Source organism: Chroicocephalus ridibundus, chromosome 2, assembly GCF_963924245.1.
Source record: "Chroicocephalus ridibundus chromosome 2, bChrRid1.1, whole genome shotgun sequence".
NCBI classification, from domain to species: Eukaryota; Metazoa; Chordata; class Aves; order Charadriiformes; family Laridae; genus Chroicocephalus; species Chroicocephalus ridibundus.
This window is the reverse complement of record NC_086285.1, coordinates 32,843,876-32,955,707: the sequence shown is the minus strand read 5'-3', so window position 1 is coordinate 32,955,707 and position 111,832 is coordinate 32,843,876. Positions and strand designations below refer to the sequence as shown.

General features: G+C 40.0%; 3 protein-coding genes across 9 annotated transcripts; 1 reads left to right on the top strand and 2 right to left on the bottom strand.

Annotated features, from left to right (window-relative positions):
* Positions 1-1,926: 1,926 nt before the first annotated feature.
* On the bottom strand, positions 1,927-62,548 carry BZW2 (basic leucine zipper and W2 domains 2). Of its 2 annotated transcripts, none has more exons than XM_063324951.1 (12): positions 62,394-62,548; positions 40,762-40,826; positions 34,044-34,220; positions 32,180-32,283; positions 29,438-29,503; positions 22,042-22,177; positions 18,434-18,543; positions 16,421-16,591; positions 15,797-15,943; positions 11,429-11,567; positions 4,515-4,637; positions 1,927-2,384 (listed from the first exon to the last, which is right to left on the bottom strand). In XM_063324951.1, exons 2-12 carry the CDS (start codon positions 40,817-40,819, stop codon positions 2,356-2,358), a joined length of 1,260 nt encoding a protein of 419 aa, XP_063181021.1. In that variant the 5' UTR covers positions 40,820-40,826; positions 62,394-62,548; the 3' UTR covers positions 1,927-2,355. The 2 variants fall into 2 exon arrangements, with proteins under 2 accessions (XP_063181021.1, XP_063181020.1); XM_063324950.1 differs by lacking the exon at positions 1,927-2,384 and adding an exon at positions 2,392-2,851 and having other exon boundaries at positions 62,394-62,524.
* A 257-nt stretch (positions 62,549-62,805) lies between these two features.
* ANKMY2 (ankyrin repeat and MYND domain containing 2) lies at positions 62,806-87,815 on the top strand. Of its 2 annotated transcripts, XM_063324946.1 has the most exons (10): positions 62,806-63,029; positions 65,876-65,940; positions 74,366-74,504; positions 76,392-76,490; positions 78,631-78,791; positions 79,933-80,147; positions 81,245-81,380; positions 83,211-83,339; positions 83,908-84,049; positions 86,275-87,815. In XM_063324946.1, the coding sequence occupies exons 1-10, from the start codon at positions 62,963-62,965 to the stop codon at positions 86,496-86,498; spliced, it is 1,377 nt and encodes a 458-aa protein (XP_063181016.1). In that variant the 5' UTR covers positions 62,806-62,962; the 3' UTR covers positions 86,499-87,815. The 2 variants fall into 2 exon arrangements, with proteins under 2 accessions (XP_063181016.1, XP_063181018.1); XM_063324948.1 differs by lacking the exon at positions 65,876-65,940 and having other exon boundaries at positions 62,878-63,029.
* On the bottom strand, positions 76,497-111,596 carry LRRC72 (leucine rich repeat containing 72). Of its 5 annotated transcripts, none has more exons than XR_010069834.1 (10): positions 111,495-111,596; positions 109,852-109,925; positions 106,396-106,465; positions 103,894-103,975; positions 102,294-102,407; positions 98,126-98,215; positions 95,971-96,135; positions 94,756-94,783; positions 91,866-92,087; positions 76,497-77,005 (listed from the first exon to the last, which is right to left on the bottom strand). XR_010069834.1 is itself a non-coding variant. In XM_063324949.1 (9 exons), the coding sequence occupies exons 1-9, from the start codon at positions 111,516-111,518 to the stop codon at positions 91,922-91,924; spliced, it is 813 nt and encodes a 270-aa protein (XP_063181019.1). In that variant the 5' UTR covers positions 111,519-111,596; the 3' UTR covers positions 91,706-91,921. The 5 variants fall into 5 exon arrangements, 1 of the variants encoding a protein (XP_063181019.1); XR_010069836.1 differs by having other exon boundaries at positions 95,971-96,132; XR_010069835.1 differs by lacking the exon at positions 76,497-77,005 and adding an exon at positions 89,085-89,379.
* Between the last annotated feature and the right edge of the window lie 236 nt (positions 111,597-111,832).

The window sequence follows — 111,832 nt, the reverse complement described above, 5'->3', positions numbered from 1 at the left end:
ACTTCACTGAAGTGGCCCCCACCGAGCGCGGAGCGAGCTTTGCTTCTATCGGCTGCACGCTGAGGCGGCAGGCATCCAAGGTTTGCTGCCTTTTGCCACAAAGTGCCTCCTGGCGATGCTGATTTTTTTTCTCTCCAGCAGATGGCCCAGCCAGCCTTGTCTCGCCGTCCCCGGCACTCGCACCCCAGGTATGTTTCACAGTGGCCTCTGCACGTTGTTCTAGATCAGCACATTTGAAATCAGTCCGAGTTTTAGATGATACAGAAAAGTAATTTTACGTACACCCAACTGAATATTCATTAGTACCTTAGAAAACTGCAGTTTTGAGTTTGAAATGTTTTTAGCAATAGTGGCTCCATATCAATAATGACTCAATACCACCACTTCACAGCTGCTGAGTCTTCTGTGAAGAGATGGTCCCAGGTCAGTGGTGCCTGGCGAATTTACTTTCTGTAATAACAAAGACTGAAACGGAAAACATGCAGCTAATGCATCAATTCTGCTTTTTAATATGACTATCTTACTGTCTCCTCTAAGCTACTGGAAATACCTACATGACATCTTTCCCTTTCCAAAGATCAATACCTACAGAAATAAACACTGTTCTAGATGGAAAGCTGACATTCAACAGCACTTGATTTTCACTTGCTATTTGCTGTTTCCAGTAAAGCCAGATACATATCGAGACAAGACATGTACAACCATACGATCTGCGCTTTATATGAAGTGTTGACTTTTCCATAGAAAAATCTGTGCTATCTGTTAGCTCACTGGTCTCTAATGACAAAGTACACCACTTCATTAGTTAATTATGCTCCTTTGTGCTTTTCCCCCATAAGAATACAAGCCTGTCTTTTCTAAACCTTACTAATCCAATCGCTCATATTTCACGTGGATTTATCTCTATGTGTAAAGGGAAGGATGCGGAGTGTTTTAAGTAACATATTCTTTAAGAGAAGATGAACTGGAGTGGTGTGATGTATCGGCAAGCTGCCTCGCTGCACTAGTCATCCTGGGTCAGAGGCATGGAGAGCAAAGGGGACAGTGAGGCAGGAGAGGACTAATTCCGAAGTAACTGGAACTGTGAGAAACAAAATGGCAGCAACCGTGACCTGATCAACTGCTGTGTGATAAAAAGCGCAGGTCGGGAGACGGTGCTGCACTGGACCTTTACTCTCGAGTTCACATCCACAAGGCACAACGCAGGATTCCACGAACTCTGATCCCAAGTGCTGGATGAGTGTTCTCACAGCATCAGACCTCTGGCTCTGGGCTTGGGGTTTGAGATTTGCATGTGTGCGCAAACCTGCACGGTGGCTCCATTCATGCAACATCCTGACCACGTGCCAGGCACCGGAGTTGTAAACGGCATCACATCAAGGCACAAGGGGAATATTAAAGAGAGTAGGCTGGGTCTTGAGAAGTTTAAATATTCATTTATGTATTTCAGACAAATATTTAATTGTAACATCACACTGATGTAAACAAATTTCAGATTTCACACGTAACGACTTCTAGTCGTGTGTGTTTTGAAGCTAATGCTTCTAAAACGAGATGCTTTTTCTTGCAAAATTCAGCCATTACCAATAACTGAGTGTAGTCTGAACTGAGAACAGCATATTATTCTACTTCTCATTTGCATCATTTCTGTATATGCAAAATTGGGACTCTGCAGATTTGTTCCTGTACGTTTTCTTTGAATTAATAAATTGAATGATTCAACATTTACTACAGGTTAATCTCTCCAAAGTTACAAGGAAATATGGAAGTAAAGATTAGACAGTGATCCAAATTAACTACAGATGCTGATTTTATGATTAAGAAGTATGAAAACAGTCTCTTGATATTCTTAGGTAATTTTCACTTGAAGAATCATAAAAACTTTGTCAGACCAAATTTAGAAAACACACACTAACACCATGAAACTAAGATATAAAAGCCATTTATTCAAAAAAATGTGGTGGTGTCAAATCACATACACAAGCCAATATTGAGCTACAAACACAGACCAAACAGTTCTATAAACAGAAATTGGAGTGTTCATATACCATAGTACCTGAAAAAGACCGTTAATAAAAAGGAGTCCATAAGTATTTCATTTCACTTTTTCTATATGGCTCCTTGCTGAATGTCTTTGCCTAAGTTAGTGTACAATGAGCCAGAGGTAGAGTCCCAAGTAAAGCATCTAATGCCTCAGGGCTCCATTAAAAACCTTTATTCTTCTAAACAAAAGGAAAGCCTAGCCTATAGTTTTCTGTATGACACTGAAGTAAAGCCTCTTTGCTTGAACCGTACGGCATTCCCAAGCGCATTTGGCATTAACCTAGATTGAGACTGTGCTTTGTTGAAACCGTCTCAGTTCTCCTCCCCTTCGGACTCCGACTCTAGAAGAGAAGTAAAACACTTCATGTAGGTTACGCAAGGACAGCGATGTGAGCAATTCCGTAAAAATAACGGGATAATCCTTCCAAAATTCAAGCGAAAACTTTCATCGCACCTAGCACTTCCTAGGAAAGGTTGGCAGATTAAACAGAGCTAAGCCAGAAAGAAACTCACAGCTTCAGAAGACGAAGATCTACTCTGCTGCCCTCCACTGCCGAGCTCTTCGTTTACAGAGCTGTCACTAGAATTTTAACCAGACCACTATGAATTATTCTGGTCCTCGTCTGCAGAGCCATGCGATGCCTATCTGAGCTGAGTTTAATAAAGCACCGGCGTTATTTGCTCCCTCTTCTAATCTCCGTGAGGAGGCCCTACTCCTAGCATCCAGGAAGCACCCAGCAAACTATTTGCTCTGCAAATATCAGTCATCAAAGCCGCTCGTGGTGTTACCCCGTGGCAGGTATGAAACCTGTACAAACAACATTTTTAATGATTTATATAGCATAAGATAAAAGCAATTTAGAAGTAGCAGGAGAGGAAGTAGAAGTAAGAAAAGTAGAAGTAATTTAGAAGTAGGAACACACAGGGTGTTTTTGTCACCTAAAGCTACTTTGCATCACGCTGTATTTCTGTCTGTTCACCTGACAGGAAAAGGCTTGCTGCCAACAAATATTACACATCAGATCAGATTTCTCAGAGCAAACATGGTCTGCATGTTCTTACAGTAACATTTTGTCTCCATTTGTACTGGACTTTGTAATTAAGGACATCTGGCAGAGGGGACGTGCAGGAAAGGATAAAAATAAAGAGCAACAGAAAGGCATACAAGCAGAAGATTAAGAGGGGGGAAAAATACTTAATTAGACCAAGACTGCTAGTTCAAAGTCTCAAGTGTCGAGCTACCATTTTTATACTGCTGCCTGCACACGTGAATTGCTGCAGTCTTACCTGCTCCTTGGCATTACTACATATTCTAAAACCAATTATCTTAGAATCAGAGAATGGTTAGAGTTGGAGTTACATTAATTACATTTACATTTAATAAATACATTTAATTACATTAAATGGATGCAAATGAACGCTAATAATTATATCCCTATCTATTACACATGGATTTATCTTCCCAACTGAGGTGGAACTGCTTTTCTATGCAAAAAAAAGATATCTTATTCATTCAAAGTATTTTCCTATACAGAACATGAGAAAAAGAAAGTTAAGGACTAAAGAAACCAGTTCCCCATCCCAATAACTGTTTTAAAGCAGTAAATACAGACCACGTATCTTAGCCTGATCATTCAGCTAAAAGCAATTTCAGCTGCAGTGGCACGGGCAGGTTGATGCTGCGCTCACGTCGCCAGAACAGATGATAATAGCAGGGAAAGCACTGAGAGAGAAAAGCGTTGGGTTGCACATGCTAACAGCAAGGTACTTCACGCTGTCATCAGTGCAGCGTTCCTCCCCGCAGAAGCTTCAAGAATTTATCTACAGACAAGTGGTACCCCATGACTTAAGGACTTCACAAGGACACCACAAACATTAAAAAGCAGCAAGTGGTGTTAGGCTCGGGCATGACTGGAAACAATTTGGAGCAGTCATGCCTGCTGTTTTCTATTCTAAATCTGTACACTTCATAGAATCACAGAATGGTTCGGGTTGGAAGGGACCTTAAAGATCATCTAGTTCCAGCCCCCCTGCCATGGGCAGGGACACCTCCCACTAGACCAGGCTGCAAAAAGCCCCATCCAGCCTGGCCTTGAACACTTCCAGGGATGGGGCAGCCACAGCTTCCCTGGGCAACCTGTTCCAGTGCCTCACCATCCTCATGGGAAAGAATTTCTTCCTAATATCCAATCTAAATCTACCCACTTTCAGTTTGAGGCCGTTACCCCGTGTCCTATCATTACACTCCCTGATGAAGAGTCCCTCCCCATCCTTCCTGTAGCCCCCCTTTACATACTGGAAGGCCACTATAAGGTCTCTGCGGAGTCTTCTCTTCTCCAGGCAGAACAACCCCAACTCTCTCAACCTGTCAAATGTCTCTCAGCCTGTCATATGCACGGTACAATTAAAATCTGGAAAAATCAATTTTATTTGCCAAGACAGTACCATATTTTTTTTTAATGAATCCGTACCTTCTTCAGCATTTTGCAGCCACTCCACAAATTTCTTCATCTGGTCAAGAAAAACACTTTTGCCTTTAGCAACATGCGCTTCTTTATACCACTTGAGGATAGCTTCTTCACTCAGAACATCAGCTGAAATACAGATCAGTGTTTATAAAAAAATGAATGTATTTTTGTAGAGGTTAGATGATTTTGAACATGAGGGAAGAAAGGGTTTTTTTTTTTTAAAGGCAGCATAAAAAAAAGTTAAATATGATCACAGTGGAACAAGCTTTGCATGAACTATATTAGGCTACAGCTACAGAATATCTGATGCATAAAAGGGATTCCAGATGCAATAAAATGTGCAATGTATTAGACTTAAAATAAAGTACCAAATGTTGTGCTTCTGTAAAGGACAGTTCTCTATTCATCTGCTTTAAATACACCATGTAAGATGGTTGGATAAAAAAAATAAAAACCAAGTCAGTCTGCACATCTTAGAAGTTAGCACAATAAGAAATACCATGCTTTTTCTTGCTGTTTGATCACAAAACTGTGCATGGTTCTAGAAATGTGAAGTGACAGACACCTCCTGATTGAACAGTTAAATGACAGCCAGGAGGGATTTTTTTTTTCTTTTGCAATCATTTTCCCCTAAAGGTTTTATATTGTTTTTAGCTAATAAGTTCTAAAGCCACTATTCAGACCACCCAATTTTAAGGGACTGGCTCAGACGGACAGCACAGCTGACATTTTTCTGTCAGGCACCAAGAATAAAATAGCTGTCAGTGAGGGAATGTGAGGCTGAGAATAAAGGAACCCTAACAAACAGCAAGGACACTTATTGTTTCCAACAGATACAAATTTAGGTCTAGCAACAGACCTCTAGCCCTAGGAACAAAGCTCCTGCGATCCAGCCAAGCCAAATATCTCAGTAATTGATGGCTGTGGAGGCAAAATCTGGGATCCACAATGGCATTTTGGCAGTTACGTAACGCCAGAACAAAAAAAAAAAATCCAACTGTATTTGTTCTATAAAAAGACTAAAGACAGCTTTCTACATCTCATTAAAATTTCCATTCTTTTGGTCTTTGAACAAACTACCCTCCCTTGCTCTGCAAAATCAACACATTTACATTGAGTTCTTCCTGGCTTCCTTGAGCTCCTCGGTGCCATCCCACCCATTTGGCACCGACCCTGACCATCACCTTCTGCTTCAGCCTAAAGGTTACAGCAGATGTGGCGGGGAAGGGAAGGCGGCAAACTGAAATAAATGACACCAAACCCCCAAAGCTTCTGATCAAACGAGACAGAGCAGACACATTTCACAGATGCTGTAAACAGATGGAAGCAACCAGGGATACGTCTGAACTTCATCAAAACTATCCCAAGACATCCAACAGTAACCAAATATGAAGTATCCCTGAAAATGTGGAATTTAGTGAGTGTGTGTGACTGGAAGTTACCTTGTCCCTCAGACACTTCTCCAAAATAAAACCTCTTCTGCAGTTTGCTGCAACTGACAGTAAGCTGAAAACGCAGGGAAAACAGGACTGCGCTGGCTCTGGGCTTTTTTCAGTACTTGTAAAGCTGCACTGAGGGAACCCTACAAGTGGCACATTAACCTGTATCTTCCGGAAATCACAACCCACCACAATAAACTTTTTTCCCAATGTAACACAAACACTGGAGCTAAGAGAGAGGTTTCAAACATGTTGCATTAAATACTTGCCATTAGTCTTTAGCAGCAGCTCAAAGGCATTAGAGCATTTAACAAATCCGGATTTTCACTTAGCAAACTTGGAAATATTTCACACAGACTCTCATGAAAATGCACTTTTATCCCTGCATGTAAAAAGCTTCAGTTCACACAACTACATCCGCAGAATTACTCAAGGTGTGACATGTTTTATGATCCTTAGGGACAGGCAAAGAAAATCAGGAGAGACTTCAGGAAAAAAAAAAAAAAAGAAAAAAAAAGGAAAAAAAGAAAAAAAAAGGAAAAAAAAGAAAAAAAAGGAAAAAAGAAAAAAAGAAAAAAGAAAAAAGAAAAAAGAAAAAAGAAAAAAGAAAAAAGAAAAAAGAAAAAAGAAAAAAAGAAGAAAAAGAAGAAAAAGAAGAAAAAGAAGAAAAAGAAGAAAAAGAAAAAAAAGAAAAAGAAGAAAAAGAAGAAAGAAAAAAGAAAAAAGAAAAAAAGGAAAAAGAAAAAAAGAAAAAAAAAAGAGTAGAGCAATCTCCTTTCTGGGGCTCAAGCAAGCTCTTGGGCATTGTGGATATTTAGAAACACGGAGATGCTGTATCGAAGCAGCTGCAGAAGCCCGCTGCTGCATTACAGCTCATATTACAATACCGTACAAGGAAGCGCCTCCAGGTAGGCACATATCTCAGTCCAAGAGTAATAGGATTTAGGTTTATTTTTCTGATCTGCAGACTGTAAGCTCAATGGGTTTGTTACCAAAGTGGAAGGAGGAACTTCTCCCTCCCTCCCTGCCTTCCCAAAACCCCAAACCTGATAACAGCAGCGTGTGATCTCGCTGCCTGCCTCAAAGACTAAAACATTCTCAAGTCAGGTGGATGAAAAATTTGCCTGTATGTAACTCCATAGCAATAAGCCTCCTGCACTAACACAGAAGAACAAAATGCATTCAACTACAAAAAGGACAACTGCAACTCTCCTTTCATTTCTGAGCAATATTATTTGTAATACATTCATGCCTCCAGTGCTCCTAAGAGATGATATTCTCCTGTCAGCACAGAGATGCTCAATTAAACAATCATGCAGGACAGGGTGTAGTTAATCATACCTCTAGGTTGCTTTGAAGCAATGGGAACACTGAGGAGGAAGGGAATGATTCATTTTGTGTATATATATAGAGTTATTCCTCATTAAAGCTGATTATAGATGTATTTTAACAGCTGAACCTGAACACTGTGGTTTGTGGGTGTGTGCACATCGTTTTCACTGCAGTCCCAGGTGATGTCAGCCCGAAAGAGCTGGTTTTCCTGCAGGTGCAGCCAAATGCCACTCAAACCACCCACAGCCAGAGCCTCCAGGGACGCCCCTCATGAAAGGGAGAAGCTGAAGAGCAGAGACGCTGAAGAGCCCAGCGCCTTTACTGCAGGGTTAACTGGGAAGTTACTTGGAGTTCAGGTCTCAGCTTTGTACGAAATCACCCGGTTCAAATGAGTTTCGGCTTTCAACTCAAACTGCATAGCCATCGGCAGTAAAGGGAAAAGCACACCCTTGTCAGCTGCCAACACAGTCAATCAATCTGCAAAATCCAACTCTATTGCAGCTAACTCAGTTGGGAGGACAGAGCCTTAAGGCAAAGGCTCTTTCAACGCAAGGAATGTCACCCACAGTACAGTTAAGGTCTTTATGATTGGGTTTTTTTTTGCTGGGAATATTTTGCATCCTGTACCAGAAGAAAGTAGTTGAATAATGAAGATATTTAAAGATAATTGTGTTCCATAAAAAACCCCAAAACCTGCGTATCGAGAGGAACTTGAAGATTTAGTTCTTTTAAGTGCAGGATTCCTGCAGCCTTTGAGAAGACAGTCTGCATCATTTGGTTACGACATCTCTGTACTGCAAAAGAGTATCTCTGAGGCCTAATTATGCTGCCACGCTACTTCTCCTGTACTTGTGATTTATTTTTTTTTTTTTTCGGTATTTCGTAAAGGTTGTCTTGAATTCTAATGCAAAAGTACACAGAGGCTTTGTGCCTGCTAACGACATTTGCTGTTCAAAGGGTGGAACTGTGATCCTTGTGAAAGGAATGGTAATTCATTCCAATAGCATCAAGATTTCACATTTGAAATTTCCAGGTTGGACACAAACTAAAAGAAAGGAGATTCTGCAAGTGAATATGATATATAGCACGTAATCCAATAACAACAATGTTTATTTTAGACAGAGTTGAGGGACACAGTGCAACATGGAATGGACTAAAGACCAATATACGCCTTACAGTGCAAGAATAACTAGCTAAGAGGCTGGCAAACTCAGCAGGTGTCACTCAGGAGATATCAGTAATTCTTATTCTGCAACTGGCTTTTAGATTATTGGTGAAAATGCAGTTGGTAGATTTACAATTGCACTGGCTTTTAAGTGATAACCAGAGAAGCAACATCACTGCCAGGGATCAGTACAGAACTGGACAGGTTTTTTTCCCTCTATACTGTACCAGGAACACAAAATAATAAGAATAATAATGATGATGATGATGTCAAGAAGCCTTAACTGACTACAGAACTGCTTTTGCAGGTTACATCTACAAGCTGGTACAAAGCTGCTACCACGTAAGGGAAAATGGGGCCTGGGCTTTCACTGGGGGAAAAGTGGATATTCCTCCTTGTTTAGAGACAGAATTAAAAAAACAGCCAACACCACAGGCTTCCAAGACCTTCTAGGTGCTAATGAGTCCCGCCGTTCCTGTTAATATGTTTAGGTATTTCCGGGTAATTCCCAGGAAAGTGATTCAAGGGCTATTTCATGATGGAAATATGGGAAGGATTTAAATGTAAGATATTGGACATGCTGAGGAGAGCAAAGCAACTAAATTTGTCAAAGCATGAGTGGCATTTGCTGCCTATCGTCACTGCTGATTATCTTCATGCCGAGGAAGCACTCCCTTATAATGAGTAATAAGCAATAAGTCCATATTCGTGCTGGTAGATAGCTGCATTTCTGTCTGCCCATCCACAGATAGAGTCATAGAATCACAGAATGGTTCAGGTTGGAAGGGACCTTAAAGATCATCTAGTTCCAGCCCCCCTGCCATGGGCAGGGACACCTCCCACTAGACCAGGCTGCTCAAAGCCTCATCCAGCCTGGCCTCGAACAATACTTCAGATGCCTTTATTTGTCACTAGAAAAAGTTCATTAGGTACCCTGAAACCTCTCCAGATCCTGTGCAGGTTACACCTGAAGCACAACAGAAAGGGAAATATGGGTGTCTGTGGTTCCCTCACCACCAACACAGCCAGTAATAGCTTTTGGGGGCTGTTTTCCTTGACTATTAGGAAACAGAAGACATGCTGTCAGCAGCAACTTATCTACAGTGAAGTGCATGTCTCTAAAAAGACTTGACGGCTTGCTTCTAGTGGATAGGTATGAACTGGGGAGAAGGAGAGGGTGAGATCTACCAGCATGAAAATGAAGCAGAGGCAGGCAAGCCAAAGCCACGAGCTGTTAAAGCTCAATAACATCATGTGGGAGAAAAGACGAATTGGAGGACTAGCGCTCCCAGAATCTTCCCTGGTTAACGCGTTAGCGTGTCCTCACCTAATGGACACTGTTTAACTCCAAAGTTGGCTTAAATAGATGGAACTAATGACTTCCTTACTGTGTCCAACACTCAGCTAGTGGCTGTAAAGTCAGGCAGGCAGTGGCTAGTAGGCAGCAGTAAGTCTGCCAAACAGGGGAGATCCAGCTCCAGCCTAAATGGGGTCAGGAAGGGCTGGCAGTTGCACCACCGCATGACTGCATCAGATGGCAGAGAGGCAGGTGCTCCGGCATGCCTGTCCGAGATATTCCAGGCAGGAATACGGGCACGGCGAGTACTGCACATACTGGACACTCTCAACTCATGGCTTCCATCGACAGGCCACACTGTAGCTCCAAACACTCTTCTGGACATTGCGTGAATATCCTAAATGATATTGTGGCACCTGTAGTGCTGAGTCTTCTCACCCTCCCTAACAAGCCTGCCCGAGTACATCTCCAGAGTCAGAACAAGAGCGCGTGGGGTGAGCAAAGTAGGTGGGAACTGGGTTCTTGGGGCATGTTAAACCTAATGTACAATTTAGTTATTTATTTTCTTTTTTTAAAATACTTTGAATGTCAGGGTTGCTCTTGCAGGCTAATGCAGTAATTAATTTACAAAAATTCTGAAGGGAATCCTACACAAGACTATTTCTGGTTTAACTATCACTTACAATCTGACCGCACAGCAGCTACGGCGCTCATTCACCGTGCCCAAAGTGAATTTTCTTTTCCAGAGAAAACTGAATAAAGCGCTTGCTGTAGGTTGCAGTTTCAAGTTTGTCCTCAGTCATTAATAGCGTTTACAAATCATAGAATTTTAGAGCAGAGGGATAAGGTGTATTGCTTTTTCTTGTGATCATTGAGGCCATGCTATATTGACACAAGGATGGAAATAAATCCACACGATTCACTTCTACCTTCTGAAGCCATGAAACTATTTTAACAGCCTGAACTTGTTTGCCTTGAACATGTACCTGGACACAACAGGGTGAACAAAGATCAATATTGGGTTTCTACTCCTGCTGATTTTTCTCCTTCAACTATTTATAGCAAGAATGTCGGAACAAACTACTTGGCACCCACCCACCACATGCAGTGCAAGACCATTAGTCTCTATGACAACCTGATCAGAATAAACTTGCGAAGAAGTCAACTTTGCAATAAAAATTAAATCCCTCAAACTACGGCACCTGCAAGAAATTGGCAGGGAAAGGAAAAGAAGAATAAAGCAAGCTCCTTCTGGCGGGAAGGGAGTAACAAACAAATACCACAAAACAACCCTGAAAAATCTTCCTGCCAAGAGGGTTTGCACTTTCAAGGTTTCCTAAAACCAAGCTCTAATCTACTTCTTAAATCTGTCAGGAATTTATAGAAATGTATTCCTAGAATCGGTTTTATACAAGGACTAAACTGCATTTGATCAGACTGTGGATGGTGCTTGGATCCTGTTCATGCTTCTTGACTACGGGATAAGCGCAAGAGAGAGAGAAGGGCTTGTTTTGGCTTTTCCTGCTGCCACGCGCTCCTTTAAGCTATCAAAACATAAGGTATTTCAGAGTTCAACGCAACCTTCTCCTATACAATACCCAGAGAACGTCCGTTTCCTATTACGTTTTAGGTGAGTGGTTGGCATAGAGAATCCACGCATAGAACAGTGCAGAGAGACTTGTACCTTTATAAAAGAGTACCACGATCTTCTGAAAGGCTTTCATGAAGTGGATGTTGTCGTAACAGTACTCCTGCACCTTCTGGAGAAGAATCAACTCTGACTGGCCTTGAGTGCTGAACACAGCAAGCAGGGGGGCATATTGCTGCAAAGAGGGTAAAAAAACCAAAAGGCATGTCAGTATACTGAAAATAAAAATAAATCAATATATTTTTTTTAATGCAGGCATCATGAATTTAATCCCTGAAAATCTGTTTCACTGAAACCTTAGATTTACTCGCCAATTGCATTTCCTTAAAGACACTCAATGCATGTACATAAATATCCATCAGCTTTTGTGAGACATGCTGCATCCTGTGAGCTAAAATTCAGTATCACTTATAGATACTGAAGTTTGCATGATCAATTTATAAAGTCCATATCTTGGAGTACTGCTGTTCGTACGTTTCACAAGACAGCATGCTGCTGATTCAGGAGCGATACTTTATTGATGTTGGTAACGTAAGACATCCAAAGATGAAGCACATGAAAATACAAATCTGTAGTTTCACAGGGGTTTCAAAAGTGCCAGGAAATTGAATTACATTAAATTATTTCAGGCTAACTGTGATCAAGTGTCATTATTTTTTCTTGTTATCACCATCAGAGTATCACGACAACCTTTGCTTTGGTAAACAGCAATGTTTTCAAAGCACAGCATTAACTGCTAAGTTTATTCTGAAAAAACAGTAGCAGTATATTTCATTATCTTTTCCCAGAATTTATTAATATAATAAAAGATAAAGCAAAAACTTCTTTGGTATGATTTTTTTTCCCTCTAATTTCAGATCTTAAAATAAAGAGTTATGTCAGAGAACCATATCCTGTTCATTCTTTCCTTAAAAAATATGGTGTTTAATATCCATATCTCTCCAATTTCCTTTCCTCTTAGCTTGTAGTGAGTCCAGCTAAGACTGCAATCTTAAATTTAAGTAATATTAACAGCATTTTTCAGAGCTGAAGGAAGATAAATAACCCTTAATCTTCAGAGCCCCATGCCAAATAAGGTTACTATTGTTCTTGCACTGCTCAGTTCACTTTTCATTGTTTTCAGTAACACTGTCAGTTTGGCATTTTTCAGCTGGATTTGCAATGGCAAATGGTCTGCTGATGGACGCAGTCAGGTAGCAAATCACCCACCAGCCACAGCACCGATGGACGCGTTAAAGAGTGCGTACACTTCAGGGCTTCTTTACCCAGAGCTAAATCCCGAGGGTTTTACTCAACATGATCCATGGAAAAAAACCAACTATTAAAACACATGAAAATTGACTAAAATATGAAAAGTCGGTCCAGAATGTCTTTTCCAAAATAATGATCGTCTATTAATTTAAAGACAGAGAGCGCAAGAAATCACACAGCAACTGTAACAGGAGCAGCGAGGCAGGCAGACAGCATTATTACTTTGGGAAGAAACTTCCTTAACAAAGTAACCATGAGAAATTACCAGAAGTAGCTAACATCGGAGGGCGAGTTTTTCACTTCTGGCAGGTATAGCCACATCTTTAGAAACAACGTTACTGTTTTGGTAAAAGCACTGCAAAACTTGTGCAGGCTTTGGGTAACAAGACTCTCTTTTTCCCCTTTTGGCCCTTGATGCATCCGGCGGGGATCTAGGCAAGTTGCAGGGAGGCAGGGCAATATACAGTGCAGTTCCTGTATTTAACAGCATCAGCAGAACCCACTCCCATCCACAGGTCTGTGAAGTGCTGTTGCCTATAAGCGTTAAGTAATTTATAAAAAAAATTCCTATCTTTTCAGTTTAGAAGAGAGATACCTTCATTTTGCCACATCTGACTGACTCCTTTCACGTTCTTATCTCCTCAACTGGTACAGACTTAAAATTATAAGTTTCACAAGTGCTAAGGAACCGTAAAATAAGCTTCCTCTCATCGCCAGCTGAGCTCAGTGGCATTATTTTCCATTTGCCTCGGGTTAGGTAGCAGTGGGTCAGCAGCTGCAGTGCCATGAAGGTCAGACCAAAGCAGCGTGAATTGTCTGGAGGCTTCTCCCCACCCGCAGGGAATGTCTCTTCTCTGCACTGCAGATGGCCTAGGGGCCAAGCCCCAGTGTCACAGCAAGGTTACTGGGACGATAAAAAGCTTATCCTGTATGATTCAGGATTTAACAGCGTGCCCTGTCTCCTCTTCAGTTCAGCAGCTGCCAGTCCTGCCGTGCGGATGGCACACGTGGCATTTACTGGTTCATGGTTGCCCACCACCTCCATTAGGAAGCCACCCATCCAGTAAAGTTTGTTAAGGAACCGTAAACTAGGTCAATATTCTGTGCCTTGACATATCTTTTCAGGGACCCCTCGTATACAGCTTACTAAAAGAAATTTAATAAATCCAAGAGACTAGTATCCAGATGTCAAAGCTTTGGGAACTGCACTTTGTGAAAGTTATCTGTCAGGTACAGCCATACAAGAATAAATCCCACCACCTGAAAGGTCCTATGTCCAGTATGTATTTACACGCATCCTGACTCATGCCACCAGGGCAAAATAACTCCAGGATTGTTTCAGGGCAGGTCGGCATACAGGAGGGCACAGGAGCTAGGCTCTGTGTCAGGCTAACAGCGTTAATCTGGTTTCTGGAGTTCACTGACACATTGGGTCAGCTGAGAGCCCACAGAGAAGAATCCAAGATCTGTCTACCTATCCATAAAGGAAGGACGTGAAACAGATGCTGTTCATATTTGAACACTGAAATGTAAAGACGCAGCTAGCAATGTCTAAATTTCTACTTCTACTGCTTCTTTTAAAATCTTACCTCTAAACGCAAACAGTAAATACCCCATACAAATTTGTCCTCTGTTTTTAAACAGTAGATGTAGCTAGAAAGATACCTATCTTATATAAGCAAGATGTTTTACCTAATTTAGTAGGGTTACATACATAGCTGATGTCTTGTGTCATTGAGATGCACAGGACTAAGCACCCAGCCAACAATATTTGTACAAAGCCAGCCATGTTTCTCTTTTCCCAATGTTCAAATATTCCAAAAAGTGTTTGTTAATTTGCCCTGCAGTACTGGACCATAAATCTCAATGGATACTCTGTTACAGCTGAGAGAGATATGATCTTTTTTTTTTACATCAAAAGAACAAGAAAAACGATGTCTTCTCCTCCTTCTGGAAACTATCTCGTCTTTCTACTGCTGTTTGGGTCACTTGAGAAGACTTCAAGGCATTTAATTTTACCATCAAAGACTACACAAGATCCCAAGCGACTACATTTCTAAGATGACTGATTGGGAAACCAAATTCAGATGAAAGGACAGCAGTAGTAGGAGCTAAACCAACGTGGGAACTCCAAGTATGGAGAGGCATCCAATATGAAGAAGAAAGGAATTCAGATCAAGCTTAAGATCCATTTTACCATAAAGAATAAAGTAGAGATTGCTTCTGTCCTAGGGCAAATCTTTGTAGCCTTGGCTACGAGGAAGTATTCTTTTGCTTATGGTTTACCAGCTTAAAAGGACTAATTCTGCCAAAAAGCCTCTCTGCCTCTGTTCTCAGTTCAAGTGTCTTGCACTGCACAATTCCTTCAGACTTAGATGAGGAATACCGACCATAGCAATGACTCCGATGCCTCTGCACTTTTTTTAGGTTTGGGTGTTTTTTTCCACTCCAAAGTCATAAGAGTTTTTGTACCAACATGCAACTGTGATACTGCAATCTGTCACCACTTAGCAAACCACAGCCTGTCTTTCTATGCTTTCAGTTCCCTCATCCACAAGGACATACCTGGATCAGAGATGACCCACGCTATAGAGCGCGCATGCTCTCAAGCCAGCTCCTGGCTTATTAGTTGACAAGTTGCTGAGTATCCAGCTCCTACAGACAACACCGGTAACAACCATTTCACTGATTCTGAGCTCTGCCTGGATCTAACTAACTGTGCAAAGCCAGCAGAGGTGTCACCACCTCACCATGCTCCCAAAAATTCTTTGCTTCTGGCAAAGACATCGCACAGGCGGTTCCTGCAGGCTTACTAGTCAGATGTGTGCAGATCTGAGTCTCAGCATTGTCCCCAAGGAAAAGAGCCCCTCAGGATCCGGTACATTGAGGAAGCACGAGGCAGAGGCGCTCAGGCTGTGACTACCTCCGTTTGCCCTGGTTCTCTGCACTCTGTGCCTCAGGGTATCCCATAATCTGAACTACCTCAATTTTGCATTCATTTGACTAAAGCAGAAGAGACTATACGCAACGCTTGGTGTGCCCGGTGTCAGCCTTCAAAACTCTAGATCTCCTGGATTTAAAAGGTAAAAATTTGACAGCTGTAGAACGTATTCTGGTAATTCACAGCAGCCCCCTCCCCACCCACACACACACCTTTAGATGTTTGAGGGCTTGCTCTGCAACCAGCTCTTCTTTCTTGTTCCATTCCACAGCATTCATGACACAGGTCCACAGGAGACCGATCACTGCCGGCTCTGGCAGCTCATTTCTTTTCATTTCCTCTTTTACATAGAGCACTACCTGGAGCAGGAAATAAACTGCTGTCATAAGCAACGCTCCCAATCAACCAGAAACGATGCTGACATACCAAATACTTGCAGTCATTTACAAATAACATCATGTTATAGAAGTAATAGGAAAGGAAATTAGAACAAGAATAAAAAAGGAAGCGTTTAGCATGTTTTTATTTAGCAACATTACTATTACTTGACTACAAGTTTTGTCCCTCCCCTCCAACCTGACTCTTAATGCAGTTAAGTGAAATACATTCTCATCAAGCCTAGCTGAACAGCCCATAGTGGGCTGCACTCACAAATCCAGAGGATGTTTTGTTGCTTTACTCTTAAGCACAGAGTGAACTGATGAATAAATTAAAATAATTTAAAGAAAAGCAGTGGAAATCTACGCAGAGGTGCTCATATCTGTTCCTCTTCACTTACTGTTAAGTCTTTGACTATTATTATATAAACAGAAGTCATAAAACCCCCCACTTTTTACCTCTTTAATTGGGCATTCCTGAGAGAGACGTTCTTGTAGCTCTTTTTGAAGTTCTTTACGAGTCCCCAGTGACTGCTGAACTCTAAGGAAATCTGAGAGCTCTTTTAGACCTGCTTCAGTGAAATACTTGGCAAAATGGTCCACATTCTGCCGGTTGGCTGGAAATAGTTCCTAAAAAGACAGGAATGCTCTCTGTTAAATAAATAACCAACTATGACTCTTGACAGAATGGAAGGAACAATTTTTAAGAATGAACAGTGGGAGTCACCTGGTACTGCACTTAAAAAAAAGCCGATGCTTGTATTAATGCTGGAAAAGTCAACACTTCAGTCATAGTGTGTTTCGTCATAGTGAAGGGAAAAATGATGGTCAGTGGCACAAATAACCTAACACCCTCTCCACACAAAGTGCACGTACTTATGAATAGCTGTGAGCTTATGATGTCGCTCAAAACAGTCCTCAAAGAAATTGCGCCTTTTCCAGATTCCAAGAGTCTTGTAGGGAAAGCACAAAGGAATAGATGGTAAAGCCATTATATGCAAAGCACATTTATCGTGCCCTCCCCGTGCATCCACACATTTACCCCTTAAGAAAAATACACTTAGCAATACATACATGGCCCAGCATCCCGGCCTGATGTCGCTACTCTGCTGAGCAATGATTAACAGTAATGCATCATGTCACAAAAATCACAAAATCCACTTTGTACTGTTAACATTAACTCCTGCAGGCATTTCTAATTTGAAGACACTGTCATTCTATGATTTGCGGAAGTCCAGATACTTAGAAAAGGTAAAATAATTCTTTAGAACAGCAAATGCCCCATCTTGGCAAGGATTCTATGGCATTTGCTTACCATCCAGTTCTTGGTGCTTAACAATGACCTGTGGGATGGATAGAACTTTTTTGACAAAGAAGCTAGAGACCCTCAATCTGTCCACTTACCTAAAATGAGATTAAGAAGGCATGTATGCCTAAAGTATCATCTGATACTTTATAGTTCTTTAATGAGCATAATGAGAGCCAACAGCTGAAATCTTAAATCAGTCAAGTTTGAAACAGAAATAAGATGCAGTTTGCTTCCCCCCCCCCCAGTAAAAAGTGTCATTAGCCCACTTCCCAGATTTATGGCAAATTATTTATGACTTGGACTCTTAAAATCAAATACCAATTGAAGAGATGAAGGGGTGTGGGAGGTTGCTTCACTTTTGAAATTTTCTTGCCTAATCATAAATTATTGAGGTAGAAACAGGAAATACTGCTGAAATTCTGCAGGCAGGATGTAGCACATTTGATTAGATTATCGCAGCAGCAATCTTTTTGAGGATTAAAAAAGCCCTATTGATCTTCAGAAAGACACTGGGAGAGAAAGGCACATGACACTGATGCATATTCATATATACTCTAAATACCTCAGGCCATTGCTACAAACCCAGAACACAGGTTTTAAGTCCAAAGGCTGAAAGCCTTCCTGCATTGCTCCTACTGGGTCTGCTGTCATCACTCCAAGAGCATTTATACTATCCAGATGGCTGTTGCTGCAGAAAATTAGCTTACTGTGCTTTTGCTATACTATTTAAATGCTGTCGCTTTGGAAACTTATATTCTAATCATAACCCTTTATACTTTATTTATTATTTACAAAAGTAAAACATATTTCAAAAAATAAAAGTCCTCACGCACAGTCGCTGGTGGTGTGTGTTTTGTTAGCAGTGGTTAGAGAAAAAAAACCCACACATTTAATTAATTCCCAAGCCCCATATATACAGTATTGCAGAAGGCATTTTACTACAGGAAAAATAGCGACAGAATGTAAAAGCATGCGATATTTAATATTCCTGAACCTGTATCAATGCTACAGCCATAACAATATTGCTGTGATTCATAATATTTAAAAAATGCTAAGAGAGTCTGAGGGGAAGTTAACATGCTTACAGCAAACTACCATCTGCATTTTATTTCCTTCTCTTTCCCAAGGAGAGATAAGGATAATTGAAAATATATTGTACTTACTAGCAATCTCTTATCGAGGTTGGCTTTCCTTAAAGCAGAGGTAACAGAATTGGCATCTTTCTCTGCCATCCATGCTTTAAAAAGCTTTACAGCAAAAGAGGCTGCAATCCCTGTTTCAGAAAAAACACAAAACATGCTTAAGCAATTTTCAACATGAATTAGAGATGGCTATAAGAATTACAAGGTTACAAAATGGTTACAAGAATACGGAACAAAAATACACTTACGACAACAGGACCAAACACACAGAGCTGAAATGCTCCACAGAGCTGAAATGCTCATTTTTCTCTTTAATGTAGTATTAATTTCCTGAAGTATGCTAGATTGTTTGAAAATCTTTTCATTCTGTATCACCCATCTCCATTCAATTATTCAAAGATTTTCTTTACAATTATTTTTCCTACCTCTCCAATTTACCAACCAAGTCCAATGCAAAAGGAAAAATTATGCGTTAAATCAGTGAGGAAATGAAGGTACAAAATAATAAAGGACAGTCAGGATTAAGAACTGAAAAAACCCATCTCTTCAAAGGGCTTTTCAGCAAGTCCTGGAACAGGGTTAAATAACTTTGCAACTTCAAGGTAACTGTTTGTACCCCATTCTCCTTGGAGGCATTTAGTAGCTGGCAGGACCAGGCACAAATGCTATTTTAAGTGTAAAAATTCCTTCCTCGAGGCGCAACTTAGTATTTTGTGCGTTAAATCAAACAAACTCTACCTCCAGTAGCTGTAGCTTTCCCAGGGGAGCTAAGAAACCATTAGCCCCATACCTCTTACTTCTCTGTTTCCTAGAGCAGCACCACCACGGCTCTGCTCCAGCTTCTCGCCTGCGAGCGGCAAGTGCAGGGAGCTGAAGGAAGCTGAAAGGTCTCAGAGACGGAGACCCAGCTCATCCTTGAGGAAGGTCCCCTGCAGGCCAGTTAAGCTTCTCCATACTACACTCATGTCAACATTTACAGCACTACGGAGGGGGGTGATAATGATAGTGGTACACTATGTTACAGCCAGTCATTATAATTTTCTGTTTCACCTCCAAACAGTCCTGAAGCTCTGAGAGCTAGATGGGACCTACTGGTAGGAAGTAGCTTTGTCATTCTTAGCCACTTTCTAGACAGATATCCATTCTTTTTATTTCTAGGATGCACTGACTAAATGAGTCATCAAACAAGAACAGAAGAGATTATTCCCAGAGAAGCGTGAACTTCATTAACATTCATTACAGACCTTGACTGTTATGACAGTTTTGGCAACCTTATTTCAAGAGCTTAGTCGTAAGACATGATCCTCGGAAAAGTACTATATATGGAACCATGATTGCACAATGCCACTCCAAGAGAGGCCTACAAATACGACTTTGGGCTTGTTTTACATGTTGTACAGCAGGTTCCAAGTGAAACCAGCACGATGAAGCGATCGTGAAGTTCTGTGGGCTGACTTGTCAAGGCTGACAAAGCGTGGCCAACCAACAGGGAACCTAGGTGTAATGTCAACCTGTAATTTCTGACCTGCAGACATAGTTCAGCGTATCTGATGTGCTTATGAGTTCAATACCAACATCTCTGGTCTCTGTCACCAAGCACTGTCCCCAGTACCCATGTCCTAAACCCTTTTTCAAGTTTTAGCTTAAAACAAAACAAGTTTTATGCCAGTACAAATATTAGAGAGAGGCTGCTCCAGGGCTTCACTACCCACATTGTTTTCAAACTTACTTCTAATTTAAAGTTCAAATTTATTGTTGTCCAGTTCCTATACTCTATTCGTGGGCTGCCACTGTCTTTTCCCATAAATAGCTCTTATCTTTTTCTGGTGTTTCTCCTATTTGCAGAAAACAACTTCAACCATTCATTTTATTGATTAACGCTGTTCGCTGATCTTTACATTTACATTGGTTTTTCAGCATGGGTGACAAGAAGGGTATACTTAACCCTCATGAAGTTTCACCACTGCCTAGACCTTTCTCTGTCTCTGCTAGAATTACGTCAGCAATCCCCAAAAAGACATTTTTTCCCACCTATACATCACAGTAAAAGTAATGACAATACTGAAAAAGGGTAATCCTAAAATGGATTAGGTATTTGTCCTCAAGCTTGATAGATCAGCACAATCTATTCTCTCTCCCTTTCAGCCAACTCTTTGCCAATGTTAACAATTGCCATGCTGATCAATAACTCCCTCAGATAATTTTTTCCTCATTTATTTTAACCTCATTTGCCTGCAGCATTGTTTTTTGTAAATCAAAGTAAGTATCAAGTTTATTTTTAGATCTACCTGTTTTAAGCCTTGATCATTTTCCTGTTTTTCATTTATCTTTGCATCTTTAATTATTCTTCCATAAAAGATCTATTCCAGAACACTGATTGAACAATCTTTTCCTCAAATGCTGACACATGTACATTTTTAGTATACATAAACCAAGAACCAACAGTATATGTAAGCTCCCGACAAAAGTTTAGGGTTCCTAGAAACAGAAGTTCATAATGCAAATGGAATTTGTTCTAGGAATTGTACATAACAATTGTATTCCTAAAATGTTAAATTTTAAATATAACAAACTACTTGCGTTTTAAAGATTTGAGTTTTCAGAAGCCTCTTGTCTTCCCATAACTACGAACAGACTTTGACTTAAAAACATTGCAGGCAACCTCCCTAAGACATGGATTAGTGCTTTTGTTTGAATTTTCTCCTGGTTTAATTCTGATTCCAAAAGCTGTGGGTGATGACAGAGCAAAGCTGCAGCTGTGGCTTTTCTTTCTGCAGCATTTAAAAAACAAATGCAATGGCTAACATGCTGCAAATGAGAACACGAAGTTAGAATACTTTTTTTTTTTTTAAATGAAAGTTAGAATACATTTTAGCTAATACATAGCTCTAACAAAACCAAATGATTTCAAGAAAAATGTTCAACGCTGACAATGCATTTGCAATTATTCCAGGTAGTAACTGGCAGAGAAAGACACTGTTGAGCAATCATTTGGAAAATCAAGACTCCAAGGTAGGTGGCTATAAATGAATAACTAAATAAAAACCCTTAAAAAGAAAAAGCAAAAAAAAGTAATCTCAAAAAGGCATTATACCCTGAGACTGAAAGAGCAGTTACTCATCATATGGTACACAAAAGTCCACGGGAAAATGTATCAATCACTGATCACTACTGGTATCAAGGCAAAATGAGGGTTTGAATTATTATTATTTTTTTCTTCTGCAATATCCCATTGACCTCCATGTGCTCTCTGTGCCACTTCACACTCATGTGCACAAGATATTGGCAACACTTGAAAAAATGCTAGTAGCCATATCTCAGGAATAGATGTTATACTTCACACTTTTATAGTATCACAATAATACATATATTCTACAATTTTGCACACACATGTACAACTTTCAAAAACCATAAATCCTTGGGGATTTGTTTTTGCTTTTTTCCTATGTTTGACTGCCCTCTTATTAGATTTCACAAAGTATGTTGGCCATTGCTACCTGTATACACATCTGCTTTAAAATAGTGATTTCTGTTGTGCAGTTTCAGGCTTCCAACATACAAAGTATACTGCAATAAATACATCTCCGATTAAAGCCAATGTAAAAAAAAAAGATCATATAGAAAATTACCTTCTTTGACTATATTGTCAGTGAAGAGACTTGTTAAAATTGTAGCAGGAAGAGTCCCGTTGGCTAACAGGATGCCAGAAAGCATTGCCAGCTTTGTCTGTTCTGTCTCAGTAAAGGCTTTAAGAAACAGCAGAAGCTGTGGGTCAGACAAGAAAAATAAAATAAAAAAAAAAGATACATTTGAGCCATGGGCAATGATAACAGGTAGAGACGAGTATTAGCAGTTTAATTTCTTATTTCTCAAGAAGTCCCACCATAAATAATAGCAATCACGTCACAATCACGGCAGTGCTATTTCACTAATCGCTTATAACTTCACGTTCCGTAAGAACGCAAGCATGTGGAATATGGCCTTACTAAGGGAAATAAGGCCTGCCTTCTCCAGATATAGGTACACATGTATAAAAATAAAAGTGCTTGTTAAAGGCTTGAGACCCACAGAAATTATGGGATCACAGACTTGCTGATTTCAACAGGCTGACAGGAGCCTGCCCATTCATGTCTTCTGACTTCGGACTAAGCCCCACACAGTTGCAGTTGATCTTCTAGCTTACAAAAGCTATTACTCATGTGAACAATAAAAGGATGAGAAAGTTTCCTGTTTTCCTTTTGGGGAAGGGAACACAGCACAATTACGATAGTTTTTTCTATTGACTAAAATAAGAAATATATTTCAAGTTCAGACATTCTTGATAAAGCTGACAAAGGAGAGACGGGAACAAAAGCTGCTTTAAGACCTTGCCATTCCCACTACTAATTACAAGAGGAAAAAAATAGCTTGAGAAAAAATTACAAGTCTCACAATCTTAACTGCTAATAAATCTGACATATGTATTTACCTCTTACAAGTCTAAAAATGGCAACTAGGTCTATTTTAAATATCTTAATTTCATATGTTAAAATGAATGATTTGAAAGCGTACCACTGAAGTACACTACACCTCTTTTCCTTTACATCAGGAAAAAAAATGTGCAAAAGCAGGTTTTGTCAATAGCATTCCTGTTAACAATAATGTTTTCTCAACATGTTGTTAGCAATCACAACATGGGTGATGGGAAAAAGGAGGCTGGACAGCAAAGGACAGCTTCATTCATTGCGAAAAGCTGCTGACTCCATCAGAAGCTAGCTTACAAATTTACCATTACCACAAGCAAAAAAAAAAAAAAAAAAAAAAAAAAGACTGCAGACATCCATTTCTGAAGTTAAAAAACCAATACTCATCTCCCTCTTCAACTACCAGCACTTTATTCACCTACCTTCTGCTGTCATTACGCCCTCCTTCCTTCTCCAAATAAGCAATAAACACAATCAAAGCAGAACAGCTCATTCTGATGGAAAAGTCCCACCTGGTCTCCAAATTAAGGGTATTTCTTAATTATCAAATCCTACCCATACAAAGGGACAGAATATCACACATGTCCCTGGGCTTGTTTGTCACCGTGGACACTGAGAGCTCTTCTCCAAGATCACAGAATCTTCATGGTTGGAAAGGACCCTTAAGATCATCGAGTCCAACCAAACAACCTACAATCTCTGCCACTAGAGCATGCCCTGAAGTGCCACATCTAGGCGTTTCTTAAACACCTCTAGGGATGGTGACTCAACCACCTCCCTGGGCAGGCTGTTCCAGGGCCTGACCACTCCTGCAATAAAGTAATTCTTCCTAATATCTAATCTAACCCCCCCCGCCACAACTTCAGACCATTCTTCTGGTCCTGTCATTATTCACCTGGGAGAAGAGGCCAACACCCAGCTCTCTACAACCTCCTTTCAGGTAGTTGTAGAGGGCAATGAGGTCTCCCCTCAGCCTCCTCTTCTCCAAGCTAAACATGCCCAGCTCCCTCAGCCTCTCCTCATATGACCTGGTCTCCAGCCCCCTCACCAGCCTGGTAGCTCTCCTCTGGACACGCTCCAGCACTTCAATGTCCCTCTTGTACAGAGGGGCCCAGAACTGAACTCAGTACTTGAGGTGAGGCCTCACCAGTGCCCAGTACGGAGGCATGATGACTTCCCTACTCCTGCTGGCCACGCTATTCCTGATACAAGCCAGAATGCTGTTGGCCTTCTTGGCCACCTGGGCACACTGCTGGCTCATGTTAAGCTGGCCGTCCACCAGCACCCCCAGGTCCTTTTCTGCGGGGCAGCTTTCCAGCCACTCTGCCCCAAGCCTGTAGCATTGCTTGGGGTTGTTGTGACCAAAATGCAGGACCCGGCACTTGGCCTTGTTAAACCTCATACAGCATCGATCCAGCCTGTCCAGGTCCCTCTGTAGAGCCTTCCTACCCTCAAGCAGATCAACATGCCCGCCTAGTTTGGTGTCGTCTGCAAACTTACTGAGGGTGCACTCAATCCCCTCATCCAAATCATTGATAATATCAGCTATCTAAGTAGCTTATCATTAATTGTAAAGCTTTCTCAACATAGTGATATTTTTAAAATCCAGATAACTAATGAAGCAAGTTATTAAAACTCACGCAGTGTTTTATGAATAGCTCTGCTCTGTATCAGTGAACAGAACTGATAAAAACCTCATTCATACGGTAGTACTTACATAACAACATCACTTTTAAATTACAGCTTACACAGGCCTGAATGATTCAGCCACAGACTAATCATTTGGCTGAAGCCCACTTGAAAAAACCCAACCAAACAAATGAGCGCAACATGCAGTTTTAGCTTAAAAGAAAAATTATGAAACTATAAAATCTCAAGGTGTAATTTTATTTCGGCAAACTGTGACTCACAACCAAAAAATGTACGAAAATTTGGGATGCAGATGAATGGAATTATAGTTTCTAAATATACGTGTGAGAAACAAGTGGTGTGCTGTGTTTCCAAATGCAGCAATTAACTGGCATATATAATAGTGCAGGTAAAGGAACTCCAGGGCCACATTTAATGGGAAGAATGAAAACATTTTTACAGGATTTCAATATAAACCTAGTACAAAATGGAGGCCTGGTGATTTAAACCTTTCTTTATATAAGCTTTACCAACAATACTGTACCAAAATGAGATCTGCACAAGAAAAAAATTGGAGTTAGACCTTTTGCTCTTCACTGTAAGTACTGAGACTGTTAATAAAGAGGAAACAGCTTTAGATTTCTGTGTAGCCTACTTTAACTCTTTTTCCTTCTGCTCCCATATAAGTAAGAGATGTGGGTTTTGATTAGAAAGTGGTCACACTGACTACTTTAACATGACAAACCAGGTTTTGACATACTTCTGAGCTGTAACCTCCCTTGGGTTTTGTCAGTAATGAGTAGATCATGAACAGTTCTACCCCTTCAGGTCAGATTTGAGTCACGAAAGCAACAACGGCAGGAAATCCAGCTGCAAAGCTGGGGTTACGCAGCCCAAGTTGGAGAAGGATTCTAAGAGAAGGACATCCAAATATTTATCAGCTTCAGTTTTGAGAAATACACATTTGTTCAAACATTTTGCAAGGTCTGAAATCACATATCTACGAAGTTCACAGCCTCACCCTCTTCCCTTTCCTTTGAAATACGGTTCTTGAAAGTCTCTTAGCATGAATCTGAATTATGGTGTTCTTGAACTGTACCCCATTGCAGTATGTTTTGAGCAGGAGCCTTGTCTTCTACACGTCTCTCACTATTTAAAGTACTGCTTGGTGCTACTAGCATGATTTTTGTTTTACTAACATTTTTGAAAAGCAGCTCAAATAAACTTATACATGTCATTTTCTGCTGCTCAAGGACATTATTCTATATTTTCAAGCAATTGTGAAACATAGTTTCACAATTAAACATAATTTAGGGGGAGAATGGGTGATAAGGAGAATGAAAAGCTTTAATAAACCCACTTAAAAACCACCAAAAAGAACAAAACATTCAGTTCAAAGCTGTTGTTTCAGATTTTTACTGCTAATTACTTCAGGAGCTCTTCTTTTACCACCACTATTACAAACCTCAGCAGGGAAGTCACAAAATGTCCAAGTCACTTCAGAATAGTATCAAACCACCCACAGAAAGTTCCCGCTGATGCTTAGCCAAGGATTGGAATTACTGCTTTTGTTAGCTACAGACTGATTGCAGGCATAAAATGCGCAGTTCTGGCTCAGAATTTTGTAGTTCTCTCATAGCTATAAGAACTCCCACCTATTTAAGTGGGAGTTCAGAATGCCTAATAAGCACAAGACCAGACCTAATGTGCTGTTCCATGCTATTTTTGTCTTTAAAGAAAAAGTCTTTTAGGCACAAAGTGTGGGCATAAAAGATACGCACAAGTAAAGATACGCACGGAACATTAAAAAGCATATAAGAAAAGTGCTTCTGCTCTCTTGCGATCTGGAAAACTTAATAGTGAAAATTAAGGAATTTTATCCACACAGGGAGTGTGGTGTCTTTTTATATCTTCGTTATCTGAAGTGGTCTGTTGCTTTAGCATCTGAGAGTTTGTCACATCTGTAGACAAGCAGCAATGGAGAAGGTAGCTAACATAACAACAGATACCCGCTGACTGATTCTTGCCTTTCATTTAGCTGACTTAAAGCATCTCTGTTTACGCCCCATTTGATCTCAGAATGTTAGTCTCTTCTTATTTCATAATCCCCAGCTTGATTTAGGGTTAGGAAAATTGGAACACGAACAAAGGACCTCATAACGTCTCCCAGTACTTCAGACATTCTCATAAGACTCCACAATATTTACCACCGTTAGGACAAAAACATACTTACCTGTACTTTTTCCCAATTCTGATAAAAAATCCCCCAACAGCATATAGAATGCCACTTAAACATGCAAACACACTATATAGAAAGCTAATAGTGCATTCTTTATCCGCTGACCTGAACAGAAATACATACGTAAGAAAGATGAACACAAATTTGGAACTGAGAATTTTGCTAAAATTATTGTAAAATGTTGTCATAGGTCTATGCTGGTACACTGGGCAGTACTCACATGAACTTAAGCTGCCTATATCAAAGCCCAACGGGTGAGAAATGCATATAAACATCTTTGTCTTTTGTTGAAATTGCTTGCACAAAATAATTCAGATGTAAAAATTTCGATGTATGGTTTGCTTATGTCACTAGAACAAAGAATAACTGGCAATTTTGGAGGGAGAGAGTTAAGAAATAAAACATTTGAAAGCCAGAAGCAGACAAAAAAGGGGAAAGGTGCTGGAAAATAATAATGTCCTAACAACAAAATTATGAATTAGAAGACATAAAAGCAAATACTTGTACAAATACTGCCATTTAAGACAATCTCTCTTGAAAGAGAAGTCCCACTGACACCATCTGCTTCTTTAGAGTGAAACTGCTGGTTTTGCCTTGTTTTTTTTAGCATGACTTTTTCTGTGAGAAGAGCTAATTTTCCCCCCAAGTGCCCTAGCTGCCTAACGCATCTGCCAGAAAAATCACTTTCATTGCTGGGACAGTGACCCATGAAACAACATCAAGGAGTTGCTCTCTTGCTTTTCTAACTACCAACTAACTGCAGTAGTCTTTGAACTATTAAATCTTGCAGAACCACCTTCTAGAAATACTAATGTATCTATCTTCTGACCGTCTGTGAGCAGCTACTCTCACACAAGTTACTGCACATGGGGATTAAAGCATTAAATAGTTAAAAAGCCAGCAGCCTCATCAGCGAGAAGACAGTCACTTGGTGGGTTCACGCAAGCAGGGTGAGGAAGAAAGTAAGCAAAAGGCATCTACCAATAGTCCTCAAGGTTTTTAAGGCAATGACCACACAGGTGCGATACGCAGGCCCAGACTTTCACAACCACCTTCCCAGTTTGTCATTGTCAGATAAACTGCCTTAACTGAGGAAGAGAGTGCACCCAGCACCCCCGCCGAAAGGCCAGGTCCCCAGGAGCCACGCTGAGATTCACACCAGAGCTAAGGGTGGTGATAGAAGGGCAGATGGGAAAATTACCCCCCAGCCTAGGACCCCTATGCAAACCTCATCTTGTGATCAGGATATAATCTGACACTGAAAACTGTAAAAAAGATGTATGCAGAATTGAGATTTGCAGTCTGCAAAGTGAACAAGCCCACTCTGACCCTGTGCTACCATGGCTAGGGTGCTTCCAATGCTTTTAAATGAGCATCATGACTCCAGTCACACAGTACCTCAAATTATTTGCATTCTCTCAAGCTGGTTTCTTCCTCAACTAGAGAGTCAAATTATTATACATCTACCATAGTCTCATCTTGTTATTAAGTGCGCAAAGTGAATTCTTAGAAACTTAAAGGACTCAAACCCAGGCAAGTTACAGAAGAGCGAGGAGGCGGCTTGAATTGACGTGGCACTTGCTTAATATGCTGAACACTCTCTGAAACTTGAATGCTATGAGTCAGCGCTTCTCATGTCAATGATTATAGTAATTAACAGCAAGAACATTAGATTTGTGTGGGGAAAGAGGTAAATTTAGGTCTTTAGAAGGATGTACTGAGCAATCAGCATCAGTTAATAGGCATGCTGGCCACAAGCGTGAAAATAATTTCCTATATGAGCAAGAATGTATAAATCAGAGCCAAATTTATCAGAGCCACAAGAGGTGGCGGGGAGGCATCGTGCTCCAGACTTACCCTCGCTTGACCCTTGAAGCAATCTTTCTAATGCTTAAATGATATGGAAACACACTTTTACTTTTAACAAACATGGTATTTTAGTCACAGGACAGGTTTTGTCATTATCAGCATGCCTGTTAACTCACAGCACAGCACAGTGATTATTACTTGTTCAGGCCATTAGAAAAAGATATTTACATCTGTTACTAGGAACTCAAAATAGACAAAATAAATCTGTATTTTGTTTTTCAAAAATTTCTACCCAGGTTTCTCCTGTCTCCTTAGAATTCAGTATCACAAAACAAAACAGTTTCCATAAATATCCAGTACAGTCTAAGAGGCAAATCCTGTGCACTCTGACAGTGGTGATGACTTTCTCTTGCACATATCTATGCCCTCAAATATGCAAACTTGTGGTCAGGATTCATTCCACAATGCAGGAGTAGTTTAACACTCATACATCAAGTGACGTTCTGCACAGCAGACTTGCATTTAATTCTATAGAAGAAAGCCACGGACAGCTGTTCTCTTAGCAGGATAGCAACACTACCTCTCATTAAGAGCTATACCCCAAAGCATATCGAAGTTCTGCACAGAAAATCCTGGGAGAAGAAGATGAGTTTGGTCAAAGCAACCAAAGGAAGCACTAATTTAGAATTACTATACACCGAGTGTTGCCAGCAGTATTCCCACAGAGATAAATTTGCAGATGAAAGCTGCCACCTCTAGATTCCACCCTCTTTTCCAGCGGAGATAAATAAAATACATAACAGTGCCGCATTTATACAGCTAAAGTTATATTAGACATAGGTTAAAAAATATTAGCACTCAAGAGGAGACTGCCACCAACATTACCTTTTTGATTTCATCTTCAAATGCTTTCTCCAGGTATTTGTATCTCCTGATAAGTTTATTGAAGACCTAAACATAAACACAGATTAACATAAAAAAATGTAACAATTGCAGCAATCCTGCTCTACAAAAAGGCAAAGGGAAATAAGACTGCTTCTACAGAATCCATAAAGAGTATCTTTGATTAGTCCATGATAAGACAATTTTTTTTCTTTTTATTATCTCCACAACAGGAAAGATAAAGTAAGAAACACTGCTGGCTACTGATACTCTACTATTCCACTGCACAATTATTCTTTAGACGTTGTTTCCAGGAAATAAGCAGCCAGCGGAATGATATTTCCCCAGTCGTCTGTGGCGTTCTCTGTCTCATGGCAGAGCATGAAACATCCTTCTCTATTAGTTTGTTCGCAAGCGGAAAAATACAATTTTTGCAATTCTTCCTTCAGAGTGCGATGTTTGAATCGGAGAATTTCCTGCAGGTTTGAGAGTCGTCTTTTTCATATTTCTCAAAATTTTATCCCTACACTACTTTTCACCCTATCCATAGATCAAAAGCAGGGGGGAAAGGAGCAGGAAACTCTGCACCCTTCCCCTGGGTAATGGCAGCTCTCCGGGGAAGCTGTCAGGTGTAAAGCGATGGAGCGCGGCAGTCAGGTAGCACTGCTGGCCATCTTCATAGATGCAGAATCTTTGTCAAATCCACTAACACAAATGCTTACAACAAAACACACTACTGCCAGGCAAAGAGGAAGAACATTTGACAGTTTGTACAAGTATGTTCTTCGAAACACTTGTTCTCCGGTTTTCACCATGTGTTTCCCATCATGCGACCACGGATTACGAAAGCAGAAGCAGCACAGGTGCAGGGTGCATTCAAATGGAAGAAGGGAGAGATAAGAAATTAAATAAAAAATCACTGCTCTCACTACTGCACAAAGGGCACAAAACACGAGACTCACTGCCACAGCTAAAAAGGTTTGTATGGGGAAACAAATGACATTATTGTCAGGCTGGATGGTGGTGGGGGGAGAAATTATTCTAGAAAGTTTCAATTCATTTTCCAAAGAATGAAAAATACATCCAGACATCCCAAATGGTAGGATTTTTGGCTCAGAACAAGTGAAAATCAAATTGCGTACATGCTGAGAGGCAGAGAGATGTAGAATTCTTAAAAAATAAGGTGTAGAATAAGGTATAAGACAAAAATGTAAGCTAGCATCTTGTTCATATTTCCAAACAAAATTTTGTATATTTTTGTAAGTTCCTGTAAGTGACAGAAGTACACTTCATAAGCAAATAGTCTGCTAAAATATCAACACTTGCTTTAGTCTTTTTTGTTGAAGACTTTTCACTCTTTGAATTGTTTCCATGACTAAAACCACAAAAACCGAGCCACACTACTGGTTTATGTGGGAGTCAGAGTAAAAAATTACCTAGAAGATAAGGAAGATCCAAACACTATTTTAGCCTAGCTCCACTCTTTCATAATACAGAAAGAGCTCTATTTTCCACTATGCATGAAAAAAACCAGGTGAGGTCTATAAAAGGACACATCTCTTCAGGCATTAACTACAAAATGTTGACTTAGTTTGGTGGCTTTTGGTTTGAAATGCAGAGAATACATTGAAAATTCCACTGCTTCAAATCCTGAAGCCTTTCTTTCAATTTTCCAATGTGTAACCTTTTATTTTAAAGTTAAATTTCTCCCTGGAGGACTGGTACTGCCAATTTTTGTGATCAAACCATTAAAATATTAAAATTCAAGACGACAGAATCAACACAAGATATATCGACCCCTTTTCCTGAAATAAGTATATTTCACTTCCTCAGATTATCAAAGATGTGTTCTCAAAGGAGCTTTCTGCTATTTAACAAACATTTGTTACTGATGCAGATTCTGATCCCAGCACCCTTTAATTCAACCATGCACCTTTTCAGCAACTTACCACCCTCAACACCTTAGCAGGGACAGGGACTTTTATGCTTTCAATCCCAATAATAACTAGTTATTTAAAAAGATAAATACGTGACTCAACTAACAATAGACTTTTGACACATGGGAGTTTCAATGGTATTGCATTTTAATGCAATACTACTCGTATCCAAAATTGTGTGGTGGCTTTGAACTTTCAATAGAATTCTTACTGTATTTTCTCATATAATATTATCTTCCATTAAGGAGTTACGCAACATTAGCTTCTCTTCAATAATGTTTTAGGCTTCGTTGCTTATTTGTGTTAATTTCACATAGGCCTATTTGTGCAAGCCTTATTCCTGCAAAAAGAAATTATATATAACTTACGCAGGAGAAATGAAAGCTCTTGGAATAATATGCCCTATTCCTAACTAGTTATACAACTAAAGGTTGGAGGCGTAAGCTTTATATTTTTTGTCATTCATATACTTCATGTGTTTCTAAAAATACGTTCATACAAATCTTTCAGGCTGAATACAGAAAAGGTCAACAAAAATAATAAGGATGGTGTCTAAAAATATACTGGACCAACAGCAGAATGAATTAAGTAAGACCCTGTAAAAGAAAGCATTGCTAACTGTGCTCAGACTATCTCAGACATCCAATTTTCTTACCTAAAATTTATAGGTTAGGGTAGATTACTGGTTAACTGGATTTTCAATTGCCCTGTAAGTAGCCTATTGCAGCCTAGACAGTCTGCAGATGTTCCACGATAATCCCTTTTCATACATAAACAGAAAACAGCAATCAACCACGCCTTTATTGACCTGAGCATAATTTCGGATGGCATCATGATCTTCATCTGCAAAAAATACACAGTGGTTGGTCATCTTGGTCTTGTCATTGTCATCTATGCGTGTGCCTCCAGGAGCTAAAAGAAAGAAAGAAAAAAAGAAAGGCAAGAAACAATTTCTCACTTTAGAGAATGTTCTATAATTACAAGATTTAATAAGTCTTATGTTAGTATTACTTAGGCAAAAGGCAAGAGTAAGAGCTAGCAGGGGGAGGGGAGGAGAGAGAGAGACAGAGCTTTGCCAGGCTGTGGTGGCACCAGACAAAAGGGACAGCTGGCTGATATGCTGCATCTTAGATCACACAGACCTCACACGACTGAGACATTCAGGACTTAGCTGTTTTTGAGAGCACTGAGTATGATCCAATAAGCACGGGCTGGAGCATAACCCTTGCGCGTATTTTAACTACTACTTCTTTAAACACCACAATGACGTAAATCCTTTCCAAAGAGAAAAGTATTAGCACTCTGTTACTAATTTGAGGACTTGGAACATCTGATATCTTTGGAACAATGGTATCCTGGAGTGCACTATAAAAAGCGTGGCCAGCAGCTCAAGGGAGGTCATCCTCCCCCTCTACTCTGCCCTGGTGAGGCCACATCTGGAGTACTGTGTCCAGTTCTGGGCTCCCCGGTTCAAGAAGGATAGGGAATTATTGGAGAGGGTTCAGCAGAGGGCTACAAAGATAATCAAGGGACTGGAGCATCTCTCTTATGAGGAAAGGCTGAGACACCTGTTTAGCCTGGAGAAGAGAAGACTGAGAGGGGATCTCATCAATGCTTATAAATATCTAAATGGCAGGTGATAAGAGGATGGGGCCAGGCTCTTTTCAGTGGTGCCCGGACACAGGGCAAGAGGTAACGGGCACAAACTAGAACACAGGAAATTCCATCTAAACATGAGGAAAAACTTTACTCTGAGGGTGGCAGAGCACTGGAACAGGCTGCCCAGGGAGGTGGTGGAGTCTACTTCTCTGGAGACATTCAAAACCCACCTGGACGCGTTCCTGTGTAACCTGCTCTAGGTGACCCTGTTCCAGCAGGGGGGTTGGACTAGATGATCTCCAGAGGTCCTTTCCAACCCCTGTGATTCTGTGTGATCTCCCTAACCCCTCCAATGCTTACCAGGCCCACGTAAACACTCAAAACACCGCTGCAAAAGTTTTCTCCCAGCTTATTTTGTTGAGAGCTTTTTTCCTAGATACTTCCGCTGGCTTTCGTGTCCTGCGTTACCTCAAGTCTTACAAAAACAGCTTTTATTTTTACATACCAAAGAGCAGGAAGCAGGAATCAAATGAACATGACCAGTAAAAAGAGCCAACTTGTTCAAAATACAGAGCAAGGCGAAAGACATTTTTTTGCCCATGCTGCCAGTGACACCTAGGAGAAATGCCATGTGAACATGCACTAGGCACTCATTATCCTTCACTTCTCTTAGCTAGCCTTTGTTGCAATGTCTACAAAGCAAGCTTTGCAACAGATAATAACCTGGAGTGCTGTATTACACCTTTTCAGGCTAACAAATTCCTCTGTTACCCCTAGTTAGCATCTCTCTCACTTTCTTTGCTGTTGCATTTATGTGCTCTTGCAGCTCAGACTGACAGCTTCTCAGAGCAGCGTCCATTTTTTCTAGTATTTGCAGAATGCCTCACACAATCAAACGCCTAGGTATTGCCGCACTACAAGCAATAAACAGTTCTATGATACGAGATCCAAGAAGTATCTAGGTAAGTGAAATAGTAACACAGTTTATAGTTTCCACTTTGTAAAGGAAGACAGCATGTTAAAAGAAACAAGGCTGATCCTCAAAATTCTGCATCAGGTACACTGCAGTTTACCTAGCATGCTGCCAGCTACCAAAATATCAAAGAGTGTGTCAGCATAGCGGCGATAATCAAGCCGTGAGCCAGTTGCATCCAGAAACTTGGCTATAGCCTCCAGGTCATTCCCAGCTTCATTGAGGCCTTGGACAATCGTATCCCTGAAGACTGTGGGTTCAAATTTCTCCTTTTCATCTGGAACAGAGATAAAGGCAAAGGACAGAGTGTCAGTTTGAAACTTTCTGTTTAAAATCCCCTATCAGCCAGAAATTGAAATGACCGTGGCACCTAAACATATTCTTCCTGTTCTGGTCAATGCACCAAGAGTTTTGTTGGTTGGCTTTTATTGTCTTTGGGAATTTTGCAGTGTTTACCCTTGCTCCTGTCTCCTCCTCATCCCTCCAAAATTCCAAAACACATACAAACATACAGGAATAAATAATTAAAAGGGAGAAAAAGCAACTACTGAAATTGTTTTCAAATTTCATACTCTTGCTTCTCTTGTTGAAGATATCGTTGAATGTGCATATCATTATGCATCGCTAAATCTGATAGCAGATTAAAGGGTATGTCAGTTATATGTAAACAATCTCACTGTAGGAACATTTCTGGATATTTTTCTTTAAATAACTACGGTTGCATATCTCAAATGTTTTCAAAAAGACAAGTCTTCAGGAAAAGAGGAGATCAAGGTATTCATAACAACACTTTTTATGTAAACATTTAGGACTCTGCCACATGGCGTAACCAAGAATTTATCTTCCATATTCACAAACCTAAGCAGGGCTATGAACACAGAAATGCAGTGCTCACATCACATTTTCTACAGCTGTCCCTGGTTGAACTCAATTAAGGTACAGTCTGACCTCCAGACAACGTCCCTATGTCAAGGCCATTAGCCACAACAGATGTAACTGCAACCTCCAGACAAAGCTAGGTGGATTTACCCCTACCTCCTGCTGCTTTTTCTTGCAGGCTGTTAACAGCTTACCAGACACTTGAAGCTTCTTAGCAAAGCAAGTCCTGACTTTATACAAGGGCACATACGAAATGCTCGTTACCGTCAAACTAATGCTGAAGTTCATAAACACAACTGTGAACTGTTCTGTGACACTCAAAAACCAAAACAAGTTTGTTATCACCTGCTGACACAAATGTTGACACAAGTTCTTGAAAAAACCTGCACATATTATACCCAGAAGATAAATCCAGGGATTTTATTTACTAAGATGAATGAGGATTGGTAAAATTCCTGTCTGAACATGTGCAGTCTGAAACGTGCCAGCTGCAACCTTCACAGGCTGTTTGGGAGAAGAGGTTCTAGACATTACACATCCTTTGGCTGCAGGTTTCCTTTCTCTGCGACTCAGTGCAGTGTTTTATACCAAATATTAACCAGAAGACCTTGGTTTCCAATAGCCTTTCTTCCCCTAATCCCTTTTCTCCAGCCACATGAGCCTCACGGCAATTAAATAACTATTATACACACAATGCCTACTTTTATCAGCTTTAATATTTCTAATACATTGTTCTCTCTTCTTATTCCCCTGCACATACCTGGGATGTGCTCATTCTATCATCTTCAGTGCATCCCTTGCACATTCTCCCTCTCTTTCAATGCATTCCCTTCCCCTATAACAATTGTACCCAAAAAGCACAAGCTGTCCCTCCCACTCAGTGTCCCAGGCCACTGGGGAAGCTCAGGGGTCCAGTCAACCCATCCTTCCAGCATGCAGCAACAGCAGCTCCAGGCTGTCTGTCAAGTGCTCAGCAGCACTGTAAAAATGAGGCATCACCTTTTTTTCCAGAAATCCCCTGCTATGCCTGGCTTTTAGTGGCTTGTTGTTTCTGTTGCCTATCTCCAAGCAGGGTGCTGCCCCATCCCCTGAAGCTGACCTTCTCAGACCAAAGCTGAGGATTACTCAGCTCCACGGATACCCACATACATGTGGCACTATGACTGTGTGCATTGCTCGTGCAACCACCTGTTCCCAACCCCAGCTCACCCTGAAGCCATGCACACAATCATAGTGCCAACATTGCTTCTCCCCTACCACACTCTCAGCATCCAATAAACTACTCAATATGTCCCTTCTCTGAACGGTAAGCGACTTCACAGGCTTTTACTTCACCCCAGACCTTGGAGATATTCAGGGTCTCAGTTGTGTTACCTCGACTTTCAGCTGTGATGAAGATCTGGAGTCCGCCGTTTGAGTAACCACCTCTCGTATCTGCAGGGCATGCCCGTGGTGGACAACCAGAGAGGGTCAGGTGGGGAAACTGAAGGACCGTGCCTTTGCTCTGGGAAAATGCCTACAGAGAAGTGTACCACCGGAATCCCACCTGAGCTATCAGACTGGTTGCCAAATACTCAGTTGCAGCTCTCTTCCAACTTGAAGCACTAAAACAATCCGAAGCAAGCAACAAACCAACCAACCCACAAACAAACAAGCCCTTTACTGGAGTAAGCGTAAGTACTTCAGTGTGTATACTTCAGGCAGTTGTATTTCCGCACAAGAAACCCAGATCCACCCATAAATAAGTATCCGAGTATAACTGTTCTCTTTCGGGTTACCAAATACGTATGTAATATTTGCAGGGGGTGTGTGGGGGGAGCTTGATGACTCATTAACCAGTGAAATGACAGAGTTCTGTTAAGAGATGAGTTAAAAAAAATAACGCTATTTTACTTTTTCATTGGTATTTTGTCTAAAAATTTAAGATGCTCAAATCTAAACTGAAAGGTGTTACATGCTTGGTATCATGGGTACACAGTGCTCAGTACAAACACAGTGTGATTAACGTTTCTTAGCTATTTTAAAGAGATTCTTCTCCTGCCCCAGAAGTCCTCCTCTCATCTGGAGCACCCTACTATTTTCTAGTCTATCACAATCTAAAATTTTACACAGGAAGAGGAGGTAAACTCATTGCATGAAAAATGATTTATAATTTTATTGAATCATTTTCCTACCAAGCTAATATACTGAAGAGGAATATGCTGATGTAGTACAACAGGGTGAGTAAGAAGCCATCATCAAGAACTGGTGACAGTATGTTGAGCTGTGAAGTACATAATTACTAAACAAGCGGAGTTTCAATCACGGGCTAGCGGAGGCAGGTGTAGCTTGCAGATGTGATGCATACAATACCCAATGCAGCAGTGCTACACACAGCTTTTCATTTTCATCAGGTTCCCAGATCCTTATTTCCTTTCTTTTGCTTCTAAGAAAATCACAAAGCACACTTATACCTCCCTCCTTAAGAATGAATCTTAACTCTTAAACAGAAGGCCTGCAATTATATCTCTGGAAGAAAAATGAGATGCCCTCTTTGGCTCCCTTTCTGCCTTCATGTTCACATTCAAGGTGTTAATATTGACTTTTTACTAGATAATTTTCATTCTGTAAGTAATATGCATTGTTTAGCTTTCCTTCTTTTTATGCTACCATTTGCCTTCTTGCACATTTTTTAGCAGATATTAACTCTATGTTATCTATACCCCGGGGAAAAAACTTGAGTCTCAGCCTACTTGAAACAATATGCACTGTTTGTTCCTGTTAATGCTACAGGGTGAAAAGCTTCCTGGAGGTGTCAACAGTCTGGATACATACATTTTCCTTATTTCCTATGGGCAGTTTTGCTACTCCTACTTCCTCTTCTTCCATTTCAGAAGACACAAAGACATCGATTTGCATATGTGCAAGTACAGCACAGTCAACACAATCCACATTCCACGTATCTGCACCATAAGCACAAATCCCAGCCAGATGCCAACTACTGCTGACCTTCACCAAAAAAGCAGTATTCAACAGGTACAGAGACTATACTAAGAACTAACCAAACTTTTTCATTGCCCAGATTGCTAAAAACTTGGTATGGAACTGTGAGATGTCTCCTTCCCTCGGAGGGTTTTTCCCTTTACAACATCATTTTTCTTCTTTCAAATCTTTTTAAAGTTATTTTAATGCCTGCCACTCTATATGCTGGAGGCAAGGTTCATACCTTTTATTAGGTCAACTAATAGAACTGGAAGGAGTGGGATTTACAAGCTCTTCCTTCATAGTCCTCTCTCAAAAATGTTTTAGACACTAAGCACAATTTCAAACTTTAAAGAAAAAAAAAAAAATCACATTCCTTTTTTGCTCAGTGACAGCTCAAAAATGGTTTGCATTCAGAGATTAGTGTCAGTAATAAGAGTTCATATGGACAATTGCAGCGCTCCTGGGAGCTGCAGAAGAGGAAAGAGAATATTGAAAGACACAAATTAACTGGTAAGAACAGACAATCATCTCTCAAGCAGCTCACTCCCCCCACCATTTGCACATTTCAGACCCCCCTGCCTGCCTGCCTGCTACACACAACAGAATAGTCTCAGAGGGCTGAAATGCCATGTTCAGCCACAGCCACTGCACTCCTTCCTGCCTGGGTGAAATATCATGACTCCCTGATATACTGAAAGTCAAAAGAAAAAAACCTAATAGCATCTTCTAGTCTAAGTCTAAGACATACCAATCTGTGATACTGCTATGGTACAAAAAGTATATACAAACAGGAGGGAATAAACATGCTAGGAAGCCATTTCTCTTCCTTGAGCCCTCTGCCTCCAGAAAGAAAATAGGTATCTACAATCCTCAAATATTAAGGCACCCAGGATCCCACTGTATTTGAAGAAGAGATTTTATGTTTTAAGCACCTAAAGAAGTGTTTGCATGTTAAGATTTCTATATCCCCAATCTCGTTTAAGTAATCCCTCAAAAAAATCCAAAATCTAGCCCTCCAATCTTCCAGGCTTCCCCAAGTCTTTTCCTTCTTCCATCTAGTCAACACGTCTCTGTTGTCACTTCCAACCACTGTAGCAGACATTCAAGAGATAGGCACAGAATTACAAATAAAAGCTCTTTATTTATTCTAATTATTACTTGCATTAAATAGGAGTCAAAGACCAAATCTGTATTAGGACCCATTATGCCAAATACATATGCAAAACAGGGACTGAAAAGAAAATATTTATGAGAGAGAAAATGTTTTCTAAGACAATTTTAGCAAATAACATATGTACCATAATCAACTAACCTAGACTGAATAACACATTGGTTCAATCCAGCAGTATGCATATCTGATTCCTTTTACTGGTTGATCTGACAGGTATTTCTTTAGGGATTGTTAATTCCACTCCTCCAGCTACATCTACGCTGTTGGTAGTTAATGAAGTGTACAGCTACTGCACAGTGCTCTGGAACATGCTGATAGAAAGTTAATCCCAATAATTACTGGAGCATTGTGACATTTATATACAAACAATACCTGTTTTTTTAATTAGTTATACCTACAGACGTTGTATGTACATCATAGAAAAGACATTTTCCATTTAAGAGACCGCACCAGTCAAACTAACTGAGGAAATGATGTGTGCAAGGGAGGAAAGACGAGAGAAAGCTGGCACTGCTTTTTAACATGACTGAAAGCAAACTATTTTGCAATTTTTATCCAAGCTTCATGATCATCCTAAATCCTAAGACTCTCGCTGAGCACTTCAGACTATGACAGAATTTGTAATTTTCTGAGAAAGGTTACAAGCTTTTTTTGTTTCTCTCACGCACACTGAGAAAATGCTCTTATTTACATTTTCTGTCACAAGACCTTAAGACCAAGCGTGAGCTTTTGATCACAAACAGGAAAGTCAAGATGGAAAAAGTCTGTTACATGACAGACAGGAACCCCACACCTGCGTGTGCTATAATAATCTGCTATTACAACAGCAAAAAACCTAAGCCTTCTTTTCACAAACCCGACTTTTTTTTTCTGGAAAAAAAAAAAAAAAAAAAAAAAATCATTGATTTCATATAGTTTTGCTCTCTGCCTCAAAGTGTTGGGCATTCATCTCAGACACCTAAACCATGACAAATGAGCTCTGAGTACAGTATGAGCAGGCACGTTAGGATGACACTCGCTGTAGAGAACACCTGCATGATCGCTATAATTAGCACCACTTAGCTTTCTTTAACAATTGATGCAATATTGTTCATAAGGAAAGAGAGTGTTAGTCACGTTTACAGAAAATCAGTATCACAATGAGTAAAATGGGTCTTAGGCAATGGTAATTGTTTTATTTTAACAAGAAAAAAACAAAACTACGCTAACACAGCAGAAACAAATATTTGTGAAAAAGGAGCTTTCTGACTTCTATTGTTACAGAAAGCAGGGCTACATGATGATCTGATCATCTCACAGAGAAGGAAGGTGAGGGAATTCCTTTTTAGATGTGAAAGGTTCAGTTATAGAGATGGTATTGATTTGAGTCAAAGAAATAAAAATAAAAATCAAAACCAAAAAAGCTACATTTTCTATATGCAACCTTTAAATAAAAGCTTATATTTTGCTTTCTTAGTTGAAAGGGACATTCTAGAAAACACCTGAAACAAACATCTAATACAAACATCTAAGAGTTTTCTTCCTCGTATGTAAATATACCATAAACCCAGCAAGAATCTGATGTTTTAACTAAGGCTTCTGCAAGACTTAATAGCTACTAAACCCAAATTTTATAGAAAGCTCTAAGATATATAAAGAAAATAATTAAAAGAGTTTAATTAAAAATAACATCTACTCTCTTAATGTGGCTGAAGAGAAAGGGAGAAAAACTGTAATCCTATTGAACTCTCAGTTTTTCCACTTGCCTGGTTACTAGTAACTTTAACAAAGAGGAAAATAAAGTTAAAAATGCAACATAACCTACCCCTCTTCCTAGTTTTGAACCGCTGGCCTGTTAGCACCGGCTTCTGATTCTTATTCATAAAATTTCTGGAGAAAAAAAGAGAAAAATATATTTTTACTATGGCATTTACAGACAACAGCTTAACCTAAAGGCAAAATAAACATTCAGTGTAGGAAAATCCCAACATGTGAAAGTTCGTTCTTGACATATACTCAAAGAGTACTTCACATTATTTCAAAGACGAAGAACACTGTGATCCAAGAATAACTTTGATGAGACGTGCTTCTCTCAAAACCTGGCTCTTAGCATCCCTACAGAAACCGTGAAGGTTCCAACCCGAGGAGGAAGGAGATGGAGCCTCTGTCCCTACTGCGGGGCAGGGGTACAGCTGCGCTGCCCACGCAGCTGATTGGGATGCCTGGGGGCACGGAAGCCTCTAGGGACACAAGATTTGGAATGATCCCAGCAGGGCTCCACGCCACACAGGTCTTGCCCTCTGACACGTTCCCCGGGCAATCAGATTCCCAGAGCTACTCGCCATCCTTCTGAAGAAATGGCTGTGGTCTAACCACAAAGACAATGTTTTAACAATCAAATCCCTCTCAAGTGTTTCTTCCAAGCACCACTGTATCTTAGGAACTTTTAGTTCCTAAAAACCTGTATGTGTTGTACAATTAATAAAAGATAATCAACTTCTCCCCCCATCAATTTGTGTATAAATACATAGTTAAGGACCTACATGGCATGTCATATAACAACAACAACAGTAAAAAAAAAAAAATTGAGCTTCTATTACTTCAGACCCTAATGGCAAATCTCAACATGCAACATTAAAAAAATTGGGAAGTAATCAGATATTAATGCCATTTTATCTAAAGAAAACAAAACTATTTTTCAGCTTTGGATAGAATTAGTTTAATCCCACGAGACGCAGCTTGAGCAATGAGCAGCTAAATCGACAGCTGAATGCAAACAGCAGTGAACACAAGGAAGCGTGGCAGCACGTGGCAATGGTCACGGGTCATCCCCTGTCCTGCCAACAGCAGATGCCAGCGCTGGGATTCACAGGACACCTATTTCACAGCCCGCAGGTCATTAGGCCACTGTTACATACGATTTGCTTGTGCGGAATTACCACGCAAGAACCTTTCTCCTTTAGGCATGCTCTTCTAGTAAGTTTAGTTTTACAAAAATTTATATTATTTTTATTTCTTCATTGTGGACTGCATGTCTAGTTTAAAAGTACATACATTTGCCAACACTTTTTCCTACCACGAGCAAAGATAAACTCAAGCTCCATGGCTAGAAAGACGCCATCAATCACACTTTACTATCCAATTAATGCTCTCTCTATCCCTGAAAGTTAATTTAACAACTCTGTTAATGATGGTCCAGTTATGCAATATGTTCCCATTCACCAGACTACCTCTTCTAGTTGCAGCATCACCAACTGGCCATTTCTGCAGCATTTGAAATGTTTAACGTGGCAAACCACTGCTTTTCTAGCCTAGGTCTACCATTTATCCGCAGTCAAAAACTGCCCGCATGCACTGGTAATAGCCAGTAAAGTTCGGAGTGGAGACTGGTTTTGCTTCCTGCAAGTCATAAAAAATACAAAGATGCAACAAGCAGTTAAACTGAGAGGTTCACATTCATCACCGAGATTTAAAGCTACTGTTTTAACAGACCAAGGAACATTTAAAAACAACTGCAACACTGAATACCCTTCTGGAAAAATGATTTGCCCATCTGCAGAGAGAGTTAAAAATGGCAAACCATGATATCACAGATCTTTTAAAGTGCTGTAGGATCCAAGCCTCCCTTCACAACAGAGCTCAAAAGTGTCTTTCCCCACTTAGCTGTCTCAGTGGCAGAGGAACAGGAGGTGCTTTACAAGTTAATTAGGCAGATAATCTAGCAGTCAACAGGGATAAAGCAACAGCCCAGCCTCTAGCCAGTGACCGGCTAGATTTGACGTACTTATCTGTTTTGTCTTTTTGGCCTTCAGTTATTTGTAAGAGACTGATCTCTAAAATATAATATTCATCCAGGCATTTTTGATTGTTTTTATGCTTGGCCACAATACTTTATGCCTTGTTCTGGGTCTAATCACGTTCATTACAATTGATTGCAGGAGGAGCCCATGAGGTTTGGAAAGAAAGTATCAAGCAAGTGACACAGCAGTAAGAATTAATCCTCTTATCACAGCTCTTTCAGAGCACAAACATACTGTCGGGCTGGGATCCACACTGCCCACATCCTTAATGAACACACAGAAGCTGTGGGGACAATGAAATGAATGATACCCGACCTTCAAACTCAGCCATACTGGTATGGTTTCCTAGTTGCTATAAAAGATATAACTGCATATGCTGAATTTCTAGCACTAGACTTCTCCTTTCCTCTGGTGGAGCGTCTTTTTTTTAAGCTGCGAGAAGAGCTGCACTCACCTGAAGCTTGACTGTCGGATTTTAAAACCCTTCCCTGTGAATACAAAATATGCCCTTTAAGACAGCTGGGAACAAGATTTTAAAAAAAGACTCACCACTTGTGGCAGATTTAATGACTAGAGGTTCTGCCCAACAGAACAGACTCTTGAACAGTTAATTACTAGGAACACAGGATCTGCCGCCTTCTATATTTAGCTTTAAATGCACTGCGCTCTAATCTGCTGGAGTGAGGGTCAGGCTTTATAAGGCACTCGCTCCCTCAAGCTCTGGCCCAGGGAGAGCACAGACACTTTCATGAAGAAACTAAACTGCAGCATGAGCCTGAACAAAACCAACCCAGTGATCTATACGACAGCCCAGGATGTATCTACACCACAAATGACACCAGCTACTACTACAGGTGCCTGGATGATAGTTTAAAATTTACAAAAGTGAATGCAATGCAAAGACTTTTTTTTTTAATTGAGAACACATCGTCAACAGCAGAAAAGCAATGGCTGGAGGTTGTAAATTCAGGGTGGCAGCATATAAACTTGCACAGCACATTTGATTGCATTGCAGTGCAGCTTGCCTCTCAGGTGTCGTGTAGCCACGAAGCCTTGAAATCATAAAAGACCTTGAACTATTACATATATTCTTCATTTTGAACGGTACAGGATCTGGATAGGTCAAAGCCACAGGCAAATTTTGAAATGCCAGCTAGAGAAGTCTTCGTGGTTTCAGAGGAGTAAAGATCTTAAGGATGGGTATGGGTAGGAAGGAAATAGCCTCAAAAATAAAACCCAAACCACCAGTCAAACTTTTATATTGCAGTCCAACATCCTCCAGGATTCGTATGAACTACCAGCAGGAATGAGAGCAAAAGATGTGGAAATGATAGCTCCTTAGCACACTCCTTTCACAGACTCCACTCTTCTACGGAGGCTCAGCAATAGATGCTTTACTCTTGATTCTCCCTTTGGGAGCCAGAAAACCTCTCGTAGAAAACTCATGTGTTCAACTTACATACCCAAATACTTTTTATTTTATAAGCAGGTAACTCAGAAGCTGGGTTGACTCAAGCAGGAGATGACAGAGAGCAGCAGAGGACCAGGCATCACACTCCAGAACAGGCTCATTTTCCATAAAAACCTCAAAATGCTGATAACTAACTTGCAGCTACGAAATTCTTCAGAAAAATAAAAAAAATGCATAACTTAAAACAGTTTCACAAATTCCACTCCCACTCTTGTTACCAGGCTTCTACAGAACAGATTCATACTTAAAAAATACACAAGTTGTTGAGTTGTTACATCTTCCTGAAAATGCCTGAAGTCCACAAGTTCAGCTTTCTCTACAGTTGCTTCTCATTTACATGCTAAAGACCCTAAACAGTTAAAATAAAAATGAGGGACATCTACAGTTGTAGATATCTAGACCTATATGATATAGCAGTTTCTATGATCGACCAATCCTCAGACAATTAAAATTTTAACAGATTTAACTAATAAACCCAGCGTTAATTAATAAAATTAATTTATAAAACCAGCAACAGATGAGGTAAAAGTTACTTCAGAGCTTCAGCAAGTTTGAACTTGCTTCACAAGTTCAAAAACTGTAGTCTTTTATCCATACCACAGGGAAATTCTTATGATGATTAACCCCTAAATTATTTAAAGCTTTGATAAGGCTGAAGTTTCTACCAAGCTAAAATACTGGAAACATTTGTTCTTGGAAACATATTGCTCAAACTGAAAAAAAAGGAGTACTAAAAACCTTTATCCATACCAATACTATTTTTCTAAGCATCATTTTACACTTCTTTTAACCAAAATCTCAGAATCGTCTGAGATTCTTCAAACATTAACATGCTCATGATGAATTCAAGAACAGTTGCTTCACAGCAGCGAAACTTCACTGCCCTACTTACAGAGAGAAGGAAATCAATGCCAGACAACATAAAAAAAAAAAAGAACAAGCATTTAATAAAACTCCCTACCAATATTTTATGGCTCTATGTATGCAGGGCACTGTAAAAATGGCGAGGGAGCCTACAGGCGCAGGCAGTGACCATTTGGGCAGCCCACTGGTAGGCTCCAGGGGACGCTGCTGCTGCGGGGACTCATGCCGATGGCATTCGATTGACAGGGTGCTGGGGCGAGCTGCCAGAGCACCACCAACACAGCAACACCAGCTTTCACAGGAACAGATGCTTGGCAGGAATTATTCCCATCCCCTTCCCTTGCTCAGACATCATGCAAGACGGGAGCACTCATCACAAAGTCAAATAAAATAAAAGCATAGACGGGGAGAGTTTCTATGAAGGAAAAACTCCAACCCACATATCAAGGTCAGTCTTTTTCTCCCCCAAGAAGTGAAATACCCAGGATATTAAAAGGCTTTATTGGGTCTTTTTCGTCCAGCAATGTTACTAGGCGTTTTCATCCTCTCACTGTTACAGCTCCAGGCTTAGGATGAAAACCTAAAGAGGGTTTTCCCCTTCTTTCAGCAGCAAGCCAAGGAGTTATGTTAAAAACAAATCACCAAACTCAAGCTGCATGGAGGAAGAGCTGCCCTTGCGCTTCTGCTGGAGAGGAAACATGTCAGCACGCAGCCAGCAGCTGCCTCCGCTCCCCGGCAAGGCAGCGGGCAGCGATATTATGAGCTAACAAAATCTGTAGGTGGAAAACTCATAAATTATTACCAGTACAGAGGAACAGAGCGACGTGAGGGGACGACAGGACAAAGCGGATGCAATGCAGCCGCTGGTTCTCGCCTAAATCCTCATCAGGCTTCCCACTTTCCACCCAGACACTGAGTCCCTGTGAGGGCTCTCACAGCTCCTCCTTTTCCACAGACACTTCTCAACTCCTGGGTGCGGCGAGAGGCAAGCGACGGCAACGCACATCGCTCCCGCAGCCTGCACGGGTGTTGCAGTGGTCACTGCTGCGACTGCTGTGAAGCATTTTCTGCTTTAACACAGTTTTCGCACCCTTGTAAGGCTATGAAATCCATCTCGGCTGCTGACATTTTCCAGGTTCAGTCAGCGTGAAGGAAAAGCTCTTTATTTACACACTGGAGGCAGTATGATGGCTAGCCCTCAACATGAAGAGCGGCGGCGATGCTCCCTACCTCCTGCTAAAGCTCACTTCAATATTGTTGAAAAATAAGGAAATAAGAAGCTCTATTTGCTGCTTCCCAGGGTCGCAAGTGCCGAGGATGGGACCAGAGCTCATTACGAAGCCACCTCTCCTTTTTCCTTCACTGCACATCTGGGGAGCTGCCAAGACCAAGCCCCTACACTTGGTGAGACTCAGCAGGTTTTCTTTACACAGATTGACTTGTGCTATTTCATCACCATTTTCTGAATCTTGCCTTTTGTTCCTAAAACATAGGGTTATTTAAAAAGTGACTAATAACTTGGAGGTCTGTAACTTCAGCAGTGGCACAAATCAGCAGGAAGGGAAGTGCCGCCAGCCGGAAAGTTTATCTTGCTATTTTGTCACAGAGGCCACCAACAGTTACAATGATTATGAAACCTTTACCCCAAAAGTCTTGTTCAGTACAAATAGTAAAGCCCGAGCCAGACTCTCACCATGTTAAAATCCCCTCACTGATTTTATGGCACAAACCACCTCAATGGCAACATGCAGGGACTAAGCAGTCACATAACGATGTGCAGGGTAAATACAATCAACCTCGAGTTTTAATACTTACATGAAAAAAGGATACTGCTAATCCACAGGTTTATTGCTGAAAAATACGTCTTCTGTTATGGATTTATTTTGCTTATGACATTAGAGTACATGAAGCAGCTAGATACCGACCTTTGATTTCATACTTGGAAGCATGCCCTAGTCACCAGTGGCTATCATATGTAGTATCTTAAGATAGTGTTGTAGCAGGTTTTCCACACACACTGAACATCCTCTTTCCCAAAAGAGCCTTCCAGAAGCTTTTAAGGCCCTTAATCTTTTTGTTTGGTTGGTTGCTTTTTTGTAATCACAGGACAGTGTTTTTCCACAGTAAAGAACAAGTGTCCACTCCAATAAAAGTACTTGTCCTTTATTAGTATGTCTACTGGGAGAGAGAAAACAAAGAGATGAAAGAAGTGGAATTGGTTTCATTCTGCAGCAAGTAAAAACAAATACCAAAAGAGAATGAAACTTACCACACGTTAAATAAAAAATAAAAAAACGTGCTCATGCAAGATTCTCCAGCCAAGAATTGTGTAACCTATGAGTAGTTACCCAGCTAAGAAATAAGTAAACCCAGACAAAAATGAGAAACTCACCGAAATTTGTACCATAAATCTCATCACCTAACTGCTAAACTGAGATGCACTGGAATATGTTTCTTGAAAAACAGTCAAAAAACCCACACTGTCATCAATTAATGTGCAATCACACAGTGCATTAGAGATCCAACCCACTGCACTTTATTTTGGGAGAGCAGGTATTTCTCCGGTCACTAACCAAGAATTTCTACAGAAGTGGCTCAGCTGAATAACAACGTATGAACAAGACAGAAACCTACTACGACCGAAGCACTCCAGATGCACTTCACAAGGTCAAGAGAACTGTAAATTTAACCACTGAGGCAATGGACTTCTGTGTCTCGTAATCAGCAACCATATGAAATACACATGAGTCATGGCACAGTCAGTGGAAAAAAAAAAAACAACAAAAAAACAGGAAAAAATTCTTAATCATTGACAGGTGAAAACAGACTCATAGAATAGTTTGGGTTGGAAGGGACCTTTAAAGGTCACCTACTCCAACCCCCCTGCAATGAGTAGGGACATCTTCAACTAGATCAGGTGAACTGATCAAAATACAAGTCAAGAAAATGAATCATATACTTGGGTTGACACACACAAAAAAATATCTTTCAGTAAGAAGGTTTCTTTCAGCAACTAAGAGGATGAATTAGATATAATTATTCAAGGACAAGGTATTAGTAGGAGCTTTTCTCAGACTGTTGAGAGCTCTTTTAGGCTGCTGTGCTCCTAACTAGAGTACCCTGAAATAATGGAGACAGTGTATTGATACAGATCAGCTCATACTCTAAATCATTCATTTTAACGTGATGGTTAGTCATCGAACTCCAAGCTTGATAGAAGGACAATCTCTTAGAAAAAGAAGGGGATGAAAAGCATCAGCAGAGATCAGGGTCAGGTGAACTTAGAAAACAAGCAGAAGATGGTACGATTCCAAAGCTAATAATGTTTTTTTTCTTATGCAAGACACCCCTTTCAATGGACTGTGTAGATGTTAGAACAGACTTCTTGAACTCAGAGGGACACTGGATACGCTGTTTATGCTGAAACATATATCCATCTCAGGTATCGCCGTAGAGATGATGTTGCTAAAGGAAAAATGGCGTAGCTAAAATTCTGCAAAAATGGTTACAAAAGTACTGCTGCAATTTACCTCAGTCCTTCATTAATGTTTGTCAGAGAGAGTTGTACTAGCCACTGTTCACAGTACACTTGGAAGAAATCATTAATGGAGTTACTTTCTAGGGTCCCCCTGAACCAGGTCTCCAATAAATCAATAAATGCAAGTATTCAGAAGAAAACACATTAAAAAAAAAAAAAATTGAGAGATGCTTCATTCCTAGCAACAAAGTCTGTCGAACACAAGACAACACAAGAACAGCTCAGTAATGAAGGCCAGTGGAGAAAGAGCAGCTTTTTGATGTAGTGTACCACTCCTCTACTCAAGTCCACCCTGCTTCTCTTTTTTAATGTATCAGCCCACTGAAAAGCATTTTTATGGTGTCGACCCTATTCATACAATTCAAATACCACAACAATAAAATCAGAAGATGTGCCACTTCCATTCTTTCTTGCTACCTCAAAGCTCTGAGCAGCAGTAAAAGCACAGGAGATCACCAGTGTCTCCAATGTCTCCAGAATACAGCGCTGCAGCGTTTGAAAACCCATAAATTGTCCTCAAAATTACAAGGACCAAGCTTAAAAATAAAAAAAAATAAAACCAAAGTGTGCATTCCCCAGAAAGCAATGCCTCCCAGTTGCTAACAGTTTATTATTTCATGAACTAAATACAATAATCAGAGGAGGGATATATTAATAGCCAGTACCTCTTACACACTTGCAAGCAGTGAAGGCCATGGCTTTAATAAAACAACTGCTTTAAGCAGTGAAGCAAGTTTCAACTTAGAACTCCCTAATTATTTCTTCAAAGCGTGTACAAGGCAAAGGAGTTCACTAAACTAACACATGGCTTTTTACCTGCAGGATAGTGAGTCAGCTTCCAGATACCTGCATTCTGATATTTCTGGATAAAAAGAGATGGCACAAAGAGCCAGCAGTGGAAATGCACAATGCTTTGCACCATGTCAACTATTCCAAACACACCAGCTAACATGGATTATGCTGTTAGCAGCATTCATTTGGATGAAAAAGGAGTCTGTAACTGACTTGTATCATTCTGCATCCCAAAAGCAGTCCCATGTTCCCCATGCCTGCTGCCTCCTCCTCCTTGGAGCGGGCTGAACATTTTGACAGAACACATTAATTTTGGTGAACAAACTCCTGAAGTGGGGGATAAAAGTACTCAATGCTCAGATTGCTTCAACCTGCAAACAGTTATTTTCTAGGCAATGATGGATACAATCCCTCTCAGATGAAGCCGAGATAATTCTATGGCAATAGATAGTCACTCATACCCACAAGTTCACTGTTGAAAAAAAAAAAAAAAAAAAAAACGGGAAAAAAAAGAAAAAAAACAAAAAACACAACCCAACAGTGCATGGCACAGGGTGCCTACACAAACAACTATTATCCTGGGTGAGTCAGAGAAATAGCTATTACAGGCTGAACATGCAGAGAGGGGGCACAGACTTGCTAAGCTACCCACTGCTTGGCAGCTCGCACACCAGCGCTCTCAGCCTGACTTCAGAAAGTCATTTCTTCACCCCTGCATGGAAGCCTGAAAGCTCTTAGATGGATTCATGGAAGAAGAGTCTATCAAGGGCTATTAAACATAGGGATGTTACAACCTTCTAAGCTGAAAATTGATGTAAGTATGACAAGAGCACGAAAGAAAGAAATGTAGGACTCCCATCTATCTATATTTTTATACTATGGCATCTTCCCCCACACCTTTTTTCTCTCTCTTCCCCCCCGCCCCCCTGCCTACCCAACTCCACTAGCCACTTTCAGAGACCAGACTCTGGACCAAAGGCCAGTTCCTCTCAGTAAGTTCAGCTTTGGTATGAGGTCAGGTAACTTTTAGGCATCATGTATCCCACGTAGCTCCATCTCACTCTGTACTTCAAGAAAAGCTGTCTCTTAAATCCACAAAAGCACAAGACAAGCATTGCTCACCCATGACGGCATTATCCACTTGGAAGTACTACGCCAACAGCACTCAGAGCTGGGTGGCAATTCAGAGAGGCCAAGTGAAGAGCAGTAGTAAACAAAAATGCCAAGAGGACTGACCTGGGTCAGCATGTTGCATTACTAATTTTGTAGGAGGACTTAAGGTTGCTTCTTTTGAGATGAGGGGAAAACATTGAAATTATTTGTCTTCAGTGATGAAAACAAAAACCTTTGACCCAGTCTGCATAGAATACTGTGATTCAACCCACGTATTTCTTCCCAGTGATTGAGGATGTCCAGCGTTGTGACAGTGAGCATATTGTAGAGACTGGTAATAGGAATTACATTGGTATTGTGATTGAACTGTGTACTGCAATTGCTTGATTTTGTTACATGTAACTTACATTTATATTGTGTTTTCAGTATATTTTGTATCACTCTGCTAAATAAGAAATCCCATGTAACATCAACTACCTTCAGATAATTAAATTAGATAGCAAACATCACACCCTCCACGTGTGCAATACCTAAAAGAAGCTAGACAGAGAGTACTGGACCTCGACACTATTCACACATCAGAACAAACTAGGAGGTCAGTCTTGGTTTGGTCATCAAGAAGCTCAAATGTTAAGCTATCATGGATGGCACGGTTTCCTCTACTTTGATATACCATGCATGGACAGAGCCACTGAAGTGCTCAAAACACCACACCTTCTCTCAGTTTCAACAGTTCAGCTCCCCTTTTCCTAATCTTCTTCCATGCTGTATCTGGACATAAATGACATTAAATGCAACACTTTTCTGAAAATATAAATGCATGAAACCAAGAATGTGTCTTTGCTGGTAATCCAGATTCAGAAGACTTTGAAGTCCATCCAACTAACACAAATAATTCACACTCTATCTATAAACACAGCATTGCAAGCAATAGATATTAAGAATGCTATGAATGCATCTTGATAGTTTTGTTCCTGAAAACGATGTATTTATAAGCAATTTTGATCATAATTGCAACCAGATGAAAACTCAGTTCTCGAAAATACATTTATATACACAGGTGGCCAGAATGTCAGATTTAAGAAATACTGCCATGAAAGGAAGTTAAATAAAGTAGCAATATAAATCACGCAAGCTAAGAGGAAAAATAAATTATCCTGTTGCTTCACTAATTTGTATCTATTTTCCAGTATCAGCGTCATGCGCTAACAGCATAATCACATTACAAGAAGCTAGTAGAAGTTAGTGAGAGACATCTGCTTCAGCCAGATGTAGACCAGAACAGATATATAATATTTTACCCCACTCCATCACAGAGGCAGCAAATCCCACCTGCGGACACTGCTGTTTACACTGCAGCAGTTCCTGAAGTGCTTCGTGCCCACGCATTAGCAGTGGAAGCACGGACACCTGTCAGTCAGCTCAGTCCAACGCAAAACCCAACAGTTTAAGTGATGCTCTTGGTTGTGAGGACCACTACCTATTTTGCTGTCAATCATTTTAGGAGGCAATCAGCTAAGTCAAAACCCATAATCACTTTTCTTGACCAAACAGCCAACTGTCAGAATCCAAAAATGGGGGGCACTTGACCTAATTTTAGAAATGAATGACAACAGACACCCAAATCTGACCCTGTGATCGTTGCCTCTTTTCACCATCAATGGAGGAACACACATTTCCAGAAAATAACTTATCTAAAATTTTCTGCTTGCCCATCTTAGGGGGAGATCTTCAGGAAGTCTTCAGCTTTAGGCACTCTTTAGATATTTGAACTAGATCAAACTTCCTCCATCAGTTTCTACAACAGGAATTCACACCTGCAGATTGGCAATCTGTGCAAAAGCGAATGACAACTCGATGACAACTGAAAACATCTCAGGCAGAGTTAAGAGTTTAATTACGCACCCAAAATTAACAATGGGACAATTACTAATGGTATATTTTGCAGTTCTGTAGTTAATTCAGTAGACCTGCCTATTTATCTTTCTGAAATGGTTCACAGAACTTCCATCGTTGGCTGGGAAGTTTCAAAATCCAGGGTACCACAAAGAACAGGCTCCGCATCGGACCACAAACACTCACCCGCACCCAACCCAGCTTCTGAAGCCAAGCATTACTGCAGGGGTTATGGATTTCTAACCAGAATAGGTTTAATATCTTTTTAAACGAGCATAAAACATCACTACGTCAGCCAGCCAGGCTTCCTTTGGTAGAAAAAGCATATATCCGCTTTGCGGTTGTTTGGGCTGTATCAACGTCAGCTCGGCACAATGATATTTGACATTATTAATAAGGAAATCTATTTCCTTCTTTACAAGATCATTGTTCATGCTCTGCAAAGACCAGTATCAGCAACCTAATTTTGCAGATAACCTAATAAAGGTTCCACCGAATGTATGTGTGTAGGCGTATGCATACATATGTACATGCAACAGAGTAAGAATGCCAATAAAAGCGACATTAGATTTCTACAACCCACTTCCTACGAGAATGCAAGATATGAAGAATTTAAAAGGTTTATGGATGGAGACAGCTAAAGGATTGATTTTTTTTTTTCCTGAACTGAGAAAACACAATGAAAGGCTTGGCTGGTTTCTCTGAGGACTTCAGAAAGATGTGCCAGTTAACCTAGGGCTCTTGAATGCAGATCTAGAAAGGGATTCTACAAAATACACTAACTTTCAGTGAAAAAAGGGCATACGCTTTTCACTTCTACACCTCCTGTCCTTTTGACAGAAACAGCAGCTTTCAAAAGCCAAAAAACCATTAACAGCTACTGCGTCTATAGTACAATAAGGAAAAAAAAATAATTCTAATTTTAAGAAGTGAACTGATGCTGAATTCCAAAACGTAGATCTGTTCAGCCAAACTCAAAGTGAATGAACTGACTGTTAAAGCCCGTGCAGACCAACACATTTACATCCCACCTCAAATGTTGCTGTGCCTAGTTTGATATGCTCTGTAGAGTTGAAAAACTAGAAAACCTGGCATATGTTCTTTGCTAATGGAAGATAAAATGCAAAGGTAATAGAAGGGCCAACCTAAATTTATTTTTAAAAAAATCTAAAATAAAAGAAAGCAGATATTCAACATGACTCTCTATCGGGGGCTTTGCAACAGTAGGCAATGTTCCTGACAATGCTGCAAAAACAGAGTTGATATTTCAGAGTAAGAATATGTTGATATGAACTTTTATTAACCAATTGCTGAGAACACCAATTAAGGTAGTCATTCAGTAATCTAATAACCTAGTTATTAACAAAACCAGAGTAATTTATACTCGGATTACAAAAAATTAAAAAGTAACAAGGGATGTTGAAAAGAATAAATGGGGAACATCTTGGTCTACATTACAAAGACAGCGCCCTTTTCCCCATCACCAACATCTTGCTCTCCCTCAGCTTCAAAAGATTTTTTGGGGTTGTCTCCTCATACCATAACACTGCTTTTGCAGCGCTGATACCTACCCGGTCAGACTGAAAAGGTCTGAGAAGACAAGGCAAAGGGAAATGGGAAAAGAATCAGGTCTTCCTCTAAGCAGGAAATAAAAGCCACTTAGGGAGGGCACTAAGCTACTAAACTAGTCCTAGCATCAAACAGGCTACCCACGAAATGCTTTGGCTTGACACATTTGGCTTCAAGGAGCTGTGGATCACTGCTTACAGATGAAAGTTCAAGAATCACACAACTTCATCACATGAGAGACTCAATAGTCTGGTGCCTTGATGATTGAGTAGTGTAGGTCACCAAACAACCAGTCCACTATTGTAGTGAAGGATCTTGGGAGGCACAACTGCAATGCAAATAAATTGACATACTGATGGCAGGGCACGTTGGGAAGAAGTCACCACGACTTTCCAGCATACGCCTACAAACATTTTAACAGGAATACAAAAATAGAAAATATAAAGCCCTTCCCTTGGCTCCTTTGGAAAAGCATATTATGACTATGTTTTCCTTTCTCTAATTCAAGTAAAAGTCTTCTAATAAAGTTCCACAAAACAAGAACCAAAGATTCAGGCGGCCCTGGGGACATGCTGACCGGGGCCTGTTTTGGCCACAAAATGCAGGAAAAAAAACCCATCTCAGATGGAATATGGAATTCAACAGCACAACACCGGGCTTCCAAAGCACTGGCTGATGTTTGGGGATCCTCAGGTCTCGGTCACAGAAAACCATGCATTAAGATAACATAGTCAAAGCAGACCTAAGACAGAAAGGAGACTACCGGCACAGGCTTCAGGAGCAACCTCAGAGAGGTGCAGAGACACGGGACAAAACCAGCAACAAGACTCTAACCAAACTCATCATATCAACATTGGCTTGTAGGGTTGCAGTTTGAGAAGAAACTCACCATCCCCTCTTCTTCTTAAAGGGTTGACTGCTCCTTGAGTATTTAAAACAAAAAACATACTTTGTTTTTCTAATTTCCTATTGCTTGAGGCATAAAATGGTAGTGAAAATAAATGACTAGCCCTGTATCTGCTAATGCTCAGTACCACATTACGAAGATTTAACCTCCTGTGCCTTATCAGAAGAAAAATGACTAACATATAACTTGAATGCACTGAATGAATATTTCCTTTTAAAAAAAACATTTCTAGAGAAGTAGGGGATTTTATTTATGGAAACAGAACCTAAAAATGATCACTTCAGATTACAAATTACAAACGGAACTGCTTAGACTTCTTTTTCTACATGAAAAGAAAACACATTTAAGGAAAACATGTGAAATAGTGGTTATTAAAATGAAGTACAACCCCAAAGCCATATTTAATTGTTGTGCCTGCAGTAGTTGAAGGAGTTGTAGAAGGGCGTAACTCGCTGCGATTCAAGACATCACAGGAGATGCTTCCTTCCTGTGTCCCTGACCAACCTGTCTGTCGCAGACTGCGTCTAGCATTTTCCTTGCCTGACCTGTCTCTCCTCAATTATAATTCTCACCAGAGGTAATCCACTCCTCTTACAGGCTGACTAAAAGCAATAATCTTTGTCCACTAATATGAATCTGCAATAACTGCAAGCAATCTCTATACAAAACTTCTCCATCTGACCTAAGAATAAGTCAGCTTTTGCACAGCAAATCCTTATACGGTACTTCGAAATATGCCTACGTATGAAGTACTCAATGAATTTAAAAATTCCTGCAGAAAACTCTATGTGAATACCACGGCAAAACCACATTTTTAATTTCAAAAGCTCTTAGACACATAGCAACAAACAGCTCTTATAAACAACATCCCTATTACAGTTGGAATTACCGATTTAGTTCCTGGAAATATTTTCCTGACTTCTGGGAAATTTAAAACCAAAATACATAACTCGACAAAAGACAATTTGTTTTATACGGCACATGAGGAAGATTTTTTACTATATTAAAACATACTTAGTGATAAAAGCATATCTAAAGATGGAATGGGAACAAGACTGAACAACAGGGGGGAAAAAGCTCTTACCACATGTATTAGCCATTACCCAGGTTTCAGCTTCTGTACTGACTCGTGACCAGCTTACCTCTTAATTACTTTCCCTTTGCCTAGGAAGTACGCACCAAGCACCTCCTAGTCCTGCAATCTGATCTACATGAGCTGCCACTTGCACTTATTCAGCCCCATCACAAAACTGTGATCCAAGTCAGAAGGTCTACCAGCAATATGTTAGAAATACATAATTTCCCTTTATTGTGCTTGCACTATACAACCACACTTTACAGAAGACCAAAGCTGTTAAACCCTAAAACTCGAGCGTTTCGTTCTGCTCTCGGCTTTACAGCACGTAAGAACCTTGAGGAGCACTATGCTGCTGTAAATATGGCCACCACACCACTGTACCCATCCATTTGGTCACTGGACTCTCTCTCTAATTTGCTTTTTATTTTGGAATAACTTTTATTTTAACTTTGCAGTCTCTTACAAGACCTAGAGCTAGATTTAAGAGGTATGATACGGCAAGTTGAAAAGGTTTTCAGGCATGCCAGAATATTATTGCACTCCACAGACTTCTCTCTTTAGAAGAAGCAATAGATTTTTTCCATTTGTCAATTTTTCTCTCACACACCAGCGGTACCTCTGAGTGATCCCTGAGTATCCTAGTTATCTTTGAACAGATAATTACTATTTTAAATTAACAAGTACACACTGCTGTACTCATATTTAATCAAGAATGGATCACACAGAAGAAGAAATCAAATCCACAGTTTAACAGGCAACATGGCAGTTCACCGGTGAGATTTATTGCACGCGACATATCAGAATGGAATTACTTTACCAGTAGGCTCAGGCAGTGAGACAGACATAGGTGACAGCCTATTGCCTTATGTGCAACACAAACAAAAGAATTCTTGAATTTGAACAGGAGGAACCAGGACAGAAAATAAGCTGAGGAGTAAAAAATGATGTTTCTTAAAGCAAACTGAACTTAATAGCACATATCCATTCAACGCATAATGTTATTCCTCTGTCCTAAACAACCACCTTAAGCCTGCAAATGTACATGTATCTGTACATGACTGTATTACGTTAGCAGAGCTTAAATAAACATATTAAAAAATTACTCAGAGTTTAGATCAAATTAGACAACTGCCTCCACCATTCTTCACCAGATAGAAAGTTTGATTGTCACTGACTAACTGCTGCTGACACATAACGCTCCCAGGGACTTTATTTTTCACAGCATCATACTCACAATTCCCAAAAGGTGGAGTGGGGTCTATACATGCTGTAAAGTTTTTCAAAGTTTTTCTACATGAAGGTGTGTTTCCTTTACAGCTTTATGTACTTTTATTTATTTTACATCTCTGAAGCTTTGAATTTATTTTAGCAATACCTGTCTGCAAAGCCATTGCAAATCAACTCTTACAGAAACTGTGCTAATGCATGACTGGGTTACTGCCAACACTTGCAATGCTTAAGTGGGAAAAAACTTGGTCTTGCAAAAGTGCTCAACTGGCCCTCTGATACATATTGCTCTGCAGTCACTAACCACATCTCAGACCTTTATCAGCAAAAAGCTGCTTGTCCTATTACACTCACAAAAAAATTAAAGTATCTACCTACATGGAATTAATTTGCATGAAACAATTTGTTTAAAGCTTGGATTTTTCTTAATCAAAAAGAATCATAATGACTTAAAGTCTCATATGAAAAACCAAAAAGGTGTATTGTCTGAGCAAGCTGTTCATATCAGGACCATCTAGAACAACTAAAAGAATATGAAATCAACCTGCAAAGGAACAATTTATTTTTTTTCCCTAAATTACAGATACAATGTTGAGTATATAAATGGAGCAAGGGGTGCACATATCAAATATATGGTTTTGTTATGAAAGTGAGGCTGATTTTTTTTAAAGAGCCTTTTAACCATCTAGTACAAATGCACGTTTATCTAAGGCACTTACCATTGCCCTCATCGTAACAATACCTGAGTGCCTCAAAATTCCTTCTTTGCACTATTAACCCTCCCTTTCTGTGGGATGATTATGTGAGTTTTCCTTGCACAATTAGCAGTTAAAGATATACAAGAAAATAAAAGCATATACTCAAAAATACACTTTGCAGCCAATACAAATGAACTCTCAGGCAGTTTACTGTAAAGAAACCTCTATAGCTGGCTTCTATGCTGGCTATAATCAGGGTGCAAACCCACCAAAGCTGGCTCTGCTCAGTCAGATCAGGTCTCGGGGCAAACCACCAACACTCGTGCTAAATCAGACTAATAAACCCTGTCAGGAGGACCATATCCTTATGTGAACCTTCAGGTCCCAAACTGGCACTTTTGCACTGCTCTGTCCTGTATTTCCCACTGGAGAACATGCTCATCTCAACACCGATTACCCAATAGTCCAGAGCACACAATCCCTTGGAGGATACTTCAGTTCAAGAGAAGGTGAAGAGAGCACCAGTCTCATCTTGCCAGACTTTGGATATAGCTAGAGTCAAATACTGGGATTTGCTCCTGAATTTCAAAGTTCCAGGCTAACTTTGTGCAAGGTCCCACAGGGAATTGGTAGCAGATGGAGATATCTCTCTATCCATGTCTCAGATGAGCACCCTGGTTATAACAATACCCTGTCATTCAAAGACATAATACCTATTGTGTTCAAACGCGTATTGTGCAGCCAGTCTCTGGTTGCTTTCAGTTGTTCTTTTGTGGTCTTTTTGTAATCTATCTTCTGGTACAAAATAAGACTTGGCAACATTGACAGATCGTATCATAGGTCCAGTGGCTGTCCTGAGATCCAAATACAGATGAAACCTAACAAGCCCTCCAGTTACAATAAAATAAAAATACTAAGGAAGTCAAAGAGTTATACAATGCCAATCAACTGGGGGAAAAACAGTGACCTACCCACAGATTAGTATCTGAGAGGAAAAAACAGAGGATGTTTCTAGCGATAAAAAACCCTTAAACTTGCATGAACTTGAATTGATCTAAATGAATAATCCTATTAGATATGCCTCACTTTGTCCAGGAGATAACTATCAGGATTGGAGCCAGCAGGACCAAATCCTGGTCGAGGTCTGTCTGAAAGGCTCAACTCCACGTGAAGGAGATTTCCCATAGTCCAGACCATGCAGGAGACAGAACCATTTTACAAAAACACACCTGAGAACCATATGAAATGGCTTTTATATAGGAAAGACTAAATAGACCTAAGACTTCAGGTTGCCAAAAAAACAGCGGCGGGGGATAACACAGGTCTGTCTAGGCACAGATGCACACTAAGGGTGAACCAGGAACAATTCTTCATCGTCTCCCAAAACAGGAACTGGGAGTGTAGGGGTGGGGAATCAAATGAAACTGTGAAGTAGCAGGTTCAAAAAGAAAAAAAAAAAAAAAAAAAAAAAAAGAAGTTCCTTTTTCAAGCATCTGTGAAAGTTATAATCACAGAATGCTGCAGACACTAAGTTTACCTAAATTAAAAAAAAACAAAACAAACCACTACAGGCTGTCAAATACAAAGGTAAACACAAAGGTACCAGTTCTTTGCTGAGGAAGTCCTTAGCTGTGAACCAGTGGGATGGGAGCTAGGAGAATAAGTCATAGGAATATCAGTACTTGTTTCACCCATTCTGCTATTTTTCCCTAGATAAAGTGTAGTGGGTCAGACCAAGCTTCTCATCGTGCCAAGCCCAGGCACAGGAGGAGGCTATAGGATCTTTGATGCATGCTACCATTAGCAGAGAGCAGAGTACGTGGTCATAATTCAAGCAAGCCTCCAAGACACAAGCAAAGGTTAGTCACTTGAGAAAAAACAGTTTGAAACCAGTGAAACCAGTTCAGTATCTCCTTTTCCTCTCTTCCATGTCCGAAGACTGAGAGTTTCATGGTGCACTCTCCAAGGCATAAGGCGGTCTTTTCTCCCCTAGCTTGACCCAAGAAAAAGCTTATTGTTTTGCATATTCACTAAAAGTGTATATTACTCAGTTAAAGAATTCTTTGTTATTTTCTTGCATGAATCTTGCTCTCAACAAGTGCGAAAACCATCAGGTGTTTAGGAACACCTATACATTGATTACAACAGCCATCATAAATTCCCACAAGCAGACCTGTACACACTAGAACCAGCAAACCACAGGGAAAATTGTCACCACTGGTACCTACTTCACAAATCGAAAGTACAAGATGTATCACCTGACAAGGAAATATGGAATTTTTTTATATGTAATTCTTATCATTTGAAATCTAAACAATATATTGAGTCGCAGTGAGGTTAACATTTCCTCTCCCTCTGTAATACCCCAAACTTAAATTATTAATTATTACACAGTAATACTCACAACTTAAATACACAAAACAAACAGAAGCAGCAGACAAAAGAAAATACATTAAGAGGCAAGACACAAAGGTACAGAACATTTTCATGTTCCAGTTCCCTGCTCTAACACAGACTCCCTGCGCTGCCTTGGAAAAATCACTTGCTGCCTCCACGCTTCAAATTCTATACATAAAATGGAGGCAATGCCACTTCATTACCTCATCACGATCTCGCAAAGATAACCGAAGATTGTGAAATGTCTGCAAACTACTGGACTGAAGGTCATACAGAAGCCTTCTATAGGTAAGAAGACGACACATTTTTAGCTAGTGTTAAAGTATTTTATTACTTTTACAAATGGAGCACTCCTGCAGACTTAGTCACCAAGTGAGCTCCAGTGAGGCTGCCAAGGAAAAATTGCGTTTGCCTGTTCACTCTGTGAACTAGGGTGCAATGACAGTACTGACATTCTCACATTAAAAGAAAAGAATGTAATATGCATACTTCTGTACACTGAATGCCTGACAGGGTTTGGGTTTTTTTTTGAAATATGAAAGGAAGCTTGTAGGCTCTTGTTATTTAATAGTGTCACAGAGATTATCAGCATACTATAATATCACAAAATTTGTTCACAGCGGGTAAAATTCATACCCTGCAGCGAACCAACAAAAGACCACTTAAGCCCTAATTTCAGCTTTCACGGTTGAACCAGTGACAGACTTCTGTTAGCACTACACAGGGATATCTTTCTGGACCAGAAAATAAAAAGCACTTTTGTCTTGAGGGCACTTCTTTCAAGACTTTTTTTGTTTCCCACAAAAAACGTCAAGGGAAACTGTTATGATCTTAAGTCCAAAGCACTCTCTCTTATTTACACTTGTTGATTCAAGTAAAACTAGACGGCAGCACATCCGTGTATTTCTGTGACTTTTAAAATCAGGAAGACACACAGAATTGGACTGTTTTGCTGGAAAAAAAAAATCATATCAGATTTTGGGTTTGTATCCAAATAGTTATGAAGATACACTAGATTCAGAGAGGGTGCTCTTCTCTCAACCAGGAAGCATACAGCGGGACTTCACCATTTCTGAAAGTCCGTCAAGCAATTAACAAATGTGAAAACAGAGAATAAGATTCGTATTTAAGAGAGATTCCAAGAAATAAGCAGCCAGGAGATGACCTGCAATTACTATGGAAAGAAAAAAAAAAATCAGCCTGCCGGTAAGGCTACGCCTTCAGAAATTAGTTACAGGAAAAAAAAAAATTGGTTCCTTAAAAGACAGGATATAAAAATTTTACACTGAAGAGTAGGACAAAGGAGGGTAAAAAGTAGCACCGTGCCCGAGGGTTCTGCTTCTCCCTCTCGCAGACCCGGGGGCAGGAATCGCGGCGGCCAGAGCCCCTCCTGTCCCCCGCCGGGACGCGCGGGATCCCCCTGCGCCCACCCCGCCTCAGCCGCAGCAGCGGAAAGTTGGAGCCGTAACAAAGATCGTTTTTCCACCGACGGTTTAATTTTAGAAAGGCGCTAACAAAAGGCAACGGCTCCGGACACCTCGAGCGCCTCGCTTCCCTTCCCAACGCACCAAAGTCCGCTTCCTTCTGGGGACGCGATGCCGCGATACAACCACGGCTTCAATCGGCCGCTTCAGGCGAAAAAACACCTTTTACTGCCTAGAACAAAACACCCCGCAAACCGATGCCACAAAAAGGCAAGACGGCAGCCCCCGGGGAAGGAGGGAAGGGGGGAAGGAAGGGTGGCCGGGCACCGGGGCTGCCAGCTGCGGGTGCCAGCCCGCACCGCCCGGCGCCGCCCGTCCCGGGGCCCCGGGGGCTTCCAGCGGGCTCAGCAGCACAGGACCTTCCCCCCCCGCGCAGCGACGGGGCAGGGACGCGCACAAACAGCCGGACAGCGGTATTCCCACACGCCGGCACCCCCTCGATCCCACCCGGACCCGCCATGGCCGCCGCCACCGCCACACAGGCCCGGCGCCTCGCCCGCCCGCCCGCCCGCCCGGCGCTGCCCCGCCGCCGCCCGCCGGGGCAGCACCACCGCGGGGCTGAGGAGCCTCTCCCGTCCGGCGGCGGCCCAGCCATGAGGGGCGGCTCGCCCGCCCGCCCGCACCTGTCGGGTGGTTGCGCGGTCCGGGGAGGGGAGGGCAGGCGCGACGGCGGCAGCAGCGGCGGCGGCGGCGGGAGACAATGGAGGAGTGAAGGACAGACACATTGACACACGGGCGCCGCTGCGGCCGCCCCCTCCGCCCGCCCGCACCACTCCCGGCACCTCCCCGGGGGGGTGCCAGGGGGCACGGAGGAGGAGCCGGAGGGAAGCCAGAAAGAATGGGGAAAAGAAAAGCAAACCCCGTTTCTCAGCTTCACAAATAGGGAGAAGAGAGGAGCAGTCTCCGTCTCTCCGGCAGCGCCGAGCCGGGGAGTCGGCAGAGGAGGGACAGCCTGCACCCAATCCCCCCCCAAGCCGTGGAGAGAATGGTTTACGCGGCGGCCGGCCCCTGCCGAGGCGGGGCTGAGGGAGGAAGTCGCCATGAGGAGCGGGGCGGGGGCAGGCGAGGTGGCCGCGGAGAGGGGGCGGGCGGTGTCGGGCCTGGGCTGCTGCCGCCAGCGGGCTGAGCTCGCCTCGCCGGGCGGCACCGTCCCGAGTTCGCCTTACCATCATCGGGAGGTAGGGGGGACGCGATGGCTCCCCCCAGGAGAGGTGACCTGAGCCCGGAGGAGAAGGACTTACTGGGAGTGATCGCCACAGGTGAGCCCGGCCCCTCGGCGGCGGTGGGCGGTAGCGCCGCCCCGGCGGGCCTGGCCCCGGTGCCCTCACCTCCTCGTCGCGGCCTGGCGAGGCTGCCGCCGGCGCCCCTCTGGGCGGAGGCCGTGCGGCGCCGCGCCCTGTCCTGCCGCCGCGGGACGGGCCGTGTGGCAGCTCCCGTGGGCCTTGTAGAGCCCGGGCGCCCCCCCCCGCCAGCCGCGCCGCCCTGGCCCTGCCGGCTGTACCCCGGGAGGGTTTGCGTACACAGCCGGCGGTGGGCGAAGGGCAGGCCGCCGCTCCTCGGCGGGGGTGCTGGAGCCGTTACCCGTCGTGCTGCCGCTTGGCGCGGGCTAGGCAGGGCTCGGCTCCTCGGGTCGCCGTTCCCGGGGGCCGTGGTAAGGGCCTGCCTGCCTTCCAGCCCTTGGGCCCGGTCCCCCTTCTCCCAGACGGGCTGTTACCCCGGAAGGGAGAGTCCGCGTCTCTCCCGCTGGCCGTGCGTGGGGCAGGCCTGAGTCCTCCCGGGAGCGCACAGGGGCCCGGCGTGGAGGGGGCGCGCCTCGGTGTACCGTTCGGGCTGGGGAAGCCTTGCTGTGGGGGCCTAACTGCCAGGGAAAGGTTATGTCTTATGTGTCTTCGTATTTGTCAGGGGCGTTGACATTTATCTATTGGCTTGTCTACTTGGAAAAATAATGTTTTCTTGGGGATAATCCAGTTCTTTAGCCTGTTACAGGTTTTCCGTATGTGTTCTTGCCAGAGCAGGATGTCCTTGTAGACAGGACATTCTTAAATTAACAGAACTTGAGCTTGTCCAGGGTATTCTGCACTTCTTATCCCTTCTAATGTTTTATTTTGCATTCCATGTAAGCATTGCAGTTTCGCCGTGTGGTGCATATGCTTATTGATGGGGGGCTGTCTGCCATGCGTATCATAACAGCTGGATTTCATGGTCCAGCAAGGTGAATTTCACAGCCCTGTCTAAATAGTTATACTCCAAACAGTATTTTGAAAACTGTGAGTAATGTTTGTTATTTGGACATAAACTAAAAACACCTGACGTGCTCCATGCATTTCTATATGTAGTTTTGAGGCAATTTGAACCCATAAGAAATGTTATTTATAGTTTTGGGGCTTCACTCTCAATTATATTAAAATGTTCTCTGTGTCAGAGATACAAGAGTAGGACAGTCAGCAGTTAATTTATTGTGGATCAGAATCAGTTTGATTCACTTTTATCAGAATTTCAGGCCTTCATCTTGCAGACGCTTCTATCTAACTTACCTGATGCTTATGATTAGGGTCATGGGATAATTCAGGTTGGAAGGGACCTCAGAAGGTCTCTAGGCCAACCTCCTGCTCAAAATAGGTCAGTTGTGAGGTCAAATGAGATTGCACAGGGCTTTATCCTATCAGGCCTTGAAAGCATCCAAGGATGGAGACTGCACAGTGTCTCTGGGCAACCGCTTCTTCTGCCTTACTGGAATAGTGAAAATGTCTCTTGGCCTCCTACCATGTACCACTATGAAGAGCCTGGCTCCAACTTTAAGCCGTAGCCAATTCTAGAAGTCTGACTTCTGTCAGTTTAGTGTCTTGTTTGGAAATCCTTCAATGTTTTGTTGTACGGAACTCTGAACTTGTAAGTGCAGCTTTGCTCTGCTTTACTTGCATTAAAAGAAACTTGTTCAGTATAGTTAAACTACACCAAAAACTTTATTAAAATAAACTAATTCTAGTATTTGTAACGTTCTTTTGAAAGAAAATGAGCAAAAGCTGAAGTTGCAAGAGCTGCTTTGCTGAAAATTTGCTGGAAGAGCACCTCCTTGTGATATAGTGAAGATAAACAGGAAGCCTGTCATTAAAATGAGGGATGTAATGCTTATTTTTATTAAGCACATCACTGCTGAAAGAGCTTTGCTTATGATTGAATCATAAGTTTCTGTTAATTTGCAATAAATTTAATTCCCCAAACTTAGAGTTTTTGAATGTTCTTTTATTTCTATTTGTTCGAACGCCTGTTGAAGCTGCTACTGAATAATGGTCCTTCAATGAGCTTTAAATCAGGTTCTTAGATCTGTGGCTTAGCTGAAAGGATTCTTGTAGCAAATTGAAAAATACAAAGTTATGACCTATATTTACTTGCATAGATTTTCTTTCAGACTTCAGTTTACTTATGCATTTGGCGATTTTTAGAAATGTCAGTGATCAAGCTACCTTGGTCCTTGTCCTTTCCATCTCTATTCTCTGTTACCAAAAGCAAATGCTTTGCATTTTGTGGACCTGGGAGCTGGAATGTTGCAAACTTCAAATTAAAACAGGAAAGGAGATGTGAGTAAATGATAAAGCATGTTTCATTCAGACCAGAAAAATCTTTGAAATGGGATAATGTCCTTTTGTGAAAATTTCAATAGCTCTTTTGGACATAAGCTGCTCCAAAAGAGGTCAAAGTACAGAATGTGTTAAAATGCTCAGTATCATTTTACTCATTCAGAATTGTTATGGTGATATCTATGAAGAGACTTATTAGTGTCCTGTTCTTGTGTGCGTGTAGATCAGTTACTTCACAGAAGAAGGATGTTTACTTTGAGTGCATGCTTACAGACTACTCTTTGATGTTGTGACTTCTTGCCTTTTAGCTTCTAGAACAGACCAGTGTTCATTCCTGAGCCTCTTCACGATGTGCGATTGATTTATTGATGGTTAATCTACATCCCAAACAGTTAGTCTACAAAGATTTTGATTCTAATCGGGAATGGAACTGATCTTTTTCCTCTTGATTCTCAATATATTCCCTTTCTCACCCCCCTTTTCTCTCTTTGTGTCTTTTCTTTTTTTTTTTTTTTCTTCAACTAAAGGAAACACCGAGGAGGCTGGAAGGCTACTGGGCAGCAAGAATGTCCGTGTCAATTGCTTGGATGAGGTACAGCAAAACTGTATAAGCATTATGCTGGGTTTAGCAAGGAAAATACTAGGTCTGAAGGCCTTCTTGTTGATAATTAACGTTGTTATACAGACTCCTGGAAATCAGAGTTATTCTCAAGATATTTCCAGCCTGCAGATGAATAATGAACCTTTAAAAAGTTCTTACTTTTTTTTAAGGAAGTTTAAAGATTAATGTTACTTAAGGTACTACACTGTTTGTATTTTCTCTTGAGTTCAAGCATGAACTTTGGTGTCTGTAAGCTAAGATGAACACTGCAGCAAGATACATTGGGGTGCTCCCTGACTTCTTGTCACTTCCACCAAACTGTAGTCCCTTTGCTTAGATAGCAGCAATGTGGATAAAGAATACCCGTTCCCATCTCATGCTGGCATCTCATCACCCAAAGCCTTATCTTTGCAGAACCATAAACATACTTGGAGAGTGAGCAGCAGGGTCAGAAGTGGAAAACACACTGTCTTTTGCAAAGGCAGATGTGATAGGCATGTAGAAGATAAAATCCTTAAGTGCTACCTGAAGACGGGAGGAAATTTGTGGAGAAAGGAGCCATGTGTGATGTTCGTATGTTTCCTGTTCTTTTTTCAATGTTTTCCTAAAGCATGCAACGTTAATATCAAGTGTAACATGGAAGCAAAACTAATTGCCCACCATGCATATTAGATCAATGTGTAATTTATAAATTTAGATGTCAATTTGTGCTTTTCCCCAAACTTATAATTTCATAGGATAACTGGGAGATTCATGCTAGAAAGGACCTCAGAAGGTCTCTAGTGCAGCCTCCCCCTCAAATCAGCTTCAGCTCTGAGGTTGGATGAGGTTGCTCTGTGCTTTATCAATATTTCTGGGCAACTTGTTCCACTGCCTTACTGTGCTTACAGTGAAAAATGTTTTTCCCTTATGTCTGAACAGCTCTTTCAACTTAGGCTCGTTGTCTCTTACCCTCCTGCCACCATAACTGAAGAATGTGGCTGTCTTATCAATGATCTTCCTGTAGGCACTGGCAGACTGCGGTTGGGTCCCACTGAAGTCATCTCTTCTCCAGGCTGAACAAGCCTAGTTCCCGCAGCCACTCCTCACTGCATGAGTGCTAAAGTTCCCACCATGTCTTGGTGGTACTCCACTGAACTCGCTGCGCTTTATCCATGTCTTTGTTGTACTGGAAGGCCCAACATTGGACAGGGTATTGTGGATGTGTCCCTTGAATGCTGAGTGGAGGAAAATTATCGCTTCATCTACTGGCTATCTTCATGGAATATTGTTAGCCCTTTTTGTGCTGCCAACAGATCCATTTTCTGATTGTTTTTAAATACAGTTATATATTTAAACCTTAATTTCTAATGTATGAATTTCAACAAGCTTCTGACAAACTAGTCAAACTCAACTTTAGAGTAAACTTTAGGAACCCAGGATACAATGTAAGTATGTTTGCAAGTGTGCTTTATTCTGTGGACTTCAAAAGCTTGTCTTTCAATCTAATTGCAGAAATAGTGCTGAACGACTGCACACTTCATGCGGTATTAGCGCAATATGCAGGATTACTGTTGAGAGGATATGATTTATTAATAGAAACTGTAACTGAGTTATGCCTCAGGCTATTGTTAAAGAAGAAATAGTATTAACAACACTTGCCTAATGCTTACATCTGACTAAATACACACAAGGCACATAAGGTTTAAAGTTCATGCAATGGGCTTCTTGCAGTCTCCTTTTTATCCCCAAGAGTGGTGTGTAATGATGCATATTGAACAGGAAAGGTTTGGATTTTTTTAGGATTCTTCATCCATCGGTCATCTTAGGTCAACTTTTAGAATTTTTCTGTTAAAAGTGTTTTCTCTTTAATGTGTTATTCTAATATCTATACATAAATAGAGCTTGTGAAACCCCAGCTAAACATTAGCTTCATCTGTTATTTGATGTTGCCATGACTGGAGACTGCTTTGAATGAATCGGGTCTTATTTTCCTCCTCTGCGGCCTTAGCTGTTTATCCTGAAATTCACATTATTATTTATATTACTATTGTTACTTATTTTATTAATGTTAAGAAATGAGGAAACAGAGCCCTGAAAATTGAATGCTTAGATATTGAAATAGAAGCACAATTCAACCGGGAACTACGAACTCATTGCCTTCCTTAAAGTCCTTTTTACATGAGAGAATCCACAGAACGAGCACAGGTTTAATGTAATTCTCTCTTGTGGTATAGCAGACATGCAGTCACAATTTAAATTTCCACAGGCTGGAGAACCCACAGCATTCAGTAGCAGGCTGTTATATATTGCGCTTCCTGATTTAAAAAAAATAAACACAAAAGAGGTCCCTTTAATTTTTGGTTTGACTACATATTCTAACTGCTTAGATCTACTTCTAGATTAAAGCCTACTGACAATCAGCAGTCTTTTCTCTATGTGCCTTTAGACAAGAACCAACTAACAATTTAACATTTTCCAAGTGCATTGACTTTTTAAGTATCATGCCTAAAGTTATGTTTCTTCAGTAACTGAGCTATAATCATGGCTCTTTTCCAAATCCTTTCCAGTTGTTTCATCTTTTTCCTTCAAAAATTTAGGCATGAGCTGGACACAGTGTTTCAGCATTGCTTCTGCTGTTGTTACATGCATTTAAAAACCAAAAAATCGTTCCTCTAAGTTTACTTGCTTTTCCTGCCCGTGTGCCAAGACTCACTCACGCTTCATCTCCTCCTTTCTGCAGTGCTCTACTGGGAGCAGTGGGTCGCTTGAAAGCAGAGTAAGACCCCTTTATTCAAATTAGTTTCACAGATGCCCATCTTCCAGAAGGTTGTAGATACTCAGCAGATACAGTCCGGTTTTTTCCCAGTGTCCTTTCTGATCAATTGTTTTGTTGTTGTTTGTGGATTTAGATAGTTTGAATAAACGAAAAGTATTTAGGCTTAATCACTGTCTGTATGAAAACAGAAGTACATAGCTCTTCCACAAAACTTGTCTTTAACAGTTTGACTCCAGCAACTTTAAAGCTTCAGGGGCATTTAAGCTCAGGTGTCCCAAAATATTAGGAGAAATAGATGGGAAATGGATGCAAAATAAACATAAATAGATGTAATTTAAGCACACACTTCTTAGTCACTTTTTGTCCCGTTTTAGATGGAGTGTTTGCTAATTTGGAAACATAGTATGGAAGAAAGTGTTCAGGAATTTTTCTTTGCCCTGGGAGTACAGAGCTTGTAAATAGTGTTGTGACTTCATGTTGGCAGTTTGCTGACTCTTAACTCTATCCATTTGCAGGGTGTGGCTAAAATCTTTCAGATTATTACAGAAAGGCAGTCTAGAGGAAGCACATGGGTCTTCTAGCTGTGGAAGTTTCCTCCAGTCATGTTGGTAGTTAAGGTTGCAAAGGAGTGCTGTAGTACTACAATCCCATATTTTCTGCAGATCAAGCAGAGACACTTGACCTGAAAAGACTTCACAGTTTTTTCGGTATTTAAAATAATTTTAAGGTCATTTATAATCTTCTTATATACAGAACTATCATTTGGCATTAGCAGCATTACTTTTTTGCCTCTAGTTTGGTAATTCAGCTGTTCGCTTCTGTAATAAAATACATCTTTTAGAAACAGTCCACTTCTATATGCTAATTACAGAACAGAATACTTTCTGTGGATTACAGCAGCAGTCTGCTTGTTAGTGTATGAGATATGTGTAGCTTTACTCATACTGATTATGTTCAGTGCGGGGTTCTTCAGTTAATCTGTCTTGCTGTTCCAGTGTGAACTTCCTGTGCTAGCAGAAAATGCCCAGATCCTTGGCCTTTACTGAGGAGAAAGAGTGCGGTCTCTTGATGTTTTTTACGTAGTATTTCAAAATACACAAACCAAAGAAAATTCAGCAGCTATTAAGAATTGTCTGATTTCAATTCAGGTTGCTGACTGACGTAGACTTTAACTTTTCATCACTGCAGATGAACAGAAAGATCATCAGAGGAATCTAATGTGTGACATATGTGAAACCAACAGCTCAGCAGGATGACTATAAAGGAGAAGAACTATAGCTATGATCAACACTTACTGAACTGTATTTCGTATTCTAATTAGTTCATACTTAGCTATAGCTAAAATTATTTGTGCAGTATCTGTTGACTACCTTCCAAATCCTGCTTGCAGTAAGTTTAAGATAGGTAAGGGTGATCTTATTCAAAAGCTTTAAGGATGAAATTTATAAGGGCTTTCATCCAATGAAAATTCAAGTCATGTATTTCTAGACTAGCAGCATTCAGGACCATTTCTGTTAAGTCAGAGACATTTTTACAATCCAGTTCCAAATACCTACCTGAACCAGTCTTAATGAGTCGACTTAATTTCAGTAGTGCTCTTTCTTTTTATTTAGGAGAGTTGATTTTGAAGACGTACGTCAACTAGTATTTCTGTGTTCCTGCTCTTTTTGCATAATTTGTTTCCTTTTTAGTAACTTCCCAAATATTGTCTCAAATAAAAGCGAAACCTGCAATCTACGTGCTTAGTTTGTAATTTTCTGAATGAATAGAACTGGTATAGTTGCCTGACTCTAAATAATAATGTAAGGCACTCTTTCCATGTTAACGTGGGTCTGGGTTCCTCACTGCAAAATCGTAGGGTAGTTTAGGTTGGAAGGGACCTTTAAAGATGATCTATTCCAACGCCCCCCTGCGATGAGCAGGGACATCTTCAACTGGAGCAGGTTGCTCAGAGCCCTGTTCAACTTGACCTTGAATGTTTCCAGAGATGGGGCATCTCCCACCTCTCTGGGCAACCTGTTCTAGTGTTTCACCACCCTCATTGTAAAAAACTTCTTCCTTATATCTAGTCTAAGTCTTCTCTCTCTTAGTTTAAAACCATTACCCCTTGTCCTAGCGCAACAGGCCCTGCTATAAAGTTTGTCCTGTAGGTCCCCTTTAAGTACTGTAAGGCTGCAATAAGGTCTCTCTAGAGCCTTCTCTTCTCCAGGCTGAATAACCCCAACTCTTTTGGCCTGTCCGGGCTGGGATAGGGAGAGCTGGATGCTTTAACGCTGTCATCATAGAGGAGTGTCTACAGCGATTTTTCAGCTAGGGTTTTTACAGCCCTTTCCCACTCTACCTATCTAGGTAGCTGGTATTCATATGTGCAATGTTGTGGTGGACCCCAGTACCTGCTGAGGGAGCTGCTCCAGTGTGATCTAGCTGATGCGTGCCACATCTTGGACAAGTTTCCATGGCTGAGAAGGGTGAAGTGAGCATGAGAAGTGTAACACACTGTTAATGTTGGGACCACTTGGATTCCCTTTTTATCTTGAGTAACACGAGCCTATGTGGCTACTTCAGTAGCGAATCATCAGTGTGTTATCCACAAAACAATGGCTTTTAAAAATAAACATGTATGGTGTCTGTGTGCTTACACAGCATGAGTGTTTAAATGTTTGCAACATAGTTTTTCTGTCAAACACAGAGGTCACTGGGATGTGAGATGGTCTGTGTATTTTTTTTTTGTTTGTTTGTTTGTCTGTTTGTCCTGACTCTTGTTCCCTGGCCACCCCACACTCCTTAAGTCCTCTGGTCAACAAAGGCTGAGAAACAGTGTTGTTGAAAACTTCCTCCATAGTTCCTAGAAGGCAGAAGGTTGCTTTTCCAGTTTATTATCCATATGTGTTCGGTTTTGCTCGTCCTGTGGAAGCACGCCCCTTCCAGGTGCTGAACATGGATAGACTGACCTGCTTGCTTCTTCCCCTGCTTCGGGCAGCGGAGTCTAACTTCTCCCTGTTTCTAGTACTCATCTGCCCCTCCTGCGTCCTCATACGTCCTTGTCTTCCCTTCTTAGCTGATTCAGCCCACTGACCCTGTAGTTTTGTTTGTTTTTTTTTTTCTTCAGTTTCCCCCACCATGGCAGCATTATGTCAACTTGGCTCATGGAATCGCATCCCTCAGTCTGCTTCTGGTATATTTTCAACATCAGGAACTGGGAAAGGTGGTGTGTAATGGCTGGTCTGGCTGTGCCGTGAGGCATAGCCCCATTGTTCCAGCAAGCCCTTGTTGGTTGATGAGCTGAAGGGTCAAGCTGATGGTCAAGGGAAGTGCCAAGCAATTTCTAGAGGCACTGCAAACTCTGTTCCCTTTGTACAGTAACATATACAGGGAACACTTACAGCTCTGTAGAAGACAGGAGATGTCGGTTCTGCTCCCACTAAATCATGTAACATCCCTGTAAAGCAAACAAGAAACTGGGAAAGATTCATTTCTGTCCTAGGGAATGAGGTTAAAAGACTGAATTTCTGGTCAGGAGAATGTTACATAGTAGCTGCTAGAAAATGGATTATTCATCCTATGTTCCATACTGGAGCAATACATATTTTTTCATCTGTATGCTTAATAAACTGTCTGCTAGTTTAGTCTTTTAAACATGTTATATTGACAATCCAAATGTCATCTGTCAGAAAACAGACTGTTGCTGGACCTGTCTTTGATATTCACTCCGAGAAGAGTATTTTCAGTCATTTCAGTTTCTGCATAGGGACATAATACGGGACACCAAGCTTTTCCGGATTTTCAAACAACTGTCCACGTTTTCTGCTTGTGTGTTTTTTTGATCCACACCACAGGCTGACACTTCCAAAGTTTAATCAAAGGCTTTTAAAAAAAGTTTCCCAGGAGGAGGGCATGACAAAAAGAATCCAAACCACCCAACCCTTTCTTTTGTCCTATAATCTTCAGATAGATTTTTTTTTTTTTTTAAATTGAAACAATTGGCATTCAAGATATAACCAAACTCAAAGTCATTGTTTTCTTAAAGTTCCTTCTCCAGTCAAAAAACCTTACTGAGCTAAGGCAAATCTGTACTATGACTCCAGACTGAGACTGGCCCATAAAAATTGCTGTCAGCATAACACAACACGTATTTTATATGTTAGGATAGAAAGCCTTTACTTACCTTTATAGGACCACGAATGAAACCTAGCAAAAACAATTACAAATTTGTTTCATGTTGTGAAGTGATCTCTTCAGGTCTTTTTGTTTCTTTAATGGCAGTTTATATTGCAGTTTACAAAAATATTCTGGGGTACTAAAATATAAGTCATCAAATAATCATTTTTTTATTGTTTTCAGTTAGGAAAGGGAGTAATGAAAATATAATACTTAAAAAATTGTTATAATTTTAACTTGCCCTATTTCCCTCACCTGTAGGAATTTTTTGAAAATTGTACTGATAAATTTAACCAAATCCATTGGGTTTTATTCTATCATAAATTGAAGCGAGAAGTATATTAAGGTTCAAACTGACAAATACGTTATTTCAGAGTATAATGTTACCATGCGTTTACAGAGCTGCAGTAATGGTGTACTTGAGTGTATTCATGCACACAGCCTTAACCTGCAAAAGAAGGAAAAAAATGCCATTTTGATTTCCTTCAGGGACAAACTAAAGCACGCTCCCTTGTATTCAGTGTTAGAGAATGTTCTTGGGCAATTCCTATGTCTTGGCTGCTAACGTGAGTCCTGACCGGATATTAAGTGAAAACAAACAGCGTATTGGAAAAAGCGTATCAAATTCTAAAAACAGAATGTCCTACAGTTTTCTCAGAGCTGTGCTTCTCCCTGCCCTTTGAGAGGGACGGAGCCTGCACTAACAATTCACCCCAGTTCTGAAAATTCCCCCTGGGCTTTGCGGAGGTTTGCATTTATAGTTACAGCAGTGCAACTCTAATGGAAACGCAGTGCCTCCCTTGCTGAAGCTACTCCAGTTTACTGGCGCAGTTTATCAAAAGGCAAGGTTTGAGCCTGTGTGGTTGTTCAAGTCTAGTTAGAGATGTGTATCTTTACAAGGGCTTTTGGAGCTCTGACTGATGCAAGATCACAGACACGATACCAAAAGGGTGGATAAATGGGAGAGAGGAGGATAGCACAGTTACTAGTAATCATGACTAAAAATGAGCAAAATGGGTTTTAGAAACTGCAAATCTTTGTAATGGCAAAAACAACAAGAGCCTATTCCTGATTTTCTTGTTGCTTATCAGATAATGCAGGTGAAAAAAGAAATAATTTAGGAACCTAACAAATTTTCTAAAACAAGCTTTTCCCGCTAGTAGAAGCATTAGTTGTTTTTAATACTAATGTCTTATACAAAAGGCCAGCGACAAATGGGCAGTAAATGGTTTTCATTTATTTAGCACTGCTCTGTTTTCAAGTATATAGCACAGCATAATCAGAAGTGACATGGGAATGGAAAATATACTGCATATTGGTAACTGTATATTTTCACGAAGATTTAGTGAGCTTTTTTGTTGTTGCTAACTTAAATATTATGTGAGGCGTTGGTAGTTATACTGAATATGTATGTACAAGTAAAAATTATCAATGGTATGAAGATCAAGAGATATACCTAATTTTTTTTGTATGCTACTTCCTTCCTCTTTCTTCTGTTAGCATGGCATGACCCCTCTAATGCATGCAGCGTACAAAGGGAAAATAGACATGTGCAGGTTGCTCTTGCGACATGGGGCTGATGTTAACTGCAACGAACATGAGCATGGATACACTGCCTTGATGTTTGCTGGACTTTCAGGTAACTTCTTACTAAACTTGGGTCACGGATTTTTCTGACATCAATGGGTACAATTTGCCATAAATTAATTATTTAAAGGAAAATGTTGACACCGTTTTATTATTCAGGTTTACTGTTACTTATGTGAACCATGCAAATATGTCAAGACCAGTGGAATAGGAGACTTACCGTGCAGGCTTGCGATCTCTTTTCATATAAAAGTTGGTTTTGTTCAGCATTTTGAGGCATATAGTCTGTCTGTACTTTGCCCTGTTTGTTACAGATCTCAAAATCATGTCTCCTGTGACAGTTTTCTTGTGCAGAGGGATACATTCTATTTAATTATACTGTGTTACACTGAAAAAGATGCTGCACCAAACTGCCTTTTTTTAGGACTACAAATCTGTAGCTTTTAGTAATACTTGAGGCTTGTAAAATGAATTCAGTATTTTTCAAATGTTGCTTTTCTCATACATTATTTTTGCAATTATCTTATGGGCATTTAAAAATGTATTTAGTAAATTTTAAAAACATGTTTTCTCACATTAATTTTCCCTCTCTTCTTACATGTTTTTTTTTTTTCATGGGAGTGCTTATAGCTGTATATATCTCCTGTCTCAGGTGGTGGTTTGCAGCTTTCCTCTTGCTATTCTTTTTCCCTGATGAAACAAACAATTATTTCCTTGAGCGAGAAAAAGACACTACATAAAAACATTGTTTCTTTTGGGGAAAAGATTAGATTTGGGAATATTAGGTTATTTTAAGTATCTTCTTTACTAGACCACTTATGTCTTCCCAGAAAGGAGACTCTAGGGAAGTACGATTTCTTAGCAGGTAGAGTTTAAACTCTGCCTCTTTCATCATAAGTATAAAAAAAAGAAAGGCGCATGCATGTATATGAACCTTAACTGAATCTCAGACTGCTTTCCTGCTAAAACTTTGGTAAAAGGATTTGGGAAATTTCAGCATTCTGTGGCATTCAGCAATATCAGAGCTGCAGCAGATAGATGGGAACAAACTCCTAGAGGCTGTTAAATGACTGCAGCTTTATGGAAAATGCTGGATTTTCACCACTTTCTCGCAGCTGAGCTTTTAACCTGTCATCCTGGGTTTGAATGCTTCTGAATATTGACTTTAAGGTCTGTTATCTGTGAGTGCAAAAGGTACATGAGCACTACTGACACAACACCTTCGTTTTTGAATCAGAAACATTCATTTCTATCCACCACCCCCTTCTTTTTTTATATTCACTTTTCTGTACTTAGTATATGCACAAAAACTGATAAAGTAAGAATACCTTTGAAAGCAGAACCAGCATGAGTGGTGACAAGTGTCCTTATTAGTCTCTGAAGGGCACCAATTAAGTCATCTAATCTTCCCATCAAATTTTAGCTGCATTTTACTTGGTATTTAGCCCAGTCTGAACACCCAGTTCCCGCTGTGGAGCAAGGAACAATCTGTTCCCTTCTCTATCTATGCTCCTGCTACATAATAGTACTGGATTTGTTTTTCTTCTTAGAATAGCAAATGTTGTAGTTGAACTGTCAAACTAGATTAGTAGAATTTGCTTCTATATTGCTATCCAGAGGGACCAAGCTCTAGTGTACTTATATGCATTTGTCTCCCATAAGCTCCATGGGGAGCTGAATGTGCATTAGAGAGAGCAGAGTTATACCCTGTATGAATTTAGTTTTTACTTTGATTTGGCCCTCTGGAACCATAAAAAAAGAGGCAGCACTGTGCCTTTCTCTTAATCCATTCTTAAAATTAATGACATTAAGAACGTTTATTTCCCTCGGTGTTATTCCTGGTCTTTAAGAAAATTCACTCCTTGGTTTTCTACAACATAAAGAATTACAAATTGTGGTTTGTTCTCTCTCATTCCATATATCTTCTCCCCAAATTCAGGAAACAAAGAAATCACCTGGATGATGTTAGAGGCTGGAGCAGAGACTGATGTTGTCAACTCTGTGGGAAGGACAGCAGCTCAGATGGCTGCTTTTGTGGGTAAGGTGAAAGTCTATTATCATTTTCTAAATTCCTAAGGAAGTAAAACGTTAGTTTCTGAGTCTTTTTATTGGAGAAACGTTTAATGACCTGTTCTGAACTGAGACAGTTATTCAGCTTTTTTTCCACATCTCATCCTATAACAGAGTCAATTTGTGTTCTATTCCCATGCTTTGTTTTATAAAAGCACAAACAATCTTATCTATAAGAACAGATGCTGCTGTTCTCCAGGTGTGCAAGGTTTTGCAATGTCATCACTTTTCGAATAGTAAGAGGAAGCTGGTAGCGTCTGAGGTGTCTGAAGTGCAGGAGGTACGTGCTTCTGCAGTACAAAGTGCATAACTGGAGCTTCCTCTGGAGGAAGGGATGAAGGTAGCGCCAGGAGTCAGGAACTCTCATCTGAGCTTTACCAGGAGCGTGCTGTGTGCTAGTGGTGAGTCTCCTCCTGCATGTGGCTGAGGGAAACGTCTCGGAACCTGTTCTGAGGTCGTCAGTACTTACTGACCTCGACTTGACTAGAACAAGAAGAAAGATTTGTCACTCCATTATGCAGTCTGAGCCTGGTCAAAAAATGGAACCAGGCTTTTTTCTGCTGATATGTTTCTTTTTTGTCTTTTTTTTTTCTAAGCCCTTTTTAATCCTTAATTTGACAGTGCTGGGAGATTCCTGGATTAATGTTCCCAAATATACCACTTTTTTTCTCTACTTCTAGCAAGGACATGTGATAAAATATTACCAGAAAAAGTGGAGTAATTTTAATGACTCAGCTATTGCTGTCCAGATAACCTTCCCAACAACTAAAAATAAGGACCTGTATTTTCACTTCAACACAACCTTCTCGTATTGTTAAAGCGTCCGACAACTCTCTTCCAAGTCCATTAGGTGTTCTGGATTCAAGAGCCTACCTTGACATTTAGATTTACTTCCCTGAATAGTGAGTTAGTGCAGTTTCAATTTCAATCATATCTCATTCTGATTTTTTTAAAGAGGAAAAGATTGACATTACCCACTTGCGGTTCGAGCAGCAAAACCTTATTCCCTTAATATGTCAGAGAAGTCCATTCCTATTAATTATACTTTGGATTTGGAGGGTCTTTTCCAATGTGATGCTGAATTCAGTTATTAGTGAATGGGGAATGCTATCTCCAACATAATTTTGGAGAATTCTTGTTTAAAATCTCATCATGTCACCAAGAATGAATAAATATTTCCAGGCATACTGAGACATGTGCTACTCTGTAAAAGCCTGAACGTTGGAATCCATTCCTGTTCTCTTTTATTCTCTGTCCAATCAACATTAATTCATCTGTCTGTGTGTGGGAAGTGAGGATACTTCTTCCCCTGTCATTTGTCTTACACTGTGCTCCATTAGCTTAGAACAGTCTCTTCTAAGGAGGGTTTTAAATGCTGGAATGTGGTTGGCTGTGTCATCTTCTACTGATTAATAGGATTAGTGCCAAGATAAATCAATTAATTTAAAGAATGTGGTCCTGAACTAGAGAAGCTAAATTTTTACTTTCCCTTTAGCCAAGTAATCCATCATTTTGTCAGATGCAGAAAACAATAAGGGGGTATAACTTCTCTCATCTTGTTACTTTCATCACAGTCTTTTTTTTTTTTGGTAAATTTTGGGCATGTTCTGTTCTTGTAATTTCTTCTGCATTAGGTTAATAAACTAGTATGTGTTTCAAGTCTGAAAACTTCCAAGTCCCAATACAAACGTCATTAATATTTGAAAGTACGATGTGGAGAGAACTTCTCTTGAGAAATTTTAACGCCAGTATGACACTCCTAATGTAGTATAAGTCTGGGGAGAAACACCTGTTCTCTTAGTTTTGGCTTACCAGGGAAAGAGGATGAGAGAATGGGATGGAGTTCTCAAAATGAAATTTCAAGAAGTCATTCCCTGCTGGGAGTCAGTAAGTTACACTTACTGAATGTAAAAGTTACACTTACTGAATGTAAAAGTTACACTTACTGAATGTAAAAGAATGGCAAAGCATATCGTGCTCAGCTACTGTGTGGCTAACTGTCACCTGTATTGCTTATATTTGATTTAGGTTTAGGCCTTTTTTGTTTTGTTTTGTTATTATTTCATTTCATTGGTGATATTTTTTTTCTTGTATGCCTCTGCCTCTAGGTCAACATGACTGTGTGACTGTCATCAACAACTTCTTTCCACGTGAAAGGCTGGATTACTATACTAAACCACAAGGCTTAGATAAAGAACCAAAACTGCCAGTAAAATTAGCTGGGCCTCTACATAAAATTATTACTACTACTAACATGCATCCTGTTAAGGTGGAGTAATATGTAAATCGTATGTTTGTTGGCATGGGAACTTTTTATTTTTGTTAGAAAGCATTCAACTCTTCAGAGTCCAATTGAGATCAAAAGTGTCATCCATTAATTCAGATGCTTCTGAAAATGAGAAAGAATCGGGCTCCACATTTGGACATGACTCAAAAATGAAGCTATTTCCGTGTTTATATACACCAGATTCTTGAAATAACACCTCTAAGTGGAGAGATTCTTATTTTTTGCATCAATAGACATAAATAGCTTTTGGTTCTGGCTTTGTTTTTTTTCCTAGCCCCACTTGAAGTGGAAACATAAAACAATTTCCCGTTTTAACAAAATCTCGTTGCTCCCTCACTGCTTGTCTCAGCATGTTTCTTCCTACCTTCATCACTGGTTCACCACAGTAACATCTACTGCTGCTGCTCTTTCTGAAAGTATGGGCAAGAGAGGTTTGTTTCTACTTGCCAGTATATTTGCTGAAAATAATGCCTTTTATGGTTTGCTTTTCCAGCGTAGTTCAGAGAAATTGATACACCTAAGTTCAAAGACAAGTTCCTCGGGCTTGCCATTCAAAGTCAGGAATTTGTCAGCAGTTGCCAGGCAGGTATCTGCAGTACATACAAACAGTAATGCAACAGTGGCAGCTAATTTAGTGAGTAGAGTATAGAGTTTCCTCTTAAAATGGTTAGTTCAGTGCTTTACTGGTCTACCTGAGGTGCTCCAAGAGCATGTGAGGTCAATGTGTTCTGTGAAACTGCTTAAATCATGTAAGTCCCGTTTATTTTGGGTGTTCAAAAGGAAAGAGATTTTTATGACAGTGTATGGTCGTTTCTGTAACTGTTTCTTTTGAAATGGTTTTGATTCATCAGGTTCTTATTTTGGAAGAATTCTTAATGTTTTTAATATTAGTCTTAATTTGGAATGTTTCTTTTGTGGGAACTGTGAATTACAGTGTACTAAATAGCAATACTAAATAATGACTGAAAAAAGAATGGGAAAACTGCATAAGGTGGAAGTAGAGAAGTATTAGAAACTCCACTGAAATTTGGCTACAATGAGCTATATAACCTTTAACACTAATGCACAAGTTTAAAAATATTAGTTCCTAATTGGATTACGTTTTCTTCAATCTTTCTCATAGATTGTGTTGCTGGTAAAAGAGAACCCTCTATTGGCCGAAGTAGAAGCACTGCAGAAATGCTATAGGGTTCTGGATCTAATTTGTGAGAAATGTATGAAGCAGAAAGATATGAATGAAGTACTTGCTATGAAAATGCACTACATCAGTTGCATCTTCCAGAAATGTATTACATTCTTAAAAGAGCGAGAAGATAAACTAGATGGATTTATCAAAAGGTACGTATTTCTAGAGAGTCTGAAACAGCTTTACGGATAGCAGAAAAAGACAACTGTAACAATAGATTGGATTGTCCTGGATAAAGGCTATGCCCAGTTGCAGCCACTTCAGGGTGGCACTGACTCCCTTTTTTCTGTCTGAAGCGGCGTTGCCCTTTCCTGGGATACAAAGGAAACATTCCTAGAGTTTCAGCTCTCTGCTGGAACTGGTTAGAGCTGGCCAATCACACATAGGCTATGAAGCGGCAGAGAGCAACGTGTAGTGGAGAAAAAGGGGAGTGATAGGCTTGAAAAAAGAATTTCTCACTGTCCGATATGGATCATTTGGGAATATTTCTCTTGTCATTTTGCTCTCCAGCAGTCATACAGGGCAAGATTTTTTTTCAAAAACAATTAAGCAACCAAGAGCTGCAAATCCCCCTGGCTCTGGATGAGACTTGGACTCTTAAATCACTTAGACAGATCTTCAGAACCTACTCAGAGTTACAAAACCAGCTGTCTGATCGTCAGTATCAAAGTAAATTGCCTGGCTTTTAGAAGGGTCACATTCCCCGTAGACCTCAGCGTATTTCTGTGTGATACTGAAAATAAATTAAGAAGTCGGCTTTCCCATACTGAAATCAAATAGTTATCAGTGATCCACATAAAAAAGTAGGAGCCAACCAGATAAATACAGAAGCATCAGGACTATAAAACATTATACATAAGGAAAGCAGAATTTGTATTTTAAAGTATTGTGTATTATTCAGTGTTTATTTTTACAGTGCTCATTTTTAAACAAAACAAAGCATTTTGCTACTTCAGTCTGATGTAGATACTAGTCTTCCTGTAGATTTTTATTTTCCCCTCTGGGGCTGAATGAGTAGTAGTGGTTTCAGAGCACATATTTAGTTATTTTTATATTTCATAATGACTGTGCATTAGAATAAAAATAATTTAATTTGCATTTTAAACACTGTTATGTTTCAAGTTGTGGAATAATTTTGAATTGTAATTCTCTATAATTTGGTAGAGGACAGAGATACAGCGTGCTGTGTATTTGTTCTTGAACATTTACTATGTGATTTCTTATTTGACTTTGGTTTTAAAAAATTCAGTCTCTTGAAAGGGAGAGATAAAGATGGTTTCCCTGTATATCAAGAGAAGCTAATTCGAGAAAGTATCCGAAAGTTTCCTTACTGCGAAACTACATTGCTCCAGCAGCTTGTGAGAAGTATCGCTCCTGTTGAAATAGTAAGTTTTTCCTATCAAGAAAATACTTTCTAAGCAACTTGCGTAGTAAATCTGGTTTAAACTAAGTCATCTTTTTGTTTTTCAGATTCTGCAATGTATTATATTAAGCAAAGGTTTTTGAATGTCCCTCAACTCTCTGGCAAACTGGAATTTTATTTTACATATTACAGGAAAATGCTCTAAAATACTTCAACTAGTAGTTTTTTTCCTATGCCCATAATGAATGCTTAAATATCTCAGCTTTTAAAGAAAATTGGAACAGGTTGTTTCTGTGTCAGAGCTTTCTTTTTCTACTCTGTGTTGTCTGTTTCTTTGCCGATTTGCTTCTACAAACTGTAGATTCAGATGAAACCCATTTTGCACTCTTTTTTCACAATATCTAAATTCAATTTAAGATCAAATAATTTCCTGGATTTAATGCATTTCTAGTGTACTCAAACAGTTGGTAATATATGATGGTAGAAAAAGGGAAAACATTCTGTGAAGCTCCCTTTATCACAGAGAGAAGCGAGATGATGCAATATAGAGTAAAATGTGTATCTAAATTAGGAAATCAAAATTACAAGTAAAAAAATCTACCTTCAGTTTTCCTCCTATATCTTTGCTAACACACTCTTCATTATAGTACTGTTAATTAGCTCCTAATGAATCTTACACAAGAGTTGTTACTCATTTTTAAGAATGTTCTGTCTGGTCCCTGAGAGCTAGATGTTCTATGCACTAACACTGGGGGAGTGGAACAATTTTGTGATGTGTTTGGATTATGCCGAGTGAATTAAAAATAGCTTCCATCTTAAGTGGCTCCAGTCTACTAAAGCATCCTGAGGCTTAATGCAATCCCTACTGTTTGTCTAAGCCAGAAAAATAAACACAGTGTGAAAATATAAGCCATCATGATGCATTATGACTTGCTTCAGAGTAAACATTTTCCTTCCTGTCCCTCTTTTCTTAGCAGAGCTTGCAGTCTTTTCTGCCTTCTCCCTTTAAAGAAGTACAGTTTGTTGCATTGGATTTCTGTCCATTATGCAGAACCGGGAAGGAGGAGATGCTATAAACTTTTAGTTGTCTGGACGCCTTGACCTTTAGCACGCACCATTACTTGGATTCAGTCTGGGCATCTCAGCATTGGCATAGTAGTTATGATCGGGCATATTCCATGGTAGTCTAACAGTTCAAGGATTTACTTAGTGTTGGAGCAACTTGCTTTTTTTCCCTCTAATGTTTACATCATTGTCCAGAAGAATAGTCGTAACTTACGGTTATCAGTAATACATACTAAATCTTACTCCTTGTATTGCATGGGAAAGATACTGCAAGTAATATCTAAATGATAATATGCAAATAATTGTTTTGAAGATTCTGAGTTCTGACCATTTGGTCTGTAGTATCTGAGTACACTGAGCACAAAAGTATTTTAGTGATAAGAAAATATCTTTCTGTGTACCAGCACAGAGGCTAATCTGTGGAAACCCGCTGCATATGATCTACTAGCAGATGACAATGTGTAACGAACACTGAGTTCATGAATAGTATTATTAATAATTTACAGAGTAAAAAAAAATGATAATTTTTATCCTCCCTTCTACAGAAGCTAAGGACTAAGTTAACTTTATATATAAGAATTTATCTAACTGTATAGATGTTAAGTTGTGGATGTTAATCGATGTTCTATGATTCAGTTTTATGTTCTTGCTGCTAGGGCATCTTCAGTGAGACTGCAGCTGGCTGCCTGGCAGCTTGCATTGCTTGTTTTGGTTTTTCTCTTGGGCGTCCCTCTTCATGACAGTGTTGTCTTTTAATCTCCTTACCACCTCTTGTCTTACCTTTCAGGGTTCTGATCCTACAGCTTTTTCTGTACTGACACAAGCTATTACCGGCCAAGTGGGCTTTGTGGATGCTGAATTCTGTACGACTTGTGGGGGAAAGGGAGCAGACAAAAGATGTTCAGTATGTAAAATGGTAAGAATCCATAAACAGTTATAATGAATCAAAAATATAGTGACACTGAGGTGCTGAGGATTTTGAATGCTTGACTATTTACTGTGTAGACTGTGAGGAAGTGTTCCCTGAAAGTGTTCAAGGCCAGGCTGGATGGGGCATTTTGCAGCCTGGTCTAGTGGGAGGTGCCCCTGCCCATGGCAGGGGGGCTGGAACTAGGTGATCTTTAAGGTCTGCTCCAATCCGACCCATTCTATGAATGGCATGTATGCCTGCACTGAAAATGTGCAAGCCATCTACTTCTGGGAGAGGTGCCTGAAATTCAGAAGTAGGGGTACTTGGATTTCTAAATGTGTATGTTTAAGAATTAAGAAAGAGTAAAACTTCTGTATGTTCAGAGTTAACAAAATAAACTATTCTTTATAGAGTTTTATATACGCTAGAACCACTCCATATGACCTTATAAATTGCTTAAAAATACCATTAAGTAATATACATAGAGAGCTTTAACTTGGTACCCTATAAAATGCAAGAATGTTGTTTATTTTATAGTACATGAAGATGAATTGATAGCTCTGGTAACTTTCAGGTGATGTACTGCGACCAGAACTGCCAGAAAATACACTGGTTTACCCACAAAAAAGTCTGCAAGACCTTGAAGGAAATTCATGAGAAACAAGAACTAGAAGCTGCCAAAGAAAAAAGGAAACAAGAAAAAAAGCAAAAGAAAGGTTAGGATCTATAGTTTGCTTGTTGAAATTAATGCTGCATTAACTGCACCACAACAAACAACAGCAACAGGTCTTAAAATCTGTAACAGCTGAGGTTGAAAGTAAAGTCTGTTGCACTATAACAGCATGCTTGCGTTTATTGCAATTCTACTCTTTCAACTTAGAAATGTTACGTACATTCTAAAATCTGGTTTTTAATGCTGGAGTTACACAGGTTTCTACAACTAAAGCATTCTGAGATACACTGCACTGCTTCAAAATCCGAATCTTTCATCAAAATCATGCAGAAGTTTCATGCTACTCTTCCTTTCGTTGTATGTGTAAGGACAAGTTGGGTAATAAGAAAGCAGCCCACTCCTTCCAGTTGCAAAGGTTAATGCAGATGTTAATTCTCCTGTAACACTTTCTTCTTCATAATCACCGTATCGAGTTGTGTTGTGTATTGAATGTGAAGGAAGAAAGCATTTCTCTTTTAAACTGTTAATGTTTTTCTCCCTTCAATAAGCAAATAATTAATACATAGTAACAGAAAAAAACACTGTATCTCACACACACACACACACACACACACACACACACACACACACACCCACCCCAACTTTCTCTGATACCTTGTTTCTGTAAGTGAAATAATAGCAAAATTTGGAGTGAAATCACTTTTTCTCTTTTACAACTTACTAGAGTTCCCTTCCCTTATTTTAAGGGTTGTAGAAGTGCACTGGACAAATCCCACTTCTCTTATAATGGCAGTATTCTTCACTTCAGCTGGACTGTAAAAACTGTAGTGGGACATAAACAGCTTCCTGTGATGATCCTGTTACAAGAGTTGCTCTTGTATGGCAACAAGGTGACTATGGAAGTTGGAGGCAAAGATACTAGAAATCCCTGACTATATTGGATACCAAATCAGCAAAACATGAGCCCTGAGTGCTCTGAGTTGCCCTGAGCAGTGCGGTACCTCACACTGGTGACAAACACACACACCGGGGGGTTCATATGGACTGAACAAGTCAGTGGCTGAAGAGGTGCTGTCCTCTTCAGAGGGAAGCACAGGATCTTGGTGGGTGGCTCTTCTCCCTCCCTTCCTAAAAAGGGAAGCTAACATTTTCTGACATTTTACTACTGCACTATCTACATATTAATCTTCACGAACTTCTTCAGATACTTGGCCAATACGCTATAGACGTACCAGATTACGCATTGTTAGCATGACAGTGAGTTCATCCTAGCTGCGTGTCACCTTGTGAATGGTGGTGTATCAAAGCTCTTCATATCAACAGCAGCTTTATTTCAAGTAGCTAATAATACCCCCTACAAATCCTATACATCAGGGGAAGAAAAAAAAAACTAGAAAAAATCCCACAGCTGCAACTACAAGCAAAACCAAGAGTTTGAGTGTTTCCGCTGTACAAGTGTGAGTGCTAAGGAAGTCTGCTTCAGCCTGTGCTTAAGGCAGGCAGCTCCCTAGCAAATGAGACCTTGGCAGGGCTTTGGCAGTGTTGTGGCCTGCTGTGACAGTGCTTTCAGCCGGCTATCAATCATGACAGAGAATAAGAAACCAAGATGAACTGCTTTAGAAGGTGCTGGGGACTGCAATCAGGCTTTCCCCTCTTTCTTTTCAGAATTGCTTGGCAGAATCAGGGCAAAAAGTTATTTAACAATTTTTTTTCTGTGAAAGCATTGCTTGAAAAATAAAGGTGCAATAGCTGATTCCGTTCCACGCAGTCAGGTTATAAATTTTAGGATGACTCACTTCAGCCAGAGTTCATTGTGGTCAACATGTAAAAATTCTTCCTACATAATCATGTACATGCCTCTTCTTTTTTTTTTTCTTTTCTTTAAGAAAAACAAAACCCACCTGTACTCTCCGTTTAACCAGCCTGTAGCCATTCTTTGAAAAGCTAACTGTACAAATAGTGTCAATGAAGCATGTTTTAATTGAAAGTCAAAATAACTGTAATGTCCTCCTCTGCATATCAAAAAGAAGGGTGGCAAAATTGAAGGTAAATCAATGCCTGCTTTGTGTAGGGTTAGTTTCAGAGTAATCTTACACCAACTTAAGCAGAATTCTAGTGGTTTAGATCTTTTTTGATGAAGCTTGGTTAAATTAATCACTTCTGTAATTGATGAAAAGTTTCCTCATGTTTATTACTCTTCAACAATAAAAATGTTTGCTTGCAGGTGAGTTCAGTATTTACTGATGATGTGATTTCTCTTTTCTTTAGATGAAGCGCAACTAGTAGAGGGTAGTTCTACAAGTGAAGAACAGTCAGATCCTGGTCAAGATGGTACCAAAGAAGTGGATCCAAATCATTCTACTGACCCAGCGGAAGAACATGAATTCACCAAAGAGACGGAGGCACTAGCCCTGCATCCTGAAAGTCCTCTGGAAAGTGAGACTGGCTTAGCTGATATTGCTCTTCAAAAAATTCAAGATTCTGAGGAGTAAGAAGAGTGTAGGAAGGGACGACGTGTTCTGCCTACGTCCCTGTACCTCAAGGGTCCTAAAGATTTTTTTTATGCTGACCATGTCTGAGTTCTTACAGCATGGCTTATGCAAGACAGCATGTCTCTGTTCATCGTGAGATGAAATACTGGCTAATTTGTCTATAAATACTTCAGGTTCTGTTGTAGGTTGTCAAAACGTCTATTTATTATCTGATAAAAACCAGAGTGGCATAGATCCATCTGTATGTGTACCAACAGTAAGCACAGTAAAAATCTATGAGTGTCTGCAGTTTATTTGCCACTTAGTGAAAAATAAAAAGCATTTGATTTGGATTATTCATGTTTTCAGAACCTAAAATCTATTTTAATTGTAATTGAAATACTACTTTGTGCAAGTACACAGAACTGTAGTGAAAAGCATTGGGAAGCCAACTGTTAAATTGCTTTTTTACATCATTTTATGCAGCTTTATCTGAAGGAATTCAGTAGCAGTTAAGTTTCTGAAGATACTCACCTGAACTTTTCATGACATTACTGTAAATATTTTTGACTAGTGAGTGCACAACAATAGCATTATCTATTCTGTGGCAATTTTATTAAATGAAACTGCTGGTTTAGATGTCTCAAGCTGACTGTGAAATGTGTGTTTCAGCAGAATTATTTCACTATTGCTGTGGTCAAAAATATTCCAAGTTTGTCAAAGTCTAATGAAGGGAAGACGAGAATGATTTAAAATATTTTGACTGACAAGAATAGTAGCTTCTACAGGTAAAGATGTCTTAGAGCACACTGGGATGTTGCTTATGAATTATTTCATAAACAAAAGAGATGCTTCGTATTGCTCACACTGGACCTGGTCACAGTGAATTAAATGGGAAAATTCCTGTATGCATTGATGCAACTGGGATTTCACTTAGCTTTCAACTAAATATCTTATCTAGTAAATACCTTCCCGTAAGTGTGTTGTTTTCACTCATATTTACTACTGTGTCCTGAAATCAATGGGAAACAACAACCAAAAATATCACTTGCTGCATAACAATGGGAAAATTTGAGATTCTCTAATTGTTGGATGAATAACTGGTGTTTTGAACATGGCAATATCCTTCAAGTTAGAGGAATAAGGACCATCCTCAAAGCAGAGGAAAAATGCTATTAATTTTTTACTATTTAATATACTGAAAGTTTTTGTTTAATATTCTGAAAACTGTAAGAGTGAGGATACATAAATGCACCTGTGCGGGCAATGTACCTGTGTTTTAATTTCAAGGATTAGAAGAATAAATTCTGAAGAATAAAGGGAAGTTTTTTAAAAGAACGGAGCTGAGTGGCAATTCTTGTTTACTGCATCTGTTAATGCCTGTTGGAACATAAGGTGACATTCTTATTTGACATGCACAGGCTTCCTGTAGCTTGGGCGTACAAGTTTGATTTCGTGACAATTGGCACGCAAGAAATGCATTCCTGGAACTTAGATAGGGAGTCATGCTGTCCTTGCCATTCACTCTTGGATCTGGGAATGCAGAAATGCTGCTGGTTCCCTATTCTACACGTAGCATTTGGGGCTCAGGGGAACGTGTTGCTCCTTAAGGTTTCTCTGAAAACGCAGAAGCCCTTTAGGACAAACGATACACGATTTCCGAAGTGTGATAAAACCCACAGCACAAATCCTGCTTTCATTCTGCCAGCCAACGCTTTTTCTTGATAAAGAAGAAAAGCCCAAGCAATAGGAGAAAGTATGAACATTGGAAATAGGTGCGGTGGGGGACTGTTGATGCAGATTATGCAGTTGTCTTCTCATTCTAACTTGAAAAGGCTTCAAAGTCACTGTGAGCGGAAGTTGCCACACTCCCCTCTTTGCAGCGAGTCTCAGAGGAGAGCAATTGCAATCCAAGTTATAATCCTGATGTGCTGATGCTCCAGAGCTACCTCTGCCTTCCTCAGCCTGAGCTGGCAACAGCTCTTCTGGTGGAAAATCATAGTTGATAGGTCCTGCGTAATTACCTTGGAGTAATGACTAACTCTTGCATAATCATGAATCGGAGGAACCATCTCATGTCACACGTTACTTACAAGGAACTTAAAGTAGAATGAAAATTCATACGCAATTGACTGATTCCTTAAGCAAGGTTTTAAGTGGCAAGACAGCTGTGGAGCGCAAAGCCAACAGACACGCTCTTGCACCTTCAAGGGTGTGGGATTTTCCTCTCCACTAGTAGAGATGGAGTTCTCGCTTCTTCAGCCGTTTTGCAAGATGTAAGAACATGGTAGGTGTGAATCTGTCTAGCCTCCTTCATCACAGTTCTTCCTCCCTAGTTCACTTTCAGGCTAAGTGTTTTTTCATATCTACTCTCTCTTCCACTGTTTTCTTCACCTCAGGAAATCTGATTGAATTAAGAATATTTTAAAATCTTCTGAGCTTAACTATCTTAATTAAATATCTTAAATATCTTAATAAAAAAATCTTAGAAAACTGTCTGAGCATATCTTCTAGCGACCTAAATGTTGCATGTTCAAATCACTTTAGAATTTTGATGCAGGTAGATTTTGAAGGGTTTTCTTCATCTAACCAAGGGGAATTATCAGCAAAATTTGAAATTACCGTCGTAATTTGAGTATTTCTTCATATATAAATAGCTAACGTTACTCCCTTGTCACTAATGGCTCTAAAACAGACTCAAACCCTTTGACAAAGGTTGAGTATATGGAAAGCGTTGCCTTGTCAAGTACGGTGGACATGGTGGTGGTTCTACTGTCTTGTGGCTGGTTGGACAGCATGCAACATCTGCAAACTACGTATGTGAACAGAGAGCAAACATTAGAGCTTCTGGATGCCATGGCAGGGTGGGTTCTTTTGTTTAATCTGTTCATTCCTGGGACACCTGTGTGCAACAATGCAAAATCTAAGAGATTTTGATGGACTTCTCACCATCAAAGATTACATATGCATAAATTAACTCATTGTCTTCTTCTCTGAGGCCATCTATATACTCAAAAAGATTATAAGAAGTCATTTTATTCCTGTAAAATGTATATTTTCTTTTCAAAATCTATATTCTTTGGGGAAAATGTTAAATTAGTTGTTAAAGATTCTGTAATGAAATTCTTTATGTTGAAACACTGCACTGCAGCATTTTCTGAGCAGAAAACAAACAATTCTTCATTTCACTTCAATTTTTCTTTAATCAAAAGAAGACAGGGGCAGAAAAACATTCCAGGCCGGAAATACTGTGCCTCTAATTTGATCCAAAAATTTAAAATCAATGAAATTTACTCTGAAATGACATTGCTTACTACCTTAGTCTAGCTCCAAGTTCCAAGTGGGATACAGTCTGCTTTCAGAGAAACTCTTAAATTCAGCCTCTTCCATGTCTATTTTGACGTGTAAAATCTACAGATCCTGGGATTGTGAAATTTCCACCAGGAAATGATTACATCATAGACTACCTCCATGAGCACAATCAGCTGTCAAGAGTTCAAAAGACTCAAGAAAAACTAGGGATTACATCTACTAAATCCTAACAGACAAGTAATTTAGGGAGGACCTCTTTAAGAAAACACGTTAACCGAAGCTCAGTTTGGTCTAGCTTCTGATTGACTGATTCAATTTGAGAAATTAAACATTCTTGAAACCTAATCAAAACGCAGGTGTTTGATCTACCTTTTAAAACCACAAAGATGTGGCTAGTTTAAGGACATTTACAAAATGCATGGAACTTTAAGCAAGAAAAATAGGGAAGCAGAAATAAAAAAAGGAAGGAATCTAACATCAAAAAGGTGAAAGGAATTAGGAGATTTAACAAAGATAAAGTCCTGTACCTGGGATGGAGTGATCCCAAGCAGCAGCACAGACTGGGATGTGTCTGGGTCTGCTGAAAAGGACCTGGAGGTCCTGGTGGGCAGCAAGCTCACCTGGAGCCAGCTGCATGCCCTGGCAGCACCCAAGGTAAATGGTGCCATACATCGGTCCAGACAAAAGTATAGTTCAGCCAGCAGATCAAAGGTGTCATTACTCCACTTGACAGTTGCTAGGCCACATCTGGAGTACTGTGTCCCATTTTGGTCAACTCAGTTCAAGAGAAACATTAAAAACCAAGAGAGGTCTAGCGAGGGTGCCACCATGATGATCAGAGGCTTGGAGGAATTTGGTTTGTTCAGCCCAGAGAAAAGAAGACTTCGGGAGATCTAATCACAGTCTTACAATACCTAGAGGCAGTTATAGAGGTAGGGGATGCACAGTGACAGAACAATAGCCAACAGGACCAACTTGTTGCAGGTGAAATTCCATCTGAATATCAGAAAAAATGTTCTGGAGTACAACTGAACACTGGAGGAGATTGCCAAGAAATGGTGGCATCTCCCTCACTGGAAAAACTTGCCTCACCTTGACAGGGCACTGGATAACTGAATCTCAGACCTGCTTTCAATAGGAACATTGGGCTAGATGAGCTCCAGAGATCCCTGCCAACCTTGCCTGTCCTCTGACTCTGTGCTAAACTAAGAAAGAAAGAAGGAACTCAGACGACAAGCCACAGGCTGATGAGGCACTTTGATAGGTCAGTAGCATTGACCTTAAGCCTTTGGCAGAATGGAGGGAGAAAGATGTAAGGAAATGTGTTAATTTCCATCTATATGCCCATCTGGCCCTTGCTTCCTTTAGTGGTAACAGGCTTTAGACGCTGAGTGTGTCAGGTGTAGTGCTACAGCACTGTATGACCCCTGTGGCTGTAAAGGAGAGTGTGTTAAAACCATTTGGCAGTCTTCTGGCAGGGCATTGTGGACAGCACGTCCTGTCTCTCCAAAAGGACCAGACGCAGGGGCTGCATCCCGGGAGATAATATATTCGCAGCCACCGACGAGGGCTAGACATCAGCAAGCTTAAGAGCTCCTGGTTCCACGGTACTGAGGCCAAATGAGCACACTGATAAAACTAAGAGCTGTCAGTGCCTTCCTGCAGCACACAAATTAGCAAATTGAAACTTAAATCCCTCTCAGAAATGAGAAAAGCTCAGCCGTTGCTTTCTCCTATCTTAATTTTGAGGGAGGAAGACAAATTACTGCTAGTGAACACGGTAAGTCTAAATCTCCAGTAAAAACTATAAGGAATTAAATTACTTATCCTTAGGTTTCTTAAAAATTAACTTGCTGTTTAGCTTTAATAATTTCTGATAAGAAAAGCATGGTAAGAATTCCAAGCAACTTTTACTGTAACATTGCCACTATTTATCATTTATTTTCTTAATTTCTTCGCTCTCCATATTACATATCTGATGATAAAAGGAATGTTACACTAACACTTTTTTTGCTGGAAGTTCCTTCAATTAGATGCATGTTTTACCGTACTTGTTTTATAGAGATATTAACTTACTTAACAGGCTGATCTTCATACTAGAGAGAAGAATAATTTTTTTCTTAAGAAAGCACTCATCTAAATTGGATTGTCAGCTTCTCATGGGGTTCTTCCGCTTTGTTTTCAAGCCGTCTTTCTTGACAGGTGGCTACTTTGTTCCAGTCAACAGAGGAAAATTCCATTAGAGATCTTGTCATTGCCCGTACCAAAACGGCATCTTCGAGGTTCTCAAATGGTACTCTGCAAAAAGAACAAAGCGAATGCGCATTATCTCAATGTTTCCAAACTACTTTGGAGCTAATTTACTAGACCCGCTCTGTGTAGACATTGAAGTTAGAAATCATAATGACAATAATAGTGAGGATTTGAAAATTTTAAATATTTATAAGGCTTCCTTCTGTTAAAAAATTTAAGAAAGCAAAACAAAATGAGAAAAGGTCAAAATCACAGGATCCTAATGTAAAAAAATCATGCCATAAATTATTTAAAATACATTTTTAGTAGACTTTAAAATGTTATTTTGTTTTCACTGCCTTTTTTCCCCCCCAAATTATAATTGTTGTATACTTTTAATGCTCTGATTCAATGGAAATCATACAACTGATTTTATGATTTCATAGTGATATGATACCCATTAATGCAAATGCACATTTATTTCAACATAGACCTTTTAACCAGCCACCAGGCAAATATCCCTTCTCCAAGCTCTGAATCCAGAAACACTGTGAGCTCGTGCCGTTCATGTATCCTGCCACAGCTGCAGTCTGGGAGAGAAAAGTGGCACTCACAACATCAGTGCAGAATTGATAAGGACTTCATGTTCGACCAAAACCTCTTAACTGCGATACAATATTAAAATCTGATCTTATAAGAACTTATTTCATAAAGATGTACTTGTAGCAACACACACCTAATCTAAACCGTGTGACTATTTCCACTGAGAACAACACACTTAGTCATTGCAAAGCCTAAGCTGCTGCATTAAAAAAACCCAGAGGAATGTAAAACTGTCCAGACATAGAATCATAGAATCTTCATGGTTGGACAGGACCTTTGAGATCGAGTCCAATCATACACACAAAACCCCCCCCCCTACAATCTCTGCCACTAGAGCACGCCCTGAAGTGCCACATCTAGACATTTCTTACATACCTCTAGGGATGGTGACTCAACCACCTCCCTGGGCAGGCTGTTCCAGGGCCTGACCACTCTTTCAGTAAAGTAATTCTTCCTAATATCTAATCTAAACCTCCCCTGCCACAACTTCAGACCATTCTTCTGGTCCTGTCATTATTCACCTGGGAGAAGAGGCCAACACCCACCTCTCTACGACCTCCTTTCAGGCAGTTGTAGAGGGCCATGAGGTCTCCCCTCAGCCTCCTCTTCTCCAAGCTAAACATGCCCAGCTCCCTCAGCCTCTCCTCATGTGACCTGGTCTCCAGACCCCTCACCAGCCTGGTAGCTCTCCTCTGGACACGCTCCAGCACTTCAATGTCCCTCTTGTACAGAGGGGCCCAGAACTGAACTCAGTACTTGAGGTGAGGCCTCACCAGTGCCCAGTACGGAGGCATGATGACTTCCCTACTCCTGCTGGCCACGCTGTTCCTGATACAAGCCAGAATGCTGTTGGCCTTCTTGGCCACCTGGGCACACTGCTGGCTCATGTGAAGCTGGCCGTCCACCAGCACCCCCAGGTCCTTTTCTGCTGGGCAGCTTTCCAGCCACTCTGCCCCAAGCCTGTAGCGTTGCTTGGGGTTGTTGTGACCAAAATGTAGGACCCGGCACTTGTCATTGTTAAACCTCATGCAGTTGGCCTTGGCCCATCGATCCAGCCTGTCCAGGTCCCTCTGTAGAGCCTTCCTACCCTCAAGCAGATCAACACTCCCACCTAGTTTGGTGTTGTCTGCAAACTTACTGAGGGTGCACTCAATCCCCTCATCCAGATCATTGATAAAGATATTAAACAAAACTGGCCCCAGAACTGAGCCCTGAGGGACACCACTGGTGACCAGCCACCAAGAGGATTTCACCCCATTAATCACAACTCTCTGGGCGCAGCCATCCAGCCAGTTTTTAACACAGCGAAGAATACACATGTACATCCATTCTATCAATGAGGACACTCCACTGAAGGCAGGTAAGAATTCATTTTTAAACATAAAACAGCTTGATTGCAAAGATCTGTACTCAAAGTGAGTACCTATATAAAATTAAATTGTTAAAGGATATCATCATATGTAGGCTTTTACTATTTTCTTTAATAAAATTTTCAAATATTTTCACATGTAAAGCCACAAAGTAGAAAACAAACCTGATATCTGAAGTTTGTAAATTTACTCTTATAAAGATAGCATCTAAAAATGTCATCACATCAAAATGCAACCTTTATACTGTCTCAATCCAGACACAGAGATAACAGAGATAAGTTTTACATTTATTTCTATGATTTTGAAACCAAACAGAATAAAAGTAACATCAAGTACAGACTAAAAGAGTTTCATTCTACAAGTCATAATATTTTCCAGACAGTATGTGTTTTTGAACAGACAGTCAGGAGAAAGTTTTCAGGGCCATAATACAGAACAGCTATTCTGATGCTCTAATACTTAAAGTGCGCTTTTTCTAGTGCTCAGTATTTGATCTTATAAATAAATAGCATTTTTATATACCCATTTCCAAATGTGGAATACCTTTCAATATTAAATGTCAGACAGCAGTGGCTAGTTTGTGTCATCGGAATAGTATAGAGTTGTGACTATGTTAAATACAAATACCAGAATTTTTTTCAGAAGCTCATTTTTACTGGATGTTTTCTCTGGTTAGGGTATTTTTTTTAGGCACGAGAAGAGGAAATTAAGTAAATGTTTCAGAGATGCAAAAGAAAAACAAAATTTAAAAAATTACTTACCTATTTGTGTGATTGCCAAATTCACAACCTGTAACAAAAAGTTCAAATTAAGACATTAATGGCTGAGCAGCATTTTGATTAGCTGAGGATTACCATCGTGATCCTAAATTACTTATTCAAATGAACTGAAAACTAGCAGATGTTCAAGATAATCTTTTATTAAATTACTGTGGAAACAAATATCTGTGGGATTTTTTTAAGTTTATGTAGTTCTTGTATTTTATTTCCTGTAGACATACATTTCCATGCATTTTTTTTTCTTTCACAGAAAAATGATGCCCCTGTCTATATAAGTGAATGATTGCATGGCAGAGATCAAGACAATTGTATGCCTACTTTGATAATTATCAGTAAAACAAATAAATTATCAAATATGATTAAACTATCCTTTTTTTCCCAAACTTTTCAAAATTATTGCTAAATACACTGCTTTCAGGTTTAATAATGTGATATATACATTTAAAAAAATTTGCAGGTATTTCATTACTGTTCCAAACTTCATTGAAACTACTTTTAAAATGCTACCACTTCAGTCATCTATGCATAATATTGTTTTTCTTATCTTTAAAACATATAAAAAGCCGACGAGACTGTGGCATTTCAGGGTTTGTTCTGGATTGTCACACAGTACAAGTCACAAGGTGCCAGGTGGTATTCACCTGTTTTCTTGTGCCAGGATCATGCTGCCTTCCAGATCTGAGTGTTTTAAGAACTCTAAAAATTACTTTATATGCTATTATAAGACATCATTAAAATATTCTCAGCTTGGAAAGCATAAAAAAGGATCTGCTTACAAAACTAGGTAAGATATGTAAAATTTAAAATGCTATTTAGAAGAAAATACTTTATTCAAGAGATTATTCTATAAAAGCACTAGAGGGCATCAAAACTCTACGATGCTCATCACTGTCTAAGAGCTTAGCAGCGCACTGAGACGTTTTTAATTAAATAAAAGTAAAACTAAACACTCACAAGACACATACTGAAAAAAAAAAGAAATTTTGTTTGTTCAGCCACCTTTAGACACAATTCTGTGTAGGATTCGTTGCCTGTTGCTGCTACTACCACTTACATTATGAAGCAATTTGGTTGAGTGCCTAATGCACTTATACTTTATTACTGAAACCAGTAACTTTTTATCAGATGAATGAAAAGAACTTTTTCTAATTCAAATCACCCAAAAATGTATGCTTTCCCTTATGTTGTTATAAATACCTGAGGGCATCATGAGCCTTCTGGCTGGCTGAGTGCATCTGCTAGATCCCGCTGTAGTTCCTAGGGGTGTATTTACTCGCTTTCCAAAAGCTATTGACTGCACAAGACAAGACCTTTCGCGGTTATAAAGATGAAGCGCCGACTCCCTCTCTTTTTGTGTAACTGCTGTTTAAAGGGATATAAAAATGTTATTTTTTCTACCAACTTAAAAGGCTGATGTTATCTATCTGCATGCAGAAGGTGATTCACTTTTTTTTGGTGGAGTTTTGTAACAACAGCAGTGTAAATCTGCATAATTACTCAACAATTCAGAGTGGGAACATGGAGTGACACTTCCTAAGGTTTTAGGGTGAAGACCTGTCGTTTGAGTGCAGTAGGATCAGAAGTTTAAAACCAAGAAACCAGAAAGTAAGACTTTTCATACCGCTGAAATGAGACCTACTGCAGAAGTTAGTAAGGATTTGGAAGTTTCTTTATGAATAGCACAAACAAGTCTTGTTTCAAGGCCAGTTCAATTCCCATTGCTCAATTACAGAGAAAACTGTAGGAGTGCAATCAAAAGAAAAGCTTCAAATTTTCCTGTTTTGCACTTTAATTCAAAAATAATTTTAAATTTCAAACAAACAGTTTGAGACTGTTACGTCAAATAGGGGATTTTAACTTCCGGTGATATGAACTGCATACTAATCTAGTACTTCAGCTACGGAACAGAAGTGAGTTAAAGGTTTCGAACAAGTAACTAATTCTGGCAGAAGCATTTTGAATTCAGGGAAGTTTTTAAGTCATGGTGTCTAGGGGACCAATTAGGAAGGAACTGCAGTAGTCGTGCCTGGAGGTAACAGAAGCGTGAGCACATGTCTTGTGTAAAGGAGACAGCCAGTACTATGCTGCGGTAATGTTCCACAGATGGTGAAGAAGCTTTGTAATGTTACAGGAATAGTTCACTGAATAGAAAGTCCAGGGTACAGCTTGATACAAATTAATGCCTCAAGTCTTAATCCTGGACTGATTACAGAATAACTGTATTTAGGAGATTAAGTCCAGGAAGTTTTACGGAAGTGTTTCTAGACCTGTAAATGCAACACGTATTTTCCGGCACGTTAAGCTTCAGTCATCACTCCCTAGTCAAAAATGATCACTAATAAAACAGCCTGACAGATGTGCTAAGCACAAATGTAACACAAGAACAAATATTCAACAGACTGGAGGTACCAGTGCAAAAAGAATGTGTAAGCAAATGGCCACGTGGTCAGATCCAGCAGCTCCTCATCAACCCCTGCCACATGCTGTGGTCCATCCGCCAGCTTTCCTTCATGACAAAGCCACACAGTCTGCCAGCACCTGCAGATGCCCCGTGGCCACCTCGCTCAAATCCTGCATCCTCATTCTCCTAGAGACTGGGGACGAGATGACCTTGTTTCTCCTTGCTACTTTCTTGCGAGGTAGAGCTGGGGTAAGAATCAACACCTTTCTCAGTGCTCTCCACTAATTTTCAGTCCTCCTGCCAATCACGCAGCTCTCCAAACACCAGAGACAAAAATAACCAAAGCTGATTTTCTGTGTGAGCTGCGGCACATTTATGGATCGACTGATTTATCATCTGGCTGTTCTTAAGACAATTTTTTCCTTTTTCTGTAGAATTTACAGTAGACAAGCTGTGAAAGATCTCTTACTAATTTATGAAGATTTATATTTGAAAGTTTGGTCAGCATGTATCTCATCAAGAAATGTGCATATACATATTTAAACTGTACAGAAACATGTAGATAGCTGAGGATATTATCCATATCTAAGTAAACACACTCACTCAAGCGAATATACCAATTTGCATGGACAAATGTAGGTACTTGTTTCTAAGCACAGGCTTTTATCTGTCTTACCCCAAAATATATAGACGAAGATACAAGATAAACATATAGAATTTAAAAAGAAAAAGGCAGAAATCAAAAGCATTTGGCAAAGTGAACTGTTTATGCCATGCAAACTCTATTTGCTTGACAAATCTGACAAAAAATGTGTGTCTGTTCATTAAATATTTTCCTGTATCAACAAATGCATGTAAAAGAACAGGCAACATTAATTCACCTATTTTCCAAACTGATTAAAATTAAAAGTGATTGTCAATGCTTTGTGAGAAGAGGAAAGCAATCCTTACACTTCCTGTCAAGGAGCTGTACCGAAGGAAGGAAGTATACCACATAAAGCCGGTAGTCTGGGTCTTGCGCCAGAGGGTTATGGAATAGGTCTGCAAAATTTATACAGAAAAAAACCAAACATCATCACAGAAAACCAAATCCAGCAAAAGAAAAACATCTAACTTAGCAAGGCAAGCAAATTAAAAATCACTAGATTTTATACAAAATGTTATCAAATTCAAATTGTTCTTATGCTGGGTAAACAAAGTAAACCACGCACAGCCTTCAAAACACATGAAAAATTACTCAACTAAACACAGACTGCAGAAGTGGCTTATAGCAGGGTATGCAAAATACCACAGGCAAGAACCGAGTAAAGGTGCCATCGTGCACTCCACACCTTTGGAGGCTTTTTTCTATTTTTTATGACATACAGATAAAAACACTAAGTGTTTGCCTTTGATTTCCTTACGTATTGTTAGCTGATGCTTATTTTAAATAATGGTAGTCTTTTAGGTGTGCCAGCTTAAAGGTAAGATGCAAAATTTGTAAGGGGAGAGTTATTAAAACCAGACGAGCCTTGGACACCTAAGGCTTTGTCATAGATGATAGGAAGTTTTTATCCCATGGACACAATATAAAACGTAAACACCCACTCTTCTGATGTTTTCCCACTAACTTTCATCGAGACTCGAGGTAACAAGCCCCAAAAGCCCATTAGCAACTTGACTAAAACACTGAAGTTCAGGTTCCCATTACATGACTAACCAAACCTTTGCAACACAGAGACAGGTATCAACGCTGCGCTGCTGCTTTGCCAGATGTGGAATATTTGCCTACCTGACATGCCAGATCAGTTTGTTTCAAGAGAGTGATATCTGAGGTTGATTAAAATAGAAACTGGCTCATTCCCAGATCAGCTAACAAACAAACAAGTGGTGTTGGGTGTGGGCTTTTCTCTAAATGAAAAACATAATAATCCTCTTTTTCTCCTTATGGAAATGCTGTTCTTCTGAGACAGTAAAAATAATCAGGAGGCTGCTACCTTGAGATCAGAGCAGAGAAAAAATATATCCTAAATTGATAATTTTGACAACTTCTACCAAGGTCTACACTGGTCTGCTTTTCTCTTTTTGAGGAAAGACTGTGGCTAATATTCACTCTAGGATAAAAAAACCCTGTCATATGTAATTTTAGCAGTTAGGGAGGGAAAGATGGTATTACAGAAGCAAATAAGAGATAACAGAAGAAGAAAAAAGTCTGTATATATTCCACACAGATTTGTAAACTGCAAGATGCCTTTGCATTGTCTTCAGGATGAGCGCCAAAGAGGGCTCAGTGCTTGATGTGATTTAGCAGTTATTTCGGGGGTGCAGTAAGGCTGGAATAAGCATTTGGTATCTCCTCCACAAAAAACACCTGCTCGTGTATTCAGAAGAGAACTTCAAATATTTTAATTCTTTAACAAATTTTAAAAGAACACTGTACTTAGAAGTTGTAAGAGACCCACAAGGTGGCAGCAAAAGAAAGTTCCATTTTTACCAAACAAAGTAGTATATAGTTATTTTTTCTAGAAAGTGTTAATCAGAAAGAATATTAGATATATATCTGATAAGTCTGTTCTTAAGTCAAGAAAATATGTGATAGCATTCCAGAGAGAAAAGTGTTTCAGAAAGATGTCTAAAAGCAGGTATGTTTGGTAGTGGAATGGAATGAAGGTCCGATGCACAAACCAGGGCCGATACTATGTACTCCTGAATCTGGATCCTACTTGGAGCCCGTCCCTCCTCATCAACACTGATTTGTAGGTTTGTTTTAGAGTAAATTAATTTTTCTACTCCTCATTCTTACAATAAATCCGACCGTTGTATGGATCAAGACAGTCTTATTTTACAAAACATCTGGGATCAATTCTTGGCTCTGCTATCTACTTTTTTGTTAAGGTCATGCAATTTTACTTCTACAAATTAGGGATAATGCTTTCTTCCTCCACAGTTTTGTCTGTTTTCTCTATTTGGAGTGTAGGAAAACAGTGTGCCTAACCCACATGGGGCAGAACGGAACTACTGTGGTAGAAACATATTGAAGAAGAAAAGGAGTCTTCTGAGGTCTAGCTGCAAGATGTTATCAGCTGTGGATAATAAATCAGTTGAGGCAATTTACAGAGCTCATAACAAAAATCTTGGATTCCAAAAGGGAGATGTGAGCACAAGGTGAGCCCATAAAGAAACCCTCCGTATCTCCCAACAGGCTGCACTTGTGAGCAACCCACTCAGTAAACCTTTAGAAGCTGAGTGTCTTCCCTAAACGCCTGGTGAAGAACGGTGTTATGCTCCAAATCCAGTGCTAAAAGTCACGAGAGCCTTAAGGGAAGAGAAACGCACCATTTTGGCAGCTGGATGTTACTTCTGAAGTGAACAATAATAGTGTATTAGACTGCTCCATTGTAATAGTTCTAACGTCCCCAAGAGCTACAAAATAATAAAATGTTATTATGCATCCAAAAGTTCTGTCGAAGGCCAGCAAGTGGGTTTTTTTAATCAGACTGTCCAGCAATAAAAAAGATCTACCTCACAACAGTGACAACTCTCCCATTCTCAAAACAGACTTTGAAAATTTATTTTGTTCATTTACTGCTGTCATTTACTTCAAATATGACAGCGCATTTTATTAAACCAGTAAGAGTCCTGTTAATTTGAGAACTCATTATTATGAAATTTCTTTGAAACAAACACATTGACATTTTTTTCATGACAGCAAAGGTCAAAAAGGAATGACTATAAAGTTATTAAATTTCTTCGACCGATTAGCATTCACTTTTGTATCTTTGAACTAAAGAACAATTTTTTTATGAGGGTAGATGGGTATATTCTATATATCGTTTGAAAATTCTCATAAACGCTTGCTTTTCTATGGTGGCAGCTAGTCCAATATGCAGCCGATTTTCACTGTGTCTTTGTGACTGCCATTCATAATAACTCAGCAGCACTTTAACTATCTTCTATTTGTCTTTATTTCCCACAGATGGTTGCAACAAGCACAACAAACTCCCTGTGCTTGCTGAAGCTCCTTATTAATTGGTAGAGCTATAACATTAAATTCAAGTGACTGCACCATTCATACATAGGATGTCTGTCCAGACCTTGCCTAATCATTTCCAACAACTCCATTCTTAAATGGACTATTTTTTCAATCTTGCATATAATGAAAAAAATTACAATAATTTGGCTGGCATGCTGTCTTCCTAAACACTCGATTTGTTTTGTAATTTTGGCCCAGTGTCAAGTTCAATTAAAAGTGTACTTTTCAAGCCATATTTTCCTTTCCCGTAATCAGACATTCCATTTTTTGAATGCGTAAGGAGGTATGGCTTGATGACATTCACCTCTATTAATTGTGTCACTAAGATGTGAAACATGTTTCCTGTTTTCTCAAAGTACTGAGCGTTTGGCATGACCTATGATGACATTCCTTTAGGAACCATGGAAGAAGACTGCTTACGCTTTCACTTTGAATAGGTTAATACCATATAATCCTACTTTCCCTGGAGGCTAATTCTTACCCTGTAACTTAGTGGCACTAACACTGTCTTGTGTAACTTAATTTTAAATTTCAGAGCCTATGCTACTTTCATTTCCAGCCAGTATATGAAAAAGTATGTTACTTAACAGATATTGTTATACTTAGTATCTAAAGTATATTTATTCTTAGACTCTAGAAATCCATAGTCTGCCAAAAAGATGCAGAAACTAAGTTCTACAAGCACCAGAATTAATGAGGCGGAATTTGGGTTCTATAACCTATCACTCACACTTTCAACAGCAATAACATCCGCTTCTCAACTCCCTTCACCTCTGTGATAATCTCACTGTACTCCCATGTTCCCTTACAAAAAGGTAGCAGTAAACTGCTTTGACTGCCTCCAAGCTACTTATCCAGGAGACTGGGGAACCAGCAGCCAAGAAGAGTTAAACTTCTGAACTCATTTGGCAGTTTCTTCTGAGTTGAGGTACTCTCTATGGAATTTTTGTGTCTTAGAGATCTCTTTGTTCTGTCAAATTTGGTTGAAATTGACAATTAGCTTCAAAAGCTACTGGCAAATGATGCGGAAACAGACAAGAAATATCCTGGTAAGAAATACTAAAAAACTAATGCTCACTATTCTGCAAAATAAAAATAAGATATTACTTAAGGTCTGCAAGCTTATCATTCCTTCCAATTCCTTCACTGTTTTGTCAAGTTTTTTTAACTGGTTGCTGTGAAGCAAGAGAATCTGTAATGCACGTAAGTGTTTCAGAGCACCTGAAATAAAATGAAAAACAATGAATTATTCTCACCATACCTGACTGCCTTTATTAAATAATTACTTTGTTATGCTGCATGCTTAATTCAAAATTCTAGTTATCCATCTATGTCTGCCTTTTGGTAATACCTTGCATGAGATTAGTATAATAAAAATTATCAGAGATTTCAATATCCCTTTCATCTTTCTAGTCACATCCTTTGAACATATACCTAACCTTTTTCATTCCAGTTCCTTCCATTTGTGCCCATCACCCTTCCCTCAACAAATCAACACCAACTACACCCTCTCTTCTTCCTCTCTTCCTTCCTCCTATATCCCAGTAATCTTTGATTGTCATCTTCACTTCCTTTTACCCTTACCTAATACTACCTTTGCCTCACAAACAATAGTCTATCCCCAACACTACCTTTGCCTCACAAGCAATAAATATTGAATTCCTTAGAAAATAGTTCAATTTAAAATAATTATTAATGTATTAAAAAGTTACTACCAAAATATTGTTGTGGCTGACTCAGACTATGTGTTCACATCGTCACACCACATTAGGTGTAGACACCTCATTTTCTAAATTTTATACAGTATTTCTCATCCACATTTCTCTATCACTGATACTTGCCCTCTGTTTATATTGGCCCATATTTGGTTATCTCCTGTACTGTCTCTTCTGCCCACATTTCTTTCTTTCAAGCATCCATTTTTCTCAAAATCTCACAGAAACCAATCAACATCATTTCTCATCCCAACATTTTATAAGGACCGAGGAAAGTAAAATATTAACATTTAAAATGGCTAGAATATAGACAAATTTTACACTTTGGCCTCTTTATTCACAAATTCACTAATCTGGTACAGCCACTTTAATCTACAAGAGCAAGCAAAACTGAAATAGAAGTGTAAGACATGCAATTTTAAAATAAAACAGTTTTGCGGTAACTTTACAAAAGACTTCTGATTATAAATGTAACTACATCATGAAGAAACTGCAGAACCTTAGTGACTACCTTATAAGTGGGACAACTTACTAATTTATTACGCTTTTATTTTCATGTTAAGTCTGTCAGCACTGCTATTAGGTTTTCATCATATAAACAGAAATGGCTCCCAAAAGCTACTTCTATCAGCTTTTGCAGTACCTGGTCAGCAAGAGAACTACAAATCATCATGTAAAAAGAGCTTTGCGTGTTCATTTTCAATATGAAATATGGTCATGTAAGATCAAAAATATTTTACAATTGCCCGACATTGAAGTGAATGACATTTCATCCTTTAGACCAGGATAAACATATCACTGTATAGCTACTCAAAGATGCTGGAACAATTAAATCTCTAAGAAAATAATAATTAAGGTGTATTGTCATGCATACATAGGAGCTTTCAACCATGCAGTTACCTATGTTGTCCACTTTTATAAATCTGAATGCCAATACACAGAAAAGAAAGCACAGGCCTCTGCTTAACAGTCTAAAAAGGGAATATTGGTACCTGAGATATCTGTCAGTTCATTATTGTTGAGATAGAGTTCAGTCAAGCAATAGTTTTTGATCAAGAAGGTTAAATCTTGAATCTGAAATTAGAGTTAGGAAAACTGCCATATGTCAGTCTAAATTTAACTTTGGACAAGTATAAACACAGCATCTTGAAAACTGTTTAGCTACAGGTAGTTTCTTATATTTCTCTTGACAGCTGAACCTTTATTAGAAATACTAACTACACATCAAATACATGTAGCACAGCCTTACCTCATTTCTTGAACTAAAAATTTAATATTTGTATTTGGAAAGATTTAATTGAATTACTGGTCTCCACATTTTGGTTTATTTCTATTCATATTTGAAATATTTTTTACTGTGAGAGCATTCTTGTAGGATGTAATAATACCACGTTAAGAATGCTCCTGAAATATATAATTGGAATAAGCCCAGCATCTAGTTTTAAAGTTATTTCTTCATCAGCAGGTCCAAAGATCATGTATTTGCTCTAAATTTCCAAAAATTATATTTAACTGCATTTACAGAATCAATTACAGTTACAGAAAAAAACATGTATGTATGGGCATATTCCCAATAAAGAGTTCTTTTCAGTTCCTATGAAATCTCATCCCCTTGCTTGGAGCTCAGTTCCAATATTGTCCTGACTCCAATGTAAGGTAAAGTACATGCCATGGGATATCAAACTGACCATTGTAATAGTCGAGAACTGAGAGTACTAATGGTGCCTAAGTATTTATCCTACAGTTTAAATGCAAGAACAACAAACAGAACTTTGTTCCTGACACTATTTTGATTTCTGTGATGCAAAGCCACTTGTTAGTAGGGGAAGGATTTCAGCCCTTTAATTGGGCCACTGATTTTAAAACAAATGCGCTTTGCTCTTTGTATTAACAGCATCTGAAAGTTGGTAGGAGGAGAGTAAGACAGAGGTTTTTTCCATTCCTAAAATTGTCTTGAATCCTCTGAGAAAAGATACTTTAAAGTTCAAAATAATACCATTCTCTGAGTTTTCCTTCATCTCAGAAAAAAATGGTTCAGTGAAAACAGCAATATTCTACAAATAAAAAAATCCTATTCTTCACTATGGTTATTGTATCTTGTACAGTGTACAGCCCACACATACCTATTCTATATAGTGGTGTTTCCCTACCTTTGACAAGTTTGGTTTTTTTAGGATTAACTGAAATTTACTTTTTTAGTGATAAAATTATTGTGATCCATTTTTAAGGAAAGAAAAAAAGATCTCGGATCTTCTGAATTCATAAAAATATCCTCCCCCTATTAGAGCACAGGAAAAGCCTATGCTCTAGGGAAAAGACACTGAGTGGCTTCTCCATGCAAATTATATAGAAAATGACATTTCCACACCATTTATATAGAACAACAGAAGAAGGTTCTTTGTTACTGCTTAGGTAGGAAAGTTAGATCTGTGCAAAAATCAGATTTATTTATCTTTTATGGTCGGCAAGATCAGTTCTGCTCAGTCAACAAGCCATTTCCTCTTATGCTTCAGTGTCCTTTAGAAATACAAGGGAAAGTCTATTATATCCGTGATTTTAGTTCAACCTTTTAATGTATCCATATTTTTGCCTTTTTTGAAAATAGTTGGATAACCACAGGTCTTGCAATGAAGTCGACATAAGATGCTATATAATTGATGTTAGCCTGGGGCAGCAGATATACATACACTCCTAAGTGACATGGAATGTAAATTTATTTTTTCTGCTGCTCACAGAGCTACTTATTTACCCGAGCAAGAAATGCTGGTCTTTTAAGAACTTGAACCCATTGTGAAAGTCATGTAAACTACTGTACAGTAACATATTTAAAAACAGGTTAGAAATTCATGGGTTTTATCACTTTTCTTGCTTTTTTATTACCAGTGGCTAAAGGTGAAGGTTTGGATTCGATTTAACCATTTAATAATGGTTGGCTATGTATTTGCAGATTTCGAAATCAGATAATTCTACTGTCAAATAGATGATTTTGTGTAAGATACAATGTGCTTAGACTTGGCTGGAACCTGTAGTGTACGGAGATTTTGACAGAGCATTGTCTTAAAACCCCTACAGGATATAATAAACACTATCATCTAGGTTTGCACAGATGGAGAAAGTAAGACACTGGAAACTGCTATCCCAGACCTCAGGTATCAGGATGCTATCAGGCAATTTTGCCAATAACTTATTTCTAAATATACTCAATCTTTCCTTTTATTGCTAAAGTATTAGCACAAAACCTCAGCTTCTTAAATCCACAAAATTTATAAATGTGATGTGAATCTAAAGGAAAATGTATCAGCTTACACTCTGTAATGTAAAACAAAATACCGTTTCTTCAAAACTGTCATATTTAAATCAGTTAAATTTGCCTGGAAATCAAAAATAATTTATTAGCTTGAAAATTACATAACACTTCATGTTAGAAAAATCATGAAATAATAATCAGGGATTATAGATGCATTGTTCTGTTCTTTAAAGGTATACCTTATTACCTTATTGTTGTTAATCCACAAATACCTTAATCTATGAAACCGTGACAGACTTGGGATAATTCTTAGTCCTCTGGTGGAAGAAAAAAAAAAAAAAAGAGTAAAAAATTTCTTAACATTAATGGTGCTTAATCACTTAATAAATGGAATAAATGGTTGAATTTTTTATAAAGACTATAATACAAGCACTAAAAAGCCACACTTCTGTAGAAATCTGCAGAAGACAAGATGGCAGAGATGGTGTAAGCATTCTACACACCTGAAAGCATAAAAAAGCAGCAGGTGGTAAAGAAATGGGAACAAACTTTTTTTTCCCATTTATTTTCCCAGGGAGAATGAGTCCCATGTACTTTGCAGTTTGTAGAAACTGCTCAGAACACAAGTGGAGATGTTTGCCATCCTGGGGACACAAACCCAAAATGAAAATTGCTACGAAGGTGCCGTGTGGATTGTCCAGCCCCAATACCAGAGAAGCCAAGAGAAGGCAGTCACCAAGCACATCCATGTACATTTGTTTTTTCATACTAGCCCATATTGTGAAATCTTTTGCCCTTTTTTCACCCCTCGTCTCTCCTGTCCTCATATAAACTCATACTCATTAAGTCTTGTTTTAAATAAAACTGCACATCCACTGAGGCTGGAACTATCTCCTATGTGCTGGTAGGGTTTTTTTTGTTTAGTTGTGTATCTAGCACTTTGAGCTTGCTAGTGTACTATAAATAACAAATTACCTACTAACCAGAGAATATTAGGGAGCTGCCAAGTAATTTTTACTAATTGCTCCTCCTTATTTTTCATTGCTTTAAATAAATGTTCCTGATTTCCGCTAGAATAATTATAGATGACCTTTTAATGACAAATTTTAATAGACTTAATAAAACTTTCTTTGTGGATTTTAACATGTTACAAGACTTTGTTTCAGAAAAGTAGTTAACAGTGTTTCAGAAAGAACTAAGAGAATTGATGAAAACTAACCTCACATCATCAGCCTAAAATGATCTGCCTGTTTTCCAACTGCGAAGCTTAGTCTCTAGTTTCCCATGGTTTTTTTGGTTTTGTTGTTTTTTGGGTTTTTTTTACATACCCTCCAGTTACAGACAAACGGGGAGTGGACACCTTTTCTGATCTTGCATTTAAGAAGAAAAAAATCTGTCAAGAGCAAACCCTACAAAGTTGAGGTGCTGTTCTTTTATTCTCCTGTATTTCTGAAAATCAGATTCTCCCATGCTGCTACTTTGTGTATTTGGCTCCCTCAAATAGTTCATAAAAATGAACCCTGCAAACACGTATTTACGTTTCTAGTAACAAGAAAATACATTACTGCAAGTAGTACAGACAAGCAGATAAGGATGTGTTGACAGGACATACAGAATTCTTACAGAGCTACTATCTAATTCTTCTGTTCAGTTCTACCTGTACACTATTCCTGAGGTAGCAAAGTCAAAATTTCCTCATATTCTTTGTCACTGCCATTCTAAACCTAGTTTACAGGTTTACATTTTAATTGGCTTTACTCCCTCTCTAGTAACAGCCTCATCTTGACTATCTCCAAGCCTTGATCTGTTTGGTTTGTGGGGTTTTTTTAAGGCATTTAATTTGCCCCAGGTAGAGCTTAATTCCTCTAACATTTAAAAAAAGCCTGTCCCTTTCTGTATGCCTTGCAGACTTAGCACGTCTCTTACAAACTGATCCTTTTTGGCCTGCAGCACTCTTTTCGTACCTACTGCTAAGTTAATCAGTTTTCCGAGGATGACAGCTTTCAGTGTCCAAAAGTACTTTTTTTTCATGTCCCTTTAATAGTAGTGGTTTAAAAATATAATCTCATTCCCTCTTATTTGATTGACTTTAATTATTATTTTTTCATTTTCTTATTTTAGCCAGCAGAAAATCATGTCAAACCAACAGTTAAGGAGGCATGATCTGATACTGAGGTTGGCTGAGCTTCAAGGTTTATATAAATTGGTATAGAATAAAAGGAATTCACTTCTCTCCCATCATCAAAGAAGCCAGCTTGCATCATCTTTCTCAAAATGGTTTCATGGGAAGACAGATCGCTTCTGTATCTGCCATCTGAACATTTCTTTTCATTCCATACCAAAAAAATATTTCAAAGCCAGTGAAGGCAACATTTAAGAATTTAAAATCAGAAAATATGCCTATTAAGACTGCATATACAGTCATAATTCTTTTACACATATGCATGAAAATATTTTTCTTGTAGTGTTTAGAAAATGTATATATGCATCTTGTAATTTTCTCATTATTGAAACTTCTCCCTTAGATTTTATATACTTTTTCTTCTTTCTAAAATACCCATTTTAATAATTTTGACTGTAAATATAGGTTTTATTTTCTTTTCACAAAGTGTCAAATGTAAATCAGGAGATGTGCTAAGGAATTTAAAGATACCAGTGGGCACCTTTAGATTTTCAAGACAACCTGACTTCCACTAAAAACAGGCTAGATAACACTGAAATCCCTTAACACTTTTTTTTTTTTTTTGCATTCACAGGACCTAGAGAGCTTGAAAACTTTGTCCCTAAATTATTAAACTACATTTAGTTCTTTATATATGATATCAACCGTACAAACACTAGATGCTGCAGACAGGTATGCAACACTTGGAATTATGCCCTGGCCAGAAATTCAAAGTATGCTTTTCAGAAACTTTGAAGTATGCCCTGTCACGTATCCATCTTTCTATGGTAGCCTCTCAGCATGTTCATTCTACAGCACACACCTCTATCAACCTAGATCACCCACAGGTTCATGAAAGCTTTGCCTTCCTTCACTTAGCAGGGTTTCTTCTCCTCATCTGCCCTACATCTTAGGCTGTTTCATAAAGCTCTGAGAGATCAGTTCTCTGATCAGTACTGCCAGCCCCAAACAAGTGTTCTTGTACTCCCTTCATATTGCCCTGCCCTCCCTTCAGTTCTTAACAGTAGAGGTGCAGGTAATTTCAAAGGTGCTAAAGGAGTTTACTGTTGCAGTAACAGATTTCTTCAGGGAGGTCAGAAATTCGGCAGTTCTTAGACTGGGCAGGTCCTGTGTTTGTTCATTTGCCTTCTTGATACTCTTTCCACCCAGCCTCACGAGCCAGTTGGAACAGGCAGAGCTCAGCCCATTAAGCCTCACTCCTCTGCTCCCTGTGGTAGAAGTTCACACACAACCCTGTGAACTCACAGACCCTCGAGCAATTCTGGGTTGGTGGAGAAGGATTGTGTATCTAGGGCTGAGGCTGTTAACTACCTCACTGTGAGCAGAGCTCTGCTGCGTATGTCAGTACAGCTTCACCATTCTTCCTACACAACATGTATGGACTAGGTATAAATATGATTTATTGATATTTTACATACAAATGATGTTCAGAGAGTATCTGATACAGAAAGCACTATGAAAGGCTACCGTTTACCGTGCTCTACTTTTAGTAAAAGCCAAAGAGAAACATATTTTACTTACTGTCCAGCCAGATACAATACTAAGACGTCCACATTCCTCTTAAAGCCACAGATCTTCAGCTGTTTTTCCACTGCCTGACAGCATACAGTACATTTGTCAGCATAATATACTGCACAACTACAGATTCATTACATTATAATGTATACACATTGTGTCTAAATTAATATGCATACTAAAGTTAATATATCATTAATATATCAGTCTCTATTTAAAATTGATAAAAATACTCCAACAATTATGTTACACTTAACGTTAGTTTTCTTTTCTTGCGGAGAATCATAGTTCACAGTCGTGAAGTAAAAAAGTAATGTCTGCTGAATGGGCTTCTCACCCAGGTCAGCCAGCCCACTACAGGTGATCAACAACAGCTCACCTTGCAATACAGTTGCAACTGTACTTTATAGAACTTTACTTTATGCACACAATGTTTTAAAACTGTGCACCCAGAAAGCTCTTCTTGTACATTTAACGTTGAAAAATGTAGGCACAATTTTGATTTTCAGAGTATACTACTGATGTGCTATAATTTGTAAAAGCAACAAATCCTAGTAACATAAGGGTTATGGATCGGAGTTACTAGTGGTTGATAAGAAGTAAAATGTCTATCAGAAAAAAAATGGTTTTACTACACGAGTTATTAGGCCCAACATCATTCAGACCACCATTGTTTAAAACACAAAACTGGTATAGCTTTGCAAACACAAAATGGCTCGGAAGCACCGATGGGCATGTCTAGAGCAGCCTGCGTTGGCTGCGCAGAGACTCCAGCGTGTTCTGGGCACATTGAATATACACACAGTAATGGCGGGTGCACCTGCAGATGTGCCGGGCCTGTGGCACGTCCTGAGGAGAGGAAGCAGGAGCTCGGGGACCTGCAGTGGGCAATTGCCACTTACTCCTCACAGCTCCTGTTGGGACAGTGGCCATTTGCCCAGGAACTCGGTACGGCCAGGAGCCTGACAGCTGCCGCCAGGCAGGGGAAGAAAGCTGGGCCGTATTTTTCTTTCTACACAGACAAAACCTACCGATGGAGCAGGAGGAGGTGTCTGGAGGACAGCAGCTGTGCCACAACCCCAGGCGCGTAGGCGCGTTGGTCTGCCCCAGGCACCGCCAGCAGGCGGGCGGCTGCTGGGCAGACACACGGCCGGGGAGCGCAGGCCGACTGCACACACAGGCCCCAAACAGCTCGACGGCCACACTCAGACGGCCGTGCCCCGAGTTCTGTGTTTCTCGAACCCCATTATTTGAGATGGCCTCATGCCCCGCCCCGCCTCGGGAATCTCCCCCCGCGCCACCCCCGGCTCACACCACACACCACCCCGCGGCCCCGGGGCTCGGCCGGGCGCCCCGCCGCTCCCGGCCAGATCCTTCCCCCAAGGCCAGGCTGCCTCGGAGGAGCCGAGCACAGCCCAGCCACCGCCCCAGGCCGTTCCGCGCCGCCAGGGCGAGTGGGGAACGCGCCCCCGTTTGCTGTGGGGTGCCAAGAGCTTCCCCCGCTCCTCTGCGACCCTAACCCGGCAGAGGGAGGGGGCGAGGCCGGCGCCCCCCGCCTTGCGGGGCCGGGCCGGGAGCGCTGCGGGGGCGGGCGGGCTGCGCGGGGCCTGGCGGGGTGGGCGGAGGCGGGAGGCCGCCGCTCTGCTCACCTGCCCGCCGGCGGCTGCCGCCATTTTAGCGTCCCGTTCCTAGGCGGCGGGAGGAGGGAGGGCGAGCCCTAGGGGAGGGGGGGGACGGCCCGGCCTCGGCGCTCCCTGAAAGGCGGCGGCTCTGCTCTAGAGCCGGAACGGGAGCCTGGGCCTCTGCCGGGCAGCCCCAGAGTTAGTGCAGCCGGGGCTTGGCGGGCGGCTCAGGCGTCCCTGCGGGAGGGCCCGGACGGCGGCGGCTGAGGGAGGTGGGGGAGACGCACCTCACCCCTGCCTCATTCCTTGTGGGGTATTGGGCCTTCTGTGTTTGGCTTTTTTTTTTATTATTTATTTAAAGCACA

What these genes read in the sequence shown, in the direction of transcription:
- ANKMY2 (XM_063324946.1), top strand. Translation starts at nt 62,963, where the DNA reads ATGGCTCCCCCCAGGAGAGGTGACCTGAGCCCGGAGGAGAAGGACTTA. An exon ending in CTAGATGGATTTATCAAAAG is followed by an intron (nt 80,148 to 81,244) that starts GTACGTATTTCT and finishes TAAAAAATTCAG; the next exon opens with TCTCTTGAAAGGGAGAGATA. An exon ending in GTATCGCTCCTGTTGAAATA is followed by an intron (nt 81,381 to 83,210) that starts GTAAGTTTTTCC and finishes CTTACCTTTCAG; the next exon opens with GGTTCTGATCCTACAGCTTT.
- LRRC72 (XM_063324949.1), bottom strand. Translation starts at nt 111,518, where the DNA reads ATGGCGGCAGCCGCCGGCGGGCAG. An exon ending in CGGCAGCCGCCGGCGGGCAG is followed by an intron (nt 109,926 to 111,494) that starts GTGAGCAGAGCG and finishes GTATGCTGTCAG; the next exon opens with GCAGTGGAAAAACAGCTGAA. An exon ending in GATAAGCTTGCAGACCTTAA is followed by an intron (nt 98,216 to 102,293) that starts GTAATATCTTAT and finishes TAAATTTTGCAG; the next exon opens with ACCTATTCCATAACCCTCTG.
- BZW2 (XM_063324951.1), bottom strand. Translation starts at nt 40,819, where the DNA reads ATGAATAAGAATCAGAAGCCGGTGCTAACAGGCCAGCGGTTCAAAACT. An exon ending in AAGCCCTCAAACATCTAAAG is followed by an intron (nt 11,568 to 15,796) that starts GTGTGTGTGTGG and finishes CCCTCTTTGCAG; the next exon opens with CAATATGCCCCCCTGCTTGC. An exon ending in GCTGCAAAATGCTGAAGAAG is followed by an intron (nt 2,385 to 4,514) that starts GTACGGATTCAT and finishes CTTCTCTTCTAG; the next exon opens with AGTCGGAGTCCGAAGGGGAG.